The sequence below is a fragment of the Podarcis melisellensis genome, assembly GCF_964234715.1.
Source record: "Podarcis melisellensis genome assembly, chromosome: 15".
NCBI lineage: Eukaryota > Metazoa > Chordata > Lepidosauria > Squamata > Lacertidae > Podarcis > Podarcis melisellensis.
The window spans coordinates 4,456,688-4,600,866 of NC_138532.1; the positions used below are offsets into that span (position 1 = coordinate 4,456,688).

Below are 144,179 nucleotides of genomic sequence, written 5' to 3' on the forward strand. Positions count from 1 at the left end.
TTTCCTGTGGGAAATTTGATTTTAAAACAACTACCCGTGAGTAGAGCGGAGAATTGGATATTTAAAAGTCTTAATTTGGCACCGAAACGGGGAGGGTTAAAACAGGAAGTCCACCTTCCCCTTTTGTAAATAGACTGACGCAAAGAGGTTGCAAGCTAAAGTCTTGGAAAGTCTTTTGTAAAGGACTAAATCTCCATCGATTAAAATTATTAACCCCCCCCCCTTGGAAGCAGGAGAAGAGGGGGGAAGTTTTGGACTGTGTAAACCTGCAGGAGAGAGTGAAGAACATAAAATACCACCTCTCTGAACCTGGAAATGGGCTGCTAGTAAGACTGACGTTTTTGGAATGTTCATCGACTATGAATAGAACGTTTTCTGACAGCTAGTTAAACAAGAGAAATATTTTGTTTCCACTGTCTCCTTTTGCATTTAAAAAGGAGTAAAAGTAACTGAAAATTGAAACTAAATTTAATGTTTGAACTGTGTTTAAAAGGATTAATACAAATAGAAACTGTTTCCCTCTAGAGGAAGCTTTTGAAACTGTTACAAGAGCTGAGCTGGGGGAATTTCCAGCTGCAAGCCTAAAAGCCGTGAGATTCTGGAATTGACCTTGGATTGCTTAAGAATGTCGACAGAAGAGGCCTTAGTGGTTGTTCTAAGTATGATAAGTGATTCACTGGAACAGCTCAACAAGAAGGCGGATGTGGCAACTGCCAAAATTGATAATTTGGAACAAAAAGTGACTACTAATACAGAAACTATTCAGAAGTTGATACAGGATTCTATTCTGACATGGCAAACTGCGGAGAAGGCTAGGGAGAAAGTTGTTGCTGTTGCTGTTGAACCTAAAGTAACACAATTGGAGAGAGAGAGTGTCCCAGCCTTACGGATGCAACTTGATGATTATAAGTTGATGCCCTCTATGATTGAATTTAAAGAAAATAAGATTTTGAGGACCAGAGTCCTATCTGAACTGGAGGATTTGGGTCAAGAAGAGATCAAATGTGTGAGGGCCTTCAGACTTGGAAGAGGAGGGAAAAAATAAAAGAACAAAATTTTGAAAGTTGTCCCGAAATATCTTTTGGATCTTGGGTCTAACTACGGAGATTTGGTCGCCCTGTCGAAAAGGAATAAAATCATCTCTAGGTGGAAGCTTCCCTGAGATCTGCTCTCCAGCCTCAAAGGAAGGAAAACAAAAATAAGATCAGCAGAAGACAAAGTAAACTGCATGTATAAGTACAAAGAAGATTTGCAGAAGGGACTTGGAAAAGAGTTAAGAGCCTAGGACAGAAGATCACCAGGTTGATGGATTTAGTGGAAATGACTGGCAGATTCCGAGACCAGGGAGAAGAGATGGTGGAAGAAGATTGGAAAAAGTTTAAAGACTATTTATAGAAATATTGTAAATTAATGAGTGTTAGAAAAATGTTGGAATGAAGTTACATGGCTTTAGTAGAAATGTTATAAGGAATTAAGTACAATTAGACTATTAGAGTATTAAAGGGAAAATAAGATCAAAATATGTTAAGATAACTACATGACAGAAAATAGAAGAAGATGGAAAGGATTTGCTGAAACAATTAATAGAAGTGGAAGACGAAAAGGGAGGTGTGAGGAGGTCCCTGAAACAAGTGAATGAAAGTTAAGATATTGAAATGATATGATTTGAGTTTTAAATTGTTTTTGTTTGGTTTTGTTTTGTTTATTGTGTAAATGTTGTGTTGTGCTGTGCAATGTTTATATATTGTATTGTTTTTCTTTTCATTTTCTTTTTTCTTTTCTCTTTTGTAGTGTTCAAAACTAAAAAATATTATTTTAAAAAAAATGAAAGTTGAATCCACAACAATGCAGAGAATGTCTGTGGAATGGGAGAAAGCACATTTTAGATTTCCAATGTTTCAAAGCCTCCTTCCATGCTCTTGTGTTGAACATCATTAGGAGATGTTTATTTTTTAAGTAACACTTATCAGGCACTTAGGGGACGCGGGTGGCGCTGTGGGTAAAACCTCAGCGCCTAGGACTTGCCGATCGCATGGTCGGTGGTTCGAATCCCCGCGGCGGAGTGCGCTCCCGTCGTTCGGTCCCAGTGCCTACCAACCTAGCAGTTCGAAAGCACCCCCGGGTGCAAGTAGATAAATAGGGACCGCTTACCAGCGGGAAGGTAAACGGCGTTCCGTGTGCTGCGCTGGCTCGCCAGATGCAGCTTGTCTCGCTGGCCACGTGACCCGGAAGTGTCTGCGGACAGCGCTGGCTCCCGGCCTCTAGAGTGAGATGAGCGCACAACCCTAGAGTCTGTCAAGACTGGCTCGTACGGGCAGGGGTACCTTTACCTATCAGGCACTCAAGTCCTTTTAACTTTCATTTACTTTTTTTCTTCTTTGATGGATGAGATGCCCTTTTACATTATTTTATTCTTGGTCTGTAAGTTGTATTTCAGTTAAGGAGTAGAGCATGTTTGTGATTGTGGAGGAGTCTCTGTAGAACAATTATGAAACATCATAATAGTCCTAGATAACTGGAAAGCTGTCCTATAAATGTCACAGATAACTCACAGCATGAGGTGAACTGACAAAAGGAGCTTTCAAAATCTGGCAATATAATTAATGACCTTGCATGCTTTCACAACAACAGCAAGAGAAAAACACTTGGGAGGAGGAATTTCTAAAAATCTAATCTTTAAACTCTTTGCTGCCCATCCTTACAGATTGGCAGCAATGAGTTCTAAGATTAGATTTTTGGCTGTGATTGCTTGCATCCTATTCCCGTCTCCAATCCTCACTTACTTGTTGTAATGGCCTTCTATGGGTTGTGGCCAGTGTTTCTCATATTCAGAGTAGATCTATTGAAATTAATATACCGTATATGAAGAAGAGAAGAAGAGTTTGGATTTGATATCCCGCTTTATCACTACCCAAAGGAGTCTCAAAGCGGCTAACAGTCTCCTTTCCCTTCCTCCCCCACAACAAACACTCTGTGAGGTGAGTGGGGCTGAGAGACTTCAGAGAAGTGTGACTGGCTCAAGGTCACCCAGCAGCTGCATGTGGAGGAGCGGAGATGCGAACCCGGTTCCCCAGATTACAAGACTACCACTCTCAACCACTACACCACACTGGCTCTTTAAATATATGACTAATTTAAATGAGTCAACTCTAAGTAGAATTTAGTTGGATACAGTCCTATGTTCTTAGAGGCTGGGTGGTAAGCACACTTTAAAACACACATACTTGAAACCAACAAGTTAAAATACCCAATGCTATAATAATGAAAAATGGAATAGCTGTTAATGTCCACTAAAGCCCATACCTCTTAGCAGTGCTGCAAGGGGTGGGGAACAGGATCTGGCCAGCAGGTTGAATCCTGACCTCCACCACCCTCCCTTTTGACAGAGAGACCTCCCCTCTGCCAGTCACATATCACAGTGATATCAGAGGTGCCAAACTAAAAGAAAGTCCTTCGTGGGCATGGCTTACACCTTGAGTTGTGACTGCAGAGGAAGATCCTATGAAGCAAATTAATATTTGTGCTTAAAGCAAGGCCACTTTGGGCAAGTATTAATAGGTTAGTTGATGCAATTAATTGATTGCGATTAAGAGAAGGCCTTTTGTTACTTGGTGGAGATTGGCAGTGCACTTGGGGCCTCTTGGGTAATTAAGAATAACAATCTCTATTTCATTTTCATGTTTTCATTCCACTTTTAATTTGTATACCTCCTTTATATATTGCTATACACAAGATTGTTTATAGCAACGAAATATACAGCAAAGAACACATACCTTATAATAATCTGATCCAATACAAAAAGTCATAATAAACATAACTTTAAAATGGGACAATTCATATCAAATAAAGTAATATACAACCATCGATTAGAGAATAATATTAGACAATAAAATTAACTCTCAAAACATCAGCAAATAATAATTAACAACTACAACGATTAACTACTAAACTATGATCAATAAAAATAAGTCACAATGCATAAAATACCATAATACATACAAAACCATATAAAAGGATCAAACTGAGAAACAAAGACACACAACTTATAAAACTATTCCCCCCCCCCGCCTCCTTTCTTCCCTGCTGTTTTTGCTGTTCTTGAAGTCATGGCCTGGGAGAGGCTATTTAGCTCAGCTGGACTACTTAACCCCAGTGGACTCCCACTGCCAGTACCAGCCTCCACAACATAAGCAAATCTGAAGTCCAGACTTGAGGGTACTTCTGTCCCTATCCAGTCTCACCAGTATAGCAGTTGTACTTTTTGACACCAGGATTATTAAGCTCAGCACTTTGTCCAATGATTTTGCTATAAATCTTGCATTTTAAAGGGTCTGAACTCCATAGCCTAAGGATTACTGTAACACCATGGAAGGTTTGTATCTCCAGATGCCATAAAACTTTGTTATCTAGCAACTTGGATCCCGTTAGTAAGAGACTGGGGGAATTAACGATGTAACACTATGACATGAAGACAGCAAGTTTTATATGAAGATTAACTTTTATAGAAGTCAACTGCACAAAGGTGGGAAAGAATAATGAAAGGTACTGAGAGGAGTTGTAATGACCCGATTCAAGTTTCAGTTTCAGGCTAGAAGCATGTGTATGTACTTTGGCAAAAGATTACGGAGGCTTTGCTTGGCTTAAATTTGATGGGACGATTTATGTGTGTGGGGGCTGATTAGACTGCCATGATCTCAGGGCTGAAAAGTGTTCAAGGACAGAAACAAATTGCCTTTCTCAATTCCCATAGCTTGGTGGTGACTGCAACTCAGACAAAAAAGAAAAACAGCAAAAACGTGCAAGTAATTCTTCCATTTGTTTCTAAAATTGCATTTGCCCATAGTTGTTCTGACAACATGGAATCCAGTTTAATTTTTGTAATAGATTCAGGTTTTAAAAGAAGGTTCTGGTTCTGTGGTTTTGTGTTATCCACAGTTTCCAGTGTAAACTCCTGAGCCTTCTAACCAGGTTTGTAGCCAAGGATAAATGAGAAAAAGAATTCTGAAGTCCTGACACAAACTCCTGATTCAGGTTCTACCTCTTGAATCTAAGCTTTGAGCCTTGGGAGAATGAGTGGTCAAGGACAATGGGAGTTGTAGTCGCAGATGGCACCAGGTTGGGGAACACTGGTCCAGGTATGAGAGAAGGGAAAATGAATCTGCAGAATACACACACACGCACAGAAAACATTCCTCCCCCCTTAAATCTTTGGTATCTGGGAGTTAAGTACCATTGGGGGAAGTCATGTGCTTTAAGTATGCAGCCCCAGTCTGAATCCTGAAATGAATCATACAACCAGACCTAAAATCTAATTTAAACAGCTTTAAATATACCTATACATAGATTTGAATTGTTTCCCTCATGTGCCAAGTTTAGCATTTTGTGTTGCTGCTATAGTTCACATTATATATACACATGTGAGCCCCCACACACTCAACAGATAAGCAAAGCTGTAGCACCTCTTTCATGTCATCCTGAATACAACATCTTGATAAGAATGCAAAATGTGTCACCTTCTGCCAAAAGCAGCTTGGTATTGTTTTCTCTTGTGAGAGTCAAACCTTTTCATTTGATAGAATTACTTTCCAGACATTGAAACTGATTTAATTATCACAGACAATAGAAAGCAGCACTGAAATAAGATTAGTTGAGGGAAAAATCAGATCAAGATATAAATTGTATGTTTTTTTCCCTCTCCCCCCCCCCATTTCTACCTTCACTTTGGAGCAATGAGCATTTCTTAGTCTGTGAGAAGCAACCCGAGTCACTTTCCTTTTGTTTCATTTTTGTTGGACAAGACCCTGATGAGATGGACAAGACCCCACCTGTTTTCCAGTAAATGGTTCAGTTTTTCAGCATAAGAATTGTAGTCTACAAATAGGCATTGATTTGTTGAAACATACAAAGAGGGGAAATTAATACCTGTACACGTGTGTGTGTGTGTGTGTGTGTGTGTGTTACCACAACAGTTTGGGTTGCTTCCAGTTAAGCTACTAATGTCCAGATAGTGTGGCATTAGTGACAAATTTGAAAGGATTGTGCAAAGATGTTCTATAAGTAACAAGTAAAGAAACATAGCAAAATTAATCAATGGTGGGGATTATAAGACAAGTGGTTAGCAGCAACAATGGTTAATTTAAAAGAAATTACCGTATTTTTCGCTCTATAACACGCACCCGACCATAACACGCACGTAGTTTTTAGAGGAGGAAAATCCGTAGGCATGCCATCCGTAGGCATGCCCTCCATAACACGCACCGACATTTCCCCTTACTTTCTAGGAGGAAAAAAGTGAGTGTTATGGTGCAAAAAATACGGTAAGTAACATTAAGATCAGTTAAAATAATGGAAGAGTTTGCTGAAACTAATTTGGAAATTGGAATACAGAAGAGGGAGGTGTGAGGAGGTCGGGAAAGGAAGGGACATGAAACTAAGAATGGAACCTATATATTTTTGTTTGATTTTTATGTGTTATATTGTTTATTGTCTGTTATTGTGCTGTTTTGTTTTGTTTGTTATGATAAAATCTGTTGAAACCCTAATAAAAATCTTTTTTTAAAAAAACAACAACACTAATGTCCATTAACTTTAATGGGTCTACTTTTAGTAGAACTAGCACTTGATACAACCCATTTTTTCAATGCAGGCGTTCAGTTTGCCTGTCCAGTGAATGGTCATGGGGGTGGCACCTGACTCTGTCCCTCGTGCTACATCCCTTTATGGATGCTTGAATGGGCCTTCCATGTGTACAGACAAAGGACTCTGTTGTCATGATTGAGGTAGGGATGGCGGAATCTGTCAATTTCAGTTTCTCATTTTCCACCATCTTAAATTCAGTTCTCTATATCAATTTGCATTTTTAAAAGTTCTCATGAAAATTATTCAGCATTTTAGTGTTTTTCCTACAATACATATCTTTGTGTGCAACTTTTCCTAACATACACATTTTCGCAAAGCAATTTTGCCTAACAGTGCATTTTTTTGCATTTTATTTGAACTATTATATGCATTTTTATGTACACTTTACCCTACTATAAACATTTCAAAATATTATTATTGCTTGGCTGGAGAACTGCATTGCAAACATCAGAAAAGTTCATGGAAAGTAAGAATTAGAGGGGGACTTCCAGAGAGGAAATGACAGACTAGGATATCAACTGCTGGCACTCCCATCTGCAGAGATTATATGGTGATTAATATAATCAAGATCATCAGAGTTTCAACAACTGCTATCCTTCAAAATCTGATCAAGGGACCACTTGTTAATGGTTTGCTCATACATCTTCATCATGATACCACTAGGTGGTGACTTGAGTGTGTTACTCACTGAACCAGATAGAAGTTCACAAAACTTAGTAAGTCAGAAGTGGTGCTTTATATTGAATTAGCCTTCACACATTTTCAAGTGCAGAGTGCTCAAGAGTAGAGAAACCCAGAAGATACATTGATGGGTGGACTGGGCCTTTGATCAGTTCTCTTTCTTGGGGACTCACAATTTGCCATCCACAGAGCTTAGTCTAACCCTCTGGCTTTGGAATATTCTCTCAAACATGAACCTGGTTCCATTCACTTTACCAGCTGTAGACTTTCTTCTTCTGTGAAGTCTCTGGGTAATGAGATCTTTGACTTAGGTAATATAGTTCTTGTTTTGATGAGAGAGCATAGCTAAACTATGAAATTTGTTCCAACAAGCAGTGATGGTCACCAAGTTGGATGACTTTAAAAGGAGATTAGACAAATTCAGAGAAGGTAAGGGCAATCAATGGCTACCTCCACTGTTGGAAGCAGAATGTGTCTGAATGCCAGTTGCTTGGAATCACAACTGGATAAAATGCCCTTGCATCTGGTTGGCCACTATAAGGACAGAATGCTGGACTAGACAGGCCATTGTCCTGATCCAGAAGACTTTTCTTATGAGAGTACTCAATTGTTTATTATATTGTGAATTTGTTGTGTTTTAAAATGTTGCTATTTGCCCCTTAGTATTCTGAAAAAGGGCAGAATACTATTAATTTAAATAAATGATTTAAAACAAAACAAAACAAAACAAAACAAAACATGGGGGTAGGTCAGTGAGTGAGATCCAAATATGCAGAAATACATGTTCATTCATTGGAACCTGTTAGCTGAACAGTTCTTGGGAAACCTCATTTGCCCAAGTTTCTCAGATGAGCATTCACCCATACTTTGCTCCAGACATTATATGCCAGTTGTACTGCCACACGCAAAAATTAATAATGTGCTTCCTGAATTATTTCCCCAGGCATGGGAGGTCTCTTTCAAAATACATTCAGATATTTCCATTGAAAATAATTGCTGTTTTGCCACAATTGTGACTTGTAAGGCTTCTCAAATATTGGTACCTGTTACTTCCTCTTGAAGAGCTTTATTGCTTGCAAAATCCTGCTCACTTTCAAGATTCAGATGCTGACTTCTAGAAGGGTAGAGCTGAGCTGACTCTCTTGCCCAGGAAATGTTTATGGGTTGTTTTTGTTCCAACAGCCAGTGGTTCTACATATTCTTCTAGCTAGTTTGTCTGGAAATGAACACAGGATGTCTCCATAGCACAAATTGTCATGAGTTACTTCGTCACTCAGCCTTGAAATACTTTTGGAAACAAAAATAGAAGCCCATTTATATCACATTACTGCAAGGTGGAAGGGAAGCATACTATTTTATGCTATTTCAGTTGCTGAGATGTTAACTTAGTGGTAGAGCAGTGGTTCTCAACCTGTGGGTCCCCAGATGTTGTTGGACTACAACTCCCATCATCCCTGAGCTCTGGTCTTGCTCGCTAGGGGTGATGGGAGTTGTAGTTCAACAACATCTGGGGACCCACAGGTTGAGAAAGGCTGTGGTAGAGCATCTGCATTACGTATAGAAGGTTCCAGGTTCAATCCCTGGTATCTCCAGGTAGGAATTGTAATGTTAGCTGCCTGAAACCCTGAAGAACTGCTGTGTTGATGTAGACAATACTGAAGTCGATGGACCAATGGTGTGACTCAATGCAAGCCAAGTTCCTATGTTCCCAAGAGCCAGGGCACGTAAATAAAGGCCAAAATAGATCAATGGCGCATTCATCCAAATAATTTTTGTGCCTTCTGTTTCTTCTAAGTATGGCTGAGAATAAAATTAGCCACTTTCAATCCACTACACAGATATACAATCTGGATACGAGACTGTACATTTGCTGGAGCTTGACAAGTGAATTGCTGTGGCAGTATTCACTGCCTTGACCAGCATTTTCTTCCACACCAGAGACAAAAATGAATGTATAGCTTGCTTTTTACATTTAAAAAGTTGGCAAATATTCACAGGGCACTCAATGTGCTCTTCTATTTGGGTGAGAACCATGCAATACACAGAGATAAGACATTCTTCCAGAGCTCCATTTATCAAAAGAATGTGCTCAGTTTTTGGACCCTCTTCCCTCAAGTATCTCGTCACATTTCCACCCACCTTAGGAAAGTTTCACACCAGAGGTATTTAGAAAATACTAGATTATTAGGCAATGGAAGTAGTAGGACATTTGATTTGCATGCAAGAGGTTTCATGTTTGATCCTCAGCATCTCCAGGTATGGCTGGACAAACTCCTGCCTGAAACCCTGGAGAGCTTCTGTCAGTCAGAAGCTAGATGAACCATTGGTCTGACTAAGTATTAGCAGCTTCCTATCTCCCATGTGTACCTGTTTGTCCTTTATTATAACAGGTGTTACAGTAACAAAAGAATATTCCAGGAGATCAGACATGAGAAAAGGCCTTTATACAAATTTACTTCAAAACATGATGTTTACATAATAACAAGATATGCCCCAAGAGCATAGAACATATAGAAAAACCACATACAATAGATTTTTCAGAAGCTTACTGAAAATTCTAAGGAGCTTATTGTTTCCTTAAAAGTATTACCAATATTTCTGAGCTGTTACCATGGAGAAGAGGAGAAACTAGGAGATTTCCTGACTGTCAGGGAGTTCTCCTGTTAGGAGTGATCCAACCCTCAGGTGGTTGTTGCATAGCTGTCAACTTACAGATTTGAAAATAAGGGACCAGCAGCCTTGAAAATAAGGGACCAGCAGCCTCACCTGTTCCAGGCACTCCAGTCTTCCTGTCCTCCTGCAGTCTGGTCAAACTCATGCTGGGTAGCTCCGAGAACACTGTCCGACAAACTTTGTAACCAGAGGTTCAACTGAATAGAATCTGAATCACATGCACCACAAGGCCTATGCAGCCTCAACTTAAGATGGCTCCCCAGCCTGGCTTTGCACTGCAAAGTTTGCAGCAGCATGTGCAACAAAATGGCGTCCAGCATTCAAAAACCTCCTCAGCTTGCATTAACTAGCCACACACAAGGCATGCAAGCTCCACCCCCCAGTCGTTCTTAGACTTCTTATTGGGTGAGCAACATAGCCAAGCAACACAGTTGGAGCCTCCCTCCTCCCTGGCCGGCAGGAAGGGAGGAAGAGGAGCTGCTTCCTTTGAAATTTAAGGGATATCATTTAAGGGACATTTAAGGAACATCCATCAATAAGGGACAGCAGTGGGACATGGCGCTGGAATAAGGGACTGTCCCTTCAAATAAGGGACACTTGACAGCTATGGGTTGTTTTTTCTTTTGTTGTTGTTGTTTTAAAGAGATTTCCCAATTGCACAAATTCTTATCAGACAAATGAGTGCAAAGCATGCTTTGCTCCTTGCTTACAATTAGGGACATTTTCTCCATACAGGTTAGTAGTTCTTATCTGCTATGCAGTAACTGAGAGGACAATCCAGTGGCCTTTGCACTTATTTAAATACCAACTTAGAAAATATTATTACTGCCTCTCAAACCCAAGGCTTCTCCAGTTTGCACAAAGCTTGCCTGTTAAGCACAACTCAGCTGGTGGCTTAAACTGGCCCATTTTTAAAAATTATTATTATTGAACAAATTATCAATCCATTTAATCAATTACAATATTTCCCCCCTCCCCCCATCCCTCCACAACAGCGGCAAGAGTCTTGATAGGACAAGGATGGAACAATGAGGAAATCCCAATGAAGAAGAAGAAGAAGAGTTTGGATTTGATATCCCGCCTTTCACTCCCCTTCAGGAGTCTCAAAGCGGCTAACATTCTCCTTTCCCTTCCTCCCCCACAACAAACACTCTGTGAGGTGAGTGAGGCTGAGAGACTTCAAAGAAGTGTGACTGGCCCAAGGTCACCCAGCAGCTGCATGTGGAGGAGCGGAGACACGAACCCGGTTCCAACCTCTTAACCACTACACCACAATGGCCAGAAAAATTGATGAACTATGCAGAGTTGGCTAAATTGACATACAAATTGTGGGAGAAGGACAACTGCAACTTTAAGAAAGAATGGGGGCTTTTTACAAATTATCTAAAAAGACAACAAAATAAACTGGATTCCTTGGCAGGTTTTGAATAAATATCCACAAATTTATTAGGTGAACATATGATAGACAAAACAAAGATATGTATAATTTTATAATATGCAGAGAATTATATGTGTAAAGAAATCAGAGAGGGGAGCTGAGGGAAGTCTTTCGAGGGAGGCAAATTGGCCCATTTTTAACCGGCAGTCAATAGGGCCTGCTCTGAAGGCTTTCAGGACTGACTGCTGTCAGCTTGCAAAGGAAACAGGACAAGTCCTGACACCATGCTATTCTCTTTTGGGTAGTTGTAGGCTCAGAGGTGAGGGGCATATGTATGGGCTAAAAAAGAAATGAATGTGGGAGATTTTGCAGTCAAACACCACTGCATGATTGCTAGTTGGTATTTGAAGGGGTTAAGGACCACAGAGTAGGGTCAGTGAGCTCATGCCCCATCACCCCAGTGAGGGAGGAAGTGATGTATTTCTTCTCATCTCTTCCTTTCCTCATTCTCTTCTTCGTGATTTGAGCCATGGAGGGAGTATGTGCCTCACTACTGCTCCCAGCTTCAGACGTGTCTGAAGCTACATTGCTGTATACCTGCTAAAGAATATTTTGCCTGCATTTTCTATTCTTGCAGCATAGGACAATGTGTGACTGAGACCTTAAATCTGTAAGTAAAGTATATATTTAATTTACTTCAGTGTGCAGTCTATTCACTGCAAACGGGTAGAAGGAGGTCAGCTGCCACATGCAAGTGATGCACAATAAAGAAAAGTTTAACAGCCTCTATTCTACACTTCACTAAACTGCTTAACAATGATATTTAAATTCTGCTATGAGCTGTCTCTTGTCTGAGAGTCTGTAAAACCCCACACTTTTCCTTGTTCATGGGTCTATAGAGGAGTAAATATAATTAATATATTCTCTTCCAATTCCCATCAAAGAAAGCAGGACCACACACACCAGTTCCTGATTAAAAACATCCATGCACAGACCTTGGTTTGTGCTTGTCTTAGCCAGCCAAGAGCTCTAGCAGCTACATTTATCCTTTGCCTTTGAATGTTTTCCTGCTCAGCACTTCAGCCTTGGTTCTGATAAGTTCTTACAGTGATGATTTAGTTCTAGGATCAAAACAATTTCATGCTGCATTTTCATTCTTTCAGCCATAAAAAATAAATAATGCCAACAGTACCTTACTTGTTAATCAGCCAGTCTTCTTCTGAACTCATTTGTCATGTTCCTAATTTGTAAAGAAGATAGAGCTAGTCTTCTTCTGAGTGGAACTCCTTATTGGTGCCACAAGGATCTTTAGGTAAAGTTCGAATATTGTTTTATGACTCTGAAACTCTGACTTGACTAATAATGAAGTGAAAAGGCAGAGAGAGAAAAACCAATGGGACTGAATCAAATTTAAGATGAGAATAAATCAATATCATCTTTGCCTGCTACTTTCAACATTCTGCTGCAGGAACAACGGTAAGGCAGACTCAATAGCAAGCTGTTCACAGCTAGAGACTTGCAAGATACAGGAAAGCACAAGACTGCATGATAAGAATTCTTAAGCAAGAGTTCAAAGGCCTCTGGGACAAAGATGAATGTTCTCCTCTAATCCATGATACTCTGATATGGCATTTTAGCACACATGCTATAATGGTGATGTTTGATTCCAACTTGAGTATGCAAAGATGGCAGAGACAGGGATGGCATGCTCAAACACCCTTCCACATATGGTCAGAACAGAACTTCAGAAACAGCTGAACAGCCCTTATAATAGCATAATTGTGGAGGTTTCTGACCCTAGAAGGCATCTGAAGATTTAGTGAGCTTATACAGTTTGTGAAACAACACATTTTGGTTCATCATAACCTTCCTTAGGTCATAAGATTAAAGTTGATGTGTCAAGGCAACACTGGGAATCAACCGAACTGTTTTAGGGAGTTTAATTGTTTCAAGGACTATTACTTACTGCTGTTGGTAAAGCACTTAAAGCTTGGGCTTCTTACAGATCAGAGAAAGCAATAGCTGCCAGTGGGTAACAGAAACGTCCATTCCCCCCATCAATTGGATGGCTGTTTTCCAGCAATCTATCCTTTTGTTTTTTTCTGTGCTGTCCCACCCTAATCCAAGGGTCAGCAAGCTTTTTCAGGAGGGGGCCGGTCCACTATCCCTCAGACCTTGTGGGGGGCTGGACTATATTTTGAAGAGAAAAAAAAATAACGAATTCCTATGCCCCACAAATAACCCAGAGATGCATTTTAAATAAAAGGGCACATTCTACTCATGTAAAAACATGCTGATTCCTGGACTGTTCGCGGGCCAGATTTAGAAGGCGGTTGGGCCGGATCCAGCCCCTGGGCCTTAGTTTGCCTAAAGGTAAAGGTAAAGGGACCCCTGACCATTAGGTCCAGTCGTGACCGACTCTGGGGTTGCGGCGCTCATCTCGCTTTATTGGCCGAGGGAGCCGGCATACGGCTTCCGGGTTATGTGGCCAACATGACTAAGCCACTTCTGGCGAACCAGAGCAGCGCACGGAAACGCCATTTACCTTCCCACCAGAGCAGTACCTATTTATCTACTTGCACTTTGATGTGCTTTTGAACTGCTAGGTTGGCAGGAGCTGGGACCGAGCAACGGGAGCTCACCCCGTTGCGGGGATTCGAACTGCCGACCTTCTGATCGGCAAGTCCTAGGCTCTGTGGTTTAACCCACAGCGCCACCCGTGTCCATGCCCTAATGTGTATCAATGCATGAATTATGGGGAAAATAATAAGCATACCCTTTACGAAATTCACATGCAATTTAGCTAAATCATACCCCCAAAACTTGAATAAAACCCGTAGCTAAGACATCCATCACAAAAGCTGCTCTTCAGAAATCTGAGCAGTGGTGTATATACTTTGTAAAAAAAATATTGAATAAATTATATGTGCAATTGGGGCGGTGGTGGTGGGGAGTTTGTACATGTCACTGTTACTACTTCCCTACTATTCCTATTAGTACTGCTGCCTCTACTTAGATTACCAGACTGGTGAAAAATATAATACCTGCATTCTTTTCTGTTCCCGATAAGTTGCAGCTTCTTTTCAAACTTAAAATAAAAGAGGCTTTAAAAATAAGAAGCTAAGCACATTTCTGCTTTCACAGAGCACCTAGCCACATTAATCCAAACGTTTATTATGAGGCATCCATCACTGCTGTAATTATTGATGGCTGATTTCTTGAGATGTGCAATGCTGTGCCAACTGGTTGCTTCTGAGAGTATTTGTAAACTGTTACTAATGGTGGAGTATACTTCAATTAATGTTTACATAGGAGAACAAACTTAAAGGAAATCCAGTTGTTCTCTGGCACTGTGAGCGGCTGGAAAACACATTCAGAAACGTAAAAAAAAATTACACCTGTCCCTACCTGTCATACCTCCAGCCTATCCTGACCAATTTTTATAACGAATGCCTAACCGCAACCTTACAAGTTGTGACGAATTGCTAAGTAGTAGGTAAAAAACCAGATGGCACCAGCCAATCAGCCAAATGGACAAAATTCCTACTAGGCCCCTGCCCCAAGGCAGACAACCCCATGACAGGCAAAGCAAGGTCAACCGGAAAAGAGGGCAGAAGGGCGGGTGATCAGATGCACTCAGCGAAAGAGAAAGGAAAAGGCTAATTGCTCCAATATTTAAAACCTTTGGTCCCACCCACCCAAATTGCAACATACAATTTGCCCCAGCAACCCAGTCAACCAATCATTGCTTCAGGCACTAACTATTTAACCCGCCTGGCAACAGAGGTTTGGCCTGGTAGACCCCACTGCAACCAGCGTTCTCATTTAGGGGAGAACACGCTTTATGATTCTTTGTGAAGCAGTCAGCATTCCATGAAAAGAGAAAGGAGAGGTAATACCCAATTTTGCCAGCAGAAGAATGCAGATGATGGAAACGAGGAGGGCAGGGGAAGAGGGGAATCTGAGGTGAGAAAAATTATTCAAATGCCCATTTAAACTCTCAGAGTGGAACTCTTCCCAAAGCTTCATTCTGCCTGACTCATTTTTATAAGTCATCTGGGCATGTGGCAAGGTCTGTTTGCTCAGATATGGGTACAAGGGAGCAAAAGATAGAGGGGCTGCTCCACATTTAGAAAGCAAATTAAATATATGTTGCTTGACAAGACACTTAATAAGGGGTGTCGGGACTACATATGCAGAATGTATAAACCGTGGTAATTAAGCTTTAGTGGAGACAATTTAGGCTGTCAGTCTAAATGCTTATGACATTCCCTTTCCTAATTTTGTCTGCCTTTGCAGTGTGAATCAGTCTATTTAAATTAGCTTATGCAACAAAACAAAACGTTTCTTTTCTAAGCAGGATAATCCAGGTATCTTCTAGAGCAGAAACACAAAAACACTTTTTGGTGTGCAATGCAAAAGACAGTTGCTCCTGCAAAGTACATGAGGAATTGCGATAACAGGATTCTGTGTGTTCAAATAAAATCCTCTAGAGACATTTATGAAGTTTTGCAATATTTCTGGATCCATTTGCTTGTATATTCCTAGTATTTAAATGCTGGCAAAAAGCCCTGCCAAAGCAGCTCACATAATCATTTATAATCATAAAATACAACTAAAACAATCTCATAACTACAAGACTAAAAACAGCAGTGTGCTCTTGTTTGTGTGTTTGTATAACCTTGTATAGCAATTCTGATCAAACAGATTAAAACACTCACTTCAAACAATTAAATACCCAGCTCAGCAACTTATTGAAATGGGAAAAATCTTTACAGTCTTGTTTTAAAAGCTGATAAAGATGTATATGCCTTGGGAGAGAATTCCACAAATGTGGGGCCACCACTGCAGTGGTTCTGTCTTTACTGTCCATCAGTCTAAAATATCTTAATGGTGGACTCATGAGCAGGGCCTCTGCAGCCAATATTAAAGCCCAGGTGGGTTTGTATGGGTGCAAGTAGTAACTGTGATATAATAAAGGAGTAACATGGGGAAGCAGAGCAGTGATGGTTTTCTTCCTCCTATGTTGAGGGAATGATGGTGTCATGTGCTGGAGTGGCATTTACTATTTGCTAGTGTTCTCGAAGCTATCAATATGAGGTTGACCAAACTGCGGGAGGCAGTGGAAGACATGCTCTGGTCCATGGGGTCACGAAGAGTCGGACATGACTAAACAACTAAACAACAAAAAAGTGCTGTAAACCTGGGTGGAGAAGGGCTGGCCATATTCTTCCTCATTTTGGTGATATGTATAGCATTTCTGTTAAAAGTACAGTGGTACCTCACGCTTCAGGTTACAGACTCTGCTAACCTAGAAATAGTGCTTCAGGTTAAGTACTTTGCTTCAGGATGATAACAGAAATCGTGCTCTGGTGGCGCGGCAGCAGCAGCAGCAGGAGGCCCCATTAGCTAAAGTGGTGCTTCAGGTTAAGTACAGTTTCAGGTTAAGTATGGACCTCCGGAACGAATTAAGTACTTAACCTGAGGTACCACTGTATAGAAGTAATTCCTAAATTTGCATCTATCTTTATAAATATAAATCCTTATAAACCTGGCATTCACAAATTTTATGCATTTCTTTTTTTCATGTGGTGTAGTGGTTAAGAGTGGTAGACTCGTAATCTGGTGAAACGGGTTTGCGTCTCCGCTCCTCCACATGCAGCTGCTGGGTGACCTTGGACTAGTCACACTTCTCTGAAGTCTCTCAGCCCCACTCACCTCACAGAGTGTTTGTTGTGGGTGAAGAAGGGAAAGGAGAATGTTAGCCACTTTGAGGCTCCTTAGGGTAGTGATAAAGCAGGATATCAAATCCAAACTCTTCTCTTCTTATCAAAAGAAGAAAAAAAAATACAGATGGAAAAGTAACAAAGTGAAGAAAGAGAGAAGGTTCTGTGGAGGATGGTACTGGACATTATGCAGCTTCAATACAGACATGAATCAACAGAAGTCTAGTGTCCAGATCAAGGGAAGTCATAGTACCACTCTATTCTGCCTTGGTCAGACCACACCTGGAATACTGTGTCCAATTCAGGGCACCATAATTTAAGAAGGATATTGACGAGCTGGAACGTGGTCAGAGGAGGGCAACCAAGATGATCTAGGGTCTGGAAACCAAGCCTTATGAGAAGCACTTGAAGGAGCTGGTGTGTTTAGCCTGGAAAAGAGGAGACGGAAAGGAGATATGATCGCCACCTTCAAATATCTGAAAGGCTGTCACATGGAATCATAGAATCTTAAAGTTGGAAGGGAACCATGGGTCATATAGTCCAGCCCCCTGCAATGCAGGAATCTCAGCTAAAGAATCCATGACAGATGGCCATCCAACCTCTGTTTAAAAACCTCCAAGGAAGGAGGTTTGAGTCCTACCCTCCAGAGCAGGAGAAAACAAGCATGCTCCCTCCTCCATGTGACAACGGTCTCCCTTGGGAGGTTGTGGTTTTTAAGCAGAGATTGAATGGCCATCTGACATGGATGCTTTAGCCGAAATTCCTACATGGAAGGGGGCTGGTCTAGATGACGCTTCCAACTCTACAGTTCTGTTATTTTATAGAATGTAAGTAAAGCAGATTATTTTTGAGGTGTACTTTTGTTGTTGTTTGGTCGTTTAGTGGTGTCCAACTCTTTGTGACCCCATGGACCAGAGCACGCCAGAAAAACAAATACTGCAATTATTACTAGTATGTTGAGGTGGATCTGATAAATTGTTAATCTTATCATGTGTGCACTTTATGTACTGTGCAGTTCAAGCCCTTTTGGCCCCTCCCGGAAGCATCAGGGGTTTTAGCGAATGCCGACCCACTGAAATTAGTAGATGTGGCGAACTTAGATCCATTAATTTAAATGGATCTACTCTAAGTAGAAACCCATTCTGCTCTTTTTTGCGATGCAGTTTCTCTACTTTACTGATGCAGTTCATTCATTTGCAGTTGTCAGAACATAGACCTGTGGTCTACAAACCGCTCATTCCCTTTGCATGATGTTCACGCTCCTGTATAAAAATTAAAGGTGGCTTTCAAAATGTACCATGCAGAAAACAGCTTTGCAAAGCATAAGAAATACATGCTGAGCAGGCAATTATAAGCTTTCTCCCAGAAATGAGAATTTTAACTGCAAGTAAATGGCTTGAAAGATAACAGGCTCAGTGAGCATAATGGCTTTTAGGCAGATGGGGGATAATGCTTCCCTTAAAAAAGAAGCTTGTACAATAACTATAATATTTTACTCCTCTATGACACATTCATCTTTATTTCGCAAACAACATTTATTGGTAAGCCAGTATTTCTTTCTAATCAGATCTTTTGGCAACTGCGTATGCTCTGTGTTTTGTGAAAAGCAGCTGCATTTTGGAGCAAATGAATTTTGATAGCTTAGAATACGATGGTGCATCTTGGAACAGTTATATGAATGCATATAATTTGCATTTTTATCTTTTGTGGTCCCCCCACCCCCCCTTCAGCATCTCCTATAAGCAGCAATGGAATGCTGGTCATGCTCACCCTTACAGTGACTGGTCCATTTCAATTTGCTGACCTGTTTCCACTAGTCTTTTGTTAGTGTTAGAACTGTTTCTCTCCCGAGTGGAAGATCCTGAGACAAAGGGGTGGAAACAGAGGGTGATACCTGGCACATTGCCAGGACAGGTTCAGCTGCAGGTCAGCACAGAGACTCAGAGACAAGTAATAACTTTAATTCTTTATTCAAGAAAACAGCATGCAAGCAGAGACTGCCCCCCCCCCCGGTGTCAGGACTGACAATCTGCATCTCCTACTTCCTCCTATGTCTCCTTCCCAGCTGGGTGTCTCCCAGGCATAGCTTAAGGCCTTAGGGGGCCACCTGTGCCCTATGTTCTGCTACACACAAGGCTCTTCATGACCTTGGAGGGTCATCAAGGGGGAGGGGAACTTACTACAGTAGGAAAGGCAAGCTCCATGGATGCTTCTGACACCCTGGCCCCTCCTTCACGGCTTCATATGCAGAGTCTGAATTGCTTCCTGAATCTGGCTCTTCTCTCTCACTCAAGCCTGTTGCTTCTTCAGCATCCAATCATTCTGTCCTCCCTCTTTATCCTTAGATCTGTTCTCAGTGTTCCACCACCACTCCCCTAGCTCTAAGCCTTCCTCTTCTGGGGAACCTCCCACCACTCATTGTCATCCAGCCAGTCCCTGACACACATCAGGGGACAGAGCCTGGTAGGACAGGAAAAGAACATATAAGGTTGGTTATGGTGCCCGCCAAATGGTGATGGACCACAATTCCCATCCTCCCTGAGTCTTAGCCATGCCAGCTGGGGCTGATGGGAGTTGGAGTCCAGCAACATCTGGAGGGTACGATGCTGGCTATCCCTTTTATAAGGTGTCCACTTACACATTGCCAAAAGAGAGGAATCATTAGCAAAACAGAGGATACAGATTTGCATAAAGTTTATGTATGCTTTTTCTGCAAATAGGTGTGATGCTCAGTCTGCTACATAGCTGCAAACTCTATATGAATTTCTCCTAATACACACAGTTTTGCATGCTATGCCCTCGTGTATGCACTTTTGTAAACGTTCCTTAGCTGGAGAAATGCACAATGAGTTATGGATTTGAAAGGATGGCCGTGTTTTGGTTTGTGTATTGTTTCAGAAAGTTTGAATGAGGCAGATTTGCTTTTAAATGCAAATTGAAACGAGTTTCTCTTCATTCCTAATCTTGGCTGCTGATTTGTTATATTTTATAGCTAAAATTAATGTTTTCGATGAGTTTGTAATCTGAAAAGAGCAACAACAAGTTGGACTTCCTGTGGGCAGTAATAAGGCTACTGTGGCCTGTATAGCCAGCATGGTACAATGGTTACAACCACAGATTTGGGCTGCAGATATAGACACACTTAACTGAGATTGTCATTGAATTCAGTGGTGTTTACTGCTGAGTAGACCTTTTTAGGATTGAAGTCTTAGAGCAGCAGTGCTTGCATTAAGCTGACAATAGAGGGGGTGTTAGAACCTCTGCCTTGCACACCCTGAGCTACTAATGCTGCCGTTCTGTTCACACAACAGCACTTCTCCTCCTTCTCCCCTTCTCTGCATTCCCCTTTGCACCCTCAAAATCTGCTCCAGAGAATTGGAGAACCTCCAGAGCAGTTTTCTGGGGACATAGAAAGGCACCATTTTACATTCCAGCCTGTATTTGTCACATACAGCACCGTTTCTGTTCACCTGCGGTTCATCTTCTTCCAAAAACTACATCATTCATTGTTCACCATGGCAAAATAACTTTCACAATTTATGTGATTAATTGCATAAATTATGTACGTTATATTGTCATTATATTATCCCACCCCATTCATTTCAATGCAAAGGAAACATAAAAAGGGGGGCAATCAATTGTGCGTCATTTGCAGACTAAAAACAACAACTGTATTTGCGGGATTGGTTTCCTTTCCAAACACGAGACAAATACGTGGACATTGGCAATTTCTGTGCATGTTTATTTTCATCAGGATTCTCCAACATCCCTATTTTGTTTACTTTATCTACTATAGAAGAATGTAGGGAGAGAACAGTTTGTTTCAATGATGAGATCTGTGGCATTTTTAAATGGTAATTTCTATTTTGGTACATATTGCTTAATACATTATCTTGAAAAATAAAATATACAAACCCCCACTAACCCACTTAGCTAATTAAAAATAGGACTCATCATCCTAATTAGATCTGTTTTGATGTTTTAGCATTTTTTCCCATGGAACATTTCCCTCTTCCTCTCCTTCCCAAGTCACATTGCTCCCATGAATTCTCATTATTCACAATTAGATATTGGAATATGCGTTTTTCATAAAGAGTAGCAAGCAAAGCCCTTGCAAAACACGAAGCACATTTGGAAAAATGGGGACTTGATTGGTTATTTAGTTCCTATACTGCTTAATACATTTATCTCTGCGCAATGTATAGAAAACAGAAGCAACAACAGACTACTTAAAATACCACAAAACACAGCTATAGATAAAAAATGCTACATTAGTACAGATTTACTAATATATATAAATCAATATCAATTCATCAATATCAATCAAATCAATATCAATATCAATTCTGACACACCCTCCCTCTCAGCCTCCAGGTTCTCACACCTGGTGCAAAAAACTCTCAGCTCACTCAACAAAGTCTCACCATTATAAGAGTTCCTGGAAACATCATCCATGTCTCTCACCCTGGACTTATTATTTTATGGGCAGGTCCAAGGGGGGTGGCACTTCCTCAGGCTGCCCATAGGTATGTCCCATTCCACACAGGTATGTCCCATTCCAGGTACAGTAGGTTGGCTGAGTTTCCCAGGCTGTTCAAAGAATGCAAAGAACCCTCTGTCCTGTCCTGGCTGGTGTGGTGATAGGACAGGGATGGGAGCATCTGACCCACCTTAGCAATAACTGGAGGGCCAAAGGCTCCCCACATCTGACTAAAGCAGAGTTTTAATGTCCTTAAATTAGTTTCTGGTAGCTGTGAAAAGGGTAGGAATTTTCCAGTGTAGGAATTTGTGGAGGGTTGTAAAGAGTTGGTTAGAGGCTGTTGCTGATAATGCAAAAGTTGCAGGTTTGATCCCCGTATGGGACAGCTGCATATTCCTGCATTTCAGGAACGACAAGATGATCCCAAGGGTCCCTTGCAATGCTACAATTGTATGATCCTATGATACCTCTCTCTAAGGTAAAACTGCATTGGACGAAGCAATCACAATACTTTTGAAAGGTGCTGGCTTGGATCCAATGGTGGTGTTGTGCAAGGTGAAAGAAAGAGAAGTGACGGTGCCCAGTTTAACTAGTTTCCCCTTCTCTCTACATACAAACTATGCAGTTCTGCAGAGTCCCCACCCCCGGGGCAGTAGCTGTTGGAAGAGCAGGGTCCTGTAGCAGGATGTGGGTAGTAAGAAATGCCTGTTATGAACCAAGCTGTGTGTGAGAGAGGGAGAGGGAGGCGAACAAACAATCACCAGGATGGTCTGTGCTTCACACTTGAAACACAGTGTTTATTCTCAGTGCATTGAAATACATTATGACTTGACAGAAGTGAGGGGGTGGGGTGAAGCAAATTACATTGCCTTTTAAATCAGGAGTAGAGGAAGCTTTGGAATGGTTGAATACTTGGCAAACCACTGGCAGTGCAAACTTCAAGACAGTTAAGGACTTGGGCTGAAGCTGATTTATGACTGTGAGTCACAGTATTTCAGTAAACCATTGTGCAGGACAGAGCGCAAGTACTGTACCATCCCTGGCTATGATTTATGACATTATGCTAGTATCATTGGTCTAGGATAATTGCACCAGTGCATTCCTACCTAATCAAAACTTTGGTCACTCAGCATTTTTCATATTGACTGGCTAGCAGCCACTATATACGATCTTAGCCCTACACAGAGATGCCAGAGTTCAACCCTTAGACTTGTAGCGTGCAAAACATGTGCCCTATTGTTCAACTGCAGCCATTTCCTCATAGGGTGATGCTACTGTAGTAAATGTATTAAACCGTACTACTGTATTAAATTAAATCATTACTGGATGCAGCATGGTGGATGTGCCTATTAATTTAAATGCATGGCTTGCATCTAAACCCATTGACAGAAGGCTTATCAGTAACTGCCAGCTGCAACAGTTAAATAGAGTTCCCATGTTCATGGGCAACATACATCCGAATAGTGGTGGAATCAAAGAATTATCAGGTTGGGGACAGTTGACCATGTACCATTTTTGAACTTTACAGAGCAAAAGAAAAGAAGGGCGAGGTGCCTGCAAAATTATCTTTGTAAGAAATAATATATCGTGTTTTAATGCCCCAAGCATTTTTTTAAAAAAATGATTTTTACCTTCCACTATAAAATTTTCAAACCAGACACCATCCTTGAAAACATCTGTAGTCATGGCCCATGAAGTCTTTGTGCATGAGGTGTGGTGCTGCCACTACACTGCCCTCTTGGTTGCCATGATGCTTCCACCCTCTAGGACTGGTATAGGCAAGAGCACGCTGGTTTGGCTTGGGCATGGGCATACAAGCCTGCCCCCAACCCAGTGCTTCTGCCCCCTTGACATCACACTGCCCCACCCCACCCTGGCCCCAACAAGTGGCAGCACTGCCACACCAGGAGGGTGACACAGCAGCACCTTACCCCAAGCATTGCAACGGTTCCTTTGTTAGAAGCATAAAACTGGACAAGGTAGACAAGCCTTCTTCATCCTGGTGTCATCCAGATGTTTTGGACTACAGCCCTCATCATCCCTTACCATTGGCAATGTTGGCTATGATGGGTGAAATGTAGTCCAATAAAAACTGGAGGGCACCAGGTTGGGGAAGGCTGAGGTAGATCTTGATCTCATGTTCTTTTGAGTGTACTGAGTGAACACACTTTATGTCAAGAAATACTTCTATGTAGCAATGACCACAAAGAACATTTCCAATTTGCTTTGCTCCATTACATCCGGGAGAAGACTCTGTGGACGTCAATAGTGGCTGGAATTTTCCAGCATCTTCATAAATAACTGCAGAGCCTCCATTTTTGGATATATCAACAGAGATCTTTCTATTTGTCAATCCAATGTAGTCGAGTGACAAGTTAAACCATCAGATGATTTACAGCTTGGGGGGGGGGCTCTCATCTGAAAAAGTAAGCCTCTCAAAGTGATTTTTATGTGTGTGTGCCAAGATGATTTACTTAAAATTTCTTGTCATCTGAATTGGTCATGCCACTTAGCAAATCATCTGCCGATCCAAGTAATGCATAAAAGGTCTCTCATGTTTCATTTTGCTGAATCAATACTTATTGCCATTGTTTCAATTAAGGAGGTTGATTGCAGTAAGCTCATGGCAGTCAACAAGATGCCATTGTGATCCATCAAAGGAAGTGATTCACTAACCTTGAGGGAAGGAGGAACTAAAAATAGCATTGCCTGCAATTATTTTCTTCTACACACGGCTTCCTTGCAACTTCCAGTAATCAGAATCCTGTCGAAAATAAATTTTATCTGACCGCTCTTCAGTGGCTCACAGAGCAAACAGCCATAGATGTTTCCAGTTATTTACATCACTGAGACAGCATTGCCATTAGAGGCTAAGGATGGAAGTAGAATCCATTGAACTGGGGTTCTGAAGTAGAATCTCTCAAGCTTTACTGCCCAGACCGTGGTATGGCTTGCGCTGGGTTGAACCTTCAGTGATAATTTTGGACCATTCAGGAGCAAATGGCAAGGGGTTAGCAAGCTTATTCAGGAGGGGGACAGTCCATTGTCCCTCAAACCTTGTGGTGGGCCAGACCAAATTTTTTTGGGGGAAATGAACGAATTCCTATGCCCCACAAATAACCCAGAGATGCATTTTAAATAAAAGCACACATTCTACTCATGTAAAAACACGGTGACTCCTGGACCATTCGCGGGCTGGATTTAGAAGGCGGTTGGGCCAGATCCGGCCCCCAAGGCCTTAGTTTGCCTACCCATGGGTTGAACTATGCAGTAGATTACCATTGGGATCACTTCTAAGTCTATGAGTCAGCTCAGTCCAGTGTACAGCCTGTCAACACTTCCTGGAACTCTGAAAACAAGTACCAGAAAGGCAGATGAAAAACCTGGACATACCGCTAACAGCTATGCTTGAAGATGATGCTTAGTAACAGGTCTTCATTGTGTGGGGAAATTCATTTGTCCTGTGCAGACAAGATGAAATGGGTGGATCAGCTCATGGCTGAGGGAATGAGATTTGGCCTCATGGCCCTGCTTTGTGTCCTAATCAGGGGGGAACTTTCATGTGCCTAGGATTGCTCTACATGGGGACACCTGCAGGTTACAACAGTGACTATCCACATATTTCATGTGGTCTGCACAGGGCAATTTGTTCTGTAAGTTTTCAGATGTTTGATGATAGCCATAGGTATATTAGGAATGAGAATTTCTATCCTGACTTCAGGGTCATGAGAGAGGTTGAATAAGTTGGCTGAGGCTACCTCTGGTTTGCTTTCCCTGTACATAAACCTCAAATAACAATTCTTCTGCATATGTGATCTATGACTAACAGAACCTTAAGACATAAATCATTTTAATGGGATTTCCTATGTTAAACCAAACTGGAATTCTCTAGTGCAAAACACTCTCTCTCTCGGATTAGTCAGTTACAACAAAAGAAGAGAGACTAGTGGGGTGCCACAGAGTTCTGTCTTGGGCCCGGTCTTATTCAACATCTTTATCAACAACTTGGATGATGGACTCAAGGGCATCCAGATCAAATTTGCAGATGACACCAAACTGGGAGGGGTGGCTAACACCCCAGAGGACAGGATCACACTTCAAAACGACCTTGACAGATTAGAGAACTGGGCCAAAACAAACAAGATGAATTTTAACAGGGAGAAATGTAAAGTATTGCACTTGGGCAAAAAAAAGAGAGGCACAAATACAAGATGGGTGACACCTGGCTTGAGAGCAGTACATGTGAAAAGGATCTAGGAGTCTTGGTTGACCACAAACTTGACATGAGCCAACAGTGTGATGTGGCAGCTAAAAAAGCCAATGCAATTCTGGGCTGCATCAATAGGAGTATAGCATCTAGATCAAGGGAAGTAATAGTGCCACTGTATTCTGCTCTGGTCAGACCTCACCTGGAGTACTGTGTCCAGTTCTGGGCACCACAGTTCAAGAAGGACACTGACAAATTGGAACGTGTCCAGAGGAGGGCAACCAAAATGGTCAAAGGCCTGGAAATGATGCCTTATGAGGAACGGCTAAGGGAGCTGGGCATGTTTAGCCTGGAGAAGAGGAGGTTAAGGGGTGATATGATAGCCATGTTCAACTATATAAAAGGATGTCACATAGAGGAGGGAGAAAGGTTGTTTTCTGCTGCTCCAGAGAAGCGGACACGGAGCAATGGATCCAAACTACAAGAAAGAAGATTCCACCTAAACATTAGGAAGAACTTCCTGACCTTAAGAGCTGTTCGACAGTGGAATATGCTGCCAAGGAGTGTGGTGGAGTCTCCTTCTTTGGAGGTCTTTAAGCAGAGGCTTGACAACCATATGTCAGGAGTGCTCTGATGGTGTTTCCTGCTTGGCAGGAGGTTGTACTCAATGGCCCTTGTGGTCTCTTCCAACTCTATGATTCTATGTTCAAACCCTTCAAGAGACAGTAATGTGTGGTGGGGAAAGATATGCTCCATTTACTTTTCAGAGCTTGCGTAGAGCTCATCATCGTCTGCATATACAGGACCACTTTTGCCACCAGTTGACTGGGTTTATGCCAAAGGTAGGGATTCTCAGGTCAGGTGGGTCATCAAATGCACCTCCAAGCCTTTGTTCCCCAGGACTCTCCTCAGCCTCACCTCTCATCATCTCCTCTGTGCACCCTCCTCATGTGTTTCTCCCTGGCTGGAATGTATCCTTGAACTCTGATGATACCTCTTACTTGCCTGGATGGAGAACAGAGAGGGGTATAAACAGGGCCAGGCCAAGACACTTTGGCACCTGAGGTGGACCCCATAATGGTACCCCCTCCCTACCAGGGAAGAAGGGATGAGGGAAGCTCTTCATCAGAAACAAGGGGGAAAGAAAGCTCTACATTAGGATCTGCTGCCCCTGTGGATCCTGCTGCCTGAGGCAGTTGCCTCACCTTGCCTCATGGTTGGGCCAGACCTGGGCATATGAAAATGTGTGCAGACACCTGCTTACTGTAAAATTTACACACACACACACACACACACACACACACACACACTTTTGCATCTAGCCCAGCCCACTACTGACATGTGGCCCTCAGAAGAGAATGTGGCTCTCAGGCTAAAAATTGTCCCCCATCTTTAGTTTGGACATTCCAATAAGATATGGAGCTCTTCCTCATTACATTTCTTGATGTCTCTGGCCTGCCTTCAGCCTCCTTCCTATAAGTAAACTTGTATAACATGATAATCTTCCAATTCATTTGTAAATCTAAAACAGCTGCAGATGAAATCTGAGATGCAGTGTTAATTGATCTTGAAATGATCAATATTCCCATTTGAATTGAAGCATTCCTTCTAAGTTATGGTTAAATTAAAATCTATTGATTTAAATTTTTTATAGTTAGCTTTTCAAATTATTTCCCCCTACAGCAGCTTACATTAAAAAGGCCACACTCAGTGTGATCTTTCAGTGGACAGGCAATTGTATCCCACTACCCTGCTGAGAGCCTGAGGGCCCAGCCCCTGCCTCTCTGAACTGGGCCCAGGGAGGGGCCTGACAGGCTTCATAAAGACTGTGGCTGCTGCTGCTCAGCAGAGGAGTGCTGCTTCTTCTTTTAAATTGTTTTTAATTTTTTAAAAATGTCTTTTTAATTTTTTTTAGTGTGTTAACAGTTTTTAACCTACATCCTATGCCCTTTTTAAAATGGGGGGGGGGGGGTTGTTGGGCTGCTTTCGATTTTTTTTGTGTGTGTGTGTGCTTTGTGGTTTTGTGTTCTGATTTTATCATGTGGTATAGGGCAGTATATAAATTCTACTACTACTACTACTACTATTACTATTATAACTATCTTCTAGATGATGATCAGCCATAGACATTATGTAACACTACAAGATGCACTACAAGATGCACAGACTTGGTTTGGTTAAGCAAGACAAAAATGGGAATAGCTGGATATCATCAGATTTTTCTAAAATTTAACTTTGCAACAATTGTTGCCAGCTAATTCCAGGGAATGGTCAATGAGCTCCCTCTAGTGGAAGATGAATGGCTAGCACCCAGATTTCCTTATTGTCATTTTAAAGAGTTCATGGAATCATAGACTCATAGAATTGTAGAGCTGGAAGGGACCCTGAGGGTCATCTAGTCCAACCCCCTGCAGTGCAGGAATCCTGCCCACAGTCATGCCTGGGTGAGCTTGAACTACCAAACATCTTTAACAGCTAGACTCACATTTTATGTTCTGCATTATAACTTTATTGCATGCTTATTTTTATCATTGCTCTCCTTCAATAAAGGTTTTTTTCTCTCCTCCTCCTCCTGAATTCTAATTTCTGGAACACTGATGTTTTTAGTGCAAATTAGTGTAAATTAGTATAAATCAATGGGAAGTCATAGGTCCTACCCTGAAGGCTTAGAATCAAAAATTGTGATGGGGAACCTCCAGTCTGCAGGCCTAATTAGACATGACAACCCTCCGCATTGGATCCGCTGCAAGGTTTTGCCCAAGCCATGCCCACCTGTCAATCTTGAAATCATAGATGACATTGGGGTGGGGCAAGGAAAAACATGAGTCCCTGACCAAAAGAAAAAAGAAAAGAATACAAGAAGTACCAACAGTGGAAGATTGGCAGATCAACATGATGGATTTTTTGGAGCTGGCCGACCTGACTAGAAGAGTCCGCGACCAGGAGGAGGAGGAGTACCAGGAAGAATGGATGAAATTTAAAGACTATTTAGTTAAATATGTTAAGATAATTGGAAAAGCTTGCAAATATTACATAGGCTTAGGATTTAAATATGTAAGGATAGGATTTAAGATGTTTAAAGATAAATGAGAAAGAATGAAAGATGTTAAGTGGCCAAGTTAATTTTTTGAGAAATTTGATTTTGGAAAACCGTTAAAATGATATATAATGAAATTCAACCAAAGGGATTTGAGGAAGTCACTTAATAATGTTACCAAGATTCAAATAGGATGTATGTATGTTTGTTTGCTTGTTTTAAAATTTTTGGAAAATTAATTTAAAAAATGGAAAAAAGAAAAGAAAAGGCAATCTGCTGGTAGCTGGTGCCTGCAAAATGCTGCAGCTTTGCCCATGCAGCTTGATTTCGAATTGTGCAGGCTACATCAAAATAACTATGTCAAAATGCCCAGCGGGTGTTGGGGGACTCTTAGCATTTGGAAATGGTCCCCCAGTCCTAAATCAACCTGAGGGAAGTCAAGTGGAGCTAGATGTAGGAGCAGTAGATGGGAACATCATTTCTGGAGCACTGAAGGGGAGGGCTAGCGCATGCATGCCATTCCCCCCATAATGCACTTTGCCCCCCTTTTGAATGCACACAGAAGGCTGTTCTAGGGGAGAAATCAGTATGTTTGAAAGCTACTTTATTAGTGGCGCTGGCCTTGTTGAAAACCTTTGCACTCATACTCAGGGAAGGTGGCAGGGGGCATGAAAGTTGTGCATCAGAAGCACTGAGTCTTGCAGGAGTGCCAACTTGAATAAAATATTGTGGGGGGCCCACAATATGTGCCTTGCACAATCTATCACATGACGCAGTGCACATACACCATTTGAATGGGAATGCCCATCAACTTTGTGGGGGCTCAGCCTCCTCAAATATTTTATTGTGGGGGCTGAAGCTCCCACAGCCTGTAGAAGTTGGCTCCTATGGGGTCTTGGTAGTGCACCCAGAGATTCCCCTTCCATGTTTGCCCATACATGTTATATGAACACCCAAATTAGGATACACAGAGAGATGTGAGTTTGGTGAGAAGAGACCTGTTTTGGCATTCTAATTCCCTCAAAGAATGACAGAGAGCAGGAGTGAGTGCCCCAGTTCCACCCCACACATCCCTGCACCATTCGCCTGGAGATGGAATCAGGGTGTTCTTTCCTTTCTTGCTGGAATGGAGCTGTAGTAATGAGAGAGGCAGGAGGAATCCGACCCAGTTCACATTTAAATGTGAATCTTCCAAATTCACACTTCCCAAAGCGACACAAGAACTGAAGCACAGCGTTCTTCAAAACGTTGTAACGTGTGCAACAATGGAGACACTAGGGTAATATGTGTCTCCATAAAACTGCATATATTAGTGGGGGGTAAATGTGTTTTGTTAGGGAAAACTGCTTTTCAAAACTGAATACTAATAATGTGTATATATGGAGATAAATATTAAAATGATGAAATCTCACGGGGCATAAAATAGCAAACTCATGCAGAAATAGGGAGGACTAAAGTTAAGATTAGAAAAAAGAGAAAGAAACTGTAATTGACATGCTCACGCATCCCTAGCTATATCAGAACCAAACTAGATGTGACATTAATTGTTTGAAGGCAATTAATATGTGCTGTTTTCGAGGAAAAAATATAAAAGGAAGGCAATGGAGATTGCCCTCTGAATGCAAATAGCAGAATTGTGGAGAGCAGTTTTCATGGTGATCATGGGATGTGTGTGCAAATTCCTTCCCTCCACCTCTCATGGTCCCTGCCATACCCTACCTGCAGATCCTTCACATTACCCTACTCCTCCTAGTTGCACATTGACTGCATTCAGATAATAAATGTTGCACCTTCTTTGCTTCCTTATGTGTGACTGGGGACAGACGCTTACTTGCTTTGCCTCTTCAGTCACGGAGCAAAGGATCTTTTGCAGAAAGAGTTCGTCCTGAAAAGGACCCAAGATCCTAGCAGCTGTTCCTCTGTTACCTTCTGCCTGTCTTTCCCCAAAACGGGTTCAGAAAGATCAGCAAACGTTTTTGGCAACTGTTAATCAGATCTCCAACTTTTAGCACAACATAAGCACCACTCCCAGTTTTATTTTAACATTGCTTCAAATGTCAACATTGTGCGGAGGATACTGCCTGCAATGGGACCTGCTTCTAGATAATCCCTTTGTGTTTACTGAGACAAATGTCTCAATAAACTACTTGCATGCTGATTGCAAACATAAAGGTTGCTTCGTTTTGAAAACTGTGATCTCTCTCTCCCTTTCTATGTGTGTGTGTGGGGGGGGAGTGCTGAAGTGGCATATGTTTTACTATCCTGGGGCTTTATTAATGAGCAACATTTCGTTATAAGCTAATTGAAACCTCTAGGCAGCTATTATTACTTTGAAATTGAGATGCCAGATAGGAAGACAGGGAGCAGGTGAGCAGAAAGCATAATAACAGTAATTCTTTCATTGGGAAGTGGAAAGAAAAGCACTGGAGGGGAAGCCACACATTTTGCTAGCTTCAAGACATATAAATGGGAAGCACTTAACTTGGGAAGGTTGCTGAAAGTTTTGACCAGTCTGCCTTAGAATGTACATGATTTACGTCTTCTTTGCTTGGTCACTGTGATTGGAAGGAGATTATGGAGATTACATGAAGCCTGAGGGGAGGCAGGACTGCTGTGGCAGGGACCCAAGATGCTGAACACATGTCTGTTCCTTATTTATATTGCTTTCTATTTAGTCTAGTGGAAAAAGTAGCGGGGGGGGGGGGGGCAGAAAAGAGCCAAATGGAAGGAAAGATGGGGGAAACCTCCAGGTATGCGGAAGTATGTGGAGTAAGACCAACATGTTTCAAATACTAACCACCTTCAGGACCCCCCATTCATAATATTTCATTTTAAAAATAGAAGACTGTATTATGTAAATCATTTCGAAGTTTGATAACAGGCAGTAAAAGAACAGCAACCGTGGTCTGTAGATGAAATTTTAACCAAACTTGACCATGAAATAGTAGACAATATAACAAGGGACCATTTTGACATTTAAAAAAGTAACAATAAAAAGCACTCTAAACCACCTACTTATTTGGTTGCCGTGGCTTCAATGGAAACCTGTTAACCAACCAATTATTGAGTGTTATAGAAGGATAGTCATGTACATAACAGGCTTGTTGAAAGCCAGTGAACCTAAGTAACTTGTCCTTGTCTTACTTAATTGGGAATAAGCTTCACAGAATTCAATAGGACTTATTTTTTAGTAGAGAGGGGTTGCGTCCAATGCTGGCCTACTCAGAGTAGAGTCACTGGAACTAATGGGCATGAGAATCTTGTGTCCCTTCATTTCAATGGGTCTACTCTGAGTAGGACTTAGTTGACTGCAACCTGTGGTAAAGATGGCACTGATAGTTGGATATCGTTCATGACTCATATGACTCAAAACAAATGTAGGCAATTATTGTATTCAGCTTAGTCAAGCACCATAAGATCCAGAAGAAATAAATTTAAGAAGTCAATTAAGAAGATGCTGGAAGATATCTCCTTGTTCATGCTAGACACCTAATAAAATTGGACTGGGGGAGGCAGGGATTATCAGGCAGCACCAAGGCATCTTCGTGTTTCCTTCTTCTAAAAAGGAGGAACAAGTTATTACTTGTACAATAAAAAAAAATCAGTAATAAAATGCTTGTTCTATGGATTTGGCTTGCTTTTCTTTTTTGTGCTGTTACTTAAAAATCTTCACAATAGATTTTGGGTTTCTCTTCTAGACTAACCAAAGAGAAAAATCTGTTTTATCAAAGGAGTGGTTGCTACAATGGCTACACCAGTTCGTATAAAATAAAAGCACCAGGGATCTAATTGAAAGGAAGGGCTTTTTTAAAAAATAAGAAAGGTTGTAAAACTGGCAAGGCATGAAATCTAAGAGCCTGCAAAGCCAAGTGGGTAAGAAAAATGTTTCTGGCATGTTGAAATTTGATTCCTCCCACTCTGATGCATTCTCATACTGAATGTAGATGAAATATGAATGTAGCCTCTGTGGCCTTGCAGGAGGAAATGGATAGTTGGTTCTAAGGGTTTCTTCATTCATTATTATCAACTCACATTAACAGCAGTAATTAGTCAATGCCAAACCAGCCGATGTCACTGAATTGTCTGAGACTAATTAAGCACAAATATTTCTTGCTTTCGCTTTTTAAAAAAGAACCAATCTATTAGCATGATTAGCATAATTCTTCTGAATTACTAAGAGCAAGGCTGGCTGTTGCATTTTGAATGGTAGCCAAATAAGTTCCACTCCCATTAAAAGCAATGGGCACGATGAACTTAGCTCCATTCATTTCAATAGGTCTACAGATGAGAGGCCTGAAGGGAGAAAGGAGGCTTCACCCTGTGTTCTGAGCTTGTGTTTGTTCCTCCAACACCTCAGCTATTTATAGGAGACACTAAACGGTTCTTGAGCATGGCTTTCAGCCATGAATCAGCCATCAGCTGAGCAACCCCTGTTGGCCCCAAACTGTGAAGAGTTCTGGTTCCAGTTGGCTATGGCAGTTTTAGTACACCTGATATAATCGTGCTGTTTAAACTATTGTTTTGTATGGGATAGTTCATCAGGATGGACTTTTTATTTTTATTTGTACAGCACCATGTACATTGATTGTGCAATAAATAAATAAATAAATAAACAACAACAACTTTGGGTGCATTCAGATCCTGGGATTAGTGCGTTGGTTTTTCTAGCTATAGTGCTAGTTTCCCACTGTTAGCTAGGGAAAACTCACCAGAAAACAAGGCACGTAACCTAATTTGATGAAGTTTCAAGTAGAACCTCCTGGACCTTCAGTGGGACAGTGCCTCTCAGGTTCAGGGTGGTTAACTGATAGATACGTTTCCTTGCCCATTTGCTTAAAATGTGAGCTGAAGGCAGCATTCAAGTGGTGCATCACCTCTTCCTCACTGTCCTGCATTAGGAGAGATACCTCTACCAGGACCCTAAATCTATTTCTCCATCTCCCTCATTTTAAGCTGGTTAATAAAATTTCTGCTGGATCAGGTCAGTGGGCCATCTAGTCCAGCATTTGTTCTCCTAGTGGAAAGCCAGATGCCCATGGGAAACAGGACGTGGGAGCAACAGCACTCTCCCATCCTATGGTTTCCAGCAACTGTATGGTTTCCAGAAGCATACCACCTGGTGGACAATAGGAACAGAGGGCATGTACATTCATTGATTGAATTGGTGGCCTTGTGTTCTGACCAAGGATGCCCCTCCTTGCTTTCACCACCTGCATACTGTGACAAAAGTAACACAAGCCAATTAGGAGAAGGCAATAAAAGCATGGAATAGGCCCGAAACAAGAAAGGTGCTCATTGCAGCCAATCAGAGAACCCTTCGCTAAAACTGTATGTTTGTTATTGTGCTGTGTATTGCCTACATCTTGTGTAAATTGGAAATACCAATAAAAACATTTTGAAACTGCAGCTGGCTGATCCTATACTATCTTAAGGGACTGTTTTCACACAGTGAAAAGCCTACCAAGTGGCTCTCAGACAGGACAAAAGGAAATAAAAGCCAATTTTTGCCTATCTGAGAAGACACTGCTATGTTGGTGGGGAACTGAGGAGCGCTGCATATCTGCACCTGCGTGAATCAGTTCTTCAACCAGTCTTTTTCCAGAACGAAGGCTTTTTCCAGGTCTTTCTCTTCCAGCGTCTGATCTAGGAGAGGACCTGAAAAGAGTGAAGCTGGTCTGAGCACCGTAGCAACTGCTCCTTGGAGTTCTGAGGCAGTTAGAATGCAGCTTGCTTTGAACGCTCGGAAGAACACAAATCCAGGGTCCTGGTCGTTTGGAACAGTTGGCAACTGCTTGGAGGCAGTTTGCATTCGAATACCAGTGTGATTCTGCATCTTTTAAAAGACACTTTTTTTGTTAGATGTAAGCTGATGCAAAGGTTGGATACAGAATGTGGAAATAAACACCCCAGCTGCCAGTTTCAAAGGAATGAGCAAGCAAGATTTGAAATAAACAAATACACAGATAACATTGGGTTTGAACACCACTTTTAATAACAGCAACTTTATTCAATAGTACTGGTGGATCTGATTGTCCAGTATCCCTTTTCTAAAAATGAAAAGTTTTATAAAAACTCTATGGGGACAGACAAGTATTATCTCCCTATTAGTCTGACAGAGGTTGGAGACGTCTGGTACTGTGAAATAATTTCTTGCTTAAGTTAGGGCCACTTTGTAAATTCATGATGAGGGGGGTCTTTGAGTTTCCCAGCTCATTGGTTGCTTTCCTGGTCACTTGAATAACCATTCTCCCTTCAGTCACTGTGTTGGTCCCCAGGTAGATGACTCCTTTGAGAATCGGTGATGTTCATGTGCTATGGACTCAAAATATTTCTTTGTAGATTTACAGGTCTTCTACAGAGACTTTTTCTGTACATGCTCGTGGGGATTCCTTCCCTTCTAAAATGTGGGACTGAAAATATCCAGCAATCCCAATCTGAACCCCTGAATGGGAGACTGCCCTCAGCGGCGGAGCAAGCTGACTGGGCGCCTGGGGCGGTATACGTGCCCTGTGCCCAGGGGCAGGGCCAGCTGCCCGCGGGGATGGGGCCAGCTGCCTGCGGGGCAGGGGGCAAGACGCTCCATGGGGCCTCCAAGGAGTCTGCCTGCCTCCTCCCACTCAGCCACCCTACATCTGAGGGAGAGTCAGCGGGTAGACCGTTTGGGGCAGTGTGGAGCCTGTGGGCACCCAAGCCACAGCATCTCTGTATAGATAACAATTTTGCCGTGCTGTAGCGGGAAATCTCTTCCTAAATACCTGTGGTCTTCTGTCAAAGTCATTCCTAGCTGTAAATCACTGTGGGAAAACTGTAAGGGGAAGAATTGTATTTACGGCAACGATAAAAACTGGAACTCAGTTCTGGCTCCTCTCAGGTTGGCACTGTTGCCATTATAAGAGAACAAGGAAGACGTTTGTGGTGAGTTCCAGCACCTCTTTTTCTAGAAAAATAGCACAGAGTTTCTACCTTGGGGCCCGCTCCACTGTCATGTTTGGTGTTCAGCAGCAGAAGTTTTTGAAGGAATCCTGTAAGCAGGGCCAGTTGGGGGGAGGAGTTGCAGGGGGGCATTTGGCCTGGGGCAAAACCTCAAAGGGGGCCTCAGATTTAGTCACTTCTTAATATTTCTGGTATTTGATTCTTCTCTCAGCTTGTTTCTACCTGCAGCAGACCAAAATGTGACTCCCACTCCCAGCTTAGAGCTGCAAACTTAAGCAAATGAGAAATGTGATTTGGTAAAAGACATGGTTCTTTTTTTGTTCGCAGATATTTCATCATATTTAATTACATCTTAGTTCTTTGGTGTGTGGTGCTATTTTGTTTTGTGTTGCATCATTTTAAATTTTTTATTCTGCCTAAAGCTGGAAGTGGCCTAGGTCTCTCTGGACCCCTGAAACCGGGTGTCCCTGATCATTGTTCTTGCTGGCCAGGGTTGAGAGCAGCACACAGGCACTCAAAGGCTTGGCCAGTATTCTCTGTAAAATGGACTGCAAACACACACACAGAGGCAGCATGCCCCAGAACCTTTTGTGATTTGCAGTGTTTCTGAAATGCAGAAAATTCGAAAAGCACCATAAACAGTAGAGTCTGCAGCAAAACAAGCACTCCAGCATACGTTTGCGATGAGATAACATTCTTTTTATTGCTAAAAGAGATATAGCATAAAATAAATATCTACAGGAAAATATAACAGTTTTATACTTTTCATTTATTCCCCCTATTTATAGTTAACCCTATGTTGTAAGCATCCCAGGGTGGGATACAGAAACATTCAGTTAAAAACAACAACAGAATATGCATAAGAAAATAAATATACACAACGTCCCCTGCTTCCATTAAAAAAAAAGCCAGTCACAGGACTGGAACCATTCCTTAGCCATATTGCTAGTGAGCTTGGCATGGGTTCCATTTTAATATGACTTTGACATCTCCGCCAGTTAGGGGGGTTTTCTTCTTCACATTCCAGTGTCACAGAAGAGAAGTACTGTCTGTATTTCATCCTCAACTTTGGGTTTTCAGTGTCTGTAACACTTTCTGGGTCATTTACAAATTTTGGCTTGGAAGTGTTTATTTCACTCCTTTTCCAAAAATATTTTTCACCCAGAATCAGAGTTCTGCTTAAAAGCTGCGAAGCTGCAGCAAGAAACCCAATCTAGATGGCCATTCCAGCACGTTGTTCTGTGGGTATCGGAGGCACTCCCAAAACCTCTGGAAGCGGAATTCCTTCGTTTGTTAATACAGAGTGAAGATTCCATGAAATGGAAATCAGTACACAAGTACCCGCTGCCAACTCTATCCTTCCTCCAATTGAAAAGAAGGTATTGATGAAATTCTCGTCTTTTCCCGGCTCAAAGATGTTGCATAGAGCAAAGGCCATCCAAAGAACGGTCACCGCAGTGGCCACTGAGGCCATTGGCATCAAGTCCTGGGCCACAATGATTTCATCTGGCAGGGACTCCTCATCATTGAATGGTATGCATATCATGTTGGTTTTCTTCACAGTAACTCTTCTGACAGAACAGGCACCCCAGATGCCAATGCCCACAATGCCCTGCTGGTTGCTGCCCATGATTTTGTCCACTTGCCACACTCTCCAGTCAAGGTTGGCAGATGTGGAGCAGATGCTCATTAGGCAGCCCAGGACAGCCAGGAGAAAGGCAGCGAGTTGCACGCAGGACACCCTGCACAAGAGGCGGACTGGGAAGGACCCATCATGCGCCTGGGGTGGAAGATCCTCTTTAGTGCTGGGAAGGCTGGCGATAGAAGGCATGCTGGAGAAAAAGACAGACAAAAGATAACCGTAGGCACCTGGGGCGGCACACATACCCTGTGCCCAGGGGTGGGCCAGCCGCCTGTGGGGTTGGGTTGAGCCGGGTTGAGCCGGGTTTACCCTGGCAGGTGCATTCTTCCATTGTCTCCTGAGACAAAGCAGCTGAAAACAGAACAGCAGTTTTGGAACCACTGGTAGACTAAAGGAGTCAGAATTATCAGTTTGCATCCTTCCTAGTAGCTGGTAGCTGAAGAACAGCCCCCAAATACTTTAAAAAACAGGGTGCAGCCTGCATCCTTGTGAATGTCTTCTGTGTGCTGTGCAAACTGTATAAACTGGTAAAATATTAATACATGACATGACTGAATGGCATACACAGAAAAAGCAGAAGGGGGGCACCCCCACTTATAGTTAATGAACTCTGAATAAAAAAGGTTATTCCTGCTCTTAAGTCTCCACACATGAAGTTAGAGGCACAAACATGTCTGCTTCTTAAGTTTTTGCCATCTGTTATGATACAGTTCAACCTCCACCCCACCCCCACTTAAAATCTGGGGGGAAGTTGGGAAGAATCAGTAGCACATAGCAGTTAGCTGATGGTGAACTAGACACCATCTCCTTCCCTGTTTAATACCTGTAACTTCTTCAATGAGAGCCAGCACCTCCTTCCTGCTTTCCAAGATCTGTTTTGTCACATATAACCACAATTGGCCATCATTTTTCTGGCTTGGGTGTCACGGTTCTCGGCTAACTTGATTGTAATGAATTTGCAGTCACATCTCTCTTCAATGGGTTCATTTCTTAGAAATTCATCTTTCTAATTTCCTCCATTCTGAAGCACCGCTGAGTTATGAAGAGTTTAAGTGTCCATCAATTAATGTCAAAACACAATGAAATACCCACCAAACTACATTTGACATCCACTAGAATACCAAATGAATTTACTAATGGCCTGCTCCTCTGCTATGAGAATCTTAGGAATTTGTGGAGATGGGGAAAGAGGCTCTTTTTACAAAATGTGAATTGGCCATTTATTAGGGCTCTTCAGTCCTTTTGAGAAGTAGCATAATGATTTGTTTGAACTATCAGCAGTCCACAGGACCAAAAGGGATTTTTGTTCTGGGTTTCCTGGTGAGGTCTGTTGTGTTCTTAATGAGCTAACCTAAGTAACCATCAAGTGTTTCCTATTTGGTGGTTAGTTTTTAGCCTCTCATTGCTCCCAGAGCCTTGCTTGTGTGGTGGGCTTATTCTGTTTAATTGTTTTAAAATTTATATCCAAACTTTCTGGCATCCATGGAGTTGTATCGTGCTAAGTTCCACTCAGAATAGTCCCAATGAAATGGAATGAGATGTAACTACACTGAGTAGGATTTGCATTTAATACAAACCAAAGTCTTCAAGCTTACAAGCCAATCAGTAGTGAAATCCACATAAGTTTAAATTTAACAGTTTAAGAAAACAAACAGTCTGAAAGCAGACCACTTCATTAGCAAGAGCATTAAATAGGAACCAATACTGCATTGTCATTTGCCAAAAGTATAAAAAGTGATGAAGAATCCTTTTCAGCCTGAAGGCCATAGTCTATTCTAGGCAGCCTTCAGAGACCATATTCCAGTAGCTGGAACTTTTGCTAGATTCTACGCAAACTGACACACTCCATCTAGGGAAGCAAGAGGCATTGTCAGAGTTCAAGGACACAGTCTGGTCCACTCAAGCACAGCTGAGAAAATGTGGTCTGAGAAGAATATGGAGGGTCACGTTAAGACACTTGAAGATATTTATATGCTAATGCAAGAAGCCTTTGAGCCAAGATGGGTGAACAGGAGTGCTTGGTTTTTAGAAAATAGCCTTTATATAGTGGGCATAACAGAAACCTGGTGGAACAGAGAACCAATAAAAGGTAAAAAAGTAAAGGACCCCTGGATGGTTAAGTTCAGTCGAATTCAACTATGGGGTGTGGTGCTCATCTCCACTTTCAGGCCAAGAGAGCCAGCTTTCTGGGTCCTGTGGCCAGCATGACTAAACCACTTCTGGCGCAGCCAAACACTGTGATGGAAACCAGAGCGCATAGAAAAGCCTCATACCTTCCTGCCACAGCTGTACCTATTTATCTTCTTGTGCTGGTGTGCTCATTGAGGGGCAGTATTTCAATTTGAGCAGGAAAATGAGAGTACCCCTAAACATTTTTTAAAGAAAAAAAGCACTGCCTGGTTGTAATAACAGGTGACTTCAGCTACACTCAACATAGACTCACTACATATGTGTTACAGCCATGACAAAGAGGTAACATTTCTTGATGCCCTCAATGACTGTAGCGTAGAAGAGTTTGTGTTGGAAAAAAACTAGAAATGCCTAATCTTATGTGGTACTCAGGACCTGGTGCAAGACGTACATGTCACTGAGCTGATTGGGAGCAGTGACCATAGTACTATTAATTATATATACATATAAATGTCCAATTGCCAAGAAAATCCAACATGGTCATGTTTGATTTCAAAAGAGGAAACTTCACCAGAATGAATATATTGATAAAAAGGAAGGGGAAAGGCCAAACCAAGAGGGTCAAAACAGGGCAATTATGCAGAAAATGTGTAGATAGAAAAATGCAAGTAAATGAAAATAAGGAGTCATACCCAACTAACTCCTACTCAGAGTAAATTCATTAATGGACCTAAGTTTATTAATTTCAGTTTGTATACCCTGAGTAGGACTAGCAATGGATATAAACCAATGACTGAGGCTGTGATAAGCACTGGACAATATAGGGCCATCCTGAGCACTACTTTCCAGCATGGCCCCATAATCCACCCCCTGGGTCCATCCATCAAGTGCAAAGAGGCTTGCTGCCATGCCCTCGTCCAGATAGACAACCTATTTACTGGTTGGTGGTAGTGTTTCTTTTTACAGCAGATGCCTTGCATGGGGTTTATGTACATGCAGGCTGTACATAGGAAGCTGCCTTATACCAGGTGAGGCTACTTAGCCCAGTATTGGCAGTAGGTTGGCAGGCAGAGGTGCTTCCTATCATCTGCTACCTAATCCTTTAGACTAACATTTCCAGAGACTGAACTTGGGACCTTCTGCACTTATAGCACGCAGAAAGTGCATTCACCTGATGTGCTGTTTTTTAAAGGCACACAAAAGGTAGAGATCAGCTAAGTTTGTTCTGGGTATAATTGACTGCGTCAGACCAACACGGCTGCCTACCTGAATCTAGAACAAAAGGTCATGTCTTTAGAAGATGCATCCTGGCATCTTTATAGAAGAACAAAAGCCTTTACTTGCTGATGTCTGTTGATTGAGTTGTGATAGGGTGCAGGATAAACTAAATCACAAAGCTAAAGTGTGTTAGAACTTTGGGGTAGGAGAATTCAAATAGCTGAATTGAAATCAATGGGGCCAACATTAGCCAAAACTAGGGAGAGGAGCAAGATTATATTTTGCTGGGATTTTAATGAGAAACTAATTTAGTAAGTACTAATTTTGTACCTTTTGAACCAATATGCAAATTGAAACACAATTATATTTCAAAATTTGCCCTTCTTTGAATTTTGCAATGCAGTTCTCCAGCTAAACAGTGTGTATAAACAATGCATATACTAGGGGAAAGTGTACATATACATATAAATAGATGCATTAATAAAAACAGCATTCAAAAATGCATTATATTAAGGAAAATTTCTTGCACAAATTGTGTATGTATGACAAAAATTTGTACATTGGGACAGTAAAATGCTGAAGGATTTTTTAAACAAAAAACATAAATTGCTACGAAAATGTGGAGAATTTAAGATTTGGAAAAAAATTAAAAACAGAGGAACTGAAATTGATAAATATCTACTCAGAAATAAATCTTATGGGATTCAATAAGACTTACTCCCAGGCAAGTGGTGTTAAAATCTCAATATTCATCCAAGCCTTGGTAATTCTTTTCTTTCATGTATAAATCATTCACCTAGAATGATTTTGTTTGTGAGTATAAGAAATACTGTATATTCTAGTAGCTAGAGAGCTAAAAATGAAAATGACAATTTAAATAACCCAAATATTTCCTGGAACATAAAGAAACATTTTCAATAATGCCATACTTCCCTTTGTTACGCAAGTATCCATATTTCATTTCTTGTTTGTCCCCGCTAGATGGCACTTACATACCACAACAGCCCAAATGGGTGATGTGAGCGGTCAGCAGGGGACAGCAGCAGGACATAAATCTAAGTGAAATGCTGGGAAAATGTTCTGACTAACTTTATGAAGGAAGGAGAATGGAAGCTTGCCATTATTACAGTGCCTCTGGAACAGAAAGATGGTTTTAAGGCAAGGCGGGGGGGCGGGGGGACCCTGCTCTTATATATGTCACATAATGAGCATCTTTCTCTTCAGCTCAAATAATTGTTTCATGATGTCTCTCAGAACCTGCATTGGTAAAATAGGGGACAATTCAGGACAAAATGCACCGAGGAATAAGGGGCCCAAAATGGGCCATAAACTTAACTATAAAAAGTAAATGAAGCTGTGCTTTATGAGAGCAGTGAGTCATATGTGGACCTTGGGAAAGATGGAGCTTTCATCAGAGTTGTGTGTACAGTACAGCTTGGTAGAGATTGGGTTGGCTTTCCTAAGGATCAGGCATGATCTGAAAGCAAATCTGAAATGGAAATTCAAATGAGCCTAAAACCTGGATAGCATAAAATGAGGGCTCCCTGTGGATATTCCCACAATTTGTATCTAAATCTGAGTGCACCTAAATCTGAGTTATGAGGGACCACCACTGCTAACATCTCAGCAAAGGTACATTGATATAAGGAATCAGGCAGTCTTTCATTTCATTGATGAGGATGGAGGCTAGTGAGGGGACTAGCTCCAACTGGAGCACAGGGGGACAGGATCAGTCTATTTACAGTCTGTCTCACTTTCACATGTGTTCAACCATCAGTCCATTCTGCCCGGTTTTTGTGTATGAATTTTTCAAAATACCTTCTGTTGTTTTTGTACTGTTTTAAAAACTGTTTTATCTGTTTTATCATATACTTTGAGATACATAAGAATAAGAATATGAAAACAGAGAGGTTGCATTTCAGCTGCTTTTAACTATTTTGTAGCTGCTTTTAACAATGAAAATTATGAAGTTTTCTGTCTCTGTCTCTCACACACAGCTGTTGCAGCCTTTATCTTTCAAAGGCAGCAAGATCTAAATTAAATAGCATCTAAGGCAATAGAAAACACTCAAGTGTAATAGTCAATTTTGATTACTTTGTGCTCTGACTCAAAAGCATAGTGTCTTTCATACCTGTTTCTCCACACATTCACTCTATATATGGAGGAGGGAGTAGATATGAGTCATTGGCCCCACCTACCATCCTCCAGTGTGGAGAAAGAAGTCTGAAAAGAGGCACTCATATGCTTATGCTCTCTGCATGCACGTGTCTGGGGAGATCTGCTGGGCAGGGCTGTCAACTGGGCAGAGCATGTCTATGCTCACATGACTCTATGTGCATGTGCCCTCATGCAGACTTTCCTCTCTGTTTCAAATGTGACACTAGATGGCAACAGTGAGCTATGGCAATTTCAACTTTTTTTTTTTTTAAAAAAAGCATTTTCACAGTGTTTTTTCACAGTGTGTGTGTAGATTCCACCTGAGTCTTGGGACCCTTTATAGTAAATGTGACTAGTCCAAATAAAGTTCTATGTGTTTTTTAATTTCTTGTATGGTTTCTTGAGTGCATGTCCAGCTTCTAAATCCTTGTGCCCAGACCAGTGGCCAGTTGGTAGATCTGGTTGGACTGGTCTAGTCGATAAGGAAGCTTGTTTAATTGACTTACCTTTCATCTTGACAAGTTCTACTTGAGAAATTGACACATAACTTTAAGGTGACATGGGGCCAGAGTAGAAATGATTTGTTTTTTGCGGTGTAGAATGGTTTTACTGTTTTTACAAACCTGATATTTCTTCACCTGTGTGTTATAGGGAAAGAAAAATATTAAAGTTGGAAGTAATGCTCTTAGTATGGATAGTCCACAGCAGTTCACCTGTAACATCTTTAATTTTTGTGATCATTTATGTTCTTTATAATTTATATTTTTGTGTATAGTGTTTCTGTAAATAGATTTTTGTTATATGTGTGAAACTCAATCAAATGTATTTTTAAAATAAGGGGCCTGCTAATAGGGGTAGAACCTCCATGTTAGCAGGCAGGTCATGGTTTCTTACTGAGAGGTAGTATGGGAGAGGGAAGCAGGGGGAAGGTACAGTGCACATATACCAACAGGAGCACCGGTGAATGGCTCTGCCAATGTGTTTGCACTGCACCAACCTCCTATCCCTTTATCCTCTCCCTCCTAGCAAGCAACAGTTACCAGAAAGATAACACAGCAGTCAGAGGCAGTAATGCTTCTGAATATTAGTTGCTAGAAACCACAGGATGGGAGAGTGTTTTTGTGCTTGGTTCGTGTTTGAGGGTTTCCACAAGCATCTGGTTGTCCAATATGAGAATAGGATGCTGGACCAGGTGGGGCACTGGTGTGATCCTGAAGACTCTTCTGGTGTTTTGGTTCTGCCTTCAACAATTTTTGAATAAGGTTAAAGAGTATTAAATCTGGATCCACAGCTGCACCCAAAATTCTCCTTCATACTTGCAAGTGAAATTGGGAAAGGGGAAAATCCCATTTGATATTCTCCAGGTGGGATGCTGAAATTCTCCCATAGTTGAGTAGGAACTCAAAAATGAAAAATTGGCATTCCTATTTAAGGGGGTGGCTGCATCCATTCTGGTCTCTTTGCCTATGGATATACACACTGGGTTTAAAAAATCCCATGGAAATCAGCCCCTGCCAGGCAGCTTTGAAATGGTGATCAAATAGATGATCAAAGGTTGGAATGGTCTCTTCTTAAAAGCAGTCAAGCAGCCCTTTGAAATTTATGTAAAATGTTGTACTACAGTAGGGGTTCCACCACCCTTATTCCTAGGAAGAGGCCTCTAAAAGTTCATTTGAAGTAGCTAATTCAAACAGTCCATAGAATAATTTATTAAAGAATACCTGGATATCATAAAAATAAGAAATCATTTCACTGTCAGTTTTAAGAAGGCAGTAGAAACATAGGAATCTGCACTAAACTAGAACCCTATTGTCCAAACTCTGCAGCAGCACTTTCCATGGCTTCAGGCAGGATATTCCAGCCCTGACTGGACATGTTGAGGATTGAATCTTGGGCATTCTGCTTGCAAATCAGAAGCTCTGCAATCAAACAGTGTGGCACTTCTGCACTGGGAATCTTTTGGAACAATGCTGCACAACAGAGAATGTGGTGCCCTTATGATATATGATTCTATTTACTATCCTCTGTGTCTCTCTCTTCTAGCCTGGTATCCCCAGCTCACATGGAGTTCTGCCCCTCCTTCTCCTTCTCGGTACCAACCAACTCCAAGGACCTCCCCCTAGTCTACATCATTCGGACTTGAAATCCTAAACCTGGCCTTTGCCTCGGCCCACTAGTGCCCCACAAAGAAGGAGCCCCACTCCACCTTGCCTGGCAGTCTTGTCCTCTGATGGTTTCAATTACTGCCCTTTGTCCCCTGCTAATGCCCATCCAGCTCGCTCTGTTGAGCTGGCTTGGCTCATTAGCCTAACTGAAGGGAGGGTAGGGATGGTAAAGTTTGGTAAAGTTTAGGGAAACCTTGATTAATTCAAACTTTTACTAAATCATAATACATTAATGAGGAATCTAGACACCCACCCACCCAACTCATGGGTAAAGGTGAAGGGACCCCTGACTGTTAGTCGTGGACGACTCTGGGGTTGCAGTGCTCTTCTAGTTTTACTGGCCAAGGGAGCCGGCGTACTAAGCCAATTTCTGGCGAACCAGAGCAGCGCAAGGAAATGCCGTTTACCTTCCCACCAGAGCGGTACCTATTTATCTACTTGCACCTGATGTGCTTTTGAACTGCTAGGTTGGCAGGAGCAGGAACCGAACAACAGGAGCTCACCCCATTGCGGGGATTTGAACTGCCGACCTTCTGATCGGCAAGTCCTAGGCTCTGTGATTTAACCATCTCATAGCAATATGTTAATCAATCAGTGCATTTCTCAAGAAACTCTCCTGGCACTTTATAAATATAGTACTGCTACTGTGCATTCCACAGGGAATTAAAGAACAGAGCATCAATGCTTTATCAAATGAACGGTCTAACCTAGAGATATGCTACCAGTGGCCTTTCAGATATTGTTGTCTGACAACTCCCACCATCTCTGATTATTGGCAATGCCATCTGGAGCTACTGGGAGCTCTGATAGGCCACTGGTTAAATTTAACTCATTACTAGCAACTGCTCAAACAGAGGTTGTCCAACACAGGAATAACCAATCTGGAGTCACAATTCATGACTGGATGATCACCAATATGGCACACTGCAATAGGGGGGACGGGGGACCCCTCAATGTCAGATTTGTAAGAGGACTGGCGAGTCACAATTATTTTATACACACCTTAAAACTGGTAAGAACATGCTCTCATTCTCAGGCAGAATGCAGTTTAGTGCAAATGTATGTTGATTTCTGAATGTTGCCACATTCCAGAAACTCCACAATTGGTCTTTCAATTTTTAAACAACTGTCGCGTCAAAAGGATGAGAGGGATTATCCTTAGTACTGACATCAGATTTCTAGTGTCCCAGGGTTTATTTAAGAAACAAAACAAGGCCATATTTGGAAGATATTTATAAACACCTGAATGGCTCCAATTCTATGATCACAGAATAAAACCAAATGTAACTGTGTAAAGCAATGCTTTTCATTCTCCTGTCCACATTCCCTTTAATGTGAATTTGTTAGGCTACGACAGCAAAATACACCTATGGAAAAGTACTCACTTGGGGGGAAAAACACATTGGGAGCTAGAACCACGAAAAAATACAGAGAAATAAAAGCTGCCATCACAAAAGGCCCATCCACACATTCCCTCACTTTGGTCTGGGCATTCCCACTTGTGATTTTTGCCTTGGATTTTGCTTAGGGAAAGACCTCTGAAGCCCTGTTTTCCCATTCATTCTTCCTATAATCAATAGTCTGCTTTTTGTGTTGTCTCTACCTTCAGCTCCGCTCACTCATTGCAGAGAGTCAGAGAATCAGAAAACCAGAGAATCAGACAATCATTCGACATATACAAAAGGATCCAGGACCCTTGCAATACACACATTTTGACCACACAGTATATCTTTGGATCACAATTTTTACATGACTGACTGCTAAACCAGGAAAAGTAAACTGGAAGTGTACTGCCCTACCTCTCCCACTGTGCAAAATATCCCTGCATATGGGAGCTCATGTAAGGCCAACATTCTTTGTTCCCTATTTTTGGGGTGCCTTCTTTTGTTTGTGTGTGTCACCATTTTTATGTGGCTGCATTTATTATCACTGTGGGGTTCAAAATCCAGAAGTGGCCCATGCCTCCAAAGGCCCTGAAAGTGTCTGGAATGGAGATGCCAGAATGAATGGAGAAGACTCACACCAACTGCACTTCTCCAAGCCAAGAGTTGAACAGTTGACTTGGGGCTCATCATGTAACTCATCATAACAACATGGACTAGATGAAGACAACTTCATCTATGCCTAGTGTTATGAGTTTCGGGAACATAGACTGTATGCCAAGACCCTTCTAACCCCTGGATGCAGCAGCTGTTAAAATATAGCTTCCTGATGAGGTGACTGCCTGGGTGATGGGCCATTGAAGGGAACAAAGGAAGTGGATCTGTGTGAGGTGGCAAATGTGTGCTCCTCCTCCTCAACTGGCTGGTATATAAGACAAAGGTGAGAGTTGAGTGATGTGAGCCAGAGGAAAAAGCAGCAAAAAGGCAGAGAGAGAGAGCGAGAGCGAGCGAGCGCACCATGCCTAATATCTGCTGGAATCCAAGGCTATGGCTGTGGGAGAAACAAGACCTTCTTGGGATGTTAACGTTCTGAACCCCTACATCGTAGGCTCAGGTTGTATATACAGTGGTACCTCGGGTTAAAAACTTAATTCGTTCTGGAGGTCCATTCTTAACCTGAAACTATTCTTAACCTGAAGCACCACTTTAGCTAATGGGGCCTGCTACTGCCGCCGGAGCACGATTTCTGTTCTCATCCTGAAGCAAAGTTCTTAACCTGAGGTACTATTTCTGGGTTAGCAGAGTCTGTAACCTGAAGCGTCTGTAATCTGAAGGGCATGTAACCCGAGGTACCACTGTAAGTGTAAATAAACCATATATCATAAAGACAGCACAGTCTCTGCTGTGCCTCATTCCTAAAGGAAACATGAATCCTGAATAAGCACCTGGAACCCCTGGAATCTCACCCTGCTCAGAGATTGAGGTGGCATGAGACACTATTTAACACAAGAACATATGAACAGTCTGCTGAATAAAGCAATGGCTCATCTTAGTCCAGCTTCCTGCTCTCAGAGTGGCCAACCAGATGCCTTTGGGACCTGAACACAACAGCATTCTACCATCTATTCTAGCTCCAGGTTCCACATTTCATTCATTAATTGTGCATCAAATAGAATTCAGGGCAGCATCCATGGGGTTCACAGGCGGTTTCCCATCCAGGCATTGATCAGATTTCCTTAGGGTCATCAAGGCTGCTGCACCATGTACTGCCAAGCCTTGCTCTGTGGCAATTGCTTTTGAATCACGTATTATCAGAAGGAAGTTGCAGAATCTGGCTCTTCTTTTCTTTTTTTATTATCTTTTAAAATATTATGTAGCCTTGCCTTGCCAAGAATCATAGAACTGCAGAGCTGGAAGGGACTGCAAGGGTCATACAGTCCAGCCCCCTGCAATGTCGGAATCTCAACTAAAGCATACATATAAACTCTTCTTAAATCAGTTCACAACAAACTGATGCAAGAAGACAGAGAGATCTCCTTATTTGGAACCAAGATTAGTATTCCTTTTATTGCTCACATCATATCATTGTTAGCAATGAGGGCTTTTATGCTCATGGTTAGACCAGTCAGGTCATAATGGGTTATAAATTGTAGGTGAATCAAGTGTTCCTTCTGCAGACTATGGTACATGTTCAGTCCCATTAAGAATAATGACGCGAATAACCATAAGCTATTAATTTTGATGAGCTCTCTCTCTCTCTCTTACACACACACACTTATATACGCACACACACATTTTATTGCCTCACCTTAAGAACAGCAAATGCAGGCACCATATTAGAAGCAACACGAAGCTTTTATCACTCACTCCCTAGTTATGAAAAACTGGAGTGTGTAGTTAGAGTTTGCTTAACAGGCTGATCTTCAAAACCCTCCAAAGAAGTTTATTTTGTTAATTGGTGCCAGAGAAAAGCATACATGGCCTGGTCTTAGAACATGCAATGCAGACAGTTTGCTGAACTTAGGCAGGTCTGGGTTTGGCTGGTGTCTAGATGGGAGACAAGCTTGGACTGCATGATGGAAGAAAGGTTGGATGTAAATTTACTAAATAAATATAGTCTGCTAGAGTGTGGTTGTATTACAGTCATACCTCAGGTTGAATGCGCTTCCGGTTGAGCACGTTCGAGTTGCGCATTACTTCCAGGTTTCGCTGCTTGCGCATGTGCAGACGCTCAAAATGACGTCATGTGCAGAAGCAGCGAAAAGCGACGTGCACATGAGCTAGTTACGTTTGCTTCTAGATGTGAACGGGGCTCTGGAACAGATCTATCTATTTATCATCTATATCTATCTATCATCTATCATCTATCATCTATCTATCTATCTATCTATCATCTATCATCTATCTATCTATCATCTATCTATTTTATAATCTGTAATTTTCAAATTTACAAACAATCATCAAACAAATATTTTTTCCAACATAAATTCCCATGGGCTTCCCTCTTCTGCTTTGTGGGTCCTTATGTTAACCCCCCCCCCCACATCTTCTCTGTTAATCCAATTCTATTAAATCTCCATTACAACCATAGTCCAACATTTAAATGCAAGTGTCATTCCAATCCTACTAATAATTGTAATTGTGATTTTTACGGTAAATTATATATTTTCCCCATTATAATTTTTTTCCTGATTCCCAATTCTTCCAATCAGTTTTGCCATTTCTGCATAGTCCATCAATTTAATCTGCCATTCTTCACTGGTAAATACTGTGTCTTCTTTCCATCTCTGGGCTAACAGTATTCAGGCAGCAGTGGCCACATATATAAAAAGTCTCTTCTGGTCCCTTGGAATTTTGGCACCTACAATTCCTAGAAGAAAAGCTTTTGGTTTTTTAGAAAATGTTATTTTAATCATTTTTTTCACTTCATTATATATCATCTCCCAAAATCCTTTTACTGCTTTACAGCTCCACCACGTGTGGTAGAATGTGCCCTCCTGTTCCTTACATTTCCAGCATGTATTTGACCTTGCTCTATACATTTTAGCTAATTTGCTAGGGGTTAAATACCAGCAATACACCATTGTCATATAATTTTCTTTCAAAGCATAACATGCTGTAAACTTTAAATCCCAGTTCCATAACCTCTCCCATGCTGCTAGTTGTATATTATATCCAAAATCCCTCGCCCAGTGTATCATAACTGATTTGACCTGTTCGTCTTTAGTATGCCATTCTAATAATAGTTTATACATTATTGAAAGTAATTTAGTCTTATTTTCTAATAGTTCTTTCCCCAATTTAGAGGTTTTGTTAGAGAAACCTTTCTTTTTGTCCATCTTAAATATATCATTATGTTGATGGTGTTGTAACCAATCAGTTAGTAATCCTCTTATATCTTCAAACCTCTTTAATTTCAACTCATGATCTACTCCCATTAATAGTTCTTTATAAGATGCCAGTCATTTCTCTTTTTGTTGTCGTTTTTTTTTTTTTTTAAGAGATATCACCTCCAATGGGAAAAGCCACCATGGTATTTTTTGTTCTAATGAATTCTTATTTTTTTCCTGTACTTCGTAGATCGCTTTCCTTATTACCTGGTTTAAGAAAGCTCTATGTACTTTAATGTTCTGGTAAAAGAAATATGCATGCCAGCCATATCGAAGCACAATGCCATTCTAAATGAAGGCAGTGAACTCACAAAGGAGACAGAAGTTGACTTCCGGTCGGCGCCAGCGTCTAATGGCGGTCCTTGCTTCGAGCTCCGCGAGTTCGGGTCTTACCCGCTACGGCGAGCGGGGGACCCCTAAAATCACAGGCGCTGAAGCCTGTGAACAAGGAGATTCGGTGGGCACCTTTGCGCCCCCCGGTACTGCGAAAGAGCCTTTTTAAAGGCTCCGGACGGCATCAGGTGTGAGCGCAGTGCTCAGAATCGCTACCCAGCCCGCGGAGCGAAGCCGCGTCGCCATTGACGGAGAGCGCCGATTCCTTCCTGAAAATTACAGATTGGCAACAAAACCCGTGAGTAAGAACAAGGGAACAAAGATTTGTTGGGACTTTAAATTGAAACATTCGGCTGAAAGCGGGAAAGGCAAAAATTAAGGAAGTCTGCCTCCCGGAACTGCATGACAAATTAAGCAACGAGAAAGTAAGCTGTTTTTAAAAGGAAAAAATCTTTTACTTTGCTAAACCTGACATCGGAAGAGGGCCTCCCCCCCATCGGGCAGGAGAAGGGGGGAGGAAAATTGGACTATAAACCTGCTTTAAACTAGTATGTAAAGGGAACCTCGCACTGCCAAATCCTCTGGCCAGGCTGCCGGAACAGCGAGCGCCTGGAAAGTGAGCTGTCAAACAGATTGAAGATACAAAGTAAGACTTTTATCGGACATAAAGACGGAATATATGGGACTGGCAGAGATGACCGGCAGAATCCGTGACCAGAGGAAAGAGACAGTGGAGGAGGATTGGGGAAAATTTAAAGTATATCTTAAAAATTGTTGTAAAATTGTGGATTGATAAGATGTTAAGGGGTAAGAAACAGAGAATTACAGCTGTAAATGTTAATCTTAAGAAAATTCAAAAGAGAGTTAATTAGAAAAATTGATTTAAGGGTTGCTAAAAAATGGAAAAATAAGGATGCGGTAAAAGGGAGGTATGGGGAAGTCAATTTTATTTGTATGTTTTTGTTTGTTGAGATATATGTGTCTTCTTGTGGTTGTTGTATGTTATATGTTTTGAAAATCATTAAAAATTATTATATATAAAAAACAGAAGTTGTGGTGGGCATAATTCTATCATAATGTGTTTGCCCTCCATCTCTCCCAAGGAAAGTGTGATATAAACCTTGTCCATCAACATATGACTCCTTTAGGATTTATGTGCCTAAGCCTGAGTGGGTATGGAATTTCCTGAAAATCTTCATTGAGCTTATTCGCATAAAACTTTCCCCATTTCTGACATGTGCCTTGATCTTGATGATCTTGATGAGTTATTTCCCCCCACACTTTGCTATAAGTAAGAACAATTTGTACATTATATGTATTATTATATACATTATTATATGTGCTATTCTACTCATTATTATACTTTATATCACGTTCTGCATATGTAAAAATTATACTGTGATGACCAATATTTGTAAGTAAAAAAGATTAATGTATTGTGAAAGTACAACAACCTGTACGTTGGGCCACATTGTCTCCCCCTGTTGCGTGGGAGGAGGCAACCATTTTTAACTGCTGAAAGCCATATTCCCTCATGGGTGCTTTGTTTGGGGCTGAATGCTGACTGTGGGCAGTGCCAGAAGCAGGACACACATTCCTCTCTCCCTTTTCCTCCCCATCTGGTGTGAAAATGTGGGGTGGACAGATCAGTCATCCTGGAGGTCTGAACTGTAGTATTTTAATGCAGAGCGCTTTTGAAACTAGGCCAAGGGCTACATGTGGTGGGGTAGATGGGGAACTTCTAGCCTGTGGGCCAGACTTGTCCCACCAAGCATTTCCTATTTGGTCTGCTAGGTTGCTTTCCTGAACACACATCCACGTGTCCTACATCTGAGTTGTGGGGCAAGTAGATCTACAGCTTCACAAGGAAGGATTGAACTTCCTACACATTCTTTGGTGTGCACGGAATTAAATCGCACTTGGACAGTATCTCTTTCCCACCTCTGAGGGCCAACTTTAACAGGTGGATGTGAGAACCCACCAGCTGGTCACCTGATGTCAAAATGACATTGGATGAAATGGCAATGACACCAGTTTCTGGTGAGATCTTACAACATCTTGCCGACATCTCACAATATCTTTCTGGAAGCCATCACACAGACCTGGCCTGCTGTCCTAGCTCTGAATGTTCTGCTTCAAACAAGATGCCTTTCCATCGCTATAACCCTATGAAATTATGACGAATTAGGCCTTTTTGTTCTTTCTTTTATGGAGAGATCCAGAATGGCTTCTTGCACAATAGTGTAAGAACAGAAAGGGAAGGAATACTTCGGCAATCGCTACAGTGTCAAAAAACATCACATGGGAATGATTGATTTGCATACATTGCCTGGAGAAAGAACATAGAGACTTGGGAATCAGCTTTGTAACACTTGTGGTGGGAGAGCTGTCTGAGTTTGTTATGTTTATTAATCATGCTCTTATGCAAATTGTGAGTAAATTGCACTTAAGTAACATTAAACTGGGATCTGACATCATGTGAGTTTTACACAAACCTGTTATAATACTTACAGGTTCTAAATCAGATCAGCCTTATCTTGTTATAAGTAGCCACACCCCTAGCTGTGGCTCCAGCAATGTGGATCAGGATGTTCAGATAATTGTGGCATATGATGAAGCCAATCAATGCATTACAAGATTGTAAACATGACAGTGAGATGATGAGAGGTGGAGAAGTCTCCATGGGAATGGCTGCCCCACCCAGCAATATTAGGTCACATGCAGCAGCTGTCAAACACCAAGAATATCAAGCTAAGGTCTAGCTGCTTTGGAAGGGAAGTAGAAACCTCTACATTAGACTTTCCGAAGAAGCAGAACCATTCTGTGCTTTTCCCACATGGAATAAACGTTCCACTTCATTACCATCTTCTTTGTGTTAGATGAGTCAGCAGAGGTTGGAAAGTGGAAGAGTTAATTTTCTGTGAAACATGTGCTCCAATTCAGCTATTATTGATGATTGCAGTTGTGGAAGAGAGTGGAAATGTCTCATTCAAAGTGAGGGCAATTCTTCTTCACACTGATTGGCTATAGTGCATACCTAAGAAAAAAAGGACCATTCAACATTTTTTAAGAAGGCTTGTTCTATGCCCAATAAGCAGGGGACGCTTTTGCCTGGTGACACAAAATATTGGGAAAAAGCTGTGCCATGAGCCCTGCAAAGGGGTTGAGAAAGCCTATGTGAGGCTGCTTTCCCTGGAACTCAGGGCAATTTTGTTTTGAGAGCACCCCACCTGCTCACACTCAGCAGAGTTTCCCAAACTTGGCTCTCCAGTTGTTGTTGGACTGTAACTGCAGCCATCCCTAGCTAGCAGGACCAGTGGTCAGAGATAATGGGAATTGTAGCCCCCCCCCAATCACTGGGGACCCAAGTTTGGGAAACCCTGGCTTAGAGCCTTCACTGAGCAATTTTGGGTTGTGGGTTGACAGGGCTGGAAAGGAATTCTTCTCTCTCAACCTGTTTGGCACTTGGTTGGGTTTTTCCACCTTTCCCTCAGTGAAATTATGGCCTTCCTTTGTTAGGTGAAGAGCGTTGTTTGTATGAGGGCGGAAATGACATTGGGCAGGATCAACATAGTATAGCCCCCCCCCATAAGGGTGCCTGAGGGAAGGATTGACCACAGCAACCTCAAGCTTGAGGTATCTGCCTGGTAGGAATCTGCATCCTGGTCACTCAATGAGACCTTGCTTGCTTGGCTTGTACCATGGCAAGGTTCAACATTGGCCGACTCCAATGGAACAGGTTTGGGGTAGCCCAAAGCTGGTGGATCCAATGCCATGCCAACTCTTACCCTGCCTGCTGCTGTCAATAGAGATTTGGCCTGATCTTATCACATCTCCATGGTACAGTCTTCTTATTTTGCTGCTCTCGTGGGTCACACAATGTACCTGCATGGGCAATTACTGCATTAATACAGCTGTTGGAATGAGCAGTAAACAGGAGCAAAGTGAGATGAAATGACTGCAGCAAGGTGGGATGAAGGAAGTCAATAATCTTTTGGATACTTCATCCTGCCTGCTTTTTTTCAAATCAAAAATTTGACTCTCACAAACACAATATTCTGGATGCACACCCTAATGAAATAGGCTGAAATTCATGTACAGCTATAATCAGAGCTCCCAGTTGTTCTGGGTTCAAATCTTCATCAACCAAATCAAGACAAACTTACATTTTGAAAATAATTCCATTCCTTCCTTGTATGGGAGGGGCACACATTTGCTGCTCCCTCCTCCCCCGCAAGACGTTGAGAGATGGACTTTCCTGCAGGCGTAATGTGGGCAGCCACATGGGGCATTTGCCCTATAGGGGAGAAGTGGAGAGCTGGCTATTTAAGCTCCACACCACACACACCTTCTTCCCAGTGAACCTCCCTCCCTCCCATCCCCTTTCTAGTGTGGGCTCAGCTGGTTACCTTCTTTGAGGGGACTGAGTAGGAATTTTGACACTAATTGCCCTGTATCACATCTTTGTCACCTACTTCAACCTGTTGTGTGTTGTTTGTGGGACAGGAGTGATTTTTTGTTTGAGTTTGGCTAATTGGCATTTGGTCTGAGTGGGTGAATGGATCTGCCTAATATCCAAGCCAGAGGGGTGTTGGGGTGAATATTGGCCACTGGGGTTCAGCTGAAACCCTCCCATCAATTCACCTCATTGGTTTTGGTTAATTTGGTTGAATTATTCTGATTGCAGTTTCCTTTTTAGTTATATTTTAATAAATATAACCTGTTACCCATCTTTCTGGTCTCAAGTCCTCTTGGGTGTGTTGGCAAAGAGCTATTGTGGCTGAACTCCCTGTTTGGTTTACAAAGGAGGTTACGCCAGTCCAAAATTTGTTTTTTAAAAAGTAAGTCTATACTTTTAGTACAGGAGATGGTGCATCACTTTCCCCATCAACAACAAAGTTTCTTATAATAGCTCCCCATATTCACATCTTTCCAGCAGATAGCTAGTGTAAGCTGTGAAACACGCACAGAGACACACACGCAAACACAAACCTGTGAGCTAGAGGAAGGAAGGAGGGGAAAGAGAATGCTATCATACCCACCAGGAAATGAGACTTCATTTTCACATTGACAAGGAGAAAGACTGCTTTAATTTTGCTTCCTCCTTCCTTCCTTCCTTCCTTCCTTCCTTCCTTCCTTCCTTCCTTCCTTCCTTCCTTCCTTCCTTCCTTCCTTCCTTCCTCTCTCTCTCTCTCTCTTCCCTGCCCCATTTCCCTCATTTCCCTTTTGCTTCCTTTCTTCCTGACACAGCCTGTTTCCTCCTCTTCATTCCACAGTTTGTGCTCTCCAGACCCAACAAATCAGAAACCAAAGCACAAAGTTGCTGCCTAAGAGTAATGCCAGCGAATTATCAAGCACCCTTAAAATGGGAGTGGGTGTAGGCTGCATGTATACACAGACACAATCATATATACATTGTCTGCCTAGGGTCATCTAGTTCCTATCTCTAGATGAAGGATTCTTGTTGTGAAGAGAGTTTGAATCTTTAACGTCAAGGGTGGGGAAACACATACCAGCTCTGGTTGTCTGGCTGGAGGCAAGCATGACAGACCAATGGGGACAACTCTGAACCTGGTACAACAGGCTATACTGTATTCCAGCTGCAGAAAAGCCTTAGGTTTTAACCCTCTTCCACCCAGGCCAGCAATGCAAATGAAAGCAGTGAGCAGGGTGTGGGGCAGGTCAAGTGAAGAGTGCTGTCTGGGGCGGGGACATGGCTCAGGGGGATTCCTGAGGAACAGATACAGAGGCCTGTAGGGCTGCATTCTATTCCTGAGACTGCTGTTTACCACCCCAGATTTACATTCATAGTTATGTGTGTGCTAAAAAGCAGCGAAAAGGTAATCAAGTCTTTACATCAGGGTCAGGCATTATACCGCTTTAAAGCAAGGAGAGTTGCAGCCTCTTCTGATTCTGGGGCTCTTTTACTAGTGGTAATGCAGTCATTCCATATCATCTGGGTCATCTCACCCTACAATGCATTTTCCCTCAGAGTGAGGCATGGTGGTTGAGGAGGCCTCTGAGAGTGCCCACACTTGCTTTGCAGTGGTGACAAATACCGTTAGGAATTCCAGTTTACCATTGTGAAACTTTGAACAGTATTTGCTGCAGCAGCAGCAAATACACCCTATGAACTTTCACAGCAGAAAAATCTGAAGCTTTTAGACAGGCAGCCTATGGGCCACCTTATTCACAATGTTTCCTCAGACTGAGGCACAGCTGAGCAGGTAGACAAGCAAGCTGGCTGGGGCTGATGGGAGCAGGACTCCAACAACATCTGGAGGGACGAAGGTTCCCCCTGCTTGAAACACTTCTGATCTTTCTGCTCATGAGAAGTTCTGACAATTGCCTTGGGAGCAGGGGAGCTCTGACCAGCAATGTACCAGTGGTTGCCAGTGCCTGGGGCATGTATGCTGGGCAGGGTGTGTGTGTGTGTGCCAGCCAGCCCTCACAACCAATGCCACCAGAGCAACCCCAACCTCACCAGAGCAAAGTGGAGCAGCACTAAGCTGTCTGCCTGCCTGCGCAGGGGGGAGCCCAGCTAGCCAATGGACGTGGCCCTTGGCAGGCAGAAAGGAGAACCAGGCTGCGCTGGGGGTGCCTGGGGGCGTGTTCCTGGTTCGCACCCCCTCAAAAACCATGCACCCAGTGTAGCCTTATTAGAGTTCACCGATTGGGTCTGCGTTGCTCCGGGACAGGAGGAAGGAAGTCAAAATGACACCGAGGTTGTTTCAAAGAAAGAGTTTATTCTGCTCTCCGGATAGCAGAAGGCACTTGCGTGGTGAGTCCACAGCAAGTACAAAGAAATGACAGGTTTCATGCAGTTTATATATCCTCCAGGCACCCTCTCCCTCCTCCCCTAGGAGCCCAACCACGTCGGCGTACGTACACAGGTTGACATCACATATGTTCCTGCTCTGGTACTCTCAGCCATAAAGGGATCTTCCTTCCTGTACTTCTGACCATAAAAGGATATTCCTGTTCCTACTCCTATTTTGGAGCAAGAGGTCACTACTTCCGAGAACATGCTCTGGCGTTAGTCCCAGACTTGGGTCTCTGCATCATTTGTGTTCAGAACATAAGATATCTCTGTGTCTGTTCTACTGGTAGAGTCAAGGCCAGTCTTGCCATCAAACTGATAAGGGAGAGAGCTGTGTTCTTGTTTTGCATTTGCTCAACAGCTGAAGTTTATGCATTTTAGCTAAGGAGAAATGGGGATTTTGGTGCAGTTTAAAAGCTGCCTGCACAGTCAGTTTTGGGGTTTGGGAAACCCATTCCTTCACCAGAGCCATCACTCACCAGACACTCCCCACACTATGCCCCTGGCTGTGACAGAGTCATATTATTAAATGGCAGGGAACAGAACATTCCAACTTACTATTTAGATGTAATGGCAGAAGGGGACTATACAAGGTGCAAACTTAAACATGGCCAGGAGAAAGAATAAGCCTATTGTTTTCTAGATTCAGTGGCATAATGGGCAAGTGAAATGACGGTCAATGGAGAGTATATTCTTATTCTTAATGTGCCACTTAGTGCCAAAGTAGGCTCCTAAGTGGTTTACGTGTATAAAATCCAGTGACACAAGCACTGAAATATAAAATCCATAATTAAAATACAAAACAAAAGAAATCCCATTATAAACATACATAATTAAATTACACAAAAAATAACCTCCTTGCAACACACAGTTTTAGTAAAACAGGTTAAGAGATCAGAGGAATACTGCTGTAAACAAGTGTGTTTTCAAGAAAATCTTTTAAAAATACATAATTTTTAAAAAGCTGGTGGAATGCCAATGTAGATGGGGCCTTTTGCACTTCAGCAGGGCATGCAATCTGTAATGCTTGTGTCACCAGTGAAAAAGCCCACCTCCATGTGATAAACACTGATAAACACCAGGCTGATGTGAGACAAATTAGATTCCATGTGTTAATACCAGGAAATGGTGAGGATGTTGGTCTTTCTGGTAACCTGGTCCAGTTTTGCTTAGCACTGCAGTGGCAAGATATGCGCCCAATAGGGGGCACTACTAGGCTGCATCATTGTGCATCAGCTGCAGCCTCTGGACCAGCTGGAATTACAACCCCTTAGGAAGAGCAGCAGCAACTCATTGTTGGGGGGAAGCTGTCAGTTACATATATTCTTCTATGAGCTTGCTTGTGGTGTGCTTGGTCCTGTGTTTTGGGAATGGGAATGAATGAAGAATAGAATAGAATAGAATAGAATAGAATAGAACAGAACAGAACAGAACAGAGTAGAGTAGAGTAGAGTAGAGTAGAGTAGAGTAGAGTAGAGTAGAGTAGAGTAGAATAGAATAGAATAGAATAGAAAAGAATAGAATAATACATAGCTAAGAAGGCTTCCCTGTGGCCATAAGCTAATAATAGAAGATTTGGAAAATAATTTTAATTTGAAAAGAAGAGAGGAAGAGGAACAAAGGCTTCACCCTTGGAGTCTTCCAGATAATTAGAGCAACAGAGAAGCGTGCCTGCATGGGTCCCTCCTTTAGAGCATCGTAATTGGTACAGCTGTGGGTGGAATATTCACGTTCACAAAACTCTCTGAAGTAGCCCAGGCCTTAAAAGGCTTGCATGCAAAGAAATCTCAAGAAGTAATCTCAAGAAGTTACCTACACTACTCATGGAGGACTGAGAAATTGTGCCCCTCTCATGTCCAGGTGTCGCATGGCAACTTGTTTTTCATGGCCAGCAGCTCCTCCTCTTCCTGCTGATGCTTCTGCTGCCACTGGCAGCCTGGCAACAGCAACTTGGGGCATCAACTTTGGGGCAGGGGCTCAGCCCCATCAACTACATTGGGGGGGGGGACTGAAGTCACCACAGCTCCTAGGAGCTGCCCCCCACCTGATATGCACATGGACACTAGGGCACTTGCCAGCCGCCTAATCTGCTGATGGGAGAAGTGTTTGCTCTTTTTACAAAGGAGGCAGACAGAGAGAGAGAGAGACAGAGAGAACAGTTCTGGGAGGCACTGCTTGGCAGTGATATGGGCAGGCGGCTCCTTTGCCTTTTCTCTGCATTTCCCTCCTTCTTGAAAGGGGTGTTTCTGGTGTGGCAGCAACTCCCCCAAGCCTAGTTGTTGTTACTTGGTTTGACGCACCTGTCTTTCCCTGCCGATGGCTTGCACAGCACTCAGGGCTGGGTTTAAGTTTGATGAGGCCCTAAGCTACTGAAGGTGATGGGGCCCTTTATATGTCCAGCTGTCCTTTATCAACAACAAATTCTCACTGTCTTTTGTGTTGAACTCTATGGTAAATTATGGACCTAATAGGTATCTAAAGCCATTTGCACATAATAAAATATGTATTTTATCAAAGTAATTGTTGAACTGAAATACAATTAAGAAGAAGGTTATCTTATATTTTGGAAATGTACATCCACTTGTTTTTTCCCTTTATTTTTTTGGGGGGCCCCCAAGAGAGTGGGGCCCTAAGCTATAGCTTTTTTAGCTTATAGGAAAATTCAGCACTGACAGCACTGCATGGCCTCACTCAGCTCACCTGGCAGCGGGGTAGGGGGTAGGGTGTGCATCCTGCCTCTGCCTGGCTGCCAAGTGCTCACCCAGCAGCAGGGAAGGGGGGACTGGCACACAGAAGGTGATGTTCACCCTCCGCATGCCCCACCTGGCGTGCAAGCGCTTATGCAGAGGTGGGAGGTGGTGGCCCCATCAATATTGGGGGGGGGGGGTCTCAGCCCCCTGCACCAAAACCTTGAGGGGGCTAAAGCCCCTTCTTCCCCCTATAATCAGCATCCCTGCTTCTGAGTAAACATGAATAAACATTGATAGGATCAAGCCATACGTCTTCGTATGTACATGTGAAAGTGACGAGCTCATTGCTGTCCTGTGCTGAGCTCAGTGGAGGGAGAAGTCAAGCAACCAGGGGGTGTACTTGCCTGGAGGCAGAGTCCATATGCAAAGTTCAGTCCAGTTCTAAGGTCAGGAGTATCTCAGTTACAGGTAGGTAGCCGTGTTGGTCTGCCGTAGTCGAAACAAAATTAAAAATTTCCTTCTAGTAGCACCTTGTTGTTGTTATGTCTGACTCTTCGTGACCCCATGGACCAGAGCACGCCAGGCATGTCTGTCTTCCACTGCCTCCCGCAGTTTGGTCAGTTTGATCCTTCATGGATCACTGTCTTGCCATGGCGAAGGGGCTTGAATAACTCAGAGAAGCTATGAGCTATGCCGTGCAGGGCCACCCAAGATGGACAGGTCATAGTGGAGAGTTTTGACCAAATGTGATCCACCTGGAGGAGGAACCGGCAAGCCACTCCAGTATCCCTGCCAAGAAAACTCCATGAACAAAGACAACAGGCATATAAAAGTAGCACCTTAGAGACCAACTAAGTTTGTTATTGGTATGAGCTTTCGTGTGCATGCACACTTCAGATTCTATGTGAACTGAGATACTCCTGACCTTAGAACTGTGGGTCAAGAAAGCTGAGGGTCCAAGTTCATGAGAAGCAAGAAGCAGTGAGGTCTGGCCAGGAACAACAAATGTTATTTCCAGCAACTGTCTGAGGCTGGACACCCTGCTTAAGAAAGCTGGTGCCCGCTGGTTCACATCAGGAGCAAGAAGGCTGATCAACAAAAGGTGGAGTCAATCTGGCTTCTGCTCCTTCAGGCTGCTGCTCAGCAAGTGAAGCCACTCCTGGCCCATGACACTCATATCTCCTGGAAGCTTAAGAAAAAGGATTTAAAATTTTCCTGGATCCCACCCTTTGGGGCTTCACAGTGGGGATGTAGTCCATTCTGCAGTATAGCAGAGGGAAAAGGTGACGATGAAAGAAGTTTTCCATCAGCCTGCATTTTCCATGGACCACCTGACACCATCCCTCCGATTCCAGCCATAGCCAGCCACTCTGCGTGGGCTGGAGCAGGGGAAAGTGACATCTCCTTTAACCTGTTTAGGGATGCTTGAGGAATTCAATGTTTACAAAACTCAGATGTGAGATGACCTGATTCACACCTCTCAGCTTCATGTGCAGACTGGAAGTTAACTGTCCTTCAGATTTCACACTTCTCTCAATATTGTGATGCATTTCTTGTCTGTTAAAACATATCAAAATATGCACTTAAAACATGTCTTGAAAGGAAAAACATTTGCACATATATTTAGATAAGTTTTTTAAAAAAATGCAAATCAATGAGAAATGGAATGGGAATGTGTATAACAACAGACAAAAATTATAAATTTATTTAAAATCTTTGTAATTTCAGCCACTGGCTTGGCTTTACTTTTATTATCAGATGTGTTCACCAAGCAATGGCATATTTATCATTGATACATAATTCACTTCTTTTACATCAGAAGGAGGAAGAATCTCTGCCCCGTGATCCTAATTATGGCCTGGGCCTCCCTATTTGTTCCATCAGGCTGCTTTTGCTAAGCCATGTACCCCAGCCCTAGACCTGACATCATATATGATGCCATGCTAGGTGGAAGGGGCCTTGCAGGCACCCATGCATGGCGCTTTGCAAGTTCTGGCAATCAGCTGATCACCATGGCTTGCATAGTGGCTGTCTTTCTCCATAAAGTTTTAATTCAAACTATGAAAACAGGCCACCTGATGTCATTATGACATCAGATGATTGACGAGTGAACATCCACATCCCCCTGTCAAATAGGGGAAGGGGGTGGTGGAGCTCCAGTCTGCCAGTCACATCCAGTTCCCCACTGGATACTTAATTTTTTGTCCTTGCTGAAGATGTTACTTTCTGCTCTTGATTATGCAGTCTATTTTTAAAAATGTAAATGTACACTTTTATGCTGTTACTTTTTGGGTGTGTGTGTGTGTGTTTTTAAAAAAGTTAGAAATTTCTTATAAGAATTTTGTTCTTATAAGAAAACAATTAGAAAAGCAACAAATAAAATAAATGCATGATGACACAGAAATATTAGCCCAGCCTCATTGTATTGTACCTTAATTTTGTTAGCAATACCTTGAGATTCTACGTTGGAAAAGAGAAAGTGGAAAATTACAAAGGAAAGAAGAAATGTGGCCACTTCTGGGCACCATATTTAAAGCAGGACATAGAAAAACTGTGCACATCTGGATGACGAGCTTATTGTTGTGATGAGGAGTTTATGCACAGGCTTTATTAAAGCAATAGCACTGACACGGAGAACTCAAAATCAAATGTCAAAGCACAGTCATAGGAAACACCACATTACTAATATAGACTCACCCACCCCTGCATGTCCCTGGAACAAAACCACCACCCCTTCCTTTAGCCCCCTTCCTGCTTCTGAGTTACACAGGCTTTCCCACTCTCCGCCCAAAGGTGGGTTTTGGTAAAGGGTTTTGCATATGCTTTGCATAGCCAAAGTATTTTAGGTGCGGGGAATTGTAGCTCTGTTAGCAGTGGTGAACTTAGGTCCGCCACACCTCTGCCAGCCCTTGAGCTGCCTTCCCAATGCCTTCCTTTAATGTAAGGAGGTTCCCAACTTCAGGAAGGAGGCGTCAGGGTTCTGGCAGGGCCCTAGAGCCCTTCCACCTCCTTCCCAAAGCTGGGAAAGTGCAAACTAGGCTTGGGAAAGGAGGTGGGACAATTCTGGGACCCTGTCAGAGCCCCATGCCTCATTCCCAAAGCCCAGCGCCTCGCTTACGGGGCTTTGAGGGAGCATCCCCTTGGTTCAGCACCCAGTGCTTAAGCACTGGTTGCACAGCTCTAAATCTGTCCCTGCTCTTAGGGGCAAACTACAGTCCTCAGGATTATTTGTGGGAAGTCATGTGGTTTAAATGCAAGAAGTGGATGTGACCTATGGCTCCATGATCTTGTGGTTCTAAGAGCACCCTGAAACCTGCTGGAGTTTTCAAATAAAAACAAGTTGCTTTAATGCAAAGTGACTGCTCTGTAAACAGTTGAGAAACATATTGTAAACAGAATCTTAGCATAAGGTACATTTGTTGCAGTTGAGTTGTTGTTTTTTACTTTAAAATGATTAAATTAAATATGCAGATTAAGTAAACAGGGGCTCATTTCTAGTGTATATCTACCAATATGGTAACTTTTATTAACACTCAAAGAAAAAATCATCTCCATGTTGCTCCTCAGGGGGTGGAGTTGACATTCATATGTAGAATGTAAGGGTGTTAATTGGTTTGACTTGGTTTTTTCGGTGAGAGGTGTGTGTGTGTATCACTCCATATGCTAATTAAAAACACGTCTTTGCCTATTAGTCTCTGGAGAATAGATTTGCTTTTTCTTTTCCCTCTCCCCACCCTACCCCTCTTTCAACTGAAAGAATAGCTTTTCAATGGCATGAAATGTTTCTAACTCCAAAGGAAATCTCCTAGGAAACATTTCCCCCCTCTGAAAGAAAAGGAGTGATTTGTTGTTGTTGATAAAAGAAATGCATTACTTATTATTTATAAAAAGGTAAGCGTACTATTTTTTCTTGACTATAAACTAAGGCTCATATAATCAAATTAATATAGCTGCTATTATTACTATTAAACGTGGATAATTAAATAGAAAAAAGGTAAAGGAGCCCTGACAGTTAAGTCCGGTCATGGACGACTCTGGGGTTGCGGCGCTCATCTTGCTTTATAGGCCGAGGGAACCGGCATTTGTCCGCAGACAGTTTTTCTGGGTCATGTGGCCAGCATGACTAAGCTGCTTCTGGCGAAATCAGATGTTCACTTTGATGTGCTTTCGAACTGCTAGTTTGGCAGGAGCAGGGACCGAGCAACGGGAGCTCACCCTGTCACAGGGATTCAAACTGCCGACCTTCTGATCAGCAAGCCCAAGAGGCTCAGTGGTTTAGACCACAGCGCCACCCGTGTCCCAAATTAAATAGAAACATAATGACATTCCTGTTATTTATTTATTTGAAAAAGAAAGAGCATGGAAGGAAGGAATCCTTGGAAGTTTTTGATGGCCATGAATATTTGGCACCCCATCTGATGCTACATTGCAGATACAATATATCTGACAAAAAAATTGGATAGAAAATGATCAGAACTCTCACAACTATAGGGCAAATTATAGGGGAGAGTGCTGTTGTTCTCAGGTCCTGCTTGTGGGGTTCCCATGGGCATCTGGTTGGCCACTGTGAAAACACGATGCTAGACAGTGTCCTGGTTCCTTTGACTAGAAGGGCTACTGGCCTGACCCAGTAAGTTGTGCTTCTGTTCTTAAATGTCCCCATAGCTTTATGGTTTCCCTGACAGCTCAATGGTATGTATGAAAAACCATGGGATTGAATTAATGTGGACTAGGTTCCTTCTGATTCAGATGTACACATAACTATGGGAGAACCTGATATAATTTGAACACTTGTCTTGATTCACTGTTCTTTACTGAGAACTATGGCATTCTTGTATGTGGTGGTACGTTTGTTTTATCTGTTCACTCGAAGTACTCTCCCATTCACAGTACTAGAAAAGCAGATGTCCGACAGATGAGCAACCCACCCAAGGCACTACTTAGGATGGGAGGGGTTCCCCCACACTTGTCACTAAGCCTTGTAGGGTTGCCATATTTTGAAAAGCAAAAAGAGGACACATTTGCCGACTTCCGCTTTTAACTATGGATCTCTATGACGACTCTCATTTCACATACCCATGAAAAAGAGGACATGTCCTGGAAAAAGAGGGCACATGACAACCCTACAGGAAGGGCTTTGGCTGAGGAAAGAAGCTCCTTTGGAGTTTTACTGGATTCCACACTGTGTGTGTGTGTGTGGTGATTCAGGTGAGCTTTCCTCAGTACCAAAAGGTGTGGCCAGTTAGGGCAGAGGCTTGAGTTGTGCCAACCTCATCCTTACCAAGGCAGCTTGGAGGCGGTTGTGATATAGTACTTGCCTTTGTGTTGCAAATTTCCTTCCTTAATGTTAATCAAGCTTTGGTCCTATTTTATTGCATATGTTTTACCCCATATTGTTAACTCATACCAGACATTTTGAAACCATTATGCTGGTACTTCCCAGTCTGGCTTCCAATTCTTATTCAGACTCAGTTCAAAGTTCTATTTGTAACATGTAAGGCTTTTCATGGGCTGGGAATAAAGATAATTGTATATCGTATATATCCCTGTATGACAGGAGTGGGGAACAGGATCTCACAGGTAGTCCAGATCTTGAGTTGCCCAGGCTTCACAAGCCACATTGACAGATGTCACAATGACATCAGGTCACTCAGTGTCAGAGTGCACTTCCAATCCTTTCCTTTCTTTGCAGGTGTGGCTTAAATTTTTCATGCCTGAAAAGAAACTTTTGTTTCCTTTGCAGCCTGCCTCATGCGCTTTTTAAAAAGTTTCTTTGCACCCCTGGCTGGTATTGAAGCAGGGCATGCAAAGGAAGCCACACCACGCCCCACATCCTGAGTTCAAGTTGGGGTGGAAATGAAGGTTGGTACTTTTTAAATTTTGCCCCCCCCCCCCTTTCCTGGTGTTGTGCAGGGTGACAGACAAGGCACCAAATTCAATAAATTGTTTCCTGCTTGGCAGGGGGTTGGACTCGATGGCCCTTGTGGTCTCTTCCAACTCTGTGATTCTATGATTCTAAAGCACTGACTTTCTTTGATGCAGAGGGAAAACTCAAGAGCACATACAGAGCGCACCCTAATTCATTTTCAGGTTTTTTTTTTGTGGCTTGAAATTCCACATCCCAACATTCCTGCAGCTGATATCAAGCCCTTTATAGATGGATGTGGTTTTCCCAAAATGGCAACATTTGAGTCTGCCAGCTGGAAAATCACCACCACTACCTTAAGATCATCTACAGCAGGCTTCCTCAACCTCGGCCCTCCAGATGTTTTTGGCCTACAACTCCCATGATCCCTAGCTAGCAGGACCAGTGGTCAGGGATGATGGGAATTGTAGTCTCTAAACATCTGGAAGGCCGAGGTTGAGGAAGCCTGATTTACAGTGACACTTCTCTGAGTTCCACCTTATTCTGAAGCACAGATGGTAGCAATGAGAGAGGCAACCTTCTTAGTGGTGGCCCCTTTTGTGGATCATTTTCCTTGAGGAGAATCACCTGGTACCTACTTTAATGTGTTCTAGTGCCACAGTATAGGGCCACATAAAGAGGCTTGGAGAGCTACATTCACCCCCCCCTCCTGGCCTGAGGTTTCCACCCCTAACCTTAAAAAAATAAATAAAATTTAAAAGCAACTAATAAATAAATAAATAAATAAATAAATGTGCTTTACCTCTTTATTCTGGGTGTGGGTGCAAAAAGGATATCAGAATTGTGACCTAGCTAGATGCCTGTCTTTGCTCTTTCTCTGTAAGCCTCCCCTCCCTATTTTCAGTGGAAGGAAACCAGCCAGTAGAAGTAAACATTAGATGACAGGCAAAACTAAGACCTCTGTGGCTCTTTTCCCGCAGATGGCCAATGTGTCTTGTCACTTCCTATTACAATGGAAGGGTCTTGAATCAAACTCAACGTGAGACTGCCATCGAACTTTCATAGATACAGTGTGTGTTTTGATTAGACTGCCCATATGTTCAGTTGGAACACGAAATGGCACACTCACATATCTGGCTAATGGCAGAGTTGATGCCACGTTGGGCCAGAGTGAGCTGTCTTGTAATTTCAGCAGCCTCTGACCCTTCCCCTCAGGAACGAGACAGATGCCCATATCCTGCTCATCGTTCATGTAATGTAGGAGATAACCCAGAAAGGCATGGCTTCTGCAGATATGGTGTCTGCCCATGCTTTGTCTCATTAATAAACACGACCATTTGCATTGGAGGGGGAAAGAGGGAGTAAAGTCAGGCCAAGGCAACATCTTGTATCTGTGGAAGCCAGCACTTCATGGGGGACAATATAAACAAAACACTAGCCAAGGTAGCAAATTGGACACACACAAACACATAATATAAATACACTGAAATAAGAATATTGGGGGGTGGGTGGGATCTAGAGCTACAGATTCTCTCCCTCTCCCCAAAGTTGTAGAGCTGTTTTTAGGAAGCCAAAGTTGGGGTGTGTGTGTTTGGTTTTTTTTGCTTTTTTGTAAGGAGATCGCTGAGGGGCCAGAGATCAACCAGGATCTACCAGGAACACCCCGTGATCTACCAGTAGATCACATACTTCAATGCCTGTTGAACCTGCCTGACCTGTTTTTTAGGTTGTGCTGGAATAACCATAAAGCTAGGCACGTGAGAGGAGAGCCATGCCAAATTTGGGACCCTAAAATAGCATCATCCCCCTTCTATTGTGGATTTACCTCTACTGCTCAGTTTCAGGTGCATTCCATTGACAGTCCCTTCAGATCTCACTCTGATTGTAAAATAGAATAAAATATAGAACCATGAAACTCTTGAGTGTTTCTAAAGGTATATTCACTTGCAATCAAAGTATCTCTCTCACAAACCCCCTGCATTCTTTAGATCAAGGTGGATTAAGGCGCAAGTGTTGTCTCTGTTCTTCCTTTCCGACCTGCTTTTGATTTACATCTGAAGAATGAAGTGCTCCGTTCATAACAATAAAACCAGAAAGTAAAGTTTCTGTCTCACTTCCCACATTTTCTACCAGGCACACTTATTTCCTTGCCAGACATATCAAAGGAAGTGTATGGTGATAAAACAGAGGGGAGAGGAACATGGAAATGTTCCCTGAGTGAGTTCCAGCTTTGAGAAGAGTGATTTAATTAATCTCTCTTCACCACCAGTAAAATAACACAGGTCTAATTGGAAGCTCAGAAGCATCCATTGTCCGAGTGATCAGGATGTCCTTGGAGGTAAAAAAAAAAAGTGTGGGGGGGGGGAGAGAAAACAAGGCATTGAAGTATGTGGCTTTATTAGGAGCTCTGCCTTATTGTCTGCTGTTTGAAGTGGTGGAAAATTGACTATGAAGCCATAAAAAGAAAATTAAGACACATAACAACTTTGTTAAGCTTGCATGTAAAGGCCTGTGTTAAACACACTTATGCAAACAGATGGAGAATTAGGATAGGGAAAACCACATGCAAATACACACCAATAATACAGCCTTGTAACTAGGATGGAAAAGAAAATGCTACCAGCTCTTTCCAAGGACTTAGTCCTGGCTCACACTACCCAGATGTCATTGCAATCCATATAAAAATGCCCATCTTTTCCCATTTACATAGTGTTCTCATTTATTGTACCTGGGAGGAGTGATGTCAGAATTCCATTGAAAGTGGAAATGTGGGCAGAAATGGTCAATCTCATGCCCCAAATAGAAATCAGTCCAGCAAATCCATATGTACTGTTCTTGTTGCTCTTGGTTTGCATACAATACGTAATCGGTTATCTCCCCCTCCCCTGTATTTGCATTGTCTTTCCTTTGCACTGAGATGAATGGAAAAGAATAACATTACAGCAATGTAATTTATGTAATTAGGACGTGGGTGGCACTGTGGGTTAAACCACAGAGCCTAGGGCTTGCTGATCAGAAGGTCGGCGGTTTGAATCCCTGCGACGGGGTGAGCTCCTGTTGCTCGGTCCCTGCTCCTGCCAACCTAGCAGTTCAAAAGACCGTCAAAGTGCGATGGTACATGACCCCAGTTAAACTTGCTAAAATATACCATTCGTCAGACAATAAATGTTGGAAATGTAAGGAAAATGAAGGAACATTCTACCACCTCTGGTGGACTTGCCCTAAGGTGAAGGCCTTCTGGGAAATGATATATAATGAGTTGAAAAAGGTGTTTAAGTATACCTTTACCAAGAAACCAGAGGCCTTTCTTCTGGGCATTGTCGACCAGAAGGTGTTAAAGAAAGATAGAACATTTTTCATGTATGCGACAACAGCAGCAAGGATACTACTCGCTAAGAATTGGAAAACTCAAGATCTACCCACACTGGAAGAATGGCAGACGCAACTGATGGACTATATGCAACTGGCGGAGATGACTGGCAGAATCCGAGACCTGGGAGAAGAGAGGATGGAAGAAGACTGGAAGAAATTCAAGATTTATCTACAAAAATATTATGATTTATCGGAATGTTAAAAAAGATGCTTAGTTATAAATAATTGGCCATCACTAAAATAGATCAGGAACTGATGTGAAGAGAGATTAAGAAAAACAAATTTGCAGGAGAACAATTTTATTGTAATTAAGCGGTTTTAAAATTTGGAAATAAGATGATAATTTGCTGGACAAAATTTATTAATGATGCAAATGGGAGTGGGAGGCGTGAGGAAGTTCAAAGAGGATATGAAATTTTGTTAAACAAAGTAACATTGTATATTGTTATTGGATGTTTTCTTTTTTCTCTGTAAAAACCCTAATAAATATTTTTTTTTTTAAAAAAAAGACCGTCAAAGTGCAAGTAGATAAATAGGTACCGCTCCTGCGGAGAGGTAAACGACATTTCTGTGCGCTGCTCTGGTTCGCCAGAAGCGGCTTAGTCATGCTGGCCACATGACCCGGAAGCTGTACGCCGGCTCCCTCAGCCAGTAAAGTGAGATGAGCACCACAAGCCCAGAGTTGGTCACGACTGGACCTAATGGTCAGGGGTCCCTTTACCTTTACCTTTAATTTATGTAATTAATTATGTAAACTACGTAAGTTATGCAGTTTTGCCACAATGGACAGTGTGACAAATAACATGGCAGAACATGAACTCCAGTGGAATGGAAGCAGTGCTGCATGTGACGAATACAGGGCAGAATGGAATTCAGTGCCTTGTGACATCCTTACCTGCAGCTAATTGCAAGGCAGTCCTGGGTAGAGATGGACTTATTCAGTCTCACCCTGGATCATCTCAGAAACCATCAGAGTTCTCCTGGAAAAAGAGTATGTGAAATAACTTGAATCAGTTCTGTGAGTCAATCTGCGAATTGATCACCGCCCCAAATCATCACCATCCTTGAGAGACAACAAATTTTAGCTCTGTCCCCAGCCTCCTCCCTGCTAAGACCTACAAGAGCAAAACTGAAACTAAGGAGGAGGAAGCTGCTCTTTCTACTTCAAGGGCTGCTTCATACCACCAACCCCAAACCTCAAAATTGTGAGCTGCTTATGCCCTCGGTTTCAGTCTCTCGGGTTAAGTCCCCCCGCCCCTCTTTCCTAGAGTGACACCAGTCCATTCTTATGCATTAGAGTAACACAATGGTGTTCTGCTTTGACATAAATTTACTGAGGACAAACAAAAGATGAGCTCCCTGGAGCAGGCCAGTGACCCACCTAATCCAGCATGCTGTTCACACTGTGGCCATTCAGATGCCTGTGGGAAAGTCTTGAGCAGGAGCATTCTCCCCTCCTGTGGTTTAAAGCAACTGGTAATGTAGTGTTCCTGGGGTAACTCAAAAGTCAATAAAATCACTGCCAGGGGTTGAAACCAGTGATTTTTTTCCTGAAAAAAATGTTTTGACTCAAGAAAATCACCATTTTATAGGTCAAATCTGGAAAAATAAATACAGTAAATGGACAAAAATACAAAGATTCACAAAATATTTAGGGGTACCCTGCATTCCCCCAGAAGAAAGCACTGGTTGAAACATAGAAAAAACTTCATTTTAAGCTTAAGCAAGAAAGAGACACAGAGAGTTTACATTCCGAGATTCTGTGCACCATGCAAAGACAGGAAGCTCACATGAACACTGCTACTTGGGGCATGATCAGCACATGTGGACATTTCATTGGCTACAGAAACATGCTCCCATCTTCATTAAACAATGCTATGGCATCAGGGAACTTTAAGCACAGTTGCAATTTTAACTTGGTCTGCTGTCCATATCCACTAGATGTGACTTTCCATTCTTGATTTAGCACTGACTTTGAGTTCCTTTGAAGTTCCCTTGTATTCTTCAGAATACAAGCTGATTCTCACTGCAACACACCAAATGATAAGGAAGTGAGGGGCCCCAAAATGAGTGCTATACATAGAAATACAGTTTCTGTGCCCAGATTGCAGAGAGAAATGAAAAAATGTCGTTTGAGCAACGAGGGAAGAAGGCAACCTATTTACCTTGCCCCTCTTCACATCATTATTCAGATGGCCCTCTTACCAGCTACTGGAAGGAAGTGGTGATTGTGGTCTGGGGCAGCTGCAAAGGTGCAGGAGGGACTTTTGGTATCAGCGCAGGCCAGGGGAGGACATCACCTCTACCAGCACACTAGGCTTCTAGGGCTCACCCATGATTGCAGCCAAATCAAAACATATTTAACTACACACTGATGGAAACAATTCTAGTCACAGAAAACCCAGCATTTCATGAATAGGGAAACATTTCCTCTCACAGAAATCTCTGAAAATCAGCAAAATGGCAAGGAGGACTTCTCCTTGATGCTGATGAAATGTTGGCAAAATGACACACAAACAACCTTTTGAACTAAGGTCAGCTCTGCCAAGGTCCCAAGCAGTGACCAAATTCTCTTTCAAAGCCACCTGTTGCAGGACAATCTGATAAAGAAATGGCCATAATGATAGAGCTGGAAATAAAAAACAACAACAAAGCAAAACATTTGAAGGAGGGGTGAAGAAAACAGTCAGTTCCTGTTAATCTCTTGTTCCCCTTTTTTCAAGTCTTGAGTTCAACCCGTTGACACATCACTGTGCAATTGTTACTTTTAAAAATAAATAAATGGATGCACCAAAATTCAAAATGCATATTTCAGTTTATTTACACATTTTATGTGCATTCCTGCTTAATATCTTCTGCTGAAGAGTGGTATGTAAAATAAATAAACAAATAAATAAAACAAATAAAACAAACAAACAAATAAATGTTATAATGTAAGTCCTCATTAAAATGTGACCCAAACACATTTCTCCCCCATTCCTACCCAATGGGTGCTGTGAAAATTCTGTTTGTGCTGTTAAGGCTATGATGATCCACTAATCCAAGCATGCTATTGTTTGATGTTGCATCCATCAGTTGATGGGTGCCCTTTTGTGACCTAGCCCATCATGTCCTCCTCATGAAGTGTTTAATAACCCTGGATGCAATAGCAAAATAATGAGGAGGGTATCTGAGAAATAAATAAAAAAATTACTTCCCCCTCCCAAGTGAGCAGAACGAAGAGAGGATTATCAATAAATGATGCGAACACAGAGAAAAATCTGATTTTAATGAGGTACTTTGTTTTCTGAAAGTACCTTGTTTTCTTCTCATTTCTTTGATTACAGTCACTTCTCTGTTCTTTGCCACTGCCCGCTTCAAGAACTACTTGAAACAGGTCACCGTGTGCAGCAATTGATTTCTGCTTTCAGTTCAGCCTAATTTTGCAGATGTTAAAGTCAATGTATAATGAAGTTGTGGTGATGACTACAATAAAGAATGATCCCTTCAAAAAGGGAAAATAAATTAGCTACCCATCAAAACAACAGTGTCCTATAAAAGCTAAAAGAAAAAACCCAAAACACATAGCTTCCCCCAAAGTATCATGAACCATGGGGTAACTGGCAGCAAGTCCCACTGGTGCACACAAGCCTATGGCAGATGCTAGCACATAGTTTGGCAGGCCAACAAGTCCAAAGTCTAGGCCGGTTCCTGCCTCTGCAGCCTACCCAGGGATCAGGACATCTGGAGGTCAATCCTGCACAATCACCATCCCAAAGAGCTTGCTGGAACATCCAAGCTGTGGTCCAACCAGCACTGCAAGTTCAGTAGACACAGCATCTCAGGTCTGCTTCCCTTTAATGCCTTACATGCTGATTGCAGCATCTGGGCTTGATGAGGCATGTGATCCTCACCTGTTCTGGGCCTACTCCAGCAGAGGAATCATGAACCACCTCCCAGAACTAGCAAAAGCCCCACCTGGCCAGCTAGTGAGCTAGGTTGTGGGTCCTTGCTTCCCTTAGCCTCCTAGAACCTCCAACTGCTCCTTAAGCCTCAGAGCTCTGCTGTGTTTGGGGAGACAGGGGCCCCTCTGGCTCTGCTGATGGGTTCTGCTGCTCTGGTTCCCACCCCCTTGCTATCCGCCGTCATTCTGTGAGCATTGTCTCCATCAACCTCTCCTTCTCCACCCCCAGCTTGCCCCAGTGTGTCCCAGTCCCAGTTACACTCCTTGCTGCAATCCTTTTCCTCCTCCCCGCAGTCCTGCCAGTTCATGGCACAGAAGAATAATGGCAACCATAGTTTGTTCAAGGTGCTGGGAACTGTAGCTCTGTGTGTACCTTATAATTGTAGTTTCTTCTTATAGGAGCCCAAATGAGTTATTTGAGAATGTGTCATCTGAGGAGACAGGAGGTCCTGGGGCAAAGGCAGATGGATATGCACGAAACCTGTTGATGTTTGCTTCTTGCTTCATGCTACATTTATTACTGCTTATATTTGGGCAACTGGACATATTAAATATAGCTTGTCAGACTGTGGCAGAATCCACCCAGCTGCACTGCTCTGGGGTCGCCTGAGGGGGTCACCTGGCTCACCTGTTCAAAAATTGTGCACCTGGGGCCATGGCCCCCCTGCCCCCCATGCTACACCCCTGGTCCTCACCGGTTTGAGTCTCCTAAAGCTTTCGACAGGAAAATCTTCTATGAAATCACTGATAATATCAGCATCAGTTTATACAGTTGCTTCTCACACAAGCAAAACAGAAAAGTTTGCTGTAGGAGAGGATGACAGCACGTATATTCTAAGTTTTCACAAAACTGACTTGGAAACTATCTTGAGTACAGCTTCATCATGACATGTTGTTGGATATTGCAGGGGAGTGGAAAGAACTTGCAGCTCGGATCAGGATGTGGTTGATCTTCCAAGTGGTGAGCAAGGAAAAAAACATCTGTGTGAGCTACTACCAGAATTGACAAAGTTTATCTGGCCAGGCCTGTTTCCTCTTGTACATCAGAAAGGTCATTCTCATGCCTTTGCAGAATAAATACATTTGTAGGGTTAAGCATTGGACAAGCATGCCTCAAACACAGAAATGGAAATCTCAGGAAATTGATCTTAATGTTGTAGCTAATGAGTTTGTTCAGAGTGTCCTAATTAGAAGAAACACTTTCAGTGTGGAAAGAAGTGTAAGTGCAGGATTCTTTGTGTTGTTAACATCATAAGCCATGGGTCATACATAGATGAATACAATCATAGAACTGCAGAGTTGGAAGGGACCCTGGGGATCATTTAGTCCAGACCCCTGCAATGTAAGACCACGCAGCTGGCCCATACAGGGATCAAGCCAGCAACCTTGGTGTTATCAGCACCACGTTCTAACCGACAGAGCTTTCCATGCCGATACACAAATGTAATCAGTAGTGAAAGTACAGTAAAGGTTTGCCAATAATAATAGAAATGAATGCCTTCTATGGAGGGGGGGGGGTTACTTTGCATGGGCCCAAAAAATCAATATCTAAAATATCTAATCCACACTACAGATAGGTGAATCTGTCAGTTTCACTTTCTCTCAGTTTACCATTTCCCCAATTTTAAGCTCAGCTCTCCACATGTCCATATTTTAAAAGAGTCCTCAGTGTGAATTTTTAGTAAAGCAATGTCCCCTAACATAATGCATTTCATACATTATTTACCAAATATATGCATTTGTATGCACATGTATTGTGTGTACACTTTACTTACCCAGAGAACTGCATTGCAAACATCAGAGAAGCATGAAAGGATGGCTGTGTTTTAGTTTGTGCATTGTTTTGGAAAGTGAGTTAGGTAGGTTTACCTTTAAATTCAAGCTGGATCATATTTCTTTTCCACCCCTAGTCTACACACAAAGGCCTTGTGTGACAGCGTTGCTTAACATAGATTTGGGCACTCACGAATCACTTTGTGGTACAGGAAAGAGATTAATAAACATTTAAAAATTATTGCAACCTTTCCAGTTAATCTGTATTATATTTAGCAATTGTTATCTAAGATACACCATGATCATGTAGACATATATTCTGCACAAGATGATTTAGCTTAGCTTTATCTGATGCTACTCTAACCTCATCAGACATTTTGTTGGGAGTGTTACTAATTTTGATCACAGAGCTGCAGTTTTAACCATTCTCGCTCATGTTTTAATTAGAAGTTATGTTTAGAAGTGTGTGTGTGTGTGTGTACATGTAAAAAGGAGATTTGGCAATGTTGGGAACTCAGACCAGTATCAAATTGTCATTCCTGTTTTCCTTTTTCCTTTTTAAAATTTCAGCCATTCCATAAAATGTTAAAATTTTAAATGTCCAAGGCATCTAACAATTTACAAGTTAATACATATTGTTAACAAACATAAAAGATGAACTAAGAGATAAAAGACCAAGTCGGAAGCAGGTCTACAAATATTATGAGGCAGCAAGCTTGTATTCTCCTGCTCTAGAGAAAAGGAGATTCCAACTAAACATCAGAAAGAACTTTCTGACAGTAAGAGCTGTTTGACAGTGGAACAGACTCCCACAAGATGTGGTGGGCTCTCGTTTCTTGGAAGTTTTAAAGCCGAGGTTGGATGGCCATCTGTCATGTATGAGAGATACATTTTGTCCATAACAAAAGAAAACGGAGAAATGGTTATTGCAGACCAATATAAACAATGCACAATGGAGCAGTCAATAATATGTCCTGGAATACAGTCAAGTCCAGATAAAATCATACTTTGCATGAACCTGACAGCCATATGCTGTTTGATGTAAGTCTTTAGCGAACACCATTCAGCTGCATATTCTGTGTTATGTTTAAATAAATATAACATTTTCTCCCAACTGCTGGAGTGTTGAGTCTTCTTTGCGATAGCAAATTAGGGATGACTGCAGGTCAAAGTCTGCCACATTGCACTTCCTTCCTTCTCTCCTTCAACCACTGGGAGTGCGTCTGTGTTTTGAAACAGTTTTATACACAGAAAAATACAGTAGATTGTCCTAAATAGGTTTACATAATTAGTAAGAACAGCACATGCTCCATACACTGCCTGATTCCTATCACTCACTCACTTTCCTGTGAAGCTTGCTGTCTAAAGCTGCAACCGGTAGCAGATAGCTCAATTTTTATGATGATGAAAATTCAGGCAGTATGATTTTCCAAGTTGTAAACTCCACAACTTCCATTTATTTATTTCATTTCATAAAATTTAAACACTACTTGATTGTAAAAAAAAACAACGACCCTCAAAACAATTTACAAAAGAGAAAACAGGAAAAATGGGGGGGGGGAGGGAATACAACCCCACTTTAAAACAAACAGAAGTTAAAATACCATCATAGCTTTACCAAAGAAATCTGGGACCTGAAGCTGCTGAGGGTACTGTTGGTTAAGCTTATAGTGGCTACGGTGGTATCTCTGTGCTATATATGCATGATTACAAATGGCCATTACAAGACCAAGCACCATGAGCATGTCTCATAACCCCAGTACACAAATATATGAGACAAATGCACTGGCGGCATTCCAAGGTTCTGGTATTAATTTACAAGGCACTTAACTGCTTGGGTCCAGGATAGCTCAAGTACTGCCTGATCCCTGAAGTCTCTGCCAGATGCTGAGATCTTTGTGGGACTCACTGTTGGGCAACTCCCAGGGCTTGGATGCATGGCTTGGCTTCCACAGGAGCCATGCATTCAAAATTGTGTGTGTGTGTGTCCAATTTTATGGAAATCCCTTCCATTTGACGTCCGACAAACGCCCTCCCTGCCCTATCAAACCTCTGGCATCTACTGAAGACTTATTCTTCTTTATTGCAGCATGCTTTTAACTGAATTCTGATTTTATGGTCTTAATTCATTTTATTTTCATTGCTTTGAGTTTCTACACACAGCTGAGAGACATCTGTAATTAAGCAGTATATAAACTAACTGTTATGTACTGAAGTTCTCACCCTGGGCCAGCAGGGGGATACTGTAGATAGTTATGCAAATAAGGGATCAAAAGTAACGTTCAGGGATTGGATAGTTTTAGAAAGTTGTTACAATTATGTGTACTGGAGCTCTATATAAGTAGGCTGACTGAACCCTTTAGTTCAGTTCTGTTCTGGCCTCTGAATAAACAAGAGCTGTTGAAGAATCGCTGTGTCGTCTGATATGTTCACCCACAACTTAACACTAACTAAATGAAATTTAATAAAAATTGATGCAAAGCCCTTCTTAAGAGGTAGCAGCACCCGTCAACCCTTAGGGATCAAATGTAAACTGTCCTTGACACTGAGCCTATACTTTCAGATATCACATTTAAGCTCCTCCCCTAATTAATTAATTAATTAGGTTATTTAAGGGCACGATTAAACAAAAAGTACCTTTCTGTCTCATCAGCTAAGGACATGATTCTAAAAAAGGTACGTTCTAGTTTCAAATATTCAGTGTCAATTCTTGGATGGTGGTGGGCTTTATGCGTGAGCTTATTTTGGTAGAAAGTTTGCCCATATATGTATGACTCTTATTTCAAAGCTGCATGCACCTCAACATCAGATAAACAGTGAAAAGTCTGCACACTTCAAGGTAATTTCCAGCAGTCCCAACCTTGGTTTGGTCTACCCGATTTTGTGGTAGATATTAATCATTTCCTTTAGCATCCTTTGTATATAAAAAGGGTGAGCATCAAAAGTTTTGCTAGATTCAGCAGAAGAAAACCGAAGCACGCTACTCTCACCACAATGCACTCCAGCTGTTTGATTTTGCTTTGCTTTGGAGTGTATGCCAGTTGCCGGCCAACAGGAAAATTATTAGCTGCCCTTATTGAAACTCAGAAATACTTGCATCATGCAATGGATCAAGTGGTATGTTATAACTATATACAGAACCTGGTTGACTTTGTCTGACTTGAGGCTGCAATCCTATATACACTTTCCTGGGAGTAAGGCCTACTGAACACAGTGAGTCTTACTTCTGAGTGATAGGACTGCAGGGCAAATTTATATGTATATGTAATACTGAACCACATTTTGTATTTTGTTTCTTACAGCATATTGGGAAACTCCAAATTTTAGACAAGATGCGTGTGTGTGTGTGTGTGTGTGTGTGTGTGTGTAGGGTTCTATCCAATGTTAGTTCTATTCAGAGTATATCCAATGAAATTAATAGACATGGCTTATTAGGTCCATTCCTTGGGTTGAATAGGGCCCATTATCCTTGACTTATACATCGACTGCAATTCAAGGGTGAGGGAATGGTAAAGAAAACAATCATAGTATCATAGAATTGTAGAGTTGGAAGGGACCCAAAGGGTCATCTAGTCCAACCCCCTGCAATGCAGGAATCTCAGCTCAACCATCCATGACAGATGGCCATCAAACCTCTGTTTAAAAACCTCCAAGGAAGGAGAGTCCACCACCTCTTGTGGGAATCTGTTCGGCTGTCAAACAGCTCTTACTGTCAGAAAGTTTTTCCGACTGTTTAGTTGGAATCTCATTTCTTGTAACTTGAAGCCATTGGTTCAAGTCCCACCCTCCAGAGCAGGAGAAAACAAGCATGTTCCCTCTTCCATGTGACAGCCCTTAAGATATGTGAAGATGACTATCCTATCTCCTCTCAGTCTTCTCTTTTCCAGACTAAACATACCCAGTTCCTTCAAGTGCTCCTCAAAAGACCTGGTTTCCAGACCCTTGATCATCTTGGTTGCCCTCCTCTACACACGTTCCAGCTTATCAACAACCTTCTTAAATTGTGGTGGCCAGAATTGGACACTGGATTCCAGGTGTGGTCTGGCCAAGGCAGAATAGAGCGGGAATATTAGTAGTGTAACTTCCCTTGATCTGGACACTATATTTCTGTCGATGCAGCCAATCTAAGACAGCAGTAGTGAATCTATGGCCCTCTTCTTGTGGCTGTTGGGAGTTGGTGTCCAGCAACACTGGAAAGGTCACAGGTTTCTGAACCCTAATCTAAGATTTATGTACAATGGAACCTCTACTCATGATCACAATCCGTTCCGGAGGCCCGTCCTTATGGCGAAATGGGTCGCTGGGAGAGGCGCCGTGGTGCGCAGGCACGAACGGTGATCGCCGCTCCTGTGCGTGTGCGAATGGCGATCGTCACTCCTGCACATGCGTGAACAATGGCAAACCTGCCGGTTACTTCCGGGTTTGCCACGGTCGCAACTTGGAACATCCATGAATGGAGGCAGTTGTAAGTAAAGGTTCTATTGTATAGAATTAAATTGGTGGAAATTTACATTTCCTTCTGATGAGCATTCAAAAACCTAATGGGATACTGTGAAGTTGCAGCCACTAGAGTTCCCTTTTTAAAAAGCCAAAGAGTAATAAGAACAATTAATGCATGCACTTACAGAGATAAATGCATGAACAATTACATCAGACTATATATGCATCACAAACTAGTAGCCAGAACTTCTGTAGTCAAGTTGACTAAGGTGGGAGATCATTGCAGAATAGTTGGAACATAGCATATAGCATATAACCTAATGTGTTTAAAGTTACCTGAAGGGCAGTACTGTGCATAACTACCAAGAAGTGAGTGAAGTACAAGTAAGAGGTTTCCAGATTTATGTTTTGTAATGAAAGCTGAACATTCAGTGAGAGGAGATACTTCTTTCCTGAAAGAGTCACCCCCTACAGCTGTTATGGAAAAATACCCTTGAAGAAGAAAGCTGGAAGGATCCAGTTATGTCTAATATTTACTCTAACTTTTGTTACCTAACTGTGTTTTGTCATTTTTATTTTCAGAAGAATAAAGACCTCTCAACACCACTGGTAGATATTCCAGAAAAACAAAACCCGGTAAGAAAATAAAAATGTACTTGATTTTTTTTTTGAAAAAAAATTCTTTGAAAAATTTGTGGAAGTATCAGCATACCAGATAAAATCATAGAATAGTAGAGTTGGACGAGACCACAAGGGTCATCTAGTCCAACCCTCTGCAATGCAGGAATCTTTTGCCCAACGTGGGACTCCAACCCCTGACCCTGAGATAAAGAGCCTTGTGCTCTTCTGATTGAGCTATCCTCTGATATATTGGTATTTCTGGGAGAAGTACTTGTATGTGGCGTGCAGGGCCTGCCCACCCAAGAGGCCAGGTGAGACAGTAGCAGGATCCACAGAAGCAGTAGGTCTGGATGGAGATCTTTCTTCCTCTCTTGTTCCTGACATAGATCTTCATTCACCCCTTCTTCGCTGGTGAGGAGGGGGACACCATTTTGCACTTTGCCTCAGGTGCCAAAATGTATTGGGCCAGCCCTTGTTGAATGTACCAGTGCTATTTTTTTATTTTTTATTTTTAAAAGAGGTGCTGGAACTCCTCACCATAAATGTCTCCCTCGTTCTCTTAGCATGGCAATGGCACCCACCTGAGAGCTGCCGGAACTGAGTTCCAGCTGAAAAAAAAGCCCTGTATAGTACTGTGGCATTTGGATGCCCTGAAATAACAGTAATTCATTATTTTTGAAACAGGGTTGTTCTGAGATAGTAAACTGTCTCTGAAAATAATGGATGTTAAGCTGAGACACGCTCCAGCTCAAGTTAAGTCATACTAATATCACTGTAAATTCGTTGTGTGTTGAGGTCCCCAAGCCACCCCACAAATAACACACAATTGACACATAACTTTTGTTTAAGGTTTTTGGCATAATTTTGGCCACAACTTTATTAAAATACAAGAAATGTGAGTGGTTGCTTAGGCATTGGTTGCGATTATCTGACCCCGCACAGGGACAGACGGACATTCTCATGCATGCAAAGTCAGAAAGGGAAAACATTTTGGGGAGAAAGATTGAGTTGGGTACCATGCCCTCACCTCTCCCCAAATGTTCCCAGGGGCTCTTGCGTGGTCCTAACCCCTTGACAGGGGTTCGGACAAAAGCATGGCGAGCCCCTGGATTCCTTTAATGGAATACCCTTGCAGCACCAGCAGCATTTAGAGGGGCAGGCACAGCCAATCCATACCCCTCCACCAACCAATTCATAAAACCAATGCCTAACCGCAACCTTACAAGTTGTGACGATTTGCTATGCAGTAGGCAAAAACCAAATGGCACCAGCCAATCAGCCAAAATTGACAAAATTCCTACCGGGCCCCTACCCCAAAAGCAGATGACCCCATGACAGGTATAGCAAGGTCAAGCGAACAACCCTAAAGTTAGGGAGGGTGGGCGGGTGATCCGGTGCACGCAGTGAAAAGAGGAAGCTCAGCGCTGCACACAGGGCATATAAAGGCTATGGCTGTCAATCACAAAATGGCAAGATATAAATCTCCCCAGCAACAAGCAGAACTCAATCATAATGGTGGCCAATCCTCTTTTCCCACCCAGCAACAGTGGGTGTCTTGTTAGCCCCCACCACAACACGTGCTCTCCATGAAGGAGAACACGCTATATGCATAACTTTGACTTGACTGACTTTCTGGTTTCAAACCACATGTTATAAGTTGTCCAGAGACAATTTCTCCCACTGGTATGTGCTGTAACATGGGGATGGGGAACCTTTGGCTCTCAATATGTTGTTGGAGTCTCCCTACCATCAGCCTAACCAGAAGGACCAAATAGGCAGGGAGATGAGAGCAACACAAGCTCCACATCTCAATTAAAATAGTCGCCTGAAATCTACAACGTGTGGATCGCTTTACAGGAAGTATGTGAGAAGAATTGGACTTACATCTTTTTTTAAATATAAAAAAATCTACAATGCAACAGTGGGGATATCATTGATGTATTAACATTGATAAGTGAAGCAGACTGCTGGTATCAGGATTTAATTGGGGATCATGAATGTTACTGTGCTTGGGAATGTCACATTGTTAATAAGTGTCTGATCTAATTATTGGGATTTTTTAAGTCCAGAGCATGTTGATCTCTCAGAATTAAAATCTAGCATTTTTTCATCTAAGGGAGTGCACACTGTTTTAAGTGTTGTGCTATATTTGCAGCAATTATATTCAAGAATGAACACGTAGATAAGCTCTAGGTAGTCTTTCTGCTAGTATCTTTGTTTTGATATCATAGTTGTGTCATTACCCTGCCTTATATACAATATAGTGCTAAGTAATGGTCCAATCAACACAAGGATTTGCACCTGCAAAACAAGACCCCTTTCCCTCCATGCCCCTCTAAATCTGCTCTGAAGCAGGTTTGGGGAGAGCATAGGGCATATTGTGGAGGATGAGGAAGTCCCATTATACAAGGGTAAACCCTTACGCTGATGGGATAGTTGCTTATGACTACATTGAAAACACAGGACAGAGTCGTTCCATTTTGTTATCATAGTGAGAATTACTTAGCTGTGTAGGTCAGGATGAATTCCCTCCTGTGGTCAGTGTTTGTTCAGGATCTGCATCTCTAGTCAGATAAAATTGGGGTTCGAGCAATTTCCCCATGCTATCTGTGGGTGGCAAAATTGGGCTTGGGTGGAAGTGCTGCCTTCCCTCCATGTTGTTAAGGTGCAGAAGATTGGCAGCACAGGAGCAATAGTACTGCCTGGATTAGGAGCACTGGAGAGAGCTTAAAGCCTCCACCAGTGCTCCCAGTTCATCCCAAACTGATGTACCTAATAAGCTCCTTAGCAGCAAAGGAACACCAATATTTCTTGCATTCCCCAGCTGGTGGCTGATCAGTTGAGCAAGGAAAGGTGAGTGAGCCTCTGGCTTGGCGGACAACATTTAACATGTGACATGTGGTCTGGTCACCTATGGAGTAGAAAGAGATGCCCATTATTTAAGGTTGAACATTCTGGATAATTCTGGATCACGGGGGGGGGGGGGGGGAGAGAGATGACTGTGAGAGGAAATACTAGTTGTGAAAATGGAAGACATGACTCATCTGCAGTGGTGGCACCAGAAAAAAGTAGTCTTTGTTGGCACAGAACAGGTAAAGTATATTTCTCCGTGGGAGAGAAGGAAAAATAATAGCATAAGTTGTTGACAAGAGTTCAGAAATGGGAGGGGATGGGGGACAAGCTCCTTGTTTGGGGGGCACTGCCCTCCCTGCCTCTCATCCGGTGCTACCTATGATGATTTGGAGTTTCTCAGGTAAAAGCCCTACGGAAATGAATGGGATTTGAACCAGAATAGGCCCTGAATTCCACAGCTATGCTGTAGTGCTGCCATATTTAACAATGGTGTGTTGAATCTGACAGGTGACCTTAAAACAATCCTCTCATTTCAGAAACAGTGTGAGAAGAAAGATTTGAAGACATTTAACAATTCCATGAATTCTGTGCCACAGTTCCACAAATATCATAATCTTAGAAGCAGCCTTCATGAACTTGCCAAGAGGTGGCATTCGCAGAATGTAAGTAGATCTGTTTCAGTTTTCTCTTAAATACTCACATTAGGCATAACAATGGTTATATGAGGGGTAGTCAATGTGGTTGGACTGTCAGCCCCAGCCAGTATGTCCAATGGTCAGAGATGATGGGAAATGGAATCCAAAAACAACAGAAGGGCACTATACTGGCTGCACCTGATGTATAGAGTTGTTACTAGTTTGGGGCTTACTGGCAGAAATTGGTGACCCTTAGGCTGGATCTAGACACATCAAAGAAGCGTTTCAGTTTAAAGCATTGTAAATTCAAATAGGGAAAACAGGCAGAGAAAATCTGGTCTCCACATCGCCATCTGGTGGCACAGTGTACATCACACATACAACACATATAAATCACTTTTTCTTTACCAGTTTAGCTGAGTCCCCAGTGGATTATTGCTATTTCAGCATGACAAATCCAGAGCCATAGCTATGATCATCCCCACACATTATGTTGCTGCAATTTTGAGTTATGAAGCATAGACAGCTTGCTCACAAAGAGCTGTCTTATCTGCAGTGATGCAAAGCAGGTGTTTGCACAGAGCTGGTTAATCCTGAGCATAGTAAATGGATCAAAGCTAACTGATTGGCTCCATTCTATTTAGGAGCACTGATGGGGCCAAATTCAAAACTTGAAGAGATTGAAATCCGAGCTCTCACAGTTCCAAAAATGTTCAACCCAATATGAGCTTATACCCAGCTCATAATGGGATTCATCCCTGCCATTAGACAACCCCCTCCTCACAAACAAAAACTCTGACACTTGGAAAGGGGGGGGAGGGAACCAGTATCAGGGAGAGTTCACTGGCCCCTTTACCTGGACTGGACTGGGGAAGCTTGACCACAGTAGTTCAGGTACCGGTGACTTCAGAACTGGGTTTTTGTAATGTGCTTTTGCTCTGGATCTGAAAACTGCAGTTCCTGCTGAATGCTGTATAGCAGCTGAGCCAGAGTGAAACCTTGCCATTGTAGAAGGCCTCTGCTCAGAGATCTGCTCTGGTTGTTGAATTGTTACCGGACCAAGTTCAAGACGTTATTATTATTACATACAGGTCTTGGCACCTTAGGGCCAGCTTATTTGAAGATTCACCTTACCCCAACACGATTGCTTTGCTCTGTGGAACTGTTCATTTCATGCTGGGATGCAGGGGATATATGGTGTTGCTTTCATTGTATGGTGTGGATGTGACTTAGGCCTAAATGAGCATCACAATGCAGTAAGACACTTGGGCATTAAGAAACAGAATTAGCACCTGCATGCAAAAAGGTGAAAGGTTGAGAGACAGTAGCCTTCCCAGTCAAGTAAATACTTGCAGTATATTTATTTCAATTTCCATCTTTGAAAATAAGCCATGCTGAAGTTAATTTCTACTAGTTGTAATTAAATTTTGATGCTCATTCACTGACCCATCTTCTGAGCGTGTGATTGCCTTATCACTGTACCCCATCTAAATGAACTTCTGGTTGCGGAGACCACACTCACTAAAGACTATTATGACTTGATGATAAAAATCAATTAACAGTGATTTTTTGATTACAAAACAAGCAATTATTTAATGTCTCTGTGTGCATGCATAATAGCTATGTTAATCACACTCATCAAATGAAAAATTTGTTGTAAGAGGAGATAGGTAGTTGATATTACGGACTCCAATTCACACCTGATCTACAACTTTGGAAACCACATCTTTCAACACCAGTTTTCTTTTATTTTTTTAATAAAAGGAAAGTGACCTGAATTGTAAAACTTCAAAAGGAAGCCCCAAGCAACTATTGGAAAATCTAAAAATATTTCTGAAGAGACTGCATGACGGCAAGTGGTTGAAAACAGAAGCAAAGCAATGAGACAAAGAAAGTTTTTCAAATGCTTTGTTATACATTTTCACTGAGCCAAGTTTTGTGAAGAAGACCAAATGTTCAGTGCATCTTCTCCAAAGAATATGGAATTGTATTTTGGCTTTATTTACTTATTTGATCATCCTACACCTACAGAGGTTTTAGGGCAGTGTGACCGGTTCCCCCATGCAGGGGGCAAAGGCACCTTCCTATGTCCTTCCCAAAGCCTAGTTAGTGCTTGGCCAACTTTGAGAAGGAGAAGAAGGAGAAGAGGGCTCTAGGAGCCTGCCAGAGTTTCATGCCTGCTTCCCAAAGCTTAGCGCCTCCCTTGCCCAGCTTTGGGAAGATGGCTTTGCGTTGGGCCCCCCACTTCAAATTTTGGCCTCACACAGGATACCATATTACCAAGGTCCATCCAGGATACCTAGCACTTTTAATTTTTGCTTAAATTTTATTTATTATTTGTTTGCTTGTTTGTTCAGTTGCTGTTTCTATAAACAGGAAGTAGCATTTCTTTCAGTGGGTGAATTTTGATAATCGTGCTTTAAGTCATTTTGAGTTTGTTTGTAGTGTGTGTGTGTGTGTGTGTGTGTGCATACACAGTGGAACTTTGGTTTTCGAGCATCTCGGAAGCCAAATGATTAGGAGCCCGAATGCCGAAAACCCAGAAGTGAATGCTTCCAATTTGGAATGCGCCTTGGAAGTCTAATGGCTTTTAATAATAATAATAATAATAATAATAATAATAATAATAATTTATTTATACCCTGCCCATCTGGCTGGGTTTCCCCAGCCACTCTGGGCAGCTTCCAACAAAGCACTAAAATACAATAATCAAGGTGTGCTTCTCCATTTTCACAATGGAATTTGATGACCGCCCATTGCACCTTGGTTGTCGAACATTTTGGAAGTTGAACGGTCTTCCGGAAGGGAATACGTTCGACAACCAAGGTTCCACTGTATAATATCTATGAAATACAAGGTTGATCTTAAAATGTACAGGCATCACAGATTGTGGCCAATGGCATAGAGGAGAACATGGTCATATAACATACTGTGTGAGCTTCATTCATTCTTATGGATAGCTCAGTGACAGGACATCTGTTTTGCATGCAGATGGCTTCAAGTTCAGTCCCTAGCATCTCCAGGAGAGCCACTACCAGTCAGTGTAGACAAATACTGAGCTAGATGATGGTTTAATTCAGTATAAGGCAGCTTTCTATGTTCCTATGTATAACAGAGACTTCAGGCATATTTGTATATTCAAACATACCCTCATGTTGTAGGTTAAAAATAAAGTCTATTGAAAGATTTATATGTGAATGGAAAAAGTGATGTGCACTATTATTATTTATACTATGAATTTTATTTATGCTATGCAATTATTTATTTTGTCTGCAATCACTCCTTTATGCTTAAGAAAACCAAAATAAAACTGGTATACAGATACCAAATGTAAACCATGCATTTCTGAAGGGTTTGTAATGGCTAGTGGAGTGCATGTGACCTTCGAATAAATGATTTTGCCTAAATACGGTTTTGTTTTTATTGTGAGAAAATATTGTTGTTGGCATCTGTGGATAAAGAGGAGAGGTGGGAGGCACTGGCCAAGGGAAACCCCAGAGGCGGAAGGCTCAGAGTCAGAGCATTGGTGGTGGGACACAGGTAGGAGGTCAGAGGGAGGAGATTGGGACGAGGGGCTAGATGTTGAAGGGGCAACAGGGTTTAGTGAGCAGGAAGAACCTGGAGCAGTTCAGGGAGCAGTTCAGACTCTGAGCCTGAAGCAGAGCAGGAGGGTCAAGAGGCTTCTGAAGAACCCTGGGAGCCTCCCTCTCCTGCTGTGACAACCCCCCCTTTCTCCAAGAACATGCAGAGCAGAGGTCAGAAATGGGCAGACACAGTTTGAGACTGTTTGGGAAACATCCGGAAGAGGGGTGGAAGGCAGGGATCTCCAGCCCTGCCAACTGCTCCATAGGTGCAAGACCTACTGGGAAGTGTTCCCAAGTTGTATGTCATTTCCTTGAATAAAGAGTTAACTTCACTGACAATGGAGCCCTGCATCTTTTGTGCTGACCTGCATCTGACATCCATCTCTCTTGAGCGACAATGGAGTGCGGCTTCTGGTGAAGTCAAACCTCTGGGTTAGCAGGACTGAAGCGACCTCCCTGGGCAGTGTCCTAGGTTGACCAGAGGACAAGACCCCTTGGCCTCACTGATGTGCTCCAAAGGAAAGCAGAGCAATACACTTGGCATAATACTGGCTGCAGGAGTTGCCTGAAGGAGGCATACAATGCACCAACCAACCATCTTCGGGACTCAGGACTTGTGTAGGGTTTACTCCTTAGTCTTTTTTCTCCTGAAGATATCCTGCAAGGGCAGTGGAGGTTTAGGATCAGAGTTTCCCTTCTCCTAGATGGGCTACATTCCCAGGTTGATGGTCCCCATCTGCCCCTCACTTCCCTCTACAGCACATGCAGAAACCACCTTCCTGACCATTGGACCCATTATTGGTCTCATCTCCTCAACCTGGTGGCGCCTGTCTTCACATGCATGGGAAGTCCCTAATTCACCAAGGGTTTGAGACCCATCAACTACCCTCACCTGGTTTAACCGGCCAGTCAAAGCCATTTCCCAGGGTGTGGCTGCTGTCACATGCTGACAGCTTTTAGGAGCCACAGGTGGAAGCTGAGTGCAGGGTGGGAACCAAAGGTGGACAAACTATCCCAGAAGGAGCACAACGTGTCCCACACCAGAGGAACTATCCCTCCCCTAACACCCCATGCACCCCTATAAAAATATATACTATGATAAATATACAGTATTTGTAGCAGGGCTTTTGCAGGATAGCACTTATTGACCTTTGCCTTCTCAAACATGATTTTCTTCTCTAACCACATTTCATGAATTTCGTATTGTAGAGATGGGATGAAGATCATCAAAATTATTATTCTGGGAAATCCAGAATTCATTAGCATTTTAATGCACATTTCCCACAATATTCACATTTCTGCAAACAATTTCTCCTAATACCATGAATTTAGGTATGCCATTTGCAGTGACTTATTCATGTTAATGCACTTTCCTCACTATTATATATGGATTTTTGTATACACTTTTTTTTTAAAGGAGAACTGCATCACAATGTTTTGAAGAAATATGAATTTCAAAGGACAGCAGCATTATGGTTTGCATATTGTTTGGGGAAGAGTAGATTTCTAAATTTCTCCCCAACCATAGATCCAACCATAGTGGCAACTATTAAATCACTAATATAACCGTTCTTTGATTCATTTTCCACACATTTACCAGCAGCATCCGCCCTGGTCTTGTGTGCCCTGGGGTCAATGACAGCATCAGGGCCTAAGTGGGAGCATCTCTCCCCCAGGTCCCTCCAAGCTGAAACACCACCCCAGTGCTTCAGGGTGCTCACCAATGTGGGATGTGCTTCTGCTTCACTTGAATCCTTGCTTGAACCTTCTAGTGATGATATATGGTGAAACCACAGACCCAGATGGAACCAGTTATTTCTCCTGATCCCATGATAACACACTAAAAACAATGCTCCCTTCCACAGATGGATTTAGGAATGAGAACCAAACATTCACCCTCAGTCCTGCATGACTAGGCATTCAGTGAATGGGGAGGCCTTAAACAGGTGCAGCCATGCTTCCACATGATTATTTGGATGCCACAAGGCAATCAACAAGTGGATAGGAATAGGTTTTTCTCCTTCTGTCCCAATATTAGAACTCAGGGGCCTCCAATGAAGATGAATGTTGGAAGAGTCAGGAAAGACAAGAGAGAGCCCTTCTTGACAAGAGTACATAGGTAAAAGGTGGAATTTACTTCCACAAGGTATGGACCAACTTAGATGGCTTTAACAAAAGATTAGAAAGAATCATAGTGGATAAGGCTATCAATGTCTACTCGCCATGATGACTATGTTTTACCTCCACTGTTGGAGAGTAAACACCTCTGAATATTAGTTCCTGTGAAATTAAGAGAGAAGAGTGCTATTGCACGCATGTCCTGCTTTCACGCTTCACATAGGCATCTGGTTCTTAAGTTCTTAAAATAACTGTGGGCAATTATGCAAAAGCAGTTTTTGTATTTTAGATCTTACATTTTTCCAGGAAACTTTTTCAGGAGGATCTCTGAGGGAGACAATGTCTGTTGCTGCGAAGTGGAGAGAATGGCTGTTGCACTAGGGTTCTGCTTGCTGGCCCTCAGCGGCATCAAGATGCAGGATTTTGGCTTGATACAGGAGGGCTCGTCTTATGTTCCTAACCAGTTAACGCTTTTAAAGCAGAGGCAGGGAACCTGTGATGTTCCAGATGTTGCTGGACTGCAACTCCAATCATCCCTAACCAGTGGTCAGGCTAACAGGGCTGAAGTTGTAACCCACCCACCCACTTCTGGGGGGCCACTAATTCCCCACCCCCTTTCTATTGGATGTAATCAAAACACACAACACAATGGAAACCACCATTTTGCTTGCTTTTTTCCAAAATCTCTTTAAGGCAATGATCATTATTGAGTCTCATCAAACATCTATTGGTCATGCTGTGCAGATTTTTTTTTTTTAAATCCTACTGGGCACAATCTAAAGAAGCATCACACCCCCAGACAACCCTGCAAAACAAACAAACAAATGAAATCATCATCATTATTTATTAAATTTATATACCGCCCTATACCCGCAGGTCTCAGGGGGGTTCACAAGATAAAATTACAATATAAAACACAAAATACATATTCAAAATATAAACAGAAACAGCCGAATAACCCCCCCCCCAAAACCCCCCCCACATTAAAACTGTTTAAAAATTTATAACAACAACAACAAGCACAATTAAAAAGCAGTTTAAAAGAATAAATGCCTAATTCTTGTTCGGGAATCAGAAACATCAGAAAGCATTCCCTGTGCTGCACTGAGTGGGGACATTTTCTGCACTTCCTGATTAGTATTTTCACTGATTAGGTTGCAGATAATCCACTGATTAAAGTGCTCTTGGCTATTTCGGAGTGTCACATAAATATACATGAATGCAATAGGAGGGGAAAAGAGTAAACAGACAACAAAAACCAGATCTATTAACATGTTCTATTTTAAAGAAGGGTTATATAAGACAGCTGGCTGCATTCAACGGTGGCTGCTCAGTTGTGGCTGGTACCCATTTGGACTGGTATGGTATAAGGCAGGCATGTCCAAAGTCCGTTTTGGGGGTCTAATCCAGCCCGCAGGTCAGTTTAATCCAACTAGGACTACAACCCTCTGGACTAGTTGTAAGCAAGAACACAGGTAGGTGGAGGCTGAGGCCAGAATGTGTTCTGAATGTGCAATGCCCTAATTGCCCAGAAGGACCAGTCTCTTTAGTGACAGTCTGCTGAAATACAGAATCGATTAGCAGAACAGAGAGGAGGCAAATTGTAGGTGATTACCCTCCACCCTGTCATCATTCCCTTCCCCAGAAAAAAACAAACAAACTTATTCTGAAGATTTTCCCTTGGGACGTATTTTGGGGCGGGGGATGAGGCCCTACAGGCAGGGGGAGAGGACCACCAGTAGCTTCCTCTCCCTGTTCTACTGATTGATTCTTTCCATCAGCAGTCACTGCTGGATGGCACCCACAATCCTTACTCCCGTGGAAAATGTAGAACAATGTCTGCAACGACATTTCACAAAATGCCAAATGACAGAAGATTTTCCAATTTGGATTTGCTGTCAACATTTGCTCACAAAATTTGACATCAGAATGTCAGGATTGAAAGCTGAGAATTTTACACACACACACCCCTTTGGTCAATCTAAGTTGATTTTTCATAGTTGGCTAAGTCAATGAATAAGGTTAATATAAAATTGAATTAATTAGCTTGCAGACAATCTAAGAGATGCTGTCACATACTAATTGCTCCCCTATAGCGCCCAATCTCTCCTGCTACATGCCATATGTTTTCAAATGCTAACTGCAACCGCACAATAACATTCACATTCATACATTATGTGAATTTCAGTCAAATTTTCATTTAAAAATTGCATACTAGGGGAAATTCACATTTAAATGCTGGTGAGTTTTTTTAATGACATTTAAAATAAATATTCACAAATCAATGTCAAAATGTGAAGAACTGAATTTAAGACTAGAAAAATAAGAAACCGAGAGAAACAGAAATCAACCAATTTGTCAGTCCCTGCCCTCAGGTTCTATTTGCAGGCTTCCTATAGGGTGGCCACTGTGAGAAAGAGCATGCTGTAGTAAATGTGCCCTCTGTCTGAGCCAGCAGGACTTTTCTTACATTTTCATAGGAATGACTAGAAATAGTAGCAAACTCTACAGCATAGACAACAGTTCATTAAGATTAATCACTGAGCTTAGTGTTATAGTATAACATACTGGGAGTTCCATCATTGCTCCATCCCTGCCTTTATTCTCCCATGTTGTCATCAGTAAACTCTGGGGCGTAAAGGCCGGATGCATGTAACAGCAAGACAATGCACATCACAGATGTCTCGAGTTGGCACTCTCCTTTATTAAATGATGGGAATGTACCCAAGCTGTGTGCGTATGTGTCTTTATAAACACTTATGCATGACTCTGCAGCCCCCCTGATCTGAAAAAGTCTGTATTGTGAACTACACAGAAAGTCTTGTGTTTATTGTTTTAGCAAACACATGGGCTAGAACATAAAGTAGGAAGGGATGAAATAGCCTCCAATTCATAAAAGACCCAGCAGGTAATGTTATCCTCCTTGACCCTTTCAGTTCTCTACTGTCCACTTTCATTTCCTCACCTTTTCACACCTTGCAGCATCCACAATGTGTCTCTTTGTTGTTCACTCTCAATAGCAGAGATCTGAGCCTTGGACTTGGAATGTCAACATACAAAGGATAACAAGAGCTCTGCTGGATCAGACCAAGGTCTATTTGTCTAGCATTCTATTTCCATCAGTGGTCAGGCGGATGCCTCTAGAAAACCCAGGGATAGTGCATGAAGGCATTTCATTAGACAATGTGATTTTGCCCTGTGCTTTTATTGAATGTGTTCTGTGCTCAGGTGTTCCCTGAGAAAAATGCTGGTTTTGATGCTGTAGTAAATTTTACCCAACACGTTCATGCTATAAGGCACACTATCGTTACTGGTGGGCAGGGTTTTGCCAAAGGCAAAAGTGCGTAGAGCAACAAATGTAAATTTCACCACTCTACCCCAGAAAGCAAGAGCTTTATCAGAGGACACATTCCAGCCAGGCAAGAAACATTCCAGGAAGGGTGCAAAGCAGTGTATGGGAGGGCATGGCCTGGGTGTGTGACCCAGGAAGAGTGGGGCCGAGGGAGAGTGCTGAGGGCCATTTAGAGAGGCCTGGAGATTTGCTTTGTTCCCTGAGACCTCCCTCCTTATTTTGATGCTGAAGAACTGGCCACAAAAGTCATGACACCTTAGTATTTGGTGAGTCAAATATCCCTCTTCATTGTTGTGGGACCATCACACCCCCTTTAAAAGTGGAGAGGGAAATTCAGCACATTGTTATCACCATCACCATCATCGGCTTCTAAGAATTTGAGGGGGAGGGGAGTTGAATTAACTTTCTAAATCTACTTTCTGGTTGAGGTGGTCAAACATAGGGCCTCTATTTTTTTTACACTTAAAAACCCCACACTTTAGTGGTTGTTAATCACAGCCAACAAGACTGAGTTTCTTCTGGCTATACTCCTTTTCCTGTGCCAGTCAAATTCCCATGGAAATGATGGTCTGCAGCGTGGTTTCCATGGTGATCTGGCTCAGGAAGTAGAGCACAGCCGGAAGGAAATCAGAATGTTGTGGGGTTGTGGCAACTGAGGTATAAAGAATAAATATATAAAAACGCTCAGAAACTGTCTCTGTTTCTTGCACGGTAGCAAAGTTAGATGGTGTGATTTGTTTCTTCAATGCATTTTTATAATATGTTTATATGTTAGAAGACCTCTAAGGGTTAAGGTCAAAGAGTTCAAGAGAAGCAGAGAAGGGGGTGCTGGATACTGACCCCCCCCTGCCGCTTCCGTTGGAAAAGGGGCGTGGTTTAAGCAGCCCTGTCACTCCGCCCCTTCCCATTGTGCCCCGCCCCTTTCCCTGCAAGTGCAAAACGCCTTGGGGCACAGCGAGCTTGGGGGGGGGGACTGGGGGGAGGATGCAATGCCAGTGGGATGATGGAGGGGGAGATAGCAGGCAGGGAAGCTGCTGGGCAGGTGGGAGAGGGAGAGAGACCCCCCCCAAAATGAAGGGAGGTGGGTGTGCAGCTGAGGTCTCCCCCCCCCATTTCGAGTATTCTGAATAGCAATCTGGATACTATAAACACATGCAGAAATACAAACATTTCCTAAATTTCAGCTGAGTTTCCTGCATTCCAATTAAATAGGTTTAATTGGGTTTGATGCTTTCTCTCGGCATGTCATTCCTTGAACAGCTTCCTGTGCCAAGATAAGGCTTGCTTTCATTGCTCTGTTCATTTGTACATTTGACTAGTGTTGTGTGGAGGGAAATGCAGCCCCTGGGCTGAAAAATGTCCCCCTCCTGTGTTTGAAATTCCAAAATAAGTAACTGCCTCTTTCCCCTCAGCTGCTCTGTCTGTTTGTGACATCACAAGAGACCATGCATAGACAGGGCTGGGGAAACTAGGCCTCAAGGCGTACATTTATTAATAAATAAATGATGACTGAGGAGCCCCCCCCCCCATGACATGTGTCACCCTCAGAAACCCTCCTTGGCAACCACCAAGGCCCCCTGACCCTCCCATTTTAAAAAAAGTTTTTCCAGAATCTGTTAGTTTTTACAGTGCTGCAAGACCATTTGTTTTGGCAGTTGAGGGCTTGGTATTATTTATTTATTTTGGCCTTTCTGAGAGATAAATAAACTGGTTCCTTTGACTTAAGGTCTCTGAATCCCTTTAAATAATTTTTATTCTCCATTGTTCTTCTTTCGTTAATTCTCTTTCATTAATTTTCCTTCACAGTTTAACTCTTTGATTCATGAGTGAGGGGCACTTTCTCTCAGTTCCCCCCTCTCTTAACAATCCCACTCCTGAGGTATCCCAATTTTGCCCTCCAGGTAAGTCCTGTCTGTATACCTTCCCCAGACTCTCAACCCTCAACCCTTAATACCTAAGCTATGAGGCTCCTTCCTATAGCTATAGATATTCTCCTCAGAATGGATGTTCCACTCAAATTCTAGCCAACTCTCTCAGACAAACACTGAGGTCCAGCACCCAGGGCCTTCTTGGTAGTGGCGCCCTCCCTGTGGAACACCCTCCCACCAGATGTCAAAGGAAAAAACAACTCCCAGACTTTTAGGAGACATCGGAAGGCAGCCCTGTTTAGGGAAGCTTTTAATATCTGAAGGACTATTGTATTTTAATATTTTTTTGGAAGGCACACAGAGTGGCTGGGGAAAACCAGCCAGATGGGCAGGGTATAAATAAATTATTATTTTTATTATTCTACTTCCTGTCTCCCATCTCAAATCAAGCCCTATTCCTTAACCTGAGCCCTGTCTAACATCTCAAAGCAAGCCCTATCCAACCCTCTCTCTTTTATTCTCCCTCCCAAATTGCTGCTCCTCCGTCCTCTGTGGGTAGCTGACTTTGTAGCCACTCTGGTGGAATTTTTGCGGGACTGCCTCACCAGACTCTAGTCTGGCTCTGCTATCCATCACAGCAGCAAATCACAGCCTTGAGGGCTCACTACTTTTTGGGCTGGACACATAGCTCTCAACTTTTCCCTTTCCTTGCGAGGAATCCTATTCGGAACAAGGGAATTTGCCTTTTTAAAAAAGGCAAACGTTGACAACTATGGCTGGACAACTTTCAACAGGAAAATGGACTAGCAAAAAGAGTTTTAAAACCCTTCCCAGCCCTGCGGGCCCAGTCACAACTGGAGAAAGAGTACATGAGGCTGCTGTGAGATTTTAAAGCCAGAAGAGAATAATAAAAAATGATAAAAAAAATTCAAAGATATGGGTAACATTACATCTAGTCTGAGACTTGTTTTTGTTGCTCTAGAGGGTGTTAGTCAGATCAGCTACTAATTGAGATGCATTAGATGCTCTTTTAATATTACCCTGCTGTGTTGGAAGCACTGATCCACAAGTAGTTTCTGTGGGGTTAGGAAGTTGTACCTAAAACGACCCATGTAAGTTGGGCTAAATGTGAATTTTCCCTTCACAGAACAGGAACTTTGCTGTGAGCAGCAGTGGGGTGCTGATTGTGTGGGAAGGATGCATGCAATGAAATGTTCTCCCAGCTGGTGGGATTTCCTTACAGATCATCAATTCCCGTGCAGTTAGAAGGGCAACTTCTTCGCTAGAACGTTCTGTTAGATGGGCTGAATGCAATCTCCATTGGGTTTGTCAGAGGCAGGGCCTATCAGAGGGGGTGGGGGGGCAAGGAGGGTCATTTGTCCCCTGACCCCAACTTTAGACACTTTGGGAAAAGAGGCGTTTGAGAAGTTTCACAACTTTTTTCCTCCTAACATATTGGACTAAACTATGACAATCTCACAGCACAGATCTGCAAATTTAAGCAAGTGGTAAAGGCAGTGCAATGAATGACTACTATAGCCACACAATCAGCAATGAGGGAATTATGATAAACCTAGGTAGGTAGGAAGGCAGCAATGAAATAATGATAATGCCCTAGGTGCTGAAGTATAAATGAAAAGGATTGATTGAGAGAGGATACAGTTGTAGATAAAACGTAAAACCTAACACTATGTCCACAATTGGGAAGAGGTGGCACTACCTAAGTAACTATTCTAACTGCAGACTAATAGTATAAGTAATTAAGACAAAGACAAGTGACTTCAAACTTTCTTTGTTGTTAACAAAAATAATCTAGGGACTTAAAACTCGGGGGGGGGCAACAACCTAATCAATCTTTCTAGCTTTAACTGTATGATGTCTGATGGTGAGGAATTATTATTTCATTCTCAGCTGACAAGCAAACTGCTACAGATGGGACATGTTTCACAGGCTCTTCACAATACTTCAAGATGACACTATTCTCCTTGGAATCAGTTACACAAAATAAATGGATTTACAGCACTGTTTGAAATGAAAGGCATTGCTGGGGACTTTAGTTGCTGGGGACTTTAGAAAAAAGAGGTGCCAGAACTCACCATGAATGCCTCCCACATTCTCTGAGAATGGCAATGGCACCCACCTGAGAGGTGTGGGAATCCACCTGAGAGGTGCCAGAACTGAGTTCTGGCAAGTTCTGGCTGGAAAAAAGCCCTGTGTTCAAGCATTCAAATTCACAACAACTTCACCAAGAATGCAATGAGCTCACATGCTATTTTGGGTTTTTTTATTTTTTTAAAAAAATCATATATTATGCTTCCAGTTGGCAAATGATAATCAGAATTCACCAGTTATTTCATGTTTTCACAAGTTGGCCACCAACTTGAACACCTTTAAAAGGGGATTAGACTAATTCATGAAGGATGAGGCTATCAATGATCATGATGGCTGTAGTACATCCAAGCTATACTACCTGCAAGCAGGAAGGCACTTCAGTGGATGCTCGGGTTGTGAACATGATCCGTGCAGGAGGCACACTCGCAACCCGCAGCATTCGCAACCTGCAGCGCCGCATCTGTGCATGCATGGGTTGCGATTCAGAGCTTCTGCGCATGCACAAAGTACATGGCTTCCTCAGACAGGCTGTTTGCATACTGAAACTTCAACAGACAAGACCAAAAATTGCACAATTCCTTTGTTTCCAAGGCTTGAGTGTTTCCCTGACCTGTGTCCTGACCTGTATTGCAATTTGGTTGAGTCTTAAAAAACAGCATTTGGGAACTTCTTCATTTCTTTATCAGAGCTGTCATTAATGCCCAAAACATGGAGTGTGTGTGTTTGTGTGTTTGGTGTGTGTGTGTGTGTAATGTTTTGCACAATAGAATGTGCAAATGTCAAGCTGATAACTGAACCCCACAAAAATATGGCCCAAATCTACTTTGAAGTGTTAACGACTTATTTTAGGACTCCAGAAAAGGCTCTAAACCTCCCCTGTCTGAATCTGTATGTCTCCCACACAGGCATGAGTGCAGCCAAGGGTTGAGTTGGAGCTGCCCCCCAGATCAAGTAAAACAACAGAAATACTTAAGGAACTGACCAATCACTTCAATTCTGCCCCCCTAACAAAAGTCCTGCCCCCCAAGTCCTGCCCCCCTAACAAAAATCCTGGTTACACCCATGCACACAGGGAATATATCCAGGGACTATGATAAGGCTCTTTTTCTTAAGGCATAAGAAATGCTTCCAGATCTATGGCTGAAAGGCACTTGAGAAATGCAAAGCAGGGACATTTAGCATTTCTTTTCCTGTATTCTTTGCATGAGAGTGACAAGAAAAATGGTAACATCAAGGATGTAAAATGTGAAATGGCTGAAAGGCATGAGTCATACTGCAGTTACATCTTGCTTTGTGTTTGATAAACCTCTGTGTTTATCAAAAGCAAAAAGGGCACCATTTGCAGCCATTCCACTTGCACCGAATAAACAAAGCTTTCACTCTGAAACAATTCTCTCTCTTGCTCCTTAAAAAGAAAAAGAAAAAAAGAGAGGCCAGTACAGTAGAGAGAATAAGCAAACCCTTGTGGGCATTTGAAGTCAAACCATGGCTTTCTGAACAAAAAAAAGTAACCCTCAGATACCAAAGTTCAATGATACAGGAGTAGATCCTAATGCAATAGCAGTTGAATAGTACTGGGAGAAAGATAAGAAAGGGGACCAATAAGCAGAAGAGAAGAAATAGATTAATTCCATGGATGGATACTAGAATGCAGGGCCAGTCCCAGTATTAGGCAGAATGAGACAGCCTTCTCAAGAGTAAATGACTGGTGGGCGCAGGAGCAAGGAATGGTGGCAAGGCATTGGCGAGCAGAGCTGTGCTTATACCTAGACAATTTGTTTTTTAAGGTGTCCAGCAATATAAACAGCAAAGAAATAAATGAAAGGGGGTGTCATCTTGTCCTTTGCCTCAGCCCATGACATGTCTTGATGGATGTCAGTCTCATGCATTTCAGCTGGACTTAGTCCAAATTAGCTGCCTGAAATTGTAATCCTATCCACAATTACCTGGGAATATGATTACATCTGAGCAAAAATGCATAGCATTGCACTACACGTCAGGGAAATACGTACTCCATGAGGAAACCAGCACTACACAAGAACATCAGAAGTGCCCTGCTGGATCAAAACAAGGGGCTATCTAATATTGCATCCTGTTTGAAACATAGGCCAGCTGGGAAGACCATGGCATTGGATTAAAACAACCACCTTCCCTCTGACTACCATAGCAACTGGTGATCAGAGGAGTGATGCTTTTGAAACTTGAGATTAGATGCCAAGGCTCCAGACCATGAATTCTTGGAGGCAGATTATTCCAAAGATGGCATCCCTGAGGAGGAGATGTATCCACCCCGTTACGACTTTATGTAGAGCTGTAGCCATCTTCTCCACTGAACACAAAGGAAACACCTTTGCTGCCAGACTTTGATTATTGGTCTACAAACTCCTCAAAGGATCAGGAGCCCCCTCAGCTTGAAACACTGAGGCCCAGAAGAAGCCAATGACTGCAGATGAAGTCCTTTAACTGCCCAGATGCAGCATTCAGGAGATGGAAGTTTCCAGTCAATGAATGCCTAGCCCAGGCTATAAAGATCTTCCAGTTGCTCTGGGGTGCCACTGAAACCCTATATTCTGCCTCAACTGCAGGATCATGAATTGTGGTACTGAAATCCATACCTAGGTCCCTATCTAATTAGCTGATTCTGCCTGCCTTTCTTTTCTGACTGCCAGGAACTACTGACCTCCCCTGTGCGTTGCCATCACCTGCCTGTGGTGGATGAGGATACTATAATGTCCAGTGTTGCTCTGATCCAAGTACAGGAGCATTCTCTTCCAAGAAGCATTTTAACCCTCAGAAAACTTTTTTTTAAAAAAAGAAAATTATTATTATTGCTTGCAGAGGAGCAACCATCTTAGTGTACAATTTGCTGACATGTCTTTGACAGGCTACAGAGCCTTGCAAGTACTCTTCACCAAGTGAAGCAAACATTTCTATTGAGATCAAAGGTCAGCTCATATCCCCCCAACAAATGGCTGGGGAAAACAAAGGAACTGTCAGAAAGCAGAAGCGTGACCACCTGAAATAAACTGGTAAAGTCTTGCATGTATAGCTAGAGAGACCAGAATTGTAGTGTGTGTGTGTGTGTGTGGGGGGGTTATGCATTGGAATTCCCCACCCCACCCCCACACTCCCCATGCATCACAAAGCTGCTGTAGTTCAAGGGTGAAAAGATTGCTTGTTCAGGTGGGAACATTGCAATTCTCTTCCCAGTGTTAGAATAGAGCAACTAGAAATCCTCTCCCAATGTTCCTTTAACTAGAAAGGAGGGCAGAGGTAAAGGGGATGCTAGCTCCCTTGCCTCATTCTTGTTCTCATCAGCCCCGACAAGGCTCCTCACTTCGCACAGCGACCTTCCAATTTCGGGAGGGTGATGAGGCATCAGTGCTAGTGTGTTCTCTCCCCTCCTACAGAATTATAGCACATCCTAGACTGCCTGTTTGCGGTGCCCATTCTGCATGATGGCACCTAATTTGCCTTAGAGACAGTAGCAGGTTCCACTTCAAATGGACTCTCACAGAATTTGAAGTTCCTTTGCTGAATCCTGTGGAGCTTTCTCCCCACACCACTCGGCACTTCCATGAACAAAAGTAATGTGTGTCAAGCAGAATTAACTAGACCTGTGCACAAACGGCCTCTCAAAGTTGCACACCCTACTTGTTAGCAGAGAAATTGCTGTGTCCCATTTCACCAAATATGTCCAGGAGAAGAGAAATGCTCCAACTGTTTCTCAGGATTTTGGCTCACCATAACAAAATGTCCAATCTCAACCATCACATTATACCCCTCCTCCAGAAGGACAGGCAAGGCAAGACAGAAATCTGCCTAGTTCTCAAATAATTGCAAGGACTAGTGGGAGAGAAAAACACTCACAGTGAGATTGAAATTGGAGGCTTAAATTATTAGGCTGTACACAGATCTCATTCATTTGCAATTTGATTTTTTTTTGTTACTGACAAGGTAGTTCACACACACACACACACACACACAAAAAGAGCAGTGCTGTATGCAGCATAATATTAATAGAGACTAATTAGGAAAAGATTAGCATTGGAGAAAGAAAAGCATTTTGATTCATCTTGTATGTGCCTGCCAATGCATCTTTTGATGCTGATTATTATTTTCAAGGGGTTGATGTTTACAGAGGTTTGATTAAAATGAGAAATGCATATTAAGATGGAGCACACAGGTGCCAATTCTCAAATAATAATGCCTAAACACCCCCTTCTCCCAGAGCACAATGAACTTTCAAAGGGTAGGGGGAAATGGGAATACTTCTAAGATCTTTACTGTATACTTTGTGCATGAATGTACTTGACAATCTGAATGGCATACATGAAAGAAATGCCACTTGTTACTTAAAGCACACTGACTATTCCCCGTCTCAAAAGATGTGCAAGAGCTTCCTGGTGGTCCATCCTTTTGCCACAAAGACGTGGGAAGAAAACACCAAGGAAAAGAAATTGAGATGTGGTGTTTCTCTTTTCAAAAGCACACGAGCGATGTAGCTCAGTAGTAGAGCGAATGTGTAGCATACAAATAGTCCCTGATCAATCTCTGCTCTCTCCATGTAGGGCTGGAAAACCCTGTGGAATTACTGCCGCCCCAGTGTAGACAGAACTGAGCTACATGGACCAATGCTTTGTCACTGTGTGTTCCAGTACCTACCTAGCTATTGCCTCCACATCTGCCACTTGCATGAGTGCAGAATGTGCTTTGGCATCATGTGGCTTGCAGCTATTTTTAAAAAAAGAAAGATTTTGTTTACACTTTTCATAGTACAGTACTTTACAATAGAAAGCAAACTAAACAAAAATAAAAACAAAAAAGAGAGAAAGAAGGCAAAGTCCTTTTTCATAACTCTTGTCCCACACAGAAAGAGGTAACCCCCCCCAGCTCTCACCTGGGAGCTCCCCTTTCTTTCCCCAACCTCCTACCCCAGGAGATGTTCCCTTCCCTGCCTCTCACAGAGGGTCCTTCAGCAACCAACCATCACCTTTATCTGAATGCAGTCCCCTCACTGCATGACCAGGCGCAACAGCCCCAGCCCCCAGGGATCATAAGGAAGGAATAAAGACTCTGATGTGTGTTATTCCAGTTTATTCTGCTCCACTGTGGGGACTTGCAGAGAGCAACCCAATGTGATACTTGCCAGCTCTAGTGTTGAGCTTCTCTAGTTCTGCATCAGTTGCTCGATCCTTTGGCCTTGAACTTGGGTGCCCCAAAAGAGGAAATGCATTACCAAAAAGGGGAGAAAAGAGGCTACGGGGTTGCAGCCAATGTGGCACTAATTAAAAGTGTCATTGTGGCGTAATTGGTGAAATATTTTGTAGGTTGCTGGTGATTTAGTAGCAAAATAGATTGTGAAATCTCTGGCGCAATAAGTTTCTGCAAATGCAGCTGCTGCATTGGATTTCTCTGTTGCATAACATTACGTGACCAGGCGCAACAGCCCCCAGGGATCATAAGAAAGGAATAAAGACTCTGACAATGTTATAGAATTAAAAATTAGGCCACAACTTTATTCAACTTCCAAATGTGGGAAGACCTTGGCTTAGGCCTTGGGCATGTATCCCTGCCAGCCGGGGGAACAGGGGCACATCAGGGTAAATGGGATATGGGGGTGCTCTGCGAGACGTAAGTGTAGCAAGCAGCCCAGCCCATATCCCCACACGCAGGGTTGTTCACTGACAACCTTTCAGTGTATGGCCAGTGCCACCTATACAGTGGTACCTCGAGTTACATACGCTTCAGGTTACATATGCTTCAGGTTACAAACTCCGCTAACCCAGAAATAGTACCTCAGGTTAAGAACGAATTAAGTACTTATATATATATCCCCTTTAAGAGGGGGACCCTGGAATCACCGCTGCAGGGGGTGAGTCACCATTTCACGCCCCCCCCCCCCATTAAAGGGAAGAAAAGACTAAAGGATTCCACCCAGGGCCATAACCACCAAAGTTGTGATGAATTGCTACGGGGAAGACAAAATATGCCAGTCCCTCAGCAACAACCAGTCAAAGACCATAGTAGCACCCGCTAAACAGGAAGAAAAAGTTAACCTGCAACAAGAAACATTAAACAAACGGAGGGTAGGGTGGGTGAATCTCCAGAGCTGACTGCCTGGCTATTGTCGGCTCCACGCCCTATTTAAAAATGGGGCTGGCCCCACCTCCCAGCGAGAAACTTGATTACTGAGGATGGGCGTGAACCTCCAAACAGTACACTGAGAAACCGGCCAGCCCCCTTCTGTTAATAAGTTCCCAGGGAACTGTAGCCCCGCAAGCAATCCTGCAAAGGGTGCCCACATATAAAGTGTGAGTGCTCATTAACCCAGAGTAGAGGACAAGAAAAAAGCAAAACAAAGTAGAAGCAAGGGCAAAGCAATGAAAGGAACAGAAAGCTAAAAGTAATAAAGGAATGAGAAAGTAATAAAGGAAACTAAACCTGAGCCCTATGCTGAAGTCTCTAACCGCTTGGAGTTTGGGGTAAATGTAATAATATTAATGACCTTTCTATTCGTGAAGGCCTTTTAAATAACTTTTACTGCAAGGGCCTCTCAGTTTTATACTGGGATGGGCTTTTTGTGGTTTAATAATGTTTCAGTTTTTTGTTTTAAGAATACATTTATTGTTGTGTTTTGATGTGGGATAAATATATTTATATTTCTCTTATGACCTACCCAAAGAACTCGTGTTATGGGGTGGCTTCATAAATGCAGTCCTTTCACAAATTCTGCAAAAAACAAATTATAGAGATGAGCATGCAGTATCTCCAAATATGGGAGAGTTGTGTGCAGCTATTGACCAAATGAAAAACAACAAAGTCTTCAAAGTGGGCGGAACTGAACTTACACAACAACTTCACAAGCTCATCAGAAAAATCTGGTAGAGAGAGGAGATCCCAGCAGACTTGAGGGGTGCCAAAATTATTAATCTCTTTTAAAAATGGTGATAGAATGGATTGTGGACTTTCCTGCAGTGGAAGCCGGCCTCCCCATGATGGTGGTGGGCCTCTCTAGGCCTTGCAGCCTCCTCCCAATGCATGCGATATCACATGTGTGCATCACACGCATGTCACATGCTTGTGCAACGCCTCCCCCCATTGGGTGGAACTTGGTGCGCCTGTGCCAAAATATTTCAGAAGCACATACTTTTACAACAAACAACAACAACAACAACAATATTTAATTTATACCCCGCCCTCCCCAGCCAGAGCCAGGCTCAGGGCGGCTAACACTAATAAAATCACAGTAAAAACATAATGGGGGGAAAGGGGGGGGGGAGGAGAAAAAAAATTTAAAATACAGGTTAAAATGCAATTTAAAATGCAGCCTCGTTTTAGAATAGCTGATAAATCAAGACCATAAGGGGAGGGCAACATAAGGATCAGAGTGAGTCCAAACCAAAGGCCAGGCGGAACAGCTCTGTCTTGCAGGCCCTGCAGAAAGATGTCAAGTCCCGCAGGGCCCTGGTCTCTTGTGACAGAGCGTTTCACCACGTCGGGGCCAGAGCTGAAAAGGCCCTGGCCCTAGTTGAGACCAATCTAACCTCCTTGAGGAACATGCAGCAACAGAACCCTTTTATCATTACGTCCTTACCCATCAGCCAAGGAACTGACAGCAGCAAATGTGAGCCTTCCTATCATGATGTAGACTAAGACTGAGAGGGGGTGACTGGCTCAGAAATTAAGCCGAGCTACTTTCCCCCAACGCTTGGGGCTTGCATTCAAAACATATGCTGACCAAGTATACCTGTAGTTTTGAAGACGGACTGTCCAGAATTCTACTATCTCAGCTTTGCCACCTTTCCACCCCTAATATGTACAATGGCTTTCAACCCTAGGTATTAAATAAAACAGCCTATGCCAGGGGTCGGCGACCTTTTTCAGCTGGGGGACAGTCCACTGTCCCTCAGACCTTGGGGGGGGGCAGACTATATTTTTTGGGGGGAAAGGAACGAATTCCTATGCCCCATAAATGACCCAGAGATGCATTTTAAATAAAAGGACACATTCTACTCATGTAAAAACACGCTGATTCCCAGACCGTCCGCTGGCCAGATTGAGAAGGCGATTGGGCCGGATCAGGCCCCCGGGCCTTTGTTTGCCTGCCCCGGTTTAAAAGCACAATACACATATCACCCTTGGTAATTCTTCTTTTTGCAGTATTGCATTCCTATGTACAGTGGTACCCTGGGTTACAGACCCTTCAGGTTACATACGCTTCAGGTTACAGACACCGCTAGCCCAGAAAGCGTGTTCTCATTAAAAGAGAGCACGTGTTGCGGATGGGGCCAAGCAAAACCCATTTAGTAGCCAGGCTATAGATGGCTATGGGCCTGGAGCAGATTGGGGATTTGTTACTGGGGTAAATTTGATGTTGCCAATTTAGGGGTGGGATCAATGCCTATATATAAGCAGAGTCCACAGCTTTCTCTTTCTCTTTTGCTGTGGACACCGGATCTCCCGCCCGCCCTCCCTTGTTGGGCTTGCGCTTTGACCTTGCTATGCCTGTCATGGGGTCGTCCGCATTGGTGCGGGGGCCCAGTAGGAATTTTTCCAAGTGGCTGATTAGTGCGTGCCTTTGGGTTTTGCCTACTGCTTAGCAAATCATCACAACTTGTAAGGTTGGCGGTTAGGCATTGGTTAAAATTGGTTGGTGGAGGGGTATGGATTGGCTGTGCCTGCCCCTCCTATGCTGCTGCTGACGGGTATTCCGTTAAAGGAATTCTGAAGCTTACCATCCCCTTCGTCCAAACCCTGACGGCAGGGTGCGGGCCGCGTAAGCTTCAAGGAACATGCGGTGGTAGCTGAGGGTCTGATTCGCAGCTCCAGCTGGCCCTGATCTTGTTCCTCCGGGACTGACTAGGGAGTCAGTGCTGTTCCCCAAAGGCGGGGGGGAACAGCTAGTCATAACCAATGCCTAAGCAACCACTCTCAATTTGTATGATAATAAAGTTGTGGCCAAAATTATGCCAAAAACCTTAAACAAAAATTATGTGTAATGTGTGAGTTATTGGGATAAGGGGTTTTGGGGGACCTCAGCACGCAAATAGTACCTCAGGTTGCAAACTTTGCCCCAGGATGAGAACGGAAATTGCAGTAGCAGCAAGAGCATACCTCAGGTTAAGAACAGTTTTGGGTTAAGAATGGACCTCCGGAATGAATTAGGTTCTCTTGGGAGAAGCCAGAGGGGAAGCAAAAAAATAAATAGTTTTATTCTATAGAATCACACATGACAAGAAGGGACGGTAGTGCTTTGGACTTCCACACAACAGCAGCAGTTGAGAGCCACCTCCCAGACATGATGCTGTAGAAGGGATTTTCTAGAAGGCCAGTTGGTCCCTTTTATATTTTTAGTATTCTTACTCTTATCCCCTCCCTCCCTCTCCTGTTTGACACCCAGTTCTTTATCCTCTGATGGATTCCAGGAAAAAAAGAGAGAAAACCCTTCAAGGGCACAAAAGGAAGACAAAAAGGACATTTTTCTTCAGAGGCAATTCTTCTTCCTTTGTTAGATCATAAAAGCACATTATCTGTAAAAAATCATTTACTCTCTATCCAGCCGAGCTTACGTGTTCAAGACCAGCACACCGATAGCTTCGTGAGAAGAGATACTTTGACATTTTATTCACATGGCAGTTGGGTTTTTTCCTCTTTTCTCTGCCCTGCTCCTGAATTATATAAAGCCTCTTTGAGCCTCACTACTGGATACAATCAGAACCCGCCAAGCTGCAAAGTGAGGGCTTCTTAAGCCTTCTGAAATACAGTCAGCAGCAAACATAAAACAATAGGAGCAAAATATTTGCTCACCTTAAGCTTGCATTGTACTGATTACTTGAACACACACACACACACCCCTTGAACATCTAAACCCCCAAACATATTTACATTTCAAATGGCACACATTTTCTTTCTTTCTTTTTTAACTCTTTTAAATGAAGAAAATAAACAGTTCAAAAAGAAAACCCCTCAGTTTTATTTCAACCACATATGACTGCCGTGGCTTGATATTCTTGTGGACAATGGCTCTGCTTCTCTCTTCTCAACAAAAATAGAGACTTTTGAATTTTTTCATTTCAAAAGTAATGCTTCTGCTCTTTTTAACCCTTCAGGTTAAACTATTATGCTGCAACGTGTCCTTGCATGCTAGATACCATCAGAAACCTGCCCAGCATCCTGTATCTAATCAACAATTCACAGGCATACAGGGAAAGCATTTGCACATAGAGATTTACATGCAATGGCTTCCACACAATTGTTCAGGATTCATTATTGTGTTTTTTTGGGTGTCTCAGCAGAGAGAAGACTCCAAGGGTTGTATCCAATGCTAATCCTACTCAGAGCAGACTCACTGAAGTTAATGGATATGGCTATCTTAGATTCCTTCATTTTAATAAGTGTACTCTGAGTATAGCTTAATTGGATACAGCCCCAGGCTTCCAATAATCGCTGAACTGGCCTCTGCAGCACAAGGATTCTAAGCATGCTCTCTCTCACATTTTTACTAATATGGGCTGTTTTCATTCTGATCTTTTCTCATACATCACCATTTTGAAGTAGCTTTTGAAAAATTAAGTAATGAGACTTCAGACATGGCTGATGAGGTCTCTGACAGTGCTCAACAAGCTGAAAATCAACTTCAAAAAACAAATGAATTGGAAGCTGCCACATAACAAACGAGGCCATTGGTATATATAGCTTAATGTTGTTTGCATCACCAGTGGTTACAATTTTGGGCCACGTTCACAGTCCACCAACTCTACATACAGACCACACATATGGACCACGCAGCATACTCGCCATGCATTCACACATATAGACCACACCAGATATGCATCACACATACATATTTGCTATACAGTACACACAATTCCCACGGCAGGGTGCGCTCCCGTCGTTCGGTCCCAGCGCCTGCAAACCTAGCAGTTCGAAAGCACCCTCAGGTGCAAGTAAATAAATAGGGACCGCTTACCAGCGGGAAGGTAAACGGCGTTCCGTGTGCTGCGCTGGCTCGCCAGATGCAGCTTGTCACGCTGGCCATGTGACCCGGAAGTGTCTGTGGACAGCGCTGGCTCCCGGCCTATAGAGTGAGATGAGCACACAACCCTAGAGTCTGGCAAGACTGGCCCATACGGGCAGGGGTACCTTTACCTTACACACAACCCACAAACTGACGGTTTTTAAACTTCCATCTGGCCATCTGTCAGGGATTCTTTAGATGTGATTCCTGCCCTGCAGACAGTTGAACTAGATGACCTTTGAGGTCTCTTCCAACTCTACAATTCTGTTATTCTACATACAGCACACACACACACAGATACACACACAATTCATATTCTCTATCAACTACAGAAACAGTGGTCTCCTTCCTTCCCATTGTGATTTGGAGGAGAGGAAATGTTGTTTGTTGCTCTTTAGAAAGACAGCATTTCCTCTCCTGTTGCGGTGTTGTGATGCTGTCTCTGTTCTTCGGGCAACAATCTCTGCAGAACAAGAGACACCCCTCATCATAACACAATGCTGCAATGGGGAAGAAATGCACCAACTTATTAACAAAGGCAATTCTTCTCCCTCTAGCATGGCACCATTGCTAGACGGTCTTGATGCTCAGGAAAGAGGAAGAAGCACTAAGATATTCTAGGAAGAGAACTGTGCCAAGGAGACAAGAAGCACTTTTGCAAGTAAGTCAGGAGCAAGAGGAAGAAGCAAGTAAGTCAGCAGCAATGGGGGTCACAGGAAGAGATTTTGCTTCCTGTCTATACCATGGAAGAAAAACAGTGGCCCTTACAATAATCTTGAACTCCAACCAGCATCGCTAATGGTCAAGAATGGTGGGAGTTGTAGCCCAACAATATACGGAGGACTACAAGCTCTGCATCCATGACATGCATGGATTGTTGGTGACTTTCCATGGTTTCAGCAGAAGTCTTTCCTAGCTCTACCTAGATTGCCAAGGTCTGGACCATTTCCTTTTGCATGCAAGCTATGTGTTCTAACACTGAGCTTCCCTTGAAGCTCATTTTTGCTTTTGTTTTTCCTAGAGCAAACCAACTGGCAATGATGCACCCATTCAGCGCAATATATGAAGTGCTTCCAAAAACAACATTATGAATCCTTGGCATTACCCAGCAAAAACTGTTTGATATTACCTCGAGCCCTGGAGGTAATAAAACATAGCGCCTGTGTCATCCACATGTGATTTGATAAATGAGCTCACCTTTCCATGAGCTTTGTTTCCAGTTGCTCTATTTAATGAGAAATATGCTTCACTACACTTGACTCATTTGCTTGTACTCCCAGCTCTGCCATCATATATAAAGGCATGGGCCTCACTAACTCACATTCTGGCTCCTGGGGATATCATTAGGGTACTTGTTCAACAGGTAGAAAGCCACATATCACGTACGGGAGCAGTGTGAGGCTTCCCACTTTACACATTTTACCAGTCCTCGGAAAGGGGTTGGAAGAATATGGAGAATGCAAGCTAAGTTTATTACCAAAGTTTATTGTATCACCGCCTGGAAGCACTTGCAATTAATAGTGGAATTAATTTTCCCCCCAATAAATTAATGCAAATAAAAACTAAGGGAGCATTCCAAACCCAAGAACTGCCAAGATGAGCAGTTTGGAAAAGGTGCATCTGTGGTTGAGCAACAGAGGTCCTTCATCTCTGCTCAGCTGGAGAGACACTGGTGTCAGTTCTCTGTCCTGGCTCAGCCAAGGCTTGGGTAAGTCCCCCAAAAGGTGCTCTGGGAAAGTGAAGATGGAAATGGGGAGGGGGGAACTTGCCCCTATTCCAAACTCTGCTCACAAAATGAGTGGTGTAATAGTTGTTTTCTCTCCGTCAGGCTCAAGTAGGCCCGGCCAGCAGTAGCCCCATTCCTCAATGGAGTTTGAAAAAGAGGTAAGTTACAGCAGCATCATTTACCCCGTCATATATTACAGCAGCTTCCTATAGTTTGGATTGCTCTTATCCATTATGTTCCCCATGCAAACACACATTTGGTTTTGCTAGACTGACTATTGATCCATTTACCTATAAGATGTCTTGCCCAGTCTTCATTATAAGGTCCCACCATAAGTGTTACAGCAATAAAACACGTAATTACGAAAAAAGGCAAAACCATTAAAACTGCATCACAAGCAAAACCCTTCCAAATGGAGCATGGTAATATCAATTCAATAGAAAAAGTGGGGCCAACAAAACAAAAAATGATAGCCATCTTTGAATGCCTGAAGGGATTCAATATGACCTTAACCATGGGTAGGCAACCTAAGGCCCGGGATCCAGATGCGGCCCAATCGCCTTCTCAATCCAGACTGCGGACGGTCCGGGAATCAGTGTGTTTTTACATGAGTAGAATGTGTCCTTTTATTTAAAATGCATCTCTGGGTTATTTCTGGGGCATAGGAATTCATTCATTTTTTTTTCTTTTTCAAAATATAGTCCAGCCAACCACATGGTCTGAGGGATGGTGGACCGGCCCACGGCTAAAAAAGGTTGCTGACCCCTGGTTTATTTCAAATCTTGCTTGCTCATTCCTTTGGAACTGGCAGCGGGGGTGTTTATTTCCACATTCTGTATCCAATCTTTGCATCAGCTTACATCTAACAAAAAAGTGTCTTTTAAAAGTTGCAGAATCACACTGGTATTCAAATGCAAACTGCCTCCAAGCAGTTGCCAACTGTTCCAAATGACCAGGACCCTGGAGTTATGATTTGTGTTCTTCTGAGCGTTCAAAGCAAGCTGCATTCTAACTGCCTCAGAACTCCAAGGAGCAGTTGCTACGGTGCTCCGACCAGCTTCACTCTTTTCAGGTCTTGTCCTAGATCAGATGCTGGAAGAGAAAGACATGGAAAAAGCCCTCACTCTGGAAAAAGACTGGTTGAAGAACTGATTCACGCAGGTGCAGATATGCAGCGCTCCTCAGTTCCCCACCAACATAGAAGTGTCTTCTCAGATAGGAACAAATTGACTTTTATTTCCTTTTGTCCTGTCTGAGAGCCACTTGGTAGGCTTTTCACAATGTGTGTGTGTGTGTGTGTGTGTGTGTGTGTGAGAGAGAGAGAGAGAGAGAGAGAGAGAGAGAGAGAGAGAGAGAGAGAGAGAGAATGAGGACTAAAGCCAGAAAGGATTCTTTCCTGAACAGTAGCTATGTATTGGTCTGTTGCACCAACTTTCTTTCAAGGGTAGAATGCATAACTTTGGTGGGATCATGCCTGACATTTTACCAATGGAGAGGGAAGCTGCCTAATGAGCATCTGCTCCACATCTGCCAACCTTGACTGGAGAGTGTGGCAAGTGGACAAAATCATGGGCAGCAACCAGCAGGGCATTGTGGGCATTGGCATCTGGGGTGCCTGTTCTGTCAGAAGAGTTACTATGAAGAAAACCAACATGATATGCATACCATTCAATGATGAGGAGTCCCTGCCAGATGAAATCATTGTGGCCCAGGACTTGATGCCAATGGCCTCAGTGGCCACTGCGGTGACCGTTCTTTGGATGGCCTTTGCTCTATGCAACATCTTTGAGCCGGGAAAAGATGAAAATTTCATTGATACCTTCTTTTCAACTGGAGGAAGGATAGAGTTGGCAGCGGGTACTTGTGTACTGATTTCCATTTCATGGAATCTTCACTCTGTATTAAGAAACGAAGGAATTCCACTTCCGGAGGTTTTGGGAGTGCCTCCGATTCCCACAGAACAACATGCTGGAATGGCCATCTATATTGGGTTTCTTGCTGCAGCTTCGCAGCTTTTAAGTGGAACTCTGGTTCTGGGTGAAAAATATTTCTGGAAAATGAGTGAAATAAACACTTCCAAGCAAAAATTTGTACATGACCCAGAAAGTGTTACAGACACCGAAAACCCAAAGCTGAGGATGAAATACAGACAGTACTTCTCTTCTGTGACACTTGAATGTGAAGAAGAAAACCCCCCTATCTGGTGGAGATGTCAAAATCATATTAAAATGGAAACCAGGCCAGGCTCACTAGCAATATGGCTAACGAACGGTTCCCGTCCTGTGACTGGCTTTTTTTAAATGGAAGCAGGGGACATTGTCTATATTTTCTTATGCATATTCTGTTTTTTTAAAAACCTGAATGCTTCTGGGATGCTTACAACATAGTGTTAACTATAAATGGGGAAATAATGAAAAGTATAAAACTGTTATATTTAGATATTAATTTATGCTATATCTCTTTTAGCAATAAAAAGAATGTTATCTCATCGCAAACGTATGCTGGAGTGCTTATTTTGCTGCAGACTCTACTGTTTATGGTGCTTTTCGAATTTTCTGCATTTCAGAAACACTGCAAATCGCAAAAGGTTCTGGGGCATGCTGTGTGTGTGTGTGTGTGTGTGTGTTTGCAGTCTGTTTTACAGAGAATACTGGCCAAGCCTTTGAGTGCCTGTGTGCTGCTCCCAGCCCTGGCCAGCAAGAACAATGATCAGGGACACCCGGTTTCAGGGGTCCAGAGAGACCTAGGCCACTTCCAGCTTTAGGCAGAATAAAAATTTTTAAATGATGGAACACAAAACAAAATAGCGCCACACACCAAAGAAGTGAGATGTAATTAAATATGATGAAATATCTGCGAACAAAAAAGAATCATGTATTTTACCAAATCACATCTCTCATTTGCTTAAGTTTGCAGCTGGGAGTGGGAGTCACATTTTGGTCTGCTGCAGGTAGAAACAAGAGAAGAATCAAATACCCAAAATATTAAGAAGTGACTAAATCTGAGGCCCACTTTGAGGTTGTGCACCAGGCCAAATGCCCCCCTGCAACCCCTTCCCCCAACTGGCCCTGCTTACAGGATTCCTTCAAAAACTCCTACTGCTGAACACCAAACATGACAGTGGAGCGGGCCCCAAGGTACAAACTCTGTGCTATTTTTCTAGAAAAAGAGGTGCTGGAACTCACCACAAACGTCTTCCTTGTTCTCTTATAATGGCAACAGTGCCAACCTGAGAGGAGCCGGAACTGAGTTCCAGTTTTTATCGTTGCTGTAAATACAATTCTGCCCCTTACAGCTTTCCCACAGTGATTTACAGCAAGGAATGACTTTGACAGAAGACCACAGGTATTTAGGAAGAGATTTCCCGCTACAACACGGCACAATTGTTATCTATACAGAGACTTTGTGGCTTGGGCGCCCACAGGCCCCAAACGGTCTACCCGCTGCCTCTCCCTCAGCTGTAGGGTGGCTGAGTGGGGGAGGCAAACAGACTCCCCAGAGGCCCCATGGAGCGTCCTGCCCCCTGCCCCGCAGGCAGCTGGCCCCATCCCCGCGGGCGGCTGGCCCTGCCCCTGGGCGCCCGATTAGCTTGTTCTGCCGCTTAGGTGCTCTCCCATTCAGGGGTTCAGATTGGGATTGCTGGATATTTTCAGTCCCATGTTTTATAAGGGAAGGAATCCCCACGAGCATGTACAGAAAAAGTCTCTGTAGAAGACTTGTAAATCTACAAAGAAATATTTTGAGTCCATAGCACATGAACATCACCGAATCTCAAAGGAGTCATCTACCTGGGGAGCAACACAGTGACTGAAGGGAGAATGGTTATTCGAGTGACCAGGAAAGCAACCAATGAGCTGGGAAACTCAAAGACCCCCCTCATCATGAATTTACAAAGTGGCCCTAACTTAAGCAAGAAATTATTTCACAGTACCAGACGTCTCCAACCTCTGTCAGACTAATAGGGAGATAATACTTGTCTGTCCCCATAGAGTTTTTATAAAACTTTTCATTTTTAGAAAAGGGATACTGGACTACTCAGATCCACCAGTACCATTGAATAAAGTTGCTGTAATTCAAAATGGTGTTCAAACCCAATGGAAACAACTAAATATTTGTTTATTTGTGTATTTGTTTAACAGATTGGTGGAATTGGACAAAACTAGCAAAATGAATTTCAGGAGGGATGAATGTAAGGTTCTGCACAAATATATGATGATGGGAGATATCTGGATTGCCAGTAGTACAAACAAAAATAATCTAGGGGTGTTAGTAGACCCCAAGCTTAATATGAGTCAACAGTGTGATCCACCAGCAAAAAAAGCTAATGCTATTCTAGGCTGCATCAACAGAAGTTGAGTGTCTCAATCAAAGGAAGTAATAGTCCTGCTTTTTCTGCCTTGGTCAGAGCATACCTGGAGTACTGTGTCCAGTTCTGGGTGCCACCATTTAAGAATTATATTGACAAGCTGGAACGTGTGCAGAGGGGGCAACCAAGAAGATCAGGGGGCTGCAACCAAGCTATATGAGGAATGATTGAGGGAGTTAGGGGTGTCTGGCCTGGGAAAGAGGAGACTGGGAGATGATATGGTATCCATCTTCAAATATCTGAAGATAGAGCAAGCTTGTTTTCTGCTGCTCCAGGGGGTGGAACCCAAACCAATGGATTCAAATTACAAGAAAGGAGATTCCAACTAAACATTAGGAATAACTTTCTGATGGTAAGAGCCATTTGACAGTGGAATAGACTCCGTTGGAAGGTGCTGGATTCTTCTTCATTGGAATTTTTCCAACAGAAGCTGGAGGTCATCTATCAAGGATTCTTGGGCTGTGATTCCTGCGCTGGACTCTTGAGGTATCTTCCAACTCATTCTATGAGTCATGTCAATCTTTTTATAATGGAAACAAATAATTTCAGGGTTGTGGGTTCAAGCCTCATGTTGGGCAAAAGATTCCTGCATTGCAGGGAGGGGGTTGATCCTCATGTTCCCTTCCTACTCTAGAATTCTATGAAATGTACCGTTGGTTTCCCCCAGCGTGCCATGGCACCCTGTGGTGCCTTGAAGGATGGTCAGGGGTGCCTCAAGCAACACAGGCCTCTGTCCCTCTTTCCTCCCTCCTCTGATGCCCTCTCATTTCTCTGCCTCCCACAGGCTTGTGTGTCTGTTCATTGTAACAGGCCTGGCACCCACTGCTGCCTCCCAAGGTCAAGTGCTGGCCTCGTGTTCACCTTTGGCCAGTCTCCGTGGGCCACTAAGGCTGTGGGCATCCTGTTCCCATGCCCCTGGGACAACCTGAGGAGGCACCTCTCTTTGAGGTGGGGTGGGGGTGGGGGAAGCTCAGAGACCAGGGACAGCTGCCTGAAGATCTCCCAAGGAAAGGGAAGAGGAGAGGAGGCTGAGGGAACACTCCACAAGGGAGGGGGTTTGAAAAGGGGTGAGAGGCTGCCGGATCTGCAGGCAAGGGGAGACAGAACTGAGGCTTGGAGCCATTTTCCCACAAGGGAGCCACAGAAAGCATGTAGCTGGTCGTGGACTCAAAATAGACCATCTTCTTCCTATGAAGTCCAAGGCCTGAAGAACCTAACTCTGGTCACTCTGGTTATCTGACTCAGCAATCTTTACTTTTGCTTGGTTATGCAGTCCTTGCCTTTGGTTCCCACATTTCCCTCCTTGTCCCCATACTTCTGTGGGACCTGCTTTCTCCTTGTCTTCACCCTTGCCAGAGTCAGTAGCTGTATTGAATCAAGTAGAATTCTGCTGCCCTTTGAAAGCCCTGGTTTTAGGCACTGCTGAGTTGATACCTGAACTGCCCCATCTGGCCATCCACAGGGGAGCAACTAAAACTCAGCATTCTTCTATAGAGAAAATTGCCAGATTCCCCAACTTGCGATGTCTGAGATCAGATGACAAGATGGAATGCAAGGAAACAACACTGTCCAGGAGAGCTGCTTGCTATCTTCTTCCTGAAGCTTCTCTGACAACTTATTGAATGGCTGCCAATTGAGGTTGCACTGTAGCCTCCCAAGTTTCTCTAATTTCTTACTCTACAGAAAGCAATTTATGAGAGCTTACAGCACTTTCTGCAAGAAAAATAAACACACTTTTAACAATGACCTGACCACTAGATTTTTTTTCCCAGTGAGAAGAATAGCTACTGATTTTTCTTTTATTGGTAAAGAAAGCTCAGTGTGTGTGCAGGTGAGTGTGCATATTGGGCCCCATTTATCTTGGCAGGTCTGCAGTTTTGAAATATTAATCATCTTAATGCAGAAAAATATGAATCTCTTCAAGTTTTGACTTCACATATTTGGCAGCACTAAATCCGCATTCAGGATGGGCTGCCTGCTGGAGCTATTGGAAGTCCCAATGGAAAAAGAAGGGGGGAAAGAAATCCATTATAAAGTCCCAATTAATCTCAACAATCTCAAGTATTGATCTTCCTTTGCCTTTTATCAATTTGAACTCCTTGTTTGAGAATAACTCATTGCAGGTAATAGACTGAAATAACGAAGTCCTACAAGGTTATAATTGACATTATTTCCTAAAAGGCGTCCATCAGAAGTTATTGGCCTAAAAATGATTTCCCAGATACCATAGATAATCTGATAGTGTTCAACATGGCCCATAAGGGGGCAGGAGAGGAAGCCAGATATCAGGGGCTAAGATACTGAGCTTTGAATAAGAAGATGCACAGTTCAAAACTCATTGCTGCCATTAAATCGTTAGCTGGCCTTAGGCAAGATCCCTGCCTCTCTCCACCTTAGCTTTCCTCCAACAATGCCAGCATCATGTTACTGAGATTTCTTCTTTGTTTAAATCAGGCACAGTTAATACTCTGGACACTGCCTTCTTAAGCCAGGGCTTTTTGTTTAACTGAAGGGCCACATTCCCTTCTGGGCAACCTTCCAAGGGCCACAAGCCAGTGGTGGACAGGGCTACAGGCCAGTGGGCATGGAAACTAATGTGCACAGCCCCACCTCCCAATTCACACTGTGGCCTCAGTCTGAGGTTTGGACGGACCCCCCCCCCCGAGCCAACCTGGGCACCATTCACCCTGCCCCAGATCAATGTGAGGGCAGGGCTAGTGTATGGACTAGTCATATGATGCTAGCAAATCAGGAATGTGAGGGCAAATGAAGCCTATTCAGAGAAGCACGTCCTGAAAAAGTAAACTCTTTCTTTTGTCATGATCGAAATAGTTGTGAGGGTAGGTAGTCCGTTCCTAATAGTGCTGGACCTAAACCTGCCCTCTAATTTATTGAAAGCTATTGAAATGTTCTTCCCCTGTGAAATAAGGGGCTTCAATTTTTCTGCTTTTTTCTACCCCAAGGGCACTAAAATAGCTCTATAACTTTGATCTATGCAGTGTGGAGATTATGAATTCAGCTCCACTGGAGAAGAAAAATGTTTTATATGTGTATTATAACACTGTGACACCAGATGGCGCTGTGGAGTTTTGATTTGCCCACCCGATTTCTCATAAAGTTTACAACGCGTTTAACTGAAATGTTGATTTGATGTGTCTGGATCCAGCTTATTATTGTTGCAAAGATGCCATTGATGATGTTCTTGTTTATCTTTCCATTAACAATTTCTCCAGTGCTCTACAACCTTCCCAGCTGCCTGTGGTTCCTCATCTGAACTCGCTCCCGCACACTAAGAGACATCAGAGAAGTGAACCTGGCTAAAATCAGTGCAGTTGCTGATTTAGTGTTGTATTCAATGTAGCAGTACTTCTACAAGGTGTATTTTTGAACCCACATACATGTCCACCACATATCCAGCATACACTAGTGAGAGGAATGGAGCCTTTTGCATGGAGTCAGGATGTGTATTCAGAAACCATGTGTGTATACGTACCTTTGCAATTATACATATTAAAGAACGTATCACACCAGGAAGTAGACAAAGATTGGTTTATTACACAAAAATGACAAAAGTATGGGGGTTCTGCTTTAGGCAGTGAGATTACACATGCAGCAAACAATCATTAACTATATTTGCACTATATTTATTCTAAAAAAGTATAAGAGTCCCAAATTAACCCCAAATCTTGAGAGGGAACACAGGATTAAAAAGAAAGAAAACCAGGGGAGGGATATACCTGATCTTAGAGCAAGGAGAGCACGTCAGGGGTTTGAGATCTGTGCCTTCTGCAAGTGTTAAGCTCTCCCCTCCAGAATCCTATGCCAGCAAGCCATCATGTGTAGGACTGATCGTTGAGATTCTTGAGGAATAATGGCATATCTTATGTAAATCCACTTAGTGATGCACAAGCCTTGATGGAGCTTAAGTAGGAGAAGAGCTGAATGGATCTATCTGTCTATATCTATCTATCTATATCTATCTATCTATCTATCTATCTATCTATCTATCTATCTATCTATCTATCTATCTATCTATCTATCATCTATCTATCTATCATCTATCTATCTATCATCTGTCTGTCTGTCTGTCTGTCTGTCTGTCTGTCTGTCTGTCTATCTATCTATCTATCATCTATCTATCTATCTATCTATCTATCTATCATCTATCTATCTATCTATCTATCTATCTATCTATCTATCATCTATCTATCTATCATCTATCTATCTATCTATCTATCTATCTATCTATCTAACATCTATCATCTATCATCATCTATCTATCATCTATCTATCTATCTATCTATCTATCTATCTATCTATCTATCATCTATCTATCTATCATCTATCTATCTATCATCTATCTATCAATCATCTATCTATCTATCTATCTATCTATCTATCTATCATCTATCATCTATCTATCATCTATCTATCATCTATCTATCTATCATCTATCTATCTATCTCTCTCTCTATCTATCTATCTATCTATCTATCTATCTATCTATCATCTATCATCTCTATCTATCATCTATCAATTTAATATACCACACTATACCTAGAAGTCTCAGGGCAGTTCACAGAACAAAATCAAAATAAAAAAACGCAATATATATAATCAAAATAAAAACAATTACCCAATAACACCCCCCCCCAAAAAAAACCCCAGCCACATTTTAGAAGGGCATAGGATGTCAATCAAATCAACCAAAGGCCTGGTTAAAAAGGAACATTTTTGCCTGGTGCCTAAAGGTGTATAATGAAGGTGCCCGGTAAACCTCCCTGGTGAGATCATTTTACAGATCAGGAGCCACTGAAGAGAAGGCCCGTTCTCGTGCTGCCACCTTCTGGACCTCTTGAGGAGGAGGCACACGAAGAAGAGCCTCAGAAGGTGATCTCAGGGTCTGGGTAGGTTCATATGGAAAGAGGTGGTCCTTGAGGTATTGCAGTCCTGAGCTGTTTATAACCAGCACTTTGAATTGGGGCCGGAAACTAATTGGTAGCTAGTGCAGTCAGACCAGGATTGGTGTAATATGCTCAAACCATCTTGCTCTGGTGAGCAACCTGGCCGCTGAATTCTGCACCAGCTGAAGTTTCCGAACCCTCTTCAAAGGCAGCCCTATGTACAATGCATTGCAATAATCTAACCTTGAGGTTACCAGAACATAGACAACAGTAGTTAGGCTATCCCTTCTTCTTCTTCTTCTTCTTCTTCTTCTTCTTCTTCTTCTTCTTCTTCTTCTTCTTCTTCTTCTTCTTCTTCTTCTTCTTCTTCTTCTATCCCTGTCCAGATAGGGACGTAGCTGGGCCACCAGCCAAAGCTGATGGAAGACACTCTGGGCCACTGAGGCCACCTGAGCCTCGAGTGACAGCACAGGATCCAGGAGTACCCCAAAGCTATGAATCTGCTCCTTCAGAGGAAGTGTAACCCCATCAAGAGCAGGCGATCCTCCCATCCATCTGGTCTAGGGAACCACCCAGTAACAGTGCCTCAGTCTTATCTGGATTGAGTTTCAGTTTGTTGGCTCTGATCCAGTCCATTACCGAGGCAAGACACTGGTCCAGCACTTCCGCTGCCTCACCTGCAGATGCAAAGGAGAAATAGAGCTGAGTGTCATCAGCTCATTGCTGATAATATACTCCAAACCTCCGGATAACCCCACCCAGCAGTTTCATGTACTGTAGATGTTAAACAACATGGGGGGTAGGATTGAGCCCTGCAGAAGCCCACATTGAAGGTTCCACGGGGCTGAAAAGCATTCCCCAAGTAGCACCCTCTAGGAATGACCATCCAAGTAGGACTGGAACCACCGCAAAGTGGTGCCACCTATCCCTAGTTCAGAGAGTCGCTCTAGAAGGATACCATGACCAATGGTATCGAAAGCAGCTGAGAGATTGAGAAGAATTAGCAGGGACATGTTTCCTTGTCTCTCTCTCTCAACAGAGGTCTTCATACAGGGCAACCAAAGCAGTTTCTGTGCCAAAACCGGGCTTAAAACCTGATTGAAATGGTTCCAAAAGCAACTGGATCTGGTCTGTGACCACTTGCTCCAGAACCTTGCTCAGGAAATGGAGATTAGCAACTGGTCAATAGTTAGTTAGATTTTCCAGATCCAGGGAAGGTTTATTAAGGAGGGGTTTTACCACTGCCTCCTTCAAACAGGCAGGGACCACCCCCTCTTGTAAAGAGGCATTGGTCACCTCCCTGGCCCAGCCAGCTGTTCTCTCCCTGCTGGTTTTCATCAGCCAAGAGGGGCAAGGGTCTAGAGCGCAAGTAGTCGCCTTGACTGATCCGAGCACCTTGTCCACATCCTCAAGCCTTAGCAACTGAAACTCATTCAACAGAACTAGACGTTCAGAACTTTTATCCTCAAAATGCTTTGCAAACAAGTCACACGAGCTACCATTGTTCTATCACCTCTTTTGGGCCAGGCTGTAAAAGGCCCTGTACAACATGGAAAAGCTCTGCCGGACAACATAATGAGGATGGAATGGAAGCAGCAAAGTATGCCTTCTTTGGTGCCTTTGCTGCCACTAGGTAGGCTCAATAATGAGCCCTTCGGTTGCATTCATTTGGATCTTTCCCCCATTTGCATTCAAGCCGCCTTCCAGCTTCATCAGTTACTCTCAATGGATTGAATCCAAGAAAGTATGTGAAACAACTTACACTCATTTAACAGAACCTCCCTTCCCTCTCCTCCTGACATTTGGCCTGGCACCACTATCCCAGTCTACCATAAAGAGTTTGGGAAGCCCCCAAAGCAGATTTTGGGAGTTACAGGGGACACACAGAGGAAGGAGAATGGAGAAAAGTTCTGCTGTTTGAGTGACAATTGTTCCACTCACACAATAACCTCATAGGATACAGGCCAATTTGAACAGCACAGCTAATGCAAATCATAGGTGCACTTCCTACCATACCAGTGGATATTCTTAAGAAAAACAAAAATGATAAAAAACAGCCTAATTATCATAACTTTACTGACAACTGAAAATGTGGAGAGTTGATGTCATGTGGAAAGCTTCTTAGAGAACTGGGAAATTAACTTGGAACTCACCAGTCCCAGTCAAGTAACTGCAACAAGCAAAAATGACTTGCATGCAACAGTAATGCCCTCAAAACGCATATTTTCCAGTTCTGAAATCTTTATGGTCAGCTTTTAACATCTCCTTCATAAAACACTATGGCCCAAGGGAAGGGACTGTTTGGTAACCCTGAATGGCATTTAATCACTTTTCCTCTTTCCATTCCAGAGGTGTACATGGGTTTAATGAATAAAATCTCATTTTCAGCTTCCAATCTATTTTGCAGAATATTGAACAGAGCGCTCTGAATTTATTACATGGGTTTAAAACAGTGTTCTACAAACCCAGTCCCATTTCCATATTCACGGGAACTGAGACTGCCAATTTCAAATTAGCTCAAAATTCAGAGCGCTAAAGTTGGGTGAAGCAGGTGGTTAGGCCTATAATTAATCCATACACTTTTTCTCCAGCTGGAGATGCGCCAACCATTTTGAAACTTAGAATGGAGTCACACTGAAAACGGCCAAACAGCAGCCCTGGGAAATAAGTCCAATGGATTTAGTACTGGTCTGTCCATAGGATTTCAATGTTATCTGACCAAAGGTGCAAATCAATTGCTACAGAATAGAACTGAATGTTGGAAGGGGTTGTAGCTGATAGAGGTTAAGCACCCAGCATCTCCAGGTAGGGTTGGGAGTGCCCCCTGCCTGGAATCACGGAGAGCCGCTGCCAGTCTGTGTGGGCTATGTAGACAACACTGAGTTACATGGACCAATGGTCTGATTCAGTATAAGACAGCTGCCTATCACCCCACATTGCAGAATTACAGCAAAACTTAAGAGTGCTGGTGGTGGGAGTGTGTGTGTATCAGCCCTTCACACCAAAGGTTCCTGGGTGGGGAATACATAAACATTCCAAATTAAGCATCAAAATGTATGCAAACTAAAGCAAAACACAACTTGATTTTCTATGTGAGCTCTTTATAGAAGGGGAGTGTTTCTCAAACTTGCTTTGGGAATTTTCATTACTGCCACCATTGTTAATTGCAATGGTGCCAGGAAGCATGGCTAGAAGCACCACCCTCCAGCCATAGCAGCAGTGCTGCTCTTGCCCCAACTTCGTCAGATGAGCTGCTCCTCCATCTAGTATATTGCATTAAGCACTTAGTGGCTCATAAATTTGAAACTTGGTATTGTTGAATATGCCACACACAATGTACACTTAAAGCTTTTTCATACTCTGAACTACTTTGATCTTGGCCATCACACTATGTCATATCGCATAATGTCTGAACATCTACTGCCATGGAGAGCAGTGGCATTTTCTTCATGCTTTGGATCTGTACAAAAGACTTTCCATATCCACCGGTTCCCCACAGACCCCATGAGCACTTGCCCAACCCCCAATGCACTGCAGACAGTTCTGGAGGATGTTCCAGGGCCCACACTCAGAACACGTAGAACACCATTGGGCTCCCTTTTATGCTCCAAATGTGCGCCTATTATACATGCAATACATACCGATGAGGCTTCACGTTGTTGGGGAAGTTGGTAATCATTCAGGGAATCATGTCCACAACTGTTCTCCTCTCACTGAGAAGCACTGACAAATGTCCAAGGAACCCTCAGGGTTCAAAGCCACTGATCTACAGTTGGTTCAGCTGTATTAAGACCATTATTTCTGTAGAGCAATGGAACTGACCTTCTACTTACTGCTGTTATGGAACCTGCCATGATCTAGGGCTTCAGAAAAGTGCTACTTTGTCTTTGCATAATATTAAACTCATTGATCTAATCGTACTGCTATTTGCACAGTCAGATTTTAAATGGAGAAATCCAAGTCAGAGTTGAGCTGCATACAAATGTTCTTTGTGGTGAAAATTTGAGTATTCATCAAACATAAAAAACCACACTAAAATGCAAATTTGAAAAGCCTTATTAATTTTGGCTTCAGAATGAAGCTACTATCATTAACTCCCTCTCTGAAAACCTATGAAGTGAAAAGTCTTTCTTGTTAGCTTGATACTAAACACAGAGATAATGAACTGGGGTGGGGGTTGGGGAGAGAGACAAAGACAAGAACCGCGTACCAATTCATTTCAAATTTGGATACTTCATTTCTTTTCTTTTTCTGAGATGTTTGCCATTGTAACTAATTTAGATCTTTGGTATTATATTGTCATTTTCTAACTTATCCACAGACTGTGAACAAAGGGCAAAACAGAAGAGGTGATCTATTAATGATGGATGGGCATGTACCATTGATTACCCTGGCAATATGAAATGCTATTGTTAAAATACTGTGCATTATCAATCAAAAGGTAACCAGGTATGTATTGACAGCCCCCCTGACATTGATTTGAAGGCCAGTTAGAGAATGACAAGGCATCAGTGCATAATTGTATATTCCATCTTTCTCTGACAGTCTAAAATTGTACTGTTTTGGAAACCTGGATATCGTGTGTGTGCACACACACGCAGACACAGACACAGACACACACACACACACACACACATGTTCAAGAGTTTGAAGTTGGTGCACATCTGTGGCACATGAGTGCAGTGGAAATGACTTAAACTGGACATCACTGTTGGATGAAGGCCTACAATTTGCCACAGCAGGTAAGTTGGTTGGCATGGCAGTAGGGGGAGGATTAATTCCTTAATCTGTTCAATCTTTGCTGATGGAATAGCACTCCACTCAGGGTTGGAAAACATCCTGCATTCCTCACTGCTCTCTGAGCCTCTGCACTGCCTGGCAAATTTGTTCCACACAGAGAACATGCTCAGACCAGGACTTAGGATGGGGTAAAGTATTTTTCATTAGACCAAATTGACTGGAGCAGCATTCTTCAGCCTTTGGACTTGTCTTTAGCTTTCAACATGGACTCCACTTTTAATTTGCTGGTATGTTTATAACCTGTAAACAAACCTTGTTTTCTGTCTCTCTTCTTGCTAAGGACTAAAAGATACAATTGTTCCCTTACATTATTATTGAGTTGATCAGGAATGGCTCCAAAGAGCAGCAGAAAGAAAAAACCACAACGTTTTGCTCTCTGAGGTGAAGGACAGAAGAGAGTCACTGTTGTTTATTGGGAGTGGCGGTGTTGCAGGGAGATTGGTGTGGTACAAACATTTTAACGAAGCCAGCCGTGGGCTGCTACCAATAATTTGCACCATACCAACCTCCCTGATACCTCTTCCCTCCCTGGGAAGCAACAGTGATCCACCTGCCAGGACATTAACCTAGCAGCTCCATCCCACTTGGAATGCCACTTCTGAGCGCTGAATAGCAGCTCCCCATCCCTTGGTAGTTCCTGTTATTCCATTCAGTTGCCCAGTTTTATTTCATAGGACCTACCCTTTTCTTCTGATTTCTTCTGATTTATTTCTGTATTATTCTAAACTGCCTGGGACCTTACAGTGAAACCAATGATAATGATAAATGAAAGTTCTTTCTCAAGAATTAAAGTTTGCCCTCTTGTTGTTTTTGTTACTGTTGTAAGCTTTCTCCTGTGAAGTCTCCTCAGATATAGGTTTCTGCTTCCTTTGCACTCTCCTTCTTTTGAATCAAGGTTTGGCTAGGAGAATTATAAAGATAATTCCATAATTGGAGCACGTGAGTTTTATATAGCTTCAGACCATTTGCAACCCGCCCCCCAGTCTTACTAATGAAGATGTAGGCATTGATAAACCACTTCATCAAATCAATATAATTTTTCTCATATGTATTACTGAATGGTGATTCCTTCTGTGCAACATTCTACATTTGCTCCTGTCCATTAGTGAAAGCACAACACACAAAATGTCCTGATACAACTGCATGTACATTCAGTCAAATTATTTTCTGCCAGGAATAATATCTCAATATATGATCATAGCAGAGAGACTCTTATAAGAGCAAAGAGGGAAGGATTAATTATTATTTAATATGGAAGCATGGTTGTTGAAATTATTTGAAATGTATGAATAGAGAAAAATAATTTCTGACATTTATTATTCTTAATAATTAGGGAACCCCCTTTGGACTTTTGATGCGAAAAGGAAAATGAACAAAATTCAGACATTTGGGTCTGAAGATTGGGGGGGGGGGTATTACTTAACAGAAAGTAGAATAGAGAAAAGGTTTTGAATAATTTCTTTTATGTGACTGACAGACGGAAAATAAGAAGTCCTTTTTTTTCTCCTTCTTTGGTGGAAAGGCCCTGTGTGAGAGGTAGGGAAGGGAAGATCTCCCAGGGTGAGAGTTGGGGAGTAGAAAGGAAAGGTCCGAGGTGAGAGCTGGGAGGGTCCACTACTCTCTTAAGAGCTACTTTTGAGACAGGACTCTGCATTTACTTTCTCTGTCTTTGTTTTCATTTAGAGTAGTTTCTTTTGTCTTATTTTATTATGAAAAACATTTTAATAAAATCTTTACATTTATAAAAAAAATCACATTCTGCAAGGAATCAAGGGAGTTTTTCTCTGCGTGAGACAACTTTGCTAGCACTTTTGCAATGCTTCAGTCAACATTCTCCATCCACCCTCAAAGTTTCCTGAGTGTTTGGAGGTATTCAAGCAGAGCACTCAAAAGGTTCAATTCAAAGGAAAGTACAAAGTCGGTCCTCCATCTCTATTCTCTGTTCATGGATAAGCAGAAACCAAACAATGACTGATATCTACAAGAAAAAGAAAAGAAGGTAGACAATGATATATGCCTATATTTCATGAACAGAGGTCACTTCCATATTGTTGAAATTTTCAGGTGGGCTTAAATCATGTACTGGCAAATATGAATTATTATTTATTAAATGTGTTAGTCACGTTATTTTGCCCAGGGCAACTCAAAGCAACTTAAAACAAACCAATGGTTGAATGTCAGTTTTGATTGCTCTCAGTTCCTCATTTTTCCAGTTTTAAGTTCGTTTTGTCACATTTCCATAGTCTGCGTTTTAAAAAATGTTGTCCTGAGAGCAGTACATGTGAAAAGGATCTAGAAGTCTTGGTTGACCACAAACTTGACATGAGCCAACAGTGTGACGTGGCAGCTAAAAAAGCCAATGCAATTCTGGGCTGCATCAATAGGAGTATAGCATCTAGATCAAGGGAAGTAATAGTGCCACTGTATTCTGCTCTGGTCAGACCTCACCTGGAGTACTGTGTCCAGTTCTGGGCACCACAGTTCAAGAAGGACACTGACAAACTGGAATGTGTCCAGAGAAGGGCAACCAAAATGGTTAAAGGCCTGGAAACGATGCCTTATGAGGAACGGCTAAGGGAGCTGGGCATGTTTAGCCTGGAGAAGAGGAGGTTAAGGGGTGATATGATAGCCATGTTCAACTATATAAAAGGATGTCACATAGAGGAGGAAGAAAGGTTGTTTTCTGCTGCTCCAGAGAAGCGGACACGGAGCAATGGATCCAAACTACAAGAAAGAAGATTCCACCTAAACATTAGGAAGAACTTCCTGACAGTAAGAGCTGTTTGACAGTGGAATTTGCTGCCAAGGAGTGTGGTGGAGTCTCCTTCTTTGGAGGTTTTTAAGCAGAGGCTTGACAACCATATGTCAGGAGTGCTCTGATGGTGTTTCCTGCTTGGCAGGGGGTTGGACTTGATGGCCCTTGTGGTCTCTTCCAACTCTATGATTCTATGAATATTCATCTTATTTTAGTGCAAATTTCCCCTAATATACCGGTACATGTTGCTATGCAATTATGGCTAATATACACATTTTCGTCAAACAATTTCCTCCAGTACAATGCATTTTTGTGCACTCACTTCACCAATATATGCATTTATATGCACATTTTTTCCTCTAGTATATGCATTTTTGTGCACATTACTTGGCTAGAGGATAGCACGGCAAAAATTGGAGTAGTGCGGATTTCAAATGAAGACTCTGTTTTGTGTCTCAAATTGTTTCTGAAAGTGCAGATTCGGTAGCTTCATCTTTAATTGCAAACTGAATCAAATTTCTCCCCCACCTCTATGGGAAAATCCAGGTCACAATTAAAGTTGATTTTAAGCTCTTGCACCTGCTTTCCCCCAAAAGGTGCTTTTTAGTCAAAAGGGAAGTGATGAAAAAATGCACTGAAAAGTGTGAAATAACATTTGCTTGATGCAACATCATCTAACTTAATTCCAAACAAATCAGGATAAATGATCAATAAACGTATCACCTGGAAGCGACAACATTTGGAAGGAATGACTTTTAGCGCCACTTTGCTGAGATATTAGTGATTGCCAGTGATTCAGGAGACCCTGGGACCCTGAGGGCAGAGGCTGAAAAGAGGTGGTTTCTTGCCAACCACAGAGAAGCCCTTTGTTCAGTCATGCAGGATGGTAATGATCAGAAAATTGCAAGATGGTGGTGGTGGGGAAATAAAAGGGTAGCACTTAAATTTGCAGAGTATAACTGGACTCACAGTCAAGAAAGCCACAAACCTTTAATCTTATTCCTTTCCTTTTGATACATTTTTTTAAAAAAGTAAGGGCGGAACCATATGTGACATTATTAATGCTTTTCAAACACTGTACTTAAACTGGCTCCTTTATTTTGAGAAGGAGGAAAACACCCACTGACTCTGATCAGGAAGTGCTCTCAAACTAGATCAGGTCTCTGCACCTTCCTGCTCATGCCTATCTGCCCACTGAAGATTGTGCAGCCAAGGAGGAGGCAGTTTTAAATTATTTCATTTAATTGATTCATATGTTGTTTCCCATTTCAACAGAAATGTCTCAGCAGTTTACACATCGTGACAAAAAGTCATTCAGCATAAGAAGTGCAGTGTAAATTTCATATTCAAACAATGTTACTACTCTACAAGCATGTGTGTATGTGTGATTTTCAGCAGAAAAGAACTACAAGGGCCACTCCAGTCTGGGAACACATTCATTTGTTTATTTATTTGAATTCATTTATTCATTTATTCATTTTCCTCAAGGTGGTGTACATGATTCTCCCCTTGAGGAACAGTGATTGTCAGCTGACCTCACAAGCCGATGAGGACAAGCTGGGCCCTTTAAATTTGATTTGAGATGATTAATAAGACCTTCTCCCTTTGTGTATTCTGTTACTGGGTGAAACTTTAGACAGCCTTGTCTTACCCAACCTCCTTGTCTGCCTGCACTGGAATTGGATCCCCAGCTGTGACCTCTCTCTGAACTTGACCAAGGCTTGTCACCTTTGGCAGGGTCAACCTCCAGGATCAAATAACATGTTTGATGGTTGGCCAAGTCGTTGTTGTAATAATCACCACCACTACCACCACCACCACCATCATCATTAAATATAGGAAGAAATGTACAGTCCATTACAGTTCCTCCCTGCCCCCCCCATAACAACCCCAACTGCATCCAGTTGTATTAGAAATAATAAAACAAAAACATCAATTCAATAGCTGCCAATTTTAAAAGTGCCATTGCACAGGTTTTTTTCTGTTTTTGGGTGGTTTATACACATGATCTTTCTTGGTTGCAAATTTAATAAAAGTGCGCCATATTTTGTAAAAGTTTTGTAGACTTTGTTGTTTTCTTTCTCGTACCCTTTCTTCCAACTTTTCTGCCAAGTCTCAAACATAAGCACACGAAATGGCATATGACTTTGCATTCAATGCCTTCCACTGCCTAGCAACAGCAAGATGTGCTGCAGTTATATGATGCTTAATTAAGTCCCTGTCCCTAAGATCTTGTGCATCATCTGCAAATAGGTACTTTTAAACATACATAAGCTCAGATGCCAAGTTTGCACCAATATTTCAGATTGACTCCATCTAATCTTCCATGCTGGGGGGTAGGATGCTATCATCAGATAGACAATAACCCACTCACTTAATGGCATATTGCATTTTTAAATTAACCAGAAAAGGAGAAAAATATTTCTTTTGTTTCATTTTTCAAAAGTGACAGTACCTAATGAAGTGACTAAGTGATTAATTAGGAAACAATATTTTTATGGAAGCTAATCATGGTGGCAGGGGAGGGGGGTGTTAAATCCCCGGATGTCAAAATTCAGTGGACTGAAATACTTTCTTTTATACATGCTGGAAAAAAACAGAAAAGCTCTAAAGACCTGATCCAACAGAACCTTAGAGACAATTGGTGGTATGCAAATGGTTTCTCTCCATTGATGGAAGGCATCCATCAGTGTGGCAGGGAGGGAGGAAATTCCTACCATAACATTGGACCAGTGAGACAGAGGGTTGTATCCAATGTTAGTCATACTCAGAGTAGGCCCACTGACATTAACGGGCATGCCTAACTTAGGTTTGTTAATTGGATTGGATTGATCTTTATTACGGCCATTGGCCCGTCACACGACAGTTTCCCATACCACCATAATGTACTTGAACCTCCAAATTTAAAACCGCCAAAACTTACAAAAAACAGACAAGTACCAAAGCAAAACAAAAACAAAAGACCAACATCATACATTAAAATAAATTTGTAACATAAACATCGCCCTCTGCACATAAATTAATAGAAGACGTCAATAGTGATATCACCTAATTACATCCGAAACATAGATCATGGTTTAAAGGGATTATCCGAGCCACACAGGAGTCCGTTTCTCTTCTTTAGGGATAGGATCAAGAATCTGGCAACCATGAGTGATCTTAGGGGGTCATCATCATTTAATAGATATATCAGTTTGGCTTCAGTCGTATCATCGGCAATTCCCTTTAGATATTGAGCAAGGAACTTGCTCCTGGCCGATAAGTGAAAAGCACAATCAAGAATTGGGTTTGTTAATGTCAAGGGATCTACTCTTAATAGAACTTGCTTGGAAACAATCCTAAATGCCCGACTTCTAGTTGAAATTGGTTGGGCCAACTAAAAGATCCATCCAGATGCTAGTCACATACCTGAAAGGAAGTACTGATAGCAGGGATTGGTGAAAAGGCTATATTTATTTAAATATAACAAAGAACTTACACCAAACCATAAAACATAACTGTGGACAGGTATAACTTGTACTGGCAAGGAGAAAATCTCCTGCCTGCTGCTAAGGATCAAACATAAGAGCCAACTCCTAGGGGCCAATAGGTCTTTGCCCACCACCCTCAAAGTTGATGGGTATTGCCATTCAAATAGTGTCATGTGATTGATTATGTGGGGCATGGCTTACACCCCCCAATATTTTATTCAAGATGGCACCCCTGAAGCCAAAGGACCCTCATCAACTTTCTCACCCAAGGAGGCATGTAGAGAGGCAAAAGTAATCTACCCATAGACGTGTGATCTGTCTGATGCCAGCCACCTCCACTGTTCAGCACACAGCATGTGACACTTGCCAGGCCCCGGGAGCACCAGACCAAACAGCCCTTCAAGTCAGTTGACAATAGGAGGTGGTTAGTGGCCTCAGGTTCCAGGCCATTATCTAAGCCTATTTCTGCACATATGTCATATGAAGAAAACAGTCAAATCAAGCCCCCCTGATCCACTCTAATAATAATAATAATAATAATAATAATAATAATAATAATAATAATAATAATAATAAAATAATAATAATAATAATAATAATAATAATAATAATAATAATAATAATTTATTTATACCCCACCCATCTGGCTGAGTTTCCCCAGCCACTCTGGGCGGTTCCCAATCTGTAAGCCAGTCAAAGTAAGAACAGGGTGAAGTAGGTGAAAAAGGTGCACCCAAAATCAAGATGCACCCCCAAAATTCCTGCTTGGTCCCAAATTGGCAACTTGCAAAGCCCACACAGCTCAAAGCCACAACAAAGAAGGAGGTCTTTAGGCAGGGGCAATATTCTATAGGCCACAATTTGCCCCAAGCCCATTGGCTGATGCAGGTCACATGAAAGAAATTGCTAGCTCTGCTAGGCAACCCGGTAGTGGACCTTTGCTGATCACCATCTATGTCGACAGGTGATCAAGTCCCATCACCTCAGCGTCATTTGGAATCCATCAATGCTTTGCTGTCACCCACTGAATGCTGGTCCATTAGGGCAAATGTCTGCCTGCTTGCGTACCCACCCACAACCACAGGCAGTGGTTCTGCTTGCAATTAGCTCTGGCGTCATCTAGCATTGGTCTTCCTGCTTTCCACCCTATCAGCCTCAATGGATGCCAGTCACCACTGTACTGCTTTCCTACTGCAAAATGTAGTAATAGTAGTAGTAGTAGTAGTAGTAGTCATTAATAGTTTTATTTTGCTTTCAGAAATTTGTAAGTATTAAATACATATATACACATTCATTAGGAATATACTAAATATGTAGGTCACCTTTTTAAAATGCATGTGGTTTGTTTTGCCAACAATAATTATGTTGAGACTCAGTTCATTTTATAATACTTTTGACTACTTTGTTCCATTTTAATTTGATTGGTTAGCTTTTCCACAATAACATAATTTATTCCCCCCCCCTTTCAACTGAAAGACAACAGCCTTCAATGTTTTGCTGAATTATGCCGGCCAAGGTTATCATATATGAAAGGTTATCATATAGGGTTGGTTGTTTGGAGGAGAGGGGAGACATAGTGAAACTTTTGTAGTTTAGAAAGCTGAGGAAGAAAGAACACACTGGCATTGTGGAGGGAAACAGAAGCATGGAAAGGAAAGATGTGGTAATGGTGAGGGAAACTCTGGGTGAGAGAAATTGAGGCAGGAAGAAGGGAGATGTTGTGGTCTGAGGGACAACTGAGGCATGAAGGGTGGAGATATTGTCTTGGAGAAAGAAAGGCAAGGAGCAGGGTGAACAGTGGAAAAAAAGTCTCTCTGTGTGTGCTTGTATGTGCGTGTGTATGAAAGAGATTAGATTAGCCCTGTTGTGAGAGATTATTTCACATGTAGTATGTAATCACTAAGGAGTAGAAACATGAAACACGTCTCTTATTCTTTCTTTATTCTTTCTTTCTTTCTTTCTTTCTTTCTTTCTTTCTTTCTTTCTTTCTTTCTTTCTTTCTTTTTTCCAACCATTTGAGGGAGAATCTGTGGGAAATATTGTAGTTTGAATAGTACTATATTTTGGATGGGCATTGGTCAGAAAATCTGTCTATTTAAAAAATAATATAAATCATGTCTAGGATTGCACTGCTAATTGACTTGGATTTTACCAAAGCTCATTTCTAAACATGTTCCAGGATTCTTAATGAGAAGTATCTGGGTGCTTCAGACACCCCTCAAATGAAATACGATAAAGAACAAATTCATACCCCATGTTTGCTCCCTTTTTGTCTTCAACTCATGAGGCTTTCACTGCAAATGTTCTTTTTTTATCATTAAGGACTCTAATGATCCATAACTTCCATTTCTTTTTCAAGTCATATTTGATTCATTCCCTAGCTGGAGATTAGCCTCAGACTTTATCAAACTTCATAATATCCAATATGGTTTTGCTTCCTTGCTCTTACATACTTCCTCAGTTACTGAATGATTAATAATCAAATGTGAAACAAAAAAAACAAATAGTTCACAAAAGGCATCCATTATTGATTTCTTAAAAGTCAATCTAGATTTCTTCAAAGGATCTGTGAGTCTAATGTAACATCAACAGTCCATGACTACACTCGTTGCCCGTGTTTCTTATTGGGCATTTTTTGGAGGATTCGGGTAGGCTGAGGTGCCGAAGACAATTTTGAGTCAGGTAGTTTCATGGGGAAAACATGGAAGACAATTTCACACCAGGTTATCTCTCTGAAGCCTTATGCAGACCGTGTGTATTAAGATGAAACTACTGAGTGTTGATTGATTGATCGACACAACATTTTTAGTAATTTTTTGTTCTAACAGTAGACCTAAAACCATAGTGTGTGAAGAGGCCCCAATTCATGGAAAAAATAGGGACATTCCAGAATCAGATCAGAAACTGGGATGGCTTTTGTAATTCCAGGACTGTTCCTGGAAAATAGAGACACTTTGGAGTGTATGTTGCCTGATCAATTGTCGGGAGGGAGGAGTTCAGTCCCTGGGTTCTGGTTGGTAGATACCATCACTGGTGTGAGAAAAAAGGTATAAAACTACACCTATCTTATGCTTTCCCCACCCCCTTTTCTTTTGTGTTAACCTCTTATTTTACTTTGGCCTATTTTTAAACGAAGGTGTGGAAACCAGGTTTTGCCTGGAGTGGGGGTCCAGGCTGGTGTTCAGGTACCTGGGAAAGGGGACTAACATAGATTAATTTTTTTTTTAAATGTGTGCATGCGTTATTTTCTATATTCCAAATGCTCTCAAGTGGTTGATTTATTTGTCTGCTTACATTCTATTGGATCTTAGAATCCTATTTGTGCTCTTATTCCAAATTATTATTGTTGTTGTTGTTGTTGTTGTTGTTGTTGCTTTAAGGCAATGGGAAGGAAGTCCAGTTTCTGAGTCTGGAGCCCAGACTGCTGGTCACCGAGCAGGTTGGGGGAGATGTTTGTTCCATTTTGTACTATCCAAGGAAGCTTCAGGAAGAGATCCTTGCTTAGACATGTGTTTCTCGTTAGTACTTTCTTCCTTTCTCAATACTACCTTGTAAAAGATTCAGGAGGTGGTGCTTTAATTGACTTAGACATCCTCATTCCTGACATGAAAGACCACCAGTTACGTCATAATTAAACAAAAGAGTTATTCAATATCTTGTTTCATAATGGACAACAACCCTCAGGGATAGAATCTCATCCCCCTGCACCCAAGATAACATCTGATAAGTCAGTGTCAGATACCTCCCCCCTCCACCACCTAAAGTCCCCTGCAAACAAGAAAAAAAGCAGTGTATGGTGATGTCTTGGATACCATCTTCAAAACTCAGACTTCCATCTCTGTTGGCTATGGGGCAATTCATACTGGGCCAGGTGGGTATACTGAGCAAAGGCCATTTAGGGCTTTGAAGGTTAGCACTAACACTTTGAATTGTACTCAGAAACGTACTGGGAACTTTGTAGATCCTTTAAGAGCGGTGTTCTATGGTCCTGGTGGTCGCTCCCAGTCACCAGTCTGGCAGCTGCATTCTGGATTAGTTGTAGTTTCTGAGTCACCTTTAAAGGTAGCCCTACATGGAGCGCATTGCAGTAGTACAAGTGGGAGATAACCAGACATATATCACTCTGGCGAGATAGTGCACAGGCAGGTAGGGTCTCAGCCAGCGTACCAGATGGAGCTGGTAGACAGCCAACCTGGACACAGAATTGACCTGCACCTCTATGGGCAGCTGTGAATCCAAAAATCACTCCAAGGCTACACACCTGGTCCTTTAGGGGCACAGGACCAAGGAGTCCGCTATCCCCCAGAATCAGTACTTCTGATTCAGTGCAATTGTCTTGTTGGGATTCAATTGCCTCCAGACAGTCACACAGGACATTCACTGCCCTCACTGGTTCTGATTTAAATGAGAGGTAGAGCTGGGTATTGTCTGCATATTGGTGAGCACCCAGCCCAACCCCCCTGATGATCTCTTCCAGCGGCTGCATGTAGATGCAAATTTCTTCTTCCACATTAAATAAAATGATTAGCTGCAAATTATGCTAGAGACAAGAGCTAGAGTTGAGAACCCGTTTCAGCCTGAGGGCTCTAGTCCATTCTGGGCAATTTATGGGGTAGGGTGGGGGCAGAGGCAGAGGCAAAAGCAGAAAATCAATGACTGCAGATTTCATCCACTCTATCTAAAATGAGCAGAGCCGGCTGTTTCAGTAGTGCACCTGGTCTTCTGCTCCACACAGTTTTAATCTAGTCCACCATGAGTACTGAGTCCATCCAACCCTTTGCTTGCCCTCATACATGAATTCTGGGGGAAAACTGTATTCCCTTAGGCATTGTTTTCCTCTTGAAAATCATGTAAGCTAGTAACTTCCTTCCATCAGCTAAAATGGCAAGCGTTACCGTGCACTGTAATTTCTCAATACAACTGGTTCTCATAGATACATCTGATGATCCTTTTAGCTCAATAGTGCTGCTGTGAGGCATATTGGAAAACACTGGAGTCTGATCAGCATTACCAATTTGAGAAAGTGAGTATGAAGTACTGTATCCTGGTGCATGTGTAAGACAAAGCGATGAAAGCTTTCAACCTTGTCAGTGAAATCAGGTGCCGATATTGGGCATATGGTGGTTCTCATTTGCACATACAGATTGCGTCGTCCCTGGAACCTCATCACCCAGCCATGAATGAGTTGTGTGGATGTTGTGTTTGCATGCTACCTCCCGTGCCTTCATTTGCAACATCTCATACAATACACTGCAGTCATTGTTATGCATTTCGTTGATGTACACAAACACCTTCATCGATTTGCAGAAACTTGGCAGTTTTAGGACCTCTAAATGGGCATCTGGAAATGTTTGTGTTTTTTAGTTTGTCTTTTAGTTTCCACCAGTCTTGCACCAACTTTTCACTCACTGAAAACTGCCTTTCCGCAGCTCTCTTTCCACGCTATCCACAAAATGGTTTTTATATTTACCCATAATCATAAATATACTGTATGCTAGCAGGTGAACTGTACAGTTTAGCTATTGCGGGAAGATGCGAGTCTCATGCACCTTGCTCATGAGATGCAAGCCACATGTGTCTCACTCATTCCAGCTTCGCATGCCTGCCTGCCTGCTCCCCTATGGAAATATACTGGGAATACATGCACTGAGAATTATACCATGCAAAGATTACGCAATGAAAGGTTAGAAACCAAATTTTGGCTGAAAAAATGGGATGTGATGATTATGTGGCGAATTACAGTATCTTCTTTCAGCTGGACAAGAGCACCTTGCTAATAGATTATGAGCGATCCAGGCAAGAAGGTTATCTTTTGCATCAGGACCGAGAATGCAACTTTCATTCTTTCTGGTCCCCTTCCTCTCCATAGCTCAGGAATAGGGAATGTCAGAACTAGAGGCTGAATGGAGACTATCCTCAGCCCACCCCCCCTACCCACCACATCCCCTCAGCCCTGCTTTGCATCCTCTTCAGATATATTTGCCTGACTGGAATGCATCCTTAAACTTTGATAATACTTCTTGGATGCCTGGCTGAAGCATTGAGAGAAGGATATGTGAGAGTGTATAGCAACAAGTACTTTATAAAGGTAAAATTAATCTTAGTTGCTCATTTTCTTCTGGCGGCCCCTGGAATGTTGCCTTAAGAGGAATGTGACCAATGAGATGAAAACCATTCCCCCCCTGCAATAGATTGACGTCTCCTTGAAATTCCCTATCAAGAAACACTCCACCCCTTGCTCATGTTCTATATATCTGTGACCATAAACAAGTACCTGTTTCAGGTGGATGTGATAGCCTGTGCAAAGCCAGAGGACTGAGCATGTTCAGCTAGCATACAGCGCTGACTGACTGTTGTATTGTTGTGCATGAGGAAGGAAAACTGGGGTGGCATTGTGGGGGGAGGGTGCTATGTTGTGCACACATACCAGAAGGAGGAGGATGGCGGGACCACAAAGGCACCAGAGAAATCAATTGGCAATATAGTTTCACTTGATTTGTTTAACTGTGGGGCAAATTGAAGCTGCATCTGCGCACAATGGAATGAGGCAGAAATTTAAAAAGTAGGGTCAGAGCTATGGAATGGTGAATGTCAGTTTTGGTTTTTCTTAGTTTATATTTCCCCCCCTTCTAGATTGTCGATATTTCCACATCAGATTTCCGATGCAAATTTCTCATTTGTATGCAATTATGTCTAAACCGTAGATGTTTGTAAAGCAGCTTTTACTAATACAATGCATTCTTGTATGTTATTTTCTCAAATATACACATGCTGATGCACACTTTCTGTGAGTATATGCATTTTTATGCATATTATGGGGCTGCAGAAATGCACTGAAAAATTTGGAGGTGCGAGTTTCAAAGGATTACTGTGCTTTGGTCCACATAATGTTTCAGAAAGAATGACTTAGATATGTTCACCTTATGTGAACCATATTGAACTTCTCCCCGACCCCTAGTCTAAGCTCACACAGGAAGATTAAAGCATTTTTTGATGCTTCTTTGACTTTTAAAACTCTTTGCAAGTAGAAGATTAGCATAGCACACCAGGAAGGAGATTGACACTCTTCCTGTTCTGCTGAATTCTACTACAGTAGTACCTCTGGTTGTGAACAGGATCTATTCTGGAGGCCCATTTGAAACATGAAAAGAACGCAACCCGCAGCGGCGCATCTGCGCACACGCGGGTTGTGATTCGCTGCTTCTGCGCATGCATGTGACATCATTTTGCACGTCTGCAGATGCGCGAGCGGTGAAACCCGGAAGTAACCCTTTCTGGTACTTCCGGGTTGCCGCAGGACGTAACCTGAAAGAAGGTAACATGAGGTATGACTGTAGTATAGAATGTATCTTTAATTTTTTTATGCAGGTGAGGATTTTAAAAGTGTTACTATCCCCCATTCAATAAACTCCCCCACCTTATAGTCCTGCATGTCTAGACCAGTCCTCAAGCCATCTGACAAGGATGGTTTCACAACAAAAGCTTATGCGCAAAATATTGCCAGTGCATTCCTCAGAGATTTCTTTGTTTTCCCCAATCTCTCCATTGGAGATATTGGGATGTGGGTGGGGAGAGAGGAAAATATGATTTGTTGCTGATGATCATTTTGATGTCTGTGTTATGAAAGCATTAAAAAAAAACCTATTGGAAGGAGCTATTGATACCTCCCTTGGTAGACCCTGGAAGTACATAGATTTATTCAGATGGAGAGAACTTTGACAGATGAGGGACTGGCAGGACTGGCAAGACTTGTCAAGACTTGGATATGTGATTTTAGTCAGGATGAAATGTGGTTATTTTTGACAATGATCAGAGGATGCACATCAGAACAAATGTTATTCAGCTGTCTAGGGATATGTCTGTATTGAGACAAGAAAAAAAGGCCCTGGACTAGGCAAGATCCATTACTGACAGCAAAGCACCCACACAATCATGCAAAAGCCAAGAGATGCAAATGAATTTGTTTGGCATGGCTGGATCCTGTGCATGTTTACTCAGAAGTAAATCAATGAGACTTACCTTCAAGTAAATGTCCATGGCTGCAGTGTTACGGAGCAATCCTAACCCCAGATAATCCTCACCACAACATCCACAGCCCTGCCACATTCATGCCAGATAGAACAGAAGGCAACAAACAGGCAAATCCATAATATGCCAGCCTGGATTTGCCAGAGTGATCCATATCAGGCCTGATGTTGTCAAGTGGTGGTACCAGAGCCAGTTTGGGAGCCAGCGAATCTGGGCAGGCTCTGCCCCGCCCCCTGCTCTTGGAGTGCATCAGTTTGGGGGCTTTCTGTTAGCTTACAGCAGGCAGAACAGTCTCCAGTCTGGTAGCCGCATTCTGGATTAATTGTAGTTTCCAAGTCAGCTTCAAAGACAGCCCCATGCAAAGAGGAATCCTGTTCTGCCCCTATTACCCAACTTCCACAATTCAGAAAGTTGGATTTTTCCTGGTGAAAACTAAGAACTTCTTAACAATCACTGCAACTTCACCTCCCCACCCACACGACCTAGGTTGCTGTGCATGACAGAAAGCTGGTGGACAAGCAGCGGTGAGAACAGCTGCTGTGTCCAGCCAGGTCAATTCTTCTATCTATGATCAAGTCTTGGATGACACACTTGTCTTATTGGTCATTGACTTGGCATTGCACAGCACCACTTTACAGTCATGTGGGACACCCTGGTTGAAACCTGAACCTGCCTCCTTTTCGATACAATTGGCTGAAATTTGCAAGCATAGAAACCACTCCTTGGTTTATAGACAACCAGGTCCAGGACTTTTCCTGTGAATCACCCTTAATTTCTTTTTGAAGGAACTGTCAAACCTTTTGATTTTTTGGCAGATTGGATGAAATATGCATGTATAGTATCCCCTTCTGAGAAGTAATATTTCAAATTTCATAAGGTTAGCTACAGTGGCTGTCCTAAAAGTTGAACATTTATTTTTGGAGTACTTTACAATATTCCCTATATTTTTGTGGGCAATTTGAATGAAAGTAGGATACACGTGAGACCTGCTTTGCTTATCTTTAATAAAGGTTTTTTGAGGGCAATGTTTTAGTATGAAGTTGTAGAGGTGGCCTAAGGAAAGTTATCTGTAGAATATCAGAAGTATATGTGCAGAGACTAAGCAGAATGTGATTTCTTAAAAAAGAAAACATCAGGTTTGTGCTCTGCTCAGTTGGCACCAAAATTCACAGAAGCTAAGTGTAAAGTTGATTTGACAGGAGTGTGAGAATGTGGCACAGAGGCAGAATGGCTTAAACATCCAGAATTTTCTGAGCAAACCCCACTAGCAGAACTAGCAAAAAGCATGGAAAATGAAACATGACTTTTAACATCTCTCCCTCAAATCACTGGGAATATTATCCCTTCCGATTAGAAGCTGGATTTTTAGACATAGCTCTCACCTCTACCCACCCTGGCATTTTCCTTAATGCAAACTTGGGGAGAAAGATATCACTTTATCCAACACACTTTCTGCAACATTTTTTAACAGTCACATCTGTGAAGCACCCTGAATTGGTTCAGAGGTTTGGCTTCGGGTGCTTTGGAAAGATCCCAGTTCAGTATAGACAAGCCCACAGTGACCCATTTCAGCATATTTCAGTTTCACTTTTTAAAAAATATTACATACACTGTTTCCTCATTTTTTTGGGTGATTTAAAACAAGAAAACAAAACTCTCCAGAATTTTTTGTATGCAATTTCACTTAAAGCATTTTTTTGCATGCTACATTTCTAAGCATGATGCCATTTTGTATGCTATTTCCACTAATATATCATTTTTGTTCACATTTTGGAGTTGGAGAACCATGTCTAAAAATTCAGTGAAGTGCAGACTTTCTAGGATAGTAGTGTTGCAGTTTGTATATTTATACAGGAGGTATGAATTAGCAGTGGCGTAGCATGGGGGGTGCAGGGGGGGCCGGTCGCACCGGGCGCAACATCTGGGGGGTAGGGTTAGGGTGCATAAATCCACAGGTTAGGGGCGCAAATCCACGGGTTAGGGGGTGCAAATTACTTGCCTTGCCCCGGGTGCTGACAACCCACGCTACACCACTGCAATTTAGGCAGGGTCCAGTGCACACACAGGAGTGGTTGCTCCAGACACAAAATTGTTAGAGGCATAAAATTTCAATACCCGGTGCCACCTCAATACAGCTGTGCACTTCTGTCCTTGAGCTCCATTGAAAATGGCTTTTCCATTTGAACCTGGAAGTGACTTCTCCAGACAACAGAACAACTCTTCTTATCTCTGCGACTGTAATCTCCTGGGTGATGTGGGCAGCATTAGGCGGTTGAATGTGCATGTGTGCTCTGTCCATTTCGCTCCCCCCCCATGCAGCCCCAGGTGCTGGCAACCCACACGATGCCATTTCTAGGGTCATATTAAAATGTGAATCAAATGAATTTGGCCTGGTTCCTTAATTCTAAATTACTCAAATTACCTTGGGCAAACCACTCACCTTAAAATAATCATTTCCCCATTTGAACCCATTTCAGAAAATTTTGCATGAGCTTGGGGCTGTGATGTCTGCCAGCACAGAGTCTTGATAGGAATAATATCTACAATTTATTATGAAAGTGTTTCTCAGCAAATAGAAAGTAAGCCGCATATTCGTGAGAGCACGAGATAATGGGCTTGTGTATCAAATTTGCATACTGTTCACAGAACATAAAGAGATATATTTAGACACAGGACAGATGTCTCTTCAGTTCCATGATCTCATGCTTTTATGGTTTACCAATGGTGCTCTAAATGACTTGGATATTCCTGCATATCCAAATTATTCTATCACTTCAGTGGATGATAGAGGACATTAATTTTTATTTCAGAGATTAAGGCTTTAGTTTTGAGCAGAACCAAATTGCAGACTGCAATTATCTCCCCTTGAACCTGACTTAACCAGCTTATGTAGGCAAAGTAATGTTCTCAGACAGAACTTGGGCTGGAAGTATCTGTCATTTTTGCATCTCTCGGTTTCTCAATTTTCTAATCTCAATTTTAGTTCTCCAGGGTTCCGAAGCAATTTGCAATTTTCCTTTTTTTAAAAAAAAACTACCTAAAATTATTAATGTTTTACTGTTAATTTTTCAGGGAGCAGTGCAGTGCTTCCCTATCCCCAAGTTAGATGATTCAGTTAGAGCAGGGCTCCGCCCCCCCCCACACACCTGGAACACACTGGAAATGAGTTCTGGCACCAGTGTGGTGTAGTGGTTAAGAGCGGTAGTCTCGTAGTCTGGTGAACCGGGTTCGCGTCTCCGCTCCTCCACATGCAGCTGCTGGGTGACCTTGGGCTTCTCTGAAGTCTCTCAGCCTCACTCACCTCACAGAGTGTTTGTTGTGGGGGAGGAAGGGAAAGGAGAATGTTAGCCACTTTGAGACTCCTTAGGGTAGTGATAAAGCGGGATATGCTGCTTCTTCTTCTTCTTCTTCTTCTTCTTCTTCTTCTTCTTCTTCTTCTTCTTCTTCTAAGTGGGAATCATTGCCATTTATAAGAGAACAAGGGAGACATTCATGGTAGGGTTGCCAGAGCAAACTATGGATTGCTATGGTAACTCTCATTTTAAATACCCCTACTATATGTAGGCTATAGAAGCTGTGATAAATTGCTAGGAGCAATATTCTTAACTTTCAACAGAAAAATAATGTCACCCAATTTAGGTGAAACAATGAAATTGGCAGTCAACTGAAACCATGTGCCTGTCTGTTGGTCACATGGGCAAGGGGGAAAGGGTTAGGCTGGGCAGAGGGTGGGAAGGCATTTTCCCCTTCCAAAGACTGTGGTAACAGTATGTGTATATGAGGGGAAGGAAGGGACTGGGGTGGGGGTCTCTCAGCTCCCCCTTCTCTTCCAAGCACTTTGTCTGGAGAGCAGGGGGTGGGAGAAGGAGTCTCTGCGGGAATGTTCAGGGAGACAGGAGAGGATATATTGTTTATTAATATCCTTCCTAACTCATGCTAGTATGTTCTTTTACTTAGCAGAGTTTCACATTCCCCTGTTAAATGCACAGTGCATAGCTGGTTGCAGGCTTGTGTAAGCCTTTCACTATTAGGTGCCTGGTAAGTTCCCTTATATCCCTCTTAAAAGAATAAACACGTCACAATCTTGTGTAAAGTATATACTGTAAAAGTAGTTTACTCACTCATTCAGTTCACAGTTGGATCCCTGAAGGCAGACTTAGTTACAGAGTATATACATGTGGAGCTATCCCATATGGGGATAATCCCAGTGTCCTCTGTTGGGTGGAAGCTAACAAAGCATCTCTAGCTAAAAGCTGCTCCAACGACGGAAGAAGTAAAAAAGAGAGAGGGGCCTGTGTGCCTTGTCCTTTTTGTTACCTGGACAGGTAAGGTCATGCCAACCTTTAGTCACCTACAAAGGAAGTATGTCCCAGCCAGGAGGAAACAGGAAGTTTTCGACTGGCTGGACCAAACATTCCCCCACATGTCCACTCTGGGAAAACAAGGAATGTTGTACCTGACTGCTATTTACGTATCACATCCCACAGTCTCAACTCTTTCTGATAGTTACGCTGTGACGAGGCAACACAACTCTTTGGCAGAAGTCTTAGGAAAGTGAGGAAAGGTGAATCCCCTTGACAAAGACAAAGGTCTGTGTTTTGTAATTTAGGGGGATGATGACACCATATGGAATTTAGATATCATAAATTAAAGGAATAGTACCATAAACCAGAGGATAAATCATATGATTTTGTCTGTTTTATTTTGATTCCCTGCTTCGCTTGGCAGGGCTTGTACAGAACGTTGTAAAACACATGTTATTTTTAAAAAAGAATTCAGTCTACTGTTGCTTACCAGTGTGACTAAGACAGATTCAATTCTCATGCTCAAGGTTAACACTTTAATCTTATTGCCTTTGGATATCTCAAGGTACAGAGCACTGGAAGGGAATTTTCTCAAGCATCGGCAGTGGACATATAAACCTTTAACATTGGTCCTATTAAGCATTATCTTAACTGTGTTTAAACAATTCATGTGGGAGGAGAGGCAAGTCCTGGGGCAGGAAAGTCTGAAAAGGAGTTTCCAATTACGACACTCGCTGTGCTTCAAAGCCTCCTTGTTATTGGAGCCCATTATCACTATGCTTCTAAATATGCCCAACCAAATATAACCCAAATCCCCACCCTTAAGATCCTCACTTAATTTAAGAAGGTCAAGAGTGAAGTGTGTATAGATGGGGATGTTGTGGGCTAGCAGCATATGTCACATCATGTTCCACCTACACAATTTGTGTAAACACAGTTAGTCAAAATTAAGAACAGTTAGCCCAAAAAGACATGTTCACCTCCACTCTCTGACCATGCAAGGAGTGCTAAGAGTGAAAAGATGGAACAGCTTCTTTCACATCCCTTTTGCTCTCCCCTTTGGGATGGCGTGGATAAGACCCAGAGGAAGTGAAAGGGCAGCAATGACAATGGTGAGGAGGAGGGGGAGGGGGACCCCTTGAGAGTAAAGGGCAGTGGGGCACCTTACTCAAGCCCCCCACCATGGGTTGCTAATACAGCACTCATGGGACCCATGCAGGCCTTCCCTAGTACTCATGAAGGTCCCATCCTTCTGCTCTTGACTGAACTTCGTCTTGAAAGAACCACTCGATTGTACCCAACAGAAGGCTTTTTCAAGTCTAATTTCTGGGAGTAGAGAGTGAGTTTGTGTGCTTGCAATGACTGTACATGTGTGTGGCTGTGGTGTTTTCATGCATGTGTAGATATCTGCAGTATTTATATGTTTGCTGGGGTTCATAGTGCCCATAACACTGACCTGCTTTGTGGTTGATGCCCCCTGACACAGACTGTAGCCATGTAAGCTTGATTGTATGCTTGGGGATTCTAAAATTCCAAAGTGCTCCAGACATCAGCTATCCCTGCTCTACGAGATGTGATCAGTACCCTTCTTGTACTGTCCTGAAGTGCTAGAGGAGTGAGGGCAGTGAAACTGATGCCTGAAGAAAATGGCAGAACCCATCACAGACCTGTCATTTCACATTCTAATCACAAAACAAGGGTTATGTCCTTGTTTGCTCTTTTCTTATTTGGTTATATGCAGACCCAGGCTGAATTATTTAAATTGCCCATTTGATTTCCCTTTGTGTCACATTCAAGACTGTTTGTTCTCCGCTCAAGACCATTATTAGACTATTCACATTTCTTTGAACTCCCCTGTACCTTACTTGATATAACGAGTTTGGAATTATCCTGGGCTGGGCTGCAAATTCAATGCTATGCACCTGAGACATTATTTACAACCTAGAATTTAATGAGAATGGATTTCATGGAAGGATTTCTGTTGATTCTGATTAAGGAGCAGAATTAAAGGTCTTCAGTTCACCACTCTTCCTTTATTTATTCACATATTACATTTAATTAAATATAGCAAAGGATATGACATTCACA

At 42.5% G+C, this 144,179-nt stretch overlaps 1 protein-coding gene across 3 annotated transcripts; it reads left to right on the forward strand.

Annotated features, from left to right (window-relative positions):
- Positions 1-15,244: 15,244 nt before the first annotated feature.
- LOC309358229 (uncharacterized protein) lies at positions 15,245-108,819 on the forward strand (the record flags this gene model as incomplete). Of its 3 annotated transcripts, XM_081891186.1 has the most annotated exons (5): positions 15,245-15,337; positions 46,676-46,789; positions 80,158-80,211; positions 83,586-83,711; positions 108,760-108,819. In XM_081891186.1, 5 exons carry the CDS (start codon positions 15,245-15,247, stop codon positions 108,802-108,804), a joined length of 432 nt encoding a protein of 143 aa, XP_081747312.1. In that variant the 3' UTR covers positions 108,805-108,819. The 3 variants fall into 3 exon arrangements, 1 of the variants encoding a protein (XP_081747312.1); XR_014163357.1 differs by lacking the exons at positions 15,245-15,337; positions 46,676-46,789; positions 108,760-108,819 and adding exons at positions 73,760-73,851; positions 85,449-87,091; XR_014163358.1 differs by lacking the exons at positions 15,245-15,337; positions 46,676-46,789; positions 108,760-108,819 and adding exons at positions 78,101-78,252; positions 85,449-87,091.
- Between the last annotated feature and the right edge of the window lie 35,360 nt (positions 108,820-144,179).